The sequence below is a fragment of the Polypterus senegalus genome, chromosome 9 (genome assembly GCF_016835505.1).
Source record: "Polypterus senegalus isolate Bchr_013 chromosome 9, ASM1683550v1, whole genome shotgun sequence".
Classification (NCBI taxonomy): domain Eukaryota; kingdom Metazoa; phylum Chordata; class Cladistia; order Polypteriformes; family Polypteridae; genus Polypterus; species Polypterus senegalus.
In genome coordinates this window covers 181,997,921-182,142,099 of record NC_053162.1, presented here as the reverse complement: position 1 = coordinate 182,142,099, position 144,179 = coordinate 181,997,921, and the positions used below count along the sequence as shown (strand labels likewise).

Here is a 144,179-nt window from a genome sequence, read left to right as displayed (position 1 = left end):
TGCCGTCTACTTTCTCAATGAAGGCCATCACCTGTCCTGAACCAAAGCCCCCCTCCCCCACCCCCTATCAAGAGGGCGTCTCTATTTTGTGTGAAACCAGAACTTTGATCGCCCACTGACCTGATAAGAGAAGGAAGGACCGAGCGGGTGAGAGCGCATGCGTGAGCGTGTGAAGGCTTCCAGTCCAGGCCTGGTTCCAGCTCTGGGATTGGTTCCCATTCCTTAAGACCCTCCAATTCAGAGAGAGTAGAGGGTGGCAATCAAAGAGGAAAGGTCAGGACGCGGCTTTCCACCGATGACCTTCATATTTGTCGCTCGACATTTTAACTAAGCGGTTCCGTAGAACGGCCAGCTAATTAAACCCGGAGCTCAGTTAACAGGTGAGAGTGAGGATTCGGGTTCAAAGGAAAAGCGGAGCTGCTTGATGAGCAGGGCTGAGGGCCAGACAGATAAAAGGCACAGACGACCTCCAGGTCCAGGTCACCGAACTGGCATCTGTAACACCGTCCACTACTACATAAGCGATGTATTGGACAGGCGCCTGACCTGCGGTGCGACTTAGTGACCCGTTGCGGCACGGGGTGGGTGCACTGCTGGCAGCGCAGGTTCGGGTGAGCAGGCAGACAGAGGGGCAGACAGATCCGTTACATGCATTGACTGGTGGTCCACAGGGGCGTCTCACGCTCGAACACCATGACACGCAGGGTTCAATGGCTTCGGCCGCGTGCGCGCACATGGGTGTAACGGGAGCTTGACGGAGAGAAAACGAGAGCCGAGGCGCTCGAGAGGAGCGGGTACGATTGAAAGGGCAATAAGGGTGAAATCACACCGACCGGCAGTCAGACAAAGAGGCGAGTTCCGCTTATATACGCCGCCATACAAACAGAAACGGGCGCTAAGTGCCACTTACGTAGGTACCCACAGGGCGCACGGGCAGTTTGCTGTAAATAGCATAAACCCCGGTGGCATGGAGTGTCGCTTTATTCCCGGCGCGTTTTGTTATTAATCTTATTATTCTCTTGGAGTCTCCCGCCCCCGGTCACCTCTGTCCATCAGTTTCAGCGACAGCACGCTCACACTTACCTCCAGACAGGAGGCTGGTCAGTCTCTTAGGGGGGGTGGTGTCGTGCCCGTCTTGCACCTCGACAGCCGCGCTTTTCTTTTTTTTTCAGGAACGATGAATTACAGAAATCCAAAGCGAAGGGAGGGGATGAGCCCCGAAATCGGTGCGCTGTATCCGGTGCAGATTCTCCGCAAACGGTTTAATCGTAGAGTAGAAACAACGTCAGAGCTGCAAGTCTCCGAAGTCAAAACCGAAAATAACCCGCACAACAAAATAATAATAATGGAAAAGGCAAAAAAAAATCCCCCGGCCGCTGCGAACAGCTGGGGCCCGACGTCAGGAAGTGTCAGGTAAGCCTAGTTCCGTGACAGGCGCGACTTCCAGCCAATCAGTGCCTCGGTCTTTGGAAATAGGCGGGACTACTAATGCACTGCAGCCAATCGGTAAGGAGTTTGGGTGTGTTCATGCTAATTCAAGCTAAAAGAAGTGCGCAGGTGCCGCTTCCTTTAACCCTTTCGTGGTGCGCGCACGCACACAAACCAGCAACATCTTCCAGACTGAAGCTGAAATCGTGGGATCGTGCAAGTTACTGCAGGATAATCCCGACTGGAGCGCTAAAACGCACAGCAAAGGCGAAGGGAATTCCGCAGCCGATCCCTGAAGCAAAAATGAAGGATATGAAAGACAGGCCACGAGGCGAGCCGGCGGAGGTGCTTAGCTCATCATAAACACGACGAGTCTGCTCACAAACTCAGAGCGCCTGCACCCGAACTGGACGGTCTGGAGACCGGCCTGGCGTCGGAAAGTGGCCGCAGGTGTCCCTTTGCCGTTCAATTGCAGTTGTCAAACCGACCTGTTCAAATGACAGCAGCTGCCGAGCTGTTCCACCTTTTATTACTACAACATAATATCCGATAGGGGCCCACTCTGGGGGTCGCACTGTGCCACCTGTGCACGCTGATTTCATTCAAGGTCGAACGAGTGTGGCGAGCACTAATGGGCACCTCTTCCCCTCGATGAAGGCCAATGTATTAAGAAAAGTGAAGTACGGTGCCAGTTAACCACAGCTGCATGAGCTTGGCAAGGAAAGACCACCATGTACTAGGGGAGTGCCATTCAAATCCAAACAGTAGTGCCAGGACTGGGAACTGAACTCAAGACCATGGGGCCATGAGAGAGCAGCAGCACTCGTCACTGAGCCACAGTGCCAACCAAGGATAAAACTGACAACCCCAATATGTCCTTCCTTGGGGTGCCCACCTTTGCAGACATACAAGCTCCAAATAAGACAACAGGAATGGGAAATGAGCCCAAATAAATAGAGGAATGAGATGGCAGCACCAGTAGCCATTGTGCCAATCTGTGTCACCAGTTAGCCCAATATGTCCATCCTTGTGGTGTCCAACTTTGTGAATATTCTGTATAAACTATAGTAGACAGAGAACAGCCTAGGAGTTGAACCCAGGTGAGAGACAGCAGCAGGATTAAGTACTGTGCCACAGTGCCAACCTATAGTGTCTGCCAAGCAAGTAAATTTAAATATAATAAGTCAGTGTCACCAATTAACACAATATGCTCATCCTTGGCATGACCACCTTTGACAAAGAGATCTTGAACAGCCTAGTAGTTAAACCCAGGTGTGAGATGGCAGCACGACCAGCTATTGTGCCACAGTGCCAACCTATATTGCCTGCCAAGCAAATAAATAACTGAGTGTCACCAGTTAACCTGATATGCTCATCCTTGGTGTGACCACCTTTGAAAAAGAGAGAGTGAACAGCCTAGGGGTTGCACCCAGGTGTGAGACGGCAGCATGACTAGCTACTGTGCCACAGTGCCAACCTGTATTACTTCAGAGTCACCAGCTGGCTCAGTATGACCATCCTTGTGGGTATCCAGCTTTGTGAATATTCTGTATAAACTATAGTAGACAGTGAACAGCCTAGGAGTTGAGAACTGGTGTGAGACAGCAGCACAACTAGCTACTCTGCCACAGTGCCAACCTACAGAGTCTGCCAATCAAATAAATTTAAATATAATAAGTCAGTGTCACCAATTAACCCGATATGCTCATCCTTGGCATGAGCACCTTTGACAAAGAGAGCATAAATAGCCTAGCAGTTGAACCCGGACCCATTTATCTAGGAGGTTTCAGCCCAACCAGCTACTGTGCCACAGTGCCAACCTAAATGAATTAAGAATAACCCAGCCTCATCTTTGGGGTAAGGACATGTAAGCTTCAGACAGACAGTGGGAGTTGATCCTGGACCTATGTATTCCGATTAGCTCACAGTTCTTCTAAATATCACTAGCCTGACATTCACTTATGACTGGCACTGCCACCCATAGGAGCTTACAGATCGTGAGTTGATAGTCTCATTGGCTCAGTATTAGGAGTGCTGAATGATTTGAGGTGTCAGTAGTGGGATTTTCTGTTTCACAGTGCAATACTGTCACAGTTAGACCACCTTGAACTTATAGAGTGCCTTGATTACAATGCTGATATGCTTTCATGAGTAATGCGGGCATCAGTAGGTGAAGTGAAACCCTCAGACCTGTGCCAACATCCAGTTTTTCTGAATGAACTGTTCTCCTTGTGCTTTACAGTCCCACACCACACTGGGGGGCCAAACCTCATCCAGATTCCTCCTGCCTAAGAGGTCTGGCTAAGTGTAGCACCACACAGCAGGCGGGACCCCACTTTGTCCTGGCAGTGTTTCGGGAACACAAGGGCTTTCATTTGCATTCCTTCACTTCTTTGACTTAAGGAACAATGAAGAAATCCCGAGTCACTTGATCCAAAAAACCGATGGGAGGTTTACGTTATGAGCAGCCGGGCTCGTTGAACCTGAAAAATTAGGAAGTGGCTTCCTTCTTGGTGGTGCCATATCTGTCCTTCCATTCAGTTGCAGTGCCTACTTTATTATAGGGTAATGGGGCACCTATCCAGGTCTAAGGGAAAGGCGCTATATAAATAAATGGCACTAACATGATGGCAAAGGGTACAGTCCTACTTACACCCACAGATTCAAACTGAGCCAAGCAAGAGTCAAAATGAAGCCACCAACCACAGAATCACTTGAGAAGACGTAGTGTAGAAAGCCCGACTGGTTCCATCCCATAGTAATGGGCACCTTGGCACATTCACTAGTTGTGTTAGCAAAAAGCCCTGATACTCCACAAACTTGTGGCACTAACGCTTGTGTGCCCAGTGAGCCACTTGAACCGGGATCTTCTAGAATTTGTGCCAGGATCACATCGGGTGATGCTGGACCCTCAACATGGCAGATTTAGTCAAATGGAAATCATTGCCTGTGGACCCCCTTTGGAAAACTGTGTTGAGAAAATGGATGGAAGGACGTAATCAGAAAAGCAGCACCAGACAGTGACAAGAGGTGGCATGGTGGTCTGATGATGAGAAAAGTGGCACCAGAGAGTTGCAAGAAGTGGCATGGTGTTGACCATGGTCAGTGAGAGGTCACAGTTTTGTGTAGACATGGCAGATGTGGACTGTAGAACGAAACGGGGCTTCAACTACTTGATAAGATGTCAGCACAGTGTTAAACTCTGCGTAAGGCGCTATATAAATAAAGGTGGGATGTGGCACAGCAGAGTCGTGGGTTCAAATATCGGTTGCTGGCATGGAGTTGGTTTGTTCTCTTTGGGTTTTAAGGCCACATCTTAATGACATGTTGGTTAGGTGGCTACCCTGCATTGGTGGAGCAGCAGAGTGGCACAGATGTTAGCGCTGCGGCTGTGCCAGTGTTCTGGGTTCATCCTGTTCCACCTGTCCGTGTGGAGTTTGCTTGTTCTCCCTTTGACTGTGAAGAGGTTTCGCTCAAATCCTAAAAGATTTCTGTGCTTTTAAATTGGGGTGGAGGGGCAGCAGGGTGGCTCAGTGGTTAGAGCTGCTACTTCACAGAACATGTGGACTTTTCATGTTCTCCCTGTGTTAGTGCGAGTTAAAAGGGGAGCCCTGTGTGAGTGAGGGTGTGTGAGCCCAGGTGACTTCTATGGTACACTGGTGCCCTGTTAGCTTGTGCCCAGTTCCTTGTTCCAGCCTCCCATAATCCGAAATTGGACCCAGCAGCTTTGAGGATGTCGTGGTATTTTGACATCACCAACTGAATCCAGTTTCAAAATGCTGTGCCAGCACTCTTGACGGTATGGTGGCACAGTGGTAAGGGTCGTCCCTCGGGTTTGATTGTTTGCCCAGCTGCTGTGTGGACTGTATGTATGCATCTGCTTGGCGTTAATCAACTGTTGGGTCAGGGGGCATTTCTTCATTTTTTTTTTTGCAGGAACTGAGTGGACTGGCACCCCGCCCAGAATGCTGCCAGGTTAAAAAATAGGCACTAACCTTGAATCTTGCTGCTGATTAGGACTGCATGGTGGCACAGTGTTTAGGGCTGCCACAGTGCCTTGGGTTGATTTGTGTGTGCAGTTGACATGTTCTCCCTTTGTCTTTACAATGCGGGACTTGGGGAAGTGGCAATTTAAATTGGGGTTGAAGGACAGCATGTGGGCATAGAGTTTATCTCTGCCATCAAAGATCCGGTGCCCACTTGTTCTCCCTGTGTTTGTGTGGGTTAAAAGTCAGTTCCAAAACTGACCTCGTGAGTGACCTCTGTGATGGACTGCTGTCCTGTACCCAGTGCTGCCAGGGTAGGCACCAGCATCCCAAAACCCTAAATTTGATCCAGTGGGTGGACTTTGTCATCCTAGGAATCCCCTTCTTGAGCACTAAACGCTATTGATGGTGTGGTGGCACAGCCCTAATGACCCCCATTCAGTTCTCTGCCCAGCTGTTGTCTGGTCTGCACGTATCCACATGGAGTTTCTCCTTTTCCTTGTGGAGGAACTGGCATGTTGTAGATGAGTGTGCCATGTGGTGGTCTGGAACACCCAGTACTGCTGAGATAAACTCCTGATCAACCACTGGCTGGAAAAATGCATAAAAACTTGAAACGCATGGTGGCACAGTGATTAGCGCTGCTGCTGCTCGACAGATTCCAGCCGGGTTCAAATCCCTGCCTGATGACGGAGTTTTACCTCCCGCATCCCAAAGTCACACACACAAGGATAACTGGAGATTATGTGCTGGCCTGGGGTGGGTGAGCAGGGGCACACCTGAGTGGGCACAGTGATGCCCTGGTGCCCCGTTCTGTCTTGAGTCCAGGAGGCAGTGAACTGGATTGAGTGGGTTTGGAGTATTGATTATTTAATTTCAAGGCTTTAACATTGCTAACTGTGAAAGGCGCTATATAGAGCAGGTGCCAACTTTACTACCACTGCCCAGTGCTGTGGCGGGGTTTGTGGCATTAGCTCAGTCTTTATTTTTAACATCGCCTTCTTTCCAATTAAACAATATTTTATATAGCGCCTTCATGGCTGACACCCCTCTGTTTGTTTTCTTCCCGGTCAGCATTCCAAACATTCAAAGCACCACTGACGGAAATCCGATCCCCCAACATGAGAAGGCCAATTAGGTCACTTGCTGGGGGTCACCGTCCCGCCTGCACTGCTCATCTCCTGTGTCAGAGTGGACGCTATTTCTGGAGTTGAACCTTTGTCATTTAAAGAGACTTCACTCATGCCAGTCATCCAGACACATTCACAAGGCGGGCTTATGGGGAAAACCAGGGGGCGAGACCACCGTCATGACACTGCCAGTGTTAAGCGGCTTGTGGGAATGCAAGGGGGGCAGGGGCAGCGAGCCCAATGGCCAAGGCGCTAGAATCCGCTCTCTTCTGTGGGCTCAGCGCCAGTGCAAGTGCCAAACACACACACACCACCTGTCCTCTACTTGAACTCGCGCCACACAAGACCACAGGAGACAGCGCCAGGTTTGCTGTTGGCAGCTTTTTCTATGCTGCACCATTTAAATCAAATGCTGATTTATATAGCGCCTTACAAGCAACACCATACAAACGCTGGCCGGCAACGCAAGCTGTCACAACACTGAGGCCAGCATTCAGGGTGGTCACACTATGCCCTAATTGGCACTGAGATTTCATACCTCAATTTCTAAACCCAATTCAGGGTCCTAACATCTCACATTGGGGGTGTGGGGGGCAAAGTGGGAACTAACCGTGGATAAGGTGCCAGGTCATCACACAGAGCCACAGGGATGGGATGAGGGAGCTAAACTGGTGTGCCCAGAGGAGGAAAAACCCACATGGGCACAGGGAGAACATGCAGAGTCCACACCGGTAGCAGACAAGCGAGGGTTTGAACCCCTGCTGTGCCACCCTGGCCAGTCCTCACAGCCTTTATGACTCCCGATTACGACAGGCGGTCCGGGCAGGATTTGGATGGATTGGCTCTACTTTCAGAAAAGGAGTCTCAGGATGGCAGTCACTGCCCCTCAAACAAGATGCCCATCCATCTCCCTTTCTCTCCTCCTTTGCCACACCCATTCTGTGGGGGCTCCAAACCCTGTTCATTCCCCCCAATGATCCCAATTTAGGGTACAGATGGATACTTGCCATACTTCAGCCTCCCATGTCTGGTTGGCACTGCTGCCCCACCCATCAGCGATTACATGACAAGCTACAGAGACTGGCACTGTGCCCCCCCAGTGACCAAAGAGAAGTAGGGTCAGCCATTGTCAATCTCTCCTGGCGTGTGCTGAGCAAGTCAGTTGATCCATCTGTCCATCCATTTTTAATCCCGCTAATCCTGGGCAGGGCTGTTGGAATTAATCCGAGCAACTGTTGACCACAACAGGTACACCCCCGGGCACGGGTGCCAGTCAATTGCAGAGCAAACCCATACACAGGCCAGTTTAGGACCACTCCACCGAACTGGCATGACTTTGGAGTGTTTTGTACCCAAACAGAACATGGCAAGAACATTCAGAGCCCCAAACAGAGAGCACCCAGGCAGCAAAACGTCAGTATGCCAGCCCTCACGTTAAAAACTGCAAACAGACGTCTGCAGTGTAAGGCGCTATATCAGTCACTTGGGAAGAAAAGAAAAAGAATAATTACGGAAGAAATGCCAGGCATAAATAACTAGTGTGACCAAACTGCCATCTCACCCGGGGTTGATTTGTGCCCACTGCCAACAAGTTAGGATCCACTGTGCTGTGAAAAAGTATTTGCCCCCTCTATAAAACCTCATTTTTTGCAAGTTTTACACAATGAATGGCACCAACGCTTCAGAATGGAGAAAGGAAGCCTGCGAGACCACCCAATACAGCTTTGAAGTCAGGATTTACTTTATTCCAACTTATCCAATACCCCTATCAGCCGTGTGAAAAAGTAATTGCCCCCAGAGCTTCAATAACTTGCAGTCCTGGCAGCGGACCTCTGCCTCTCACGTCGCCCACATCTTCTCTGCTTTAATTCAGATTCATTGGTGGGTTTGCCATTTCGGCATTTCTGCACTGGGTTCAGGTCAGGACTTCGAGGAGGCCCCTCTGTTCGCTTGTTGACGTGCTTTGGTGTTTCAGCTCCTCGTCCTGCTGCTCAGCTCAATGATGCTTCATCTCGAGGTCAGGGACGTTAAGAACATTCTGCTCAAGTGCACAGTCCGTGGCTCCTTTGGTACCAGCATCGCCACATCACCCCTCCAGCAGTGGCAGCACTGCACCTTTTAGCGCAGGTCTGATGCCCTTGACCCTGCGTGACCTGCACAGTATGGCAGGCAGTCGAATTACCAAAGACCTTCACTCAGCTGTTTGAGGGGGGCAATTACTTTTTCACACGAGCAATACGGGTGTTGAAAAAGAAGCAGTTTAGAAACAGCGTCACACATTTGCTCTGCTCCCCTTATCTCATAAAACAAATCTGAAGTCACTCCTTGTGACAAACACACAAAAATGGGTTCAGGGATTTAGAGACCCCTTAAGCAACTCGTGTCCAGACCTTCGTGAAAATTCTTACCGCCGTATGGCAGTCCATATGCAAAGAGTGGCCACCCTCCGATGCAGGGATCAGTGAGCACAACTGCCCGACATCTCAAAACGTCTCTCTTATTGCTACTTGAGCCGGCAATTTACAGTTCAATGACTTAGCCACAAGGGGGCGACACCGAGAAATGGGCAAAAACGAGCAGCGGTCTGCTTTACAGAGTAATTTCAATGTCTGTGCCTCAGCCACTAGAGGGCGACACAGCCAAGCGAGGAAACACACTTAGTGTCGCTCAGTGAGTTGGTATTTTACTATTTTTTTTTTTTTGCCATAGCCACTAGGGGGCGATATGAATACATGTGAAGACACACTTTATGTTGATCTTTGAGTTAGCAACTTGCAGTTGAATGTTTAGCCACTAGAGGGCGACACAGTCAAGTGGGGAGAACCAGCGGTGCTCACTGACTTAGTGGTTTGCAGCTCATTGCTTTATCTACTATGGAGGGCAACAGAAACAAAGAGACAGACTTAGTGTTGCTCTTTGAGTCAGCAGCTTACAGTTCAGAGTCTTAACCACTGGTGGGTGCGTCGCTACCAGTGTGCCTTACCCACTAGGGGGCACACTGTCTAAAGAGGAGACCGATTGTGGTTCATTATGTTAACCGCTGGAGGGGACAACAATGCCAAATGTTCAAAACCGTGTAGTGCTCCACTTTGACCAAGTAGTTTAAATCTCCATAGATTAACCAGTAGAGGGCGACACAGCCAAGTGAGGAGACGCACCTCGTGTCGCTCATCGAGTTTGTAATTTGTAATTCATCGTGTTATCCACTGGTTGTTTGGGGTGGGGGCACACAGCCCAACAAGGAGACACGCTCAGTGCTACTCTTCGGCGTTAATAGTTGACAGTTCATTGCTTTGGCCACTAGGGGGCGCCACTTTCACTTATAGGTCTTTATCATGTGGTATCGAGAGTCCAGTGACATTCTTACCTGCCACATGTCACCGTTCTCATCAGCGAGTTTCGTGACCTCGAGACTTCAGTCTTCTCATCTCCGATATTTCTGTTCATTTGGACAAATCTGACTTAAGTGGGCCCTTCAGCTCAGTGGTGGGCATCAGTCGTATTAATCCAGGGGATATCAGGAAGGGGGGCAAAGACTTTTTCACAGAACGGTCACTACCTGTTAGCCAGTAATGTCGAGGAGAATTTTCAAAAACAGATTGGCGGGGTTTCCCCCTAAAAGCTGTTATAAAAATGTTGACCATGTGCGCACCCCCCCACCTTTAATCCAGTGCTTTCACCTCAGCTGCCAGTCCTGGATTTGAATCCCCGAGCTCTGGACCTGCTGGGCTCTTCTGCCATCACCTCCCTAAGCAGGACAGGAGGACACCAGAGGACATCAGCAGGTGGCCCAAGTACCCCCAGGATAAATGGAAATGGGCAGCAGTGTACACACCTCTGTGCTCCTGCCACTCTGGTCACACAAAGGCCTCAAGCCCCCCTGCCATCACCCCTCTTCCAGGTAAAAGGCCAGGTGGGAGACGCTGCCATCACCGTCCAGTGTTTACCCGAGTTGCTGCCCACTCCTCCTGGTCGATACGATGGGGGTGCCGCCAACTGTCCTGTTTGCTTCCAAAGGTCACTGGACTGCAGGCCCTGTCATTTAATGTCACCGATGACCTATAAATGTAAAAAAAAAATCAAACAAAATAAAGTGCCTCTGAGTGGAGTTAAACAAGTGACACCATGGGGACACTGGACACAGTCACTGGACTGTAAAGCGCAAGGTCAGAGGTTAAACTGAAGGAAATGCTCTATAGGAAGGCGCTATATACACTCTGAGGGAGACCCCCAGACAGACAGACACAATAAACTCCACCTAAACGGTGCCATGCTGGTGAAGCTCCATACAGGAGGGCACTACTTAATGTCACATGGGTGGCTCTTCGTTTCACTCACGAGGATGGAGTTTATAATGCCGAGGGTACAAATCCAATCCCACTGGGTGGTCCCCTAGGACTACTCGTATTGCACGAAACTCATAAGGCGCCTTCAGATGGAGGGCTCGGCCCTTTAATCTCCACACTCCGCTCTTCTCGATGGCTTCTGCGCTAAACAGCCACACATTTGTCGCGCGCCGAGTGAAACATCCGCTCGGTCATCTCGTGTCTTTATTCAAGTAAATGTCGCCCTCTTGTGGCTAAAATCTGGAACTCTTTGTTTATTTCTAGTTCCGCCCTCAAATGCTCCCATTGCAGAAAACAGTCGGCACATGTCACGTGTTCAAGCGCAGACTCAATACTGCGTCGGTGAATTTCGCCCTCTAGTGGATGGGACGCAAAATTGTAAATTAACTGGCGAAGCCTGGGAACATCACGGGTCTCGGCAACGGTCTCAATCACTGACGCTCAGCTGGCCTGGCGTATTATGCATATAAAGTGCTTTATAGCGAGATGGCACTATATATATATATGCTTACGAGATCCCAATGCCAGTGCCACCCTTCGACCTTAAGCCGGTAATTTAACTTACTCGTGATAAACACAGATAAAGAACCAACAGTTTAATACCCGATGCTCACTATATATGAAGTCGCAATATAAACTCACAGATTCAATTCGATGCACTTACATTATGTGACGCCCATAATGTACCTTACGAGGGTCTTCACTTTCTACCATAGCTGCTCCTCTCAGCGGCTCCCACTTTAATATTGATAAGTTCAAAGCGCAGTACGTGAATCTTCCGGCGGTCATAGTGTCCTTTTACAAGTTAATCTCGCCCTCTAGCGGCTAAGGTCAAGAGCTGTTCATTTATTATTAGTTGTGTTCAACTTGTATACAACGGTCCATACGAAAAAATCATCGCAGATCAGGGGGTCCAGCCTCGATCATCGACTCTCCACGTATCTCATATTCTTAGCTGGCCCGGCATATTACACTTATAAAGGTGCCTTGTCCTGCCCGGGATTGGTTCCTGCCTTGTGCCCTGTGTTGGCTGGGATTGGCTCCAGCGGACCCCCGTGACCCTGTATTCGGATTCAGTGTGTTAGAAAATGGATGGATGGAAGGTGCCTTGCAATGGTGTTGACCACCCAAAGATACCATAAAGGTATGCAGTGACTTGCCCCACGACCCTAAACTGGTGACTTGTTTGTAGAGCCGACTGGTCTTCTTCTTTAGGCTGCTCATGTTAGGGGTTGCCACAGTGGATCATCTTCTTCCATCTCCTCCTGTCCTCATCGTCTTGTTCTGTCACACCTGTCACCTGCATGTCCTCTCTCACCCCATCCACAAGCCTTCACTCAATCCTTCCTCTCTTCCTCTTCCCTGTCAGCTCTATCCTTAGCAGCCTTCTCTCATTCTACCCCTCATCACATCTCCAAACCAACACAATCTTGCTTCTCTGACTTTGTCTCCCAACCGTCCAACCTGAGCTGACCCTCTAATGTCCTCATTTCTAATCCTGTCCATCCTCGTCACACCCAATGCACATCTTAGCATCTTTAACTCTGCCACCTCCAGCCCATATAACACAGCTGGTCTCACTACCATCCTGTAGACCTTCACTGTCACTCTTGCTGATACCCGTCTGTCACCAATCACTCCTGTCACTCTTCTCCACCCACTCCACCCTGCCTACACTCTCTTCCACACTCTCCATTACTCTGTACTGTTGATCCCAAGTATTTAAACTCCTCCACTTTCACCATTCCATTGACCTCCATCTCATTCACACACATGTATTCTGTCTTGGAGGTTCTACTGACCTTCATTCCTCTCCTCTCCTCTCGAGAGCAGATCTCCACTTCTCCTGGGTCTCCTTAACCTGCTCCCTACTATCGCTACAGATCACAATGTCATCAGCAAATGTCACAGTTCACGGGGACTCCTGTCTGATCTTGTCTCTCAACCTGTCCATCACCATTTCAAATAACAAAGGGCTCAGAGCCGATCCCTGATGTAATCCCACCTCCATCACTCGTACTGCAGACCTCACCACAGTCACACTGCCCTCGTTCATGTCCTGTACCACTCTCATGTACTTCTCGGCCACTCCCGACTCCTCTCAGTCACCCTGTCATTTGCTTTCTCCAGGTCCACAAAGACGCAATGCAACTCCTTCTGGCCTTCTCTAAACTTCTCCAACATCCTCAGAGCAAACATCACATCTGTGGTGCTCTTTCCTGGGATGGAACCATCCTGCTGCTCACTAATCATCACCTCACTTCTTAACTGACCTTTCACTACTCTTTCCCATAACTTCATGCTGTGGCCCATCAATTTTATCCCCCTGTAGTTACTGCAGTCCTGCACATCCCCTTATTTTTAAATATCGGCCCACCAGTTCACTTCTTCTCCACTCCTGAGGCCTCCTCTCACTTTCCAAGATTCCGTTAAACAATCTGGTTAGAAACTCCACTGCCATCTCTCCTAAACACCTCCATGCTTCCACAGGTATGTCGTCTGGACCAACGGCCTTCCCATTTTTCATCCTCTTCATCGCTGTCCTTACTTCCTCCGTGCTAATCCGTTGCACTTCCTGATTCACTATCTCCACATCATCCAACCTCTTCTCTCTCTCGTTCTCTTCATTCATCAGCCTCTCACAGTCCTCCTTCCATCTGCTCCACACACTCTCCTCGCTTGTATGTTTCCATCTTTATCCTTTATCACCCTAACCTGCTGCTCATCTTTCCCAGCTCGGCCCCCCTCTCTGTAGCCCACCGGTCCTTTTCTCCCTCCTTAGTGTCCAACCTCTCATACAACTCATCATACGCCATTTCTTTACCCTTCGCCATCTCTCTCTTCACCTTGCGCCTTATCTCCTTGTACTCTTGTCTACTTTCTTCATCTCTCTGACTATCCCACGTCTTCTTTGCCATCCTCTTCCTCTGTATACTCTCCTGTACTTCCTCATTCCACCACCAGGTTTCCTTTTCCTCCTTCCTCTATCCAGATGTCATGCCAAGTACCCTTCTTGCTGTCACCCTTACTACATCTGCTGTAGTTGCCCAGCTGTCTGGTGACTCTTCACTGCCACCCAGTGCCCGTCTCACCTCCTCCGTAAACTCAACCTTGTAGTCTTCCTTTTTCAACTTCCACCATTTGATCCTTGGCTCTGCCCTCAGTCTCTTCCTCTTCTTGATCTCCAACGTCATCCTACAGACCACCATCCTATGCTGCTTAACTTCACTTTTCCCTGCCACCACTTTGTAGTCTTCAATCTCCCTCAGATCAGCTCTTCTGCATAGGATGTCATCTACCTGTGTGCATCTTCCTCCACTCTTGTACGTCAACCTGTGCTTCTCCCTCTTCTTAAAATACGTATTCACCACAGCCATGTCCATCCTTTTGGGAAAATCCACTATCCTCTGACCTTCTTCATTCCTGTCCTTGACGCCATACCTACCCATCACCTTCTCGTCTCCTCTGTTCACTTCACCAACATGTCCATTGAAATCCACTCCAGTAGACACTTTCTGTTCATCACTTCATCCAACTCACTCCAGAAATCTTCTTTCTCACCCATCGCACACCCAACTTGCGGGGCATAAGCACTAACAACATTCATCATCACACCTCCAGTTTCCACCTTCATCATCATCACTCTGCCTGACACTCTTTTCACCTCCAGAACACTCTTGACGTGCTGTTCCTTCAGAGTAACTCCTACTCCATTTCTCCTCCCATCCACACCGTGATATAACAATTTGAATCCCCTCCGATCCTCCTGGCCTCACTCCCCTTCCATGTAGTCTCTTGAACTCACAATATATCAACCTTCCTTCTCTCCATCATGTCTGCTAACTCTCTCCCCTTACCAGTCATACTGCCAACATTCAGAGTTCCTACCCTCACTTCCTCTCTCTTTACTTCCCTCCTCTCCTCCTGCCTTCGGACACGTCTCCTCCCTCTTCTTCTCCTTCTTCAGTTCGTTGAGGTGACTGGTCAGTACCGCAAAAGCATTCTGGGAAAAGTTTCAACATATGAAGGCACTTTACAAACGCGCCGCTCCTCTCGACGGATTCACATGGACTACGTACATCTTGAGCGCCGCCGATGCCTCGTCCTTATACGTTTATTACAGGAATGTCGCCCTCTAGTGGCGGGAATCTGCAACTATACTTTTATTTTAATTAGGTTTGCCCGTAAACGCTCCAGATCACGTGTTCCGTCCCACTCGCCTATTCACTGCGTGAATGAATTTCGCCCTCTAGTGGCTGGGACACCGAATTGTAAATTACCTGCCAGTTCAGTCCTCTCCTTTTTCAGCTGATGGACCATTCGAGGTTCATTCCCAAGGAACTGACCCTTAGCTGTGACTTAGCCGTCCTGTGCCCACACCTATAAAGTCCCTTGCGATGGAATGTTCTCCAGAAAGTCGCTATATAATGGCTCCAAAATCCGTACTAACCCCTGCTCGTTTTCCGGTTTTCTGTGGTGGCGACCTGCACCATCACCACCTGATCAAAGCACCGTGATGTTCCTGCATTGATGGATTAAAGGCCAGAAGTCCACGTGACCGTCATCATCAAGTCCTTCCATGAGAACCCTGAATACCATGAGGACTGATCATTAATGTTAGGTAGAATGCCTAGAGGGGGCTGTCTGGGTGGTCTCATGGTCTGGAACCCCTGCAGATTTTATTTTTTATCCAGCCATCTGGAGTTTTTTTTATTTTTTCTGTTCTCCCTGGCCATCGGACCTTACTCTTATTCCATGTTAATTAGTGTTCCCTTATTTTAATTCTTATTTTGTCTTTTTCCTCTTTCTTCATCATGTAAAGCACTTTGAGCTCCGTTATTTGTATGAAAATGTGCGACAGAAATAAATGTTGTTGTTATAATGTCACAAAGTGTCACATTCAGTCAAAACAGCAAGTGACTCCTTGTGTCACACTAAACACGTCACTTAACCTGTCCGTAAAAAAAGTGGAGACACATGGAGACGACCATCCAACAGCTGTGGAGTGCACTACGAGAAGTCACAAGAGCACCCCGATGGATGGTGTGACCCTGACAAAGTGCTCACATCTCAACGTATCGACTGAGTGCTCTGGGATGGAATTTCATGGTCACGGGTTCAACCCTCAATGGTGACTTACTGTGTGACCCTGAAATTGTAACTTACAGTGGCTGGGGACAGCTCATACCGCACTACTGCACACCCATAAAGAGAGTTGGAATGGAGTTGATGAAAGAAAGGCGCTATATAACACTGCAAGGCCGATCCTAAATGGGGACGCAAAACCCAAACCTCCCAGGAAATGAGTGTTTGATGCCTGAAAAGTGCCCTGGAGGACGTGGGCTTTATAGAGATGGCGCTATAGCATCAGATTGGAGCGGACAATGAAAGGCACTATATAATATCAGAGACCAGTAAATGGAAAGAACTGGTCAGTCCGTGGAAAGTTCCTTTGAGGAGATGGTCAGTACGAGAAGGCACTGCCAGGCCTAAAGAGAGACCGGCTGTGTGATGAGAAGACAGCCGGCTGGCATGCACATTGGAATGGAGGTCACTATAAGGAGGCGCTATATAAAAGTGTAAGGTCCGACTGGGACTCACAATGTTCCTACTAGAAATTGGGATCCAATAGTTCAAAAGTGTAAAGGGCCTTGGAAAACGACGGAGGGTGAGAAGGCGCTATATCAACGTGCACAGTTACACTGGCACTGCCATTCAGGACTTTCTGTGTGACCGCCGATTCAGTGTGCCTTTAGGGTGCTTTACAGGGACGTACTGTCACACTGTACATTAACAGGAAGCAAAAGCCAACAATGAAAGGCACTATATAACATCAGAGACCAGTCAGCAAACCTCCCAGTAACTGCAAATCTAAACACAAGTGCCCTTGATGAGGGGTTCAGTATGACAAGGCGCTATATACACTGATTCACTGCACCTAAAGGGTGCTTAATAGGGAAGCACGTTATCTATACAGAAAATTGGATTGGAGCAGACAATGAAAGGCGCTATATAATATCAGAAATCGGACAGTAAACCTCCAAGTGTTACAAATGGAAACACCAGTGCCCTTGAGGAGGGGTTCAGTATGACAAGGCGCTATATACGCTCCCAACTGTGTGTCCCTGAAGTGAATGCTTGGCCAGCCAGTGTGCACATTGCACTACACCTATAGAGGGCCCTGGAATGGACGTCAGTATAAGAAGGCGCTATATAGTGGAATAAGGTCACACGGAGACTTACAGTATGACACTAAACCAGTCACTTCACATGCCTGTGTTAGAATTGGAAATGTGATGACGGTGGTTCAAAAGCAGAAGCAGCTCACTGTGAAAAGGCGCTATATATAGTAAACGGTCAAGGCTGCATTTTCACTGCCAAGCACGACTTTCTCCGCACCTACAGGGTGCTTTACAGGGAAACAGATTGGAGCGGACAATGAAAGGCGCTATATACTATCAGAGCTCAGACAGTAAACCTCCAAGTATTAAAAATGGAAACACATGCCCCTGAGATGGTGTGACAAGGCGCTATATATGGTCCTGAATGTGTGACCCTGAAGTGGACACTTAGCCAGCCGGTGCACACACTGCACTCCACCTATAAAGAGCCCTAGAATGGAGGTCACTATAAAATGGCACTATATTAGAGTGTAAGGTCACACTGGGACTCGCGGTGTCGCTTCACCTGCCAGTGTTACAACTGGAAATTAAGATCCAAGGGTTCAAAAGTGTAAAGGGCCTTGGAAAACAAGTGAGTGTGAAAAGGCGCTATATCAATGTGTATGGTTACAGTGGCACTGCCAGTCAGGACTTTCTGTGTGACCCCAATTCAGTGTACCTCCAGGGTGCTTTATAGGGACGTACTGCCCACACTGTACATTAACAAGAAACAAAAGCCAATGATGAAAGGCACTATATAGCATCAGAGACCAGTCAGTAAAGCTCCCAGCAGCTGTAAATGGAAACAGAAGTGCAATTGAGGAGGGGTTCAGTATGACAAGGCGCTATACACACTCCCAACTGTGTGACCCTAAAATGGACACTTAGCTGGCCAGAGGGCACATTGTAATGAAGGTCAGTATAGGAAGGCGCTATATAACAGAATAAGGTCACACTTAGACTTACTATGACACTAAACCAGTCACTTCACATGCCAGCGTTATAATTCGAAATGTGATGGCGGTGGTTCAAAAGCAGAAGCAGCTCACTGTGAAAAGGAAGGCGCTATATATAGTAAACGGTCAAGGCTGCATTTTCACTGCCAAGCACGACTTTCTCCGCACCTACAGGGTGATTTACAGGGAAGGCGCTATATTATAATATCAGAGCTCAGACAGTAAACCTCCAAATATTATAAACAGAAACACATGCCCTTGAGGAGGTGTGACAAGGCGCTATATACGCTCCCAACTGTATGACCCTGAAGTGAACACTTAAGCCGGCTGGTGCACCCACTGCACTCTACCTGTAAAGAGCACTGGAATGGAGGTCACTACTGGAAGTCACTATATAACAGTACAAAGTCACTGATTCAGTCTTAGTGACGACGTGACCCTGATGCAGTCACTTCACATGCCAGTGTTATCATTAGAAAGGCAGTGTCAATGCTTCAAAAGCAGAAGGCGCTATATACTGTAAAACTACAAGGTTACAGTCACATTCCTAAAGAAAACTTCATGTGTGACCGTGAAGGGGCCCTTACTGGGTGGGCTTTGGGATGGCATTTATTATAGCTGTTCCAGGGTCCTGGGTGTCGCTGTATATAGCGCCTTTGTTGTTTGCCACTCTTACTTTAGTATTCACAGGTTTATAGCACATGGCGCACCTCTGCTCAGACACCGTGCTCATTGAGGTCATTGCGCCCTCTAGTGTTTAAGACGCTGAACTGTCGATGTTGTGCCACATTGTCGTCACCCACGAAAGGTGCAGAAACTTTGAAGCAGTTTATTCAAAGCTGAACTTTAAGCCTCCGAGACTGCCCGAGGGCAACTGGTGACATGTCAGTCCTCGCTGACCCCCTCACTGCCATCTATCCTTGTTGTGGTGCTTCAGGTGCACCCGGATGGTAAGATGGAGTGAACTCGGGGAACAGACGCCCTGAAGATAAATGGCCGGAGGTGATGGCATCCTGTGCTTTGGGGTATGTGGAGCACCGTTGGGCGTCTCTTTAATGACTTGGTGATGGCAGCAGCCATCTTTCATGCTGCTGCACATTTGAGAAGCTGGGATGAGTTTTAGGGGTTAGCGGTGACCCCCTTGAGTTGGAGTGGCTGATACTATCAGCACACAAACTTGTGTATTAATTTTGGGTTCTAAGCATCTCCTTAATTCTTTAATGTTTGAGCAGCTGCTTGTCTCATTTGCCTCGAGATGCCCGGACAACGCACCAGCAGGGGTGGCACTTACTTTTTCACATATCGTCTGAGGATTTTTTTTTAATCCGTGTGGTGTTGCCTGCACTCAAAAGTTCAATTAACTGGACCTTTAAAATGTGGTGTGGCCCACCTGATTCTTCATTATGTTCTCTACAGAGCCAAAGCTGGGGCACTTGGGGTATTTCAGGGATCATTTTAAGGGTCCGCGTATTCTCCCCATTTGGGTCTTCTCCCACAGTCCAAAGACATGCAGGTATGTGAGGCGGGCTGGCATTGCTAAATCAGCTCCTACAACTTGATTCTTGTTGAGCCCAAAAATCACACAAGGAGAGCAAAAAGGGGCCCACCCCCAAAAAGCCTTGACCCTCTAAAAAGAAAAAAAAAAAAAAAATCCCAGAAAAAAATTAATTAAAATGGAAGAAAATGCCGGGAAGGCAATTCAGGGAGAAACCCCTTTCCAGGTAGGTTGGGTGTGCAGTGGGGTAAATGGGGTGTCTGTGCCGTGACCTTGTGGTGGACTGGTGCCCCGTCCAGGGCTTGGTGCCCTATGATTGCTGGGATGGGCTCTTGTGGGTGTAGGGTGGCACAGTTGGCGTAGTGGGAGCACTGCCACCTCACGGCTTGTGTCGCGGGGGCTCCATGCCTGTTCCCTTGGGTGCTCCATCCACAGATCAAAGACATGCAGATTAGGTGGGCTGGCACCCTTAAAGTGGCCCCTGTTTTGGGTGTTGGGGGAATTCTGCTTTGGTATGTTTGGTTTCTTTTTGTTCCCACTTTCCTCTTTTTATATCTTGTGATGTTTTTTTGTTCTTGCCTTCTTTTGTAGTTCGATTCTGAAGTCATTTGCTGTATACGTTTGACTTGACTGTACGCAAAGTCACTCTCTTTAAATAAAACTGACTGGCCTGTGTGTGTGTATGAGCATTCACTCTGCCACAGACTGGCACCAACTCATCCAATGATCGCTCCTGGGATGGATGGACGGACGTTCTTGGGTGTACTTGGATTTTTTTTTTGTCAATTGCAAGAAGAAAAATGTGTTGGTGGGCCGACTGTAACACACCCTCACGTTACTGGGGTCCTCACGCTTGCCTTTGTTCAAATGGCTCGGGCAAAAAAAAAAAAAAATCTGAAGGCTGCAGAAAAATGAGATTAAATTTAAAATCAAGATGAAGAGCTTTGATCTTTTAGAATAAATTTACTTTTGGACTTCTCTCTTTTTTTTTTCCAGTGCAACATTAAGGTCATTTCATTATCTGACCTGTTAATCCAAAACAGGGGGGGCTGCGGTAATGGAGTCCACTGCAGCTGGCATAGGGCACAAGGCAGGTACAAACCCTGGACGAGGTGCCAGAGCATCAAAGGGCAAACATCAAACACAGCAAACATCAAACACACACACTCACCCCTCCAAAAACACACACAAGGGCCGATTTAGTGTCGCCAGTTAACTTAACCTGCATGTCTCTGGGTTAAGGGGATCCTCAAAGTCGAATTTTACAGAACCTTTTCTTTTTCTCCTCGTAACCAGGGGTGCCAATAATTTGTGGAGGTATCTGCATATCAACCAACTGACGTAACGCCTGAATTGTCTGGCAGCGTGATTAGGAGTCAAGTTGGGGAACTTGGAGTTTGAAGGATCTCAGCCAAGGTGCTTGTAAAGTTACGGCCTCAGCTGCAAGTCAGTGTGCGCATTAAAAAGATACTTCACCTCATAGTTAGACCACGAGGGGGCGCACCAAGGTAAGGGATCCAGTTAGCATTGCCAATATTAATATCTACTGTATATACATATATACGACAGTTGTTCAAAAAGTTTCCGCACTTTCATATTTTAATTGGAAACGGTAAAGGTGGAAGGACTAGTAATTGGGTATTAAAAAGTACGACGCTGGGAAAATTGCATCGCAAACAAAGGTGGCTATGTAGAGAAGTGATGTCATTTGTTTTTGAAATTCTTAATAAAACAATTAAAAAAAAAGTGCAGAAACTTTGTGAATGTCCCTCGTATACACACATACTTTATAAATATATATATATATATATATATACTTATATGTGTGTGTGTGTGTGTGTGTGTGTGTATATATATATATATATATATATATACACACACACCTAAAGGATTATTAGGAACACCTGTTCAATGTCTCATTAATGTAATTATCTAATCAACCAATCACATGGCAGTTGCTTCAATGCATTTAGAGGTGTGGTCCTGGTCAAGACAATCTCCTGAACTCCAAACTGAATGTTAGAATGGCAAAGAAAGGTGATTTAAGCAATTTTGAGCGTGGCATGGTTGTTGGTGCCAGACGGGTCGGTCTGAGTATTTCACAATCTGCTCAGTTACTGGGATTTTCACGCACAACCATTGCTAGGGTTTACAAAGAATGGTGTGAAAAGGGAAAAACATCCAGTATCGCGGCAGTCCTGTGGGCTTAAAATGCCTTGTTGATGCTAGAGGTCAGAGGAGAATGAATGGGCCGACTGATTCAAGCTGAAAGAAGAGCAACTTTGACTGACAACTTTGACAACCGAGGAATGCAGCAAAGCATTTGTGAAGCCACAACACGCACAACCTTGAGGTGGATGGGCTACAACAGCAGAAGACCCCACCGAGTACCACTCATCTCCGCTACAATTTGCACGAGCTCACAAAAATTGGACAGTTGAAGACTGGAAAAATGTTGCCTGGTCTGATGAGTCTCGCTTTCTGTTGAGACATTCAAATGATAGAGTCAGAATTTGGCATAAACAGAATGAGAACATGGATCCATCATGCCTTGTTACCACTGTGCAGGCTGGTGGTGGTGGTGTAATGGTGTGGGGGATGTTTTCTTGACACACTTTAGGCCAATTGGGCATCGTTTAAATGCTACGGGCTACCTGAGCATTGTTTCTGACCATGTCCATCCCTTCATGACCACCATGTACCCATCCTCTGATGGCTACTTCCAGCAGGATAATGCACCATGTCACAAAGCTCGAATCATTTCAAATTGGTTTCTTGAACATGACAATGAGTTCACTGTACTAAAATGGCCCCCACAGTCACCAGATCTCAACCCAATAGAGCATCTTTGGGATGTGGTGGAACAGGAGCTTCGTGCCCTGGATGTGCATCCCACAAATCTCCATCAACTGCAAGATGCTATCCTATCAATATGGGCCAACATTTCTAAAGAATGCTTTCAGCACCTTGATGAATCAATGCCACATAGAATTAAGGCAGTTCTGAAGGCGAAAGGGGGTCAAACACCGGATTATTATGGTGGTCCTAATAGTCCTTTAGGTGAGTGTATAATATATATATATATATATATATATATATATATATATATATATATATATATATATATACACACATACATATACACACACATACATATACACATATATACATATACACATATATCTATATATACACACACACACACAGTACAGGCCAAAAGTTTGGACACACCTCCTCATTCAATGTGTTTTCTTTATTTTCATGACCATTTACATTGGTAGATTCTCACTGAAGGCATCAAAACTATGAATGAACACACATGGAGTTATGTACTTAACAAAAAAAGGTTGAATAACTGAAAACATGTTTTATATTCTAGTTTCTTCAAAATAGCCACCCTTTGCTCTAATTACTGCTTTGCACACTCTTGGCATTCTCTCGATGAGCTTCAACAGGTAGTCACCTGAAATGGTTTTCACTTCACAGGTGTGCCTTATCAGGGTTGTTTAGTGGAATTTCTTGCTTTATCAATTGGGTTGGGACCAGCAGTTGTGTTGTGCAGAAGTCAGGTTAGTTGGACGATCATTTATTTTTCAACAGAACAAGGACCCCAAACACACCTCCAGGCTGTGTAAGGGCTATTTGGCCAAGAAGGAGAGTGATGGTGCTGTAAATGGTCAGGAAAATAAAGAAAACACTTTGAATGAGGAGGTGTATCCAAACTTTTGGCCTGTACTGTATATATATACATGCACACATATCTATATATCTCTATATATCTCTATATATCTCTATATATATATACACTCACCTTAAGGACTATTAGGACCACCATACTAATACGCTGTTTGACCCCCTTTCGCCTTCAGAACTGCCTTCATTCTACGTGGCATTGATTCAACAAGGTGCTGAAAGCATTCTTTAGAAATGTTGGCCCATATTGATAGGATAGCATCTTGCAGTTGATGGAGATTTGTGGGATGCACATCCAGGGCACGAAGCTCCCGTTCCACCACATCCCAAAGATGCTCTATTGACTGTGGGGGCCATTTTAGTACAGTGAACTCATTGTCATGTTCAAGAAACCAATTTGAAATGATTCGAGCTTTGTGACATGGTGCATTATCCTGCTGGAAGTAGCCATCAGAGGATGGGTACATGGAGGTCATGAAGGGATGGACATGGTCAGAAACAATGCTCAGGTAGCCCGTGGCATTTAAACGATGCCCAATTGGCACTAAGGGGCCTAAAGTGTGGCAAGAAAACATCCCCCCACACCATTACACCACCACCACCAGCCTGCACAGTGGTAACAAGGCATGATGGATCCATGTTCTCATTGTGTTTCGCCAAATTCTGACTCTACCATTTGAATGTCTCAACAGAAATCGAGACTCATCAGACCAGGCAACATTTTTCCAGTCTTCAACTGTCCAATTTTGGTGAGCTTGTGCAAATTGTAGCCTCTTTTTCCTATTTGTAGTGGAGATGAGTGGTACCGGTGGGGTCTTCTGCTGTTGTAGCCCATCCACCTCAAGGTTGTGCGTGTTGTGGCTTCACAAATGCTTTGCTGCATTCCTCGGTTGTCAAAGGTTATCAGTCAAAGTTGCTCTTCTTTCAGCTTGAATCAGTCGGCCCATTCATTCTCCTCTGACCTCTAGCATCAACAAGGCATTTTAAGCCACAGGACTGCCGCATACTGGATGTTTTTCCCTTTTCACACCATTCTTTGTAAACCCTAGAAATGGTTGTGCGTGAAAATCCCAGTAAGTGAGCAGATTGTGAAATACTCAGACCGGCCCGTCTGGCACCAACAACCATGCCACGCTCCAAATTGCTTCAATCACCTTTCTTTGCCATTCTGACATTCAGTTTGGAGTTCAGGAGATTGTCTTGACCAGGACCACACCTCTAAATGCATTGAAGCAACCGCCATGTGATTGGTTGATTAGATAATTACATTAATGAGAAATTGAACAGGTGTTTCTAATAATCCTTTAGGTGAGTGTGTATATATATATATATATATATATATATATATATATATATATATATATATATATATATATATATATATATATATATATATATATATATATATATAGTCAAAGTAAAAAGTATGTGAATTCTCTCTATTTATGCCCAATTCCCATACATATAAAACATGGTCGTATCTTCATGTCAGTCACAATAATGAACAAACAGTCTCCTATAACTAAAGATGCACAGATTTTCAGAGAATTTTTGACCATATTGAATAAATCATTCAAACTGAAACTGACACACACAGAAAAATTTGTTGGTCCCCTTACAGCTTACTGACAAAGTGCCATTGGCCTCCTGTAAGGTGATGAAATGAGAAGCAGTTCTCCGCGGTCTACCTGCGTATCTTTGCTGCATCATCGAGTAAAGCAAAGCAACGGTGACAAGAGATCAAGTGTTGCTTATTCCACAAAGATCTTCTAAAACAGCCTGGACACACTTGCTGGGACCCCTGGAAAAGATCATAAACAATAAGATTTGAGTGATTTTTTTTTTTTTAAACGATTTTCTTGAATTTGTATCACAGACACACACACACACACACACACACACATCTCCAATCCTGCAATCAGTCACTCAGCCGATTTAAATGGAGAAAAGTCATCACTCTGCCATTCGGTGTCCTTGTGTGTCCTACACTGAACATGGACCAGAGAAAGCAAAGGAGAGAGTTGTGCGAGGAGATCAGAAACAAACTGACAGACTAGCATGTTAAAGACAATGGCTAGAGGACCACCATCTTCTAGGACCTTGATGTTCCTGTGACAAAAGTGGCAAATATTCTGAAGTTGAAAGTCCATGGGACTGTAGCCCACCTCCAAAAGAGGAAAATCAACCGCAGAATGGACTGAAGGCCATTGTTACATCAGCACATCACAGACGTAAAAAGAAAAAGAAACACATAAAAGAAAAGTATAGCAGACCACTTGTGAAACTTGGAGGAGCTCACTGATGTTTTGGTCCTGCTTTGCTGCGTCTGTCATGGGTAGCCTAGAGTCACAAAATTGGAAGACCACCAAGACATTCTGGAGCGAAACATCCTGCCCAGTGTCAGAAAGCTGTGTGTCAGTCACAGGTCATTGACCCTCCAACAGGATAAGGAGCCGAAAAACATACAACTAAAAGCAGCCAAGAAGCCAAACATTGGAGTATTCTGAAGTGGTCTTCTATGAGCCCTGATTTGAATCCCATCAAATGTCTATGGAAAAAACTGAACCATGAAGTTTGGAGAAGACCACCCTTCAGAGCTGGCCCAGCTGGAGCAGTTTGCTCAGAACAAGTGGGCCGAACAACCTGTGGACGAATGCAGAAGTCTCATGGAGGGCTCCAGGAATTGCATGTGTGTGTGGAGACTGCAAACTCTAAAATATGAGCTGAAGGGTCCTGTCGTTTTTGTGTATGCCATTCTCATTTATGTTATTACTGAAATATTCTGCAGAATCAAAACTCTACAGCCAAGTCTGATTGTTGTTGAATGTGGAATAAACCGTGACGGTCGCCAATGACTTTAGTCAGTTCCTGTGAATACAAAGAGCAGAGTTAAATCATCAAAGTGCCAAACTAGAGGAGGCTAACCACTAGTCGATACAATGGACAGCCCACCCACTAAAGGAGTATTCCCCGCCCAATGCCGCATGGTTTGTACTGATAGGTGAGAAACTCTTTTAATCTGCTTCTGTGGAGAATGGAGAAAAGATAACGAGGCACCCAATGCAATGGGTTTCAATGGACCCCCATCTTTAACAACAGCAAACCACATCAAGTGTCTTCAGTTCAAAACCATGAACGCGTGTAAATGGACATCTCTCACTCTTTTGTGCACAACAAAATTCTGTTGACAATTTCTTGTCATAAGTACACACCGACGACCTCACGGATTACACGCCACGAGTTACTTGGGATTTCTCGAGCCACCAGGCTTTGCAGGAATGACCGACACACCAGACACTGCCTTTTGCTTTAGCAGCATTTTTATTTTACAAACAAAACGCATTTTTTCCCCACTGACATATTTTCTTTGTATCATAAAAAAAGCATTTTACAGGCATAAAACCAAAAAAAAAAACCCAAAAAAAAATCATAATTCAACATTTAATAATAATAAGCAGCAATGAAAAGTCTCATCACAAATCAAAAACAGATAATACAATGATTATGAGTAAAATATATAATTTGAATAAATATATTTTATAATTCATGCTATAAAATAAAATTCATAATGGCAAGTTGTTAGAGCATCAGCCCGAGCCAGCTTCATTTACTTCATATTCAAACGGCACGACGACGTTCTGAGGTTTACAGTTGAGTTGTGAGGTTGTGTGTCAAAATGGAGTCAAGAGGAGTCAAACCATCACGTGTTCCGAGGTGGAGGCGGGTGGGCGACTGACTGACTGACCGACCGGCCGGCTAACCCCGCGAGCAAAAACATGCTGGTTGAGACAACACTGCTAATTGCACCGTCTTTACATCCAAAGTAAGAAAAAAAGAAAAGAAAATCCAATCGCGACAACACAAGGCGGGAGTAAGGAGGCCACAAACTTGTCCAATTTTCATTCTGCTTGAAATGTCCAATTCAAACTAAGAAGGCCAGACTAGAAAGAGTGTGTATTGAGCGGCAATGGCAAACAAAACAGGAAATAGACAGCATGGTGGACCAAACTCTGAACTACCTGCCTGCTTGTAAAAAAACAAAATACACACACACACACACACACACACACAAAAGAAGCAGGCATTACTGACCGGCCTGTAGCCCACCAGCCCACTAATGGAGTCCAAGCAAGGAGCCAAACTAGAGACACGCTCAACAGTGTCCACCCAACAGCTACTCTGTACACATCCTTACTGTTGTCCACCCAACAGCTAGACAGGGGAATCCCCAGTTTAGCCCACTCAGATAGCGAGGCTGCAGACCTCTTTACTGGTGTGCACCCACCCAACAGCTACAATGTAAACATCCACACGGACCTGCATCCCAATAACTGAGCTGGGGACATTCCCACCTGTGTCTACCCAACAGCTGGACTGGGGTCCAGGCAGACAGCAAGACTGTAGACATGCTCAACAGCATGTTAGACATTCCTGTCAATGTCCTCACCAACAGCTGGACTGTGGACCTCCCTGCAGGTCTTCAAACAAAAGCCAAACACTTACTTGTACCCAAATGCCACAGAACTTGGTTTCTAATATCAGAAGACGCAGGTCTGTATGAAATAACCCACATAAAGGGGTACCGGTGGTCAGCTGGGGATTCCCACCTGCAAGCCCAAACCAGACACCACTCAATCTCACCACTTTTTAATGTTCTTTACCTACAGACTCTCCTCTAATGCTGCTTTACATCTGGATATTTTAACGGCTCACATCCCACAGAGCCCAAAACCACATACAACAGCCGAGTGGGCAAGACAGACCGTGGCACAAGTGCAGCACCCTCTGATTGTCAGTGTGCTCAAACGGCAAAGGTGTGAACTAACTTGTATCGCATCCTTCCTGGTCACCACGTACAACATGAAACTTGTTCTTCACGCTCAAATGCCAGGCACAGAGCGAACTGGGCCAGCACAGGGCACCTAAGGCGGCAAAATATCTGCTGCTTTTACTACAACGAGCTGCAGGCGAATGACAAACAGACTCATCTAGAACAAAAAAAATCCTTAAAATGCATAAAGGGACCCCAGACTGGCCAAAGTCTCACTCACAACAGCAGGGGGCTGCACACGACCTTACATTGTGTGGCCTAAAATGACATGAGCTTCAAAAGTGGCATTAGAAAGACATCATCGGCTTCATATCGCAATGGAAGAAACACCTGACGTGAATATCGGCTTCATGTTCACTTTGTCCACCGATACATGAAGAAAGTGTGGACGCAGTGTCATGGTTTGTTACGCTGACTTCCACAATCAACCCTAAAGTGACCAGTGTGCTCCTGTGTGCAAAATGAACACGAAAAAGGAAAGCTCCTATCAACAAGTCTGACCCAGCACTGTGTGTGTGTACGAGTTCTGTTTAAAGCCGGACAGCTCTGTCCACATGGCTCAAAGGCACTGGCCGTGGGCTGGCATGGCCACCCACCGTCAGCTCAGTGCTGCCCAAATGAAAGGCATCCATGTCACACTCATTCATTCATTCGATAGTGGAAAAAAAAAAGTAAAGATAAAAAACACACAGAGGAACAGGTAGCATATCATTAAACCAGCTTTGCTCTAAAGGCGTGTGATCAAGTCTAAGACACCCTTCCTTGCTTGTGACAAGTTTAACAGTACTCGAAATGTTCTTCTATTATTACTGTTTTAAAAAAAACAAAAAAAAAGTTTATTGCTTCAGATTTACAGTCTTTAACCAAACAAACAAGAAAAAAAAAGAGAGAGAGAGAGAGAGAGAGCTCTTGTTCCAAAAGCTAACAATACAAAAAGCAGCAGAGAGCAGTGTTCAGAAAACTACCTGGATTTGGTGAAAACCACTCTGTAGTGAGGTAGGGGAGTTCGGAGTCTGGCGCGCCACGTTTTATGTGGGTCAGGCGGCCCACTTGGTAAGCTTGGCACCACTAACTGGCTGGCTCCACACACACACACCGCGCTGCTCCCATTTACAAAGCGATCAGTCAAACGCTCTTAACCAGCGGGGTCTTCGTAGAGAGAGCCGAGCCTGACATTAACAGCCTGAAAATGGACACACAAGGTTTAAAAAAAAAAAAAAAAAAAAACAACAAAAACACACACACGTACACAAAAATAAACAAAATAAAAAAAACAAAACAAAACAACAAAGACGTCCGAAACATTTCCCTCTTGAAAAGCTCGCCTCCCCCATACTAGGAACAATGTGGATGAACTGAACAGTATGTCAGTTTTGCTTGAAAATTAGAATTCAACATTAGTAAGTCTAGTTATATAAAGCATTTACAGACATATCTTGAAATATTATTTATAGATAATATATTTATATGTATAATTATATTTATATATATATATATATATATATAGAGAGAGAAACTTAATAAATAACCCTGACCAGCCTAAAAGCACCATTCAAGGGTAAAAATTCCCTAGAAAATAAAACTTGTTTAAAAGGCATCACATATTTGAGTCCCCCATTTTATAAAGGGTGCAGTCAAGGGTGATTACATTTACAGACCATTACAAGTACAAACACGGTGCAGGTAGGAAACATTTGGACCAGAAAATCAAAAGCTGTGGAAACGTAGAGCCGACGTTGTGATGCCAGCGTGGACTCCCGTCAACTGTTGTATCTTTATCCCTCTCCCAGTACAAAGACAGAATACAAGCTCTAAGCACAGCAAAGCATAATATTCTCAGATTCTGGGCTGTGTGGTGCTTGAGCCAGTACTGGCTGCATCTGGCACAAGGCAGGAGTCAACAACTAGGCGCCGGCTCCCAATACAGTTTCAGGTTTTGTAAGAGGGGTCCATCAAAGCTCTCATCTTCTGATCTAACTGTGCAAACGCTTGCATTCCTTCACCCAAGAAGTTTAACAGTGGTTTTTACATTCAGAAGGAAGGAAGGCTGAGAAGAAAGCAAAGAATTTCACAAAACCGAAAGCCGATAATAAAGTGCCAGCCATCTTGAGATCAGCCAAATGCAAATGCCAGGAAATGAAAGAAGGTGTCGCTCTCACCTACAAAGTCACTTGTTTCAATGGGTGCGAAAAAGGAAGAAACAAAATTAAACCCACAGGTTAAATGCTTCTGCAGGACTCCAAAAATATATCTGTAAATTTGGATTCAGAAATAGAATCTGAAAATCTCTGCACTTTAAAGTGGAATGGGCACTTGAGGTGGAAGGCCTGCAGGAGGCCATTCAGAGGGCCTGTATTACTATAGCCCAGGGTAAGCAGTGTGGACGACGACTGTAGTATAGCAGTGCTCAATTTCAGAAAATGAGGGGGAAAAAATAATTCACAGCTTGTATTGTGTGTGAAGGAGAGCTGCAGTGTCAATATTTCATGTCGGGGGACTCAATTACGTGATAACCCATATGATCAGTAAATATAAAAAATAAATCACAGCATCATTGAGTGACTGCATTCAGTATAAGTGAAGTGTCTAATCAAAATAATAGTAAAACATCAAGATGCCATATTAAGTAGAGTCCTAAGTATTCACAAAGCATAACCTGGCCTCATCTGGCAGACGTCTGAGGAAAAAAATAAAATAAACTAAAAACACGTTTTCCATGTGACAAGGCACAGTTTATAAAGTTGACACACAATAAAAGAATTGGAAAGAAAGAAAAAAAAAAAAACTGATTACAGGGGGTCAACCATTTGCTTTTGAGGGATCTCATAATCCCCACAAAAATGACCGCCACTCTCCCACACAAAACAAAGACAAGTCCAAATGATCAATATTGCAATGTAAGACGGCTCCATGAAATGCGCGTGTGTAATGGAGGGTAAACCGGTTGCTATGAGTAATACTGATTAGTTATGTCTTAGTGAAAAACAACGGTACAGACTTTAGGAAGTGAGCGGTTTTTACTCTCTCAAAAGTTTAAAATGCTGGCCACGATAAGCCCGCACTGCACAACAGCACCTTCCAGTTTTACAGCACCTTCAATCGATAAGCAAACTGTAGTTTTTGTGGAAGAGAAATGTGAAAAGTTTGAAAAGAAAAAATCTTTTTTTTTTTTTTAATGTTTGTATCCCATGTAAGGAAGCGGTTAATTCAGTAGTTATGAGCTGAGGTATACCTAAACAATTGGACTTCTGGCTTTGCTTTTCCCTTCTATGAAATTTGGTAGATGGCTGAAGCAGATGGTTATAGACACATCTGTATGCCTGAATGGCAGGGGACTATGAGTTTTGTTTTTAAAAGGAGTTTGTCCTTTTTTGTAATTTCTTATGAAAAAGCCCAAAGTAAACCCAAAAGTTAGAAGTCTATCCATCAGTGACACCAATTTCTTTCCTGCCAATCCCAACTGGTTAAGTCCCTGGTAAGACCTGCTATATTCTGTACTTATTTAGAAATAAGACAACTGAAATGCAACACATCCACCCCTGATTAAATGTAAATGGTTTAGCCGATTCCCATATCCAGACCCCCATCCCATTCCACCCGATACACACCAATCTGAATGACTGCAAAAAGGTGTGCAATTCACAGTTATGGCCCACCTACACTCCTTTCAGTCAAGGTAAAAATCCACATACATACAGTTTGTCCGTCAGTCTAACCAATGCTCCCTCCATCCAACGGTACGCTGTGACGAGAGAACACTCACGCGGAGAATTCACAAGTAGCTTGTGACCTAAGTGATAATGTGCACACTGAATGAATACATGAAAAAGAGCACCATTTGTTGGGATACAGTTCCAGAATATTTTAACAAGACAAGTAGAACACATTTAATTATGAAAAAAAAAATATAAACTGCAGTTCAATAATTCAAAATGTGAGAACACAGGAAAAAGGTGAAACACTTAATCACAGGCCAGGAACACTAAAAAGAAAAGGCAGACTCGTACCCTCCAAGCCCATGCTCTGAATATACCAGAATCATTGCCACACTGCACTCAGTCCCATAGGCGAGGGCAGACTGAGGAGGTAAATAGAATATTTACGTACATATAAAAACATGAATACTTCAAAGAAATGTAGTGTGTGCTTTATTTAATTGAAATTCTAAGTGGCATTTTTAACATCAAACATTTCAAACTGTCAAAAGAGTGAATACAATTGTATAACACGTCCTCAGCTCACTCCACACTCTGTAAAATGGTGTGCTCACAGCTCAGACTGCTCACTGTCATTGCACGTTGCAAAGCCCAAGTCAAGATCTCTGGGACTACACTGGAAAGTCTGGACATTGTGCGGACTTTAGAAGACTTTTACATTTTCAAAAAAAAAAATACAAAACATTTTGTGGACCCTCTCTTGACAGAGGCACTCCTACTGGAACTACAAATCAGAGGCCTATTTGTGACTTTAATTAAAGAATATACTCAATAAGACGCATTGCTTTAGCATTTATCACGTAACTCGCACAGCTGCTTGGGTCAGGATCAATGGCTATTGAAAGTGAACACCTCAGTAATTACTTCACTGTCTCAGTGCTCCACCTCTTTGTTCATCTGTTAAACAACACACACCAGTACAACTGACAAACACATCCTGAACAAATGCTACTGTATTAACTAAGTGCTACTCCATTATATAACCATCTCATAAAAAAAAAAAAAAATTGAAGAAATAAGAGCAAACATCTTAACAGGAAAGCATATTGCAGCTCTGCCTTTACACTGACCAACAGCCTCAGGAGCAAACTGGTTTGGCTTACGGGGATGAAACTGACTAATCAACGAAGCGCAAATCTGCTCATCTACACTCTGCTTAACAGACCACAGACCACTGCTTCCCAACTTTTCTATGCCGCACATCCCTAGAAAATGTTTGATTTATGTTTGCACCCCTACAAACATAATACAGTATCAGTTTTGAAGATGAAGAAGTCAAATTTCTAATCTTTGAGCCACTCAGTGCACAAAATTTAAATATACAATTTGAGAATTCTACTTTAAAAATCGCAATAATCTTGTAAATGTGTTCCCCATGAAGCTTAGACACTTGACCGACAGTCTGGGGTATCCCATGAAGCCTCAAGCAGCGCAAGGAAATGACACATGATCAGCGATCGAAGGGTTCAGGAGGCTGGCATGTCACTAAGCAATGAAACACAGTTGATGAGCTCAGGCCCATGACAACACCTGCACTGCAGTTCATAAACAGATGCGCCGCACAGTTGAACACTGCTGCACTACTGTCGAGGCGAAATGTGCAGAGTGTAAGCGGCAGGTGTTGTATCCAATTTGGCAACCCCTCGTACTCTTTCTGGCAAAAATGTTAATCAAATCTCGAAATCAGTGATGTTTCACAATCAGGACTTGCACAGAAATCAACAGTAGACCTCGGCCTTCTCTACGGACCAGAGCAAGGTCCAAATTCCATTCTCTTAAAAAATTACTCACTTTTACCAACATTCCACCTGCAGCATGGAACCGGCAAAAATGCGCATTTCTGTGGCTCATTTATGGGTGACAATTGCACGTGCAGTGTTTGGCTCCTTTTATATCTTAGAACAGGAGTTGTAACTAATAAATGACCACAACTGCAAGAGACTGAGAGCACCATGATAAAGTCAGACGACGCACCTCACTCAATTTTGGTGAATGGCAATGGAGCCTTCCTCTTTGTCGCATCCCCCGAAATGCCATCTTGCACTCTCTGGGTTGGGAACCCTTATAATTAAACACCTGATAAAACACACATGTTACAAATGATGTACTGAGTTATCTCCACCTCCATTCTGAGCAGAAATACACTAAATTTATCTAATTAAGGAAGGAGTCAAACCTCTGATCCATTTAAGTCACAACTGCCTTTACTGGACCATAAAGTTTCAGCAGCTTTTTAGCTTGTGTGACCACCTGCACAAATCCCTTAACCTGACAGAGCTCCAAATGTACACGTACTTCACACATGCATGGCAAAATAAGCACTACATAACCCGACTTAAATGCAACTTAGGGCTGAAGTGGGCCACAGCACGTAAAAGACACGAGTCAAACATGACAGCCTGTTCATGTGGCTCACTCAAAAATGTAAGAACAGCACCTTTCACAGGGACCGACATCATTATGTGCTCTGAAGAGGTTTTATACAACAGCATACAGTTGAAAAAGAAACAATAATATGCGGCTTAAAGAGTTTGATGTTAAAAGACTGCCCTGTACATTTGCATGATTTTGGTTCCGATTCCAGCAGAGGAGTTGTGGATCACTGCTCTTAATATAAAAGCCAGCGAGCCTCGACTCCTCTGCAATGCACATCAGAACCAGCAGGTTAAGGCCTGTGATTAACGTGTTTGACCACCAACTGCACTGTACATCATAAAAAGTGAACCATTAAAACACAACAATGTAAAAACCAGCTTATGTAATGTCAGCAGATATGTTAAAAAAAAAAATAATAAAATAAAAACTTCAACATTGAGCACCAAAGAGTAGTTAACAGTTGAAAACACTGGAATCCTGTTCTGAACTTGATTTTCAGGGAAGGTTAATGGTATGTGTCATTGAGCCAGATACAGTGGCACATGAGAAAGGAAAAAATAAAAAAAAAATTACATTAATACAATTCCTTTGACTTTTGTTCAAATAAATTCACACAATTACCGGTTTTCCCTTGAAGAAAAAAAAGGCAAAGAAATACACCCCACACAAACCAGAATCCTAAAGATAAAACAGAATTAAAAAGTGAAAAAGCAGCAATCGCTGGGTATTTTAAAACCAAACGCTTCAGCTTCATCTCTGTAGCACCATCCTGACTGCCATCACGTATCAAGTTACAGTCCTCTTCAGAAGAAACATGGAGTCTTGTGTGTGGCAGGGTATCGGCAGCACAGCTAGCGGCACTGCACTCTGAATCCTGTTGCATATGACCAAGGAGGAGAAAACAAAAGAAAGGCCTTTGCTGTATCAAAAATAGACCAATAAATGGCGCAGAAATTCTCTTCTAAGTGCTTTTTTTTTAAATAATATTTAAAAAAAAAAAAAAAAAATAGAAATAAAGGAGTCCTGACAACTATTCCTTTTCCATTTCCTTTCAGGGACAAATTCTCAGTTTAGGCGTAGACCCATAAATTCGACTTGTCATGACTGTTTTAGGTTCACCTTATCGTATAAATCTTTTGCTTGGCAAGTGAGACATGCATGGAAAGCTGAAAGTAGTGTTCACAACACTGTGCCTCAGCTCAGGTCAAAGCAACTGTCTGTTAAATTGCATACAAAAAAAAAAAAAAAAAAAAGAAAGAAAAAAAACAAGGGTGTGTGATGTGAGGCCCAGGTTAAGGGATACACTCCGCTGGCAGCACAGATTTAATCACCAAGTGTCTGTGATGTGCAGGAAACGCGGCCCGGAAGCCGTACACTGAGTGCATTTAGTGTGCATCTTCTCTCCCTTTACTCTCATTTAAAAAAAAAAGAAGAAAAAGAAATTTTCAGTGTACTCTAAAATTTCTCCTTTGCTATAAAAGAGTAATTCTTATTAAATAACAGACTGTTAAGGCAAGGCCAATGGCACTATAACAAAATTTAAACTGGAGATTGTGAAAGTGTGCCCCCTAGTGGCTACAGTGTTAAAGTCACAGGTTTAGAACACCGTGTGACCCTGAGTGAGTTACTTCACCTGCCTACGTTCACATTATAGAACTATGGAAACAACTGTGCTCTGCTCTTGTGGATTTGCATGTCACTTTGAGTCAAAGTTTTAGGAAAAACACATGTAAATGCAATGTAACTGGCAGAGCAGCCAGAAGAGGTTTCCTTCCTATTTATGTAAAAAATAATAATAATAATAATAATAATAAATCAGGACAGCAGTAGTAGTGAAATTGATGAGCAGCTCTGTGAGAGAAAGAGAGAGACTTTATGCCAAGAAGTAAGAGAAGCAGTGTAAAGGGGACAGCAAACCGAAGTATTAAATATATAAATAAATAAAATTAAAAATGTGTATGGGGAGCTCGATGAGCCAGTCAGCACATGATTCCCAGTCTTAGTGTTAAAAAAAAAAAAAGATCATTGGAAATTGCATGCATAGAGTGCTTAGTGTTAGCAGCAGATGTTGGTGCCATACCTTTGTTTTTGGCTTGAAGTTCAAAATTGAGATTTCAATAAAACACTGAAAAAAACTATTGTTTCTTTAAAAAGCCTTATATTACAAAGGCTTCTGAAACAAAATACATGTGTGTCACAGTAATTGTTTCATTAAAATGTCAAACATTAAGGATTAAACTTTAAAAAAAAAAAAAATCATTAGTGCTGTAGACTTCCAAATGGTTTGGAAGTCGGCCTAGAGCAACACGTTATTATAAGTATCACAAAAAAAAAACAAAAAAAAAAAAAACTTAATTTTACCCCTTCCTTAAAAACACATAATGGGGTATCTTAACGGCTGCAGTGCCATCATAAATGATGAGTTCACTGCTGTAAAATAAGGCAAGCGACGCCTTATCAAGTCTGGGGGCATAAAAGACTGAAGAAGGCTCATGTAACGTAACCATGAAAGAATATGTTCAACATGGAGGGAACTCCATCAAGGAGAACTTTTCTCAGCTGGCTTATAAAAATGAAACCGATCTGAACTGAAGTGGCCCTCATTTTGGCGGTCAATGTCAACATTATCAAAAGGGCAGAGAAAGCATTCACTTCACCACCTAAATCTGCACGACCTTGCAGAAAGGCAATTCAGGTTAGCTCATGAATTTCAATACTGGCTCAGCAAAGCCATCTCGGAGGAGAAGGGTCACTGTTCTGTTCAAGATGGGGGGCAAAAATATCAAGTGTGTCCTAAAACACAATTGATTATATTTGGAGAAGAATATCAAGTGCGTACAAACTAATTAAGAGACATATTAATGATGGACCCGCTTCTTATTGAGAGTATAAAAATAAATAAGGATAAGCAAACAGCAAAGGTTATTGTTGAAGTGCTCTCAGTGTGAGCTAAATGCATTTAACTCGCACGGTGTTGCCCACCACCAAGATATGAGATCACGTAACCATGACTATTTTGAATGTTGAAGATGAACTCTGAAGTGGTGGAAATTTTAAAGCTACATCCAAGGGAAAAAAAAAAAAAAAGCATTAAAAAAGTTGATTTGCAAGCCTATTGTGGGCTACGCTTGACACTGTCATTGCTTTCGTTATTCAGGACAGACTCCTCGCTGTACTGTGAGCTGTATTCCATGTGGCTGTCAGAAGCTGCTGCTTCGTCGCTGTCCTTGGACTCCGTCATGCCCTCCGTTCTGTCTGGAGACTCCATGTGGTTGCGCAGCTCGGCTCCCCCCATGTGTTTTTTCCGCAGGTGCTGGTTCAAGGTGCCCTGAAAGGGGAAGCACTTACCACAGATTTCACAGTGGAAAGGTTTGTTGTCTGTGTGCCCACGGATGTGATACTCTAGCTGGTCCTTTCGTGTGTATTTCTTGCCACAGAACTTGCAAACAAAAGGAGTGATGCCCATGTGTAGGCGCATGTGACGGTCCAGACTGCCCTTCTGGTTGAACGACTTGCCGCAGTAGATGCAGATGAGCCGCTCATTGTAAGGGTACCACTGACCACGCATGCTCCGCTCACGGATGTCGTTCTCAAACCCGGGACTGCCCATCACCGTCTCTCCATCCTCAGTAGTGGCTGTTTTGATCACATTGGAGACCTCTGATGGCACGGTTGCCAGAGGCCTTTTGGGCCGTGCACGGCCACCTCGGAAGCCGCTAAGAATTGAGCGAGAGGGACTAGAACTGCTGAGGCTCACAAAAGAGGAAGACTGTGAAGTCAAATGCGGGTACGCGTAGGCAGAATGTGGTAGCACTGGTCCAAAAGAGCCTACACTCACTGCTACCACCTGATCTCCATCCACCAATTCAGTGTGGTAGCCATCATCCCCAGCAGAAGAGCTGTCTGAACAACTTGGCCGGTCAGCCTTTTCCTGCTTCACTTTGATGTCTGTCACATGCCCATCCCGGCTTATTATATCCATTTGTTCCTGTTCTGCTTCCAGGGCATTCTCGTGCTCAGAGATGCTCCCGCTGCTGCCTCGATCTGATTGGCCCTCCTCCTGAAGTCGCTGCCTGAGGCTTTTGGTAGAGTTGGCGTCAAATTTGGCAGAATCATTTGCCAGCGCATTTGTCTGCCTGGTGATATAAGGAGGGGAGATCTCCAGTGGGTTGACAAAGAGGTTGCCATCTTTGACGCCATTGCGACTGGCCTGTTGACTCTCCTTCACACTGAGCATGGTGTCAGCCCCTCCGGGAAGACTCATCTTGGAGTGAATGCCCTCCAGAATCTGTGTGCACTTGTCAATAACCGCTTGCATTTGCAGGAAGCTGGCCGCTGTGAGGAAGCTGATAACGTCCTTCAGCTGTAGCGACATCCGTCCAGTATAGCAGAAGGAGAGCAGCTGCTCAAAAACCTCGGGGTTCTTAATGACGGAGATGGAGAGGCCACTCATGGTGCTTAGGGCTGAGTGGTCTCGGAAGTATGGAGAGCTGGCAGCTAGAACGGCCTTGTGAGCCCTAAACGGCTGTCCCTGAATGTGGACTATAATGTCGCATAGCTTCCCTTGGAGGCGTAATTCGTTGAGCTGGCTCAGGACAGTACTGCTGTATTCGGGCACGTCAAACTCTATAAAGCTGTTGCTGCTGTCCATTTCTTTCCTGTTACAGGAAGCCACCTGTAGGAAAGTAGATGAGACAAAAGGAAGATGAATTAAACAAAAATGCAAAGTTGCTTCACTTTCATTATACTAATAATAAAAAACGGATAAAGTGACTGTTTAAGTTTTATTGATTTGTATGCTCCGATTTTATTTCGACTCTTTTTTTTCAGAGCAAACAGACTGAATTCATGAGGTGAGCTCACCACATTGAATTACGCACTACTCAGATGTCTCGGTTCCAAAATCTAAAACTGCCATGACTGATGGAGGCTGAGCCTAATTTGATCAATGCCAACCAGAGAAAAGAAATGCTCTGCTAAAATCACAAAATTGTGTCAAGCGTATAGTTTTATTAGGGGGTAATGATGTACAAACCAAGAAAAATAAGCTTGTCCTTCTATATGTTTGAGAGTCTCTGAATTTTTTAAACTGAGATAAATTCCAATTAGTAGTAGACAAATATGCCATTTGATCCCATATACTGGATGAAATAATTCTTCTAGATGGATTTTGAGAAAACTGTTTAAACATGATGCTAAAAACTAGTGGAAAACTGGCAAACGCTTTTAAACATTAAACACAAGACAACGTGTAAAAGGGAACGGGAAATGGGATTTTGTTTCAATGTAAAGGTAAATGTATCTGTCTACATAACTTTATGGGAGTGGTGTGTAACAGGTGAATATACTCCTTTAAGAACATTACCCAGAATGCTGTGCAGTTAAACCTGATTGGTGGCTTGACTAAAAACAGAAAGATAGGAGAAGAAGCAGCCACGTCTTGTGCTGTGTGAGAAGCTGCACTTTTATTGGTTCAAGAAACGTGAACGCCTGCAAGTGATTCTATTTAAGTAGCAGAAACGTTAAGAAGCCTTTGACGGAAAAGAGGGACATCCATGTTAAATAAATGAATTAATCATTACATTAATCAGTGATACATTTGTTATTAGTTAAAAAGTTAGTTTTAGTCTGAAAGACATATACAAATACATTACACTAGAAATGGCTGAATTTTTAATTAAAACTTGGTATGGATTTTTAGCCATTAATATCCTTAGCGTTAGACCCAAATGTCACTCGGGCTGTTAAAACAGAGCTAAAAGTGTTAGTCACGAATGTCACTTGGGTAATAGTATAGACGTGTCTATGGTAAGACCAGAGGTTTATTCGGGCTGTAATTGTGCCAAGCTTTACTTGGGCAATGGTACAATTGTGTCTTGCCTAAGTGTCAGACCTGAGCATTCCCTGGGCAATGCTCCTTATAATGACATCTCGTAAGCAACGCCTCTCGTCAGTAGTAATGACGAGGGGGATCGGTCTTCAGGCAGTGAAACTGAAATGGACAGTTAAACCAAAAGTGACTCTGGGAATCAGAAAGTGACACTCCAATCCTTTGCACATGTGCAGTGGCCTGTTCATATTATTATTATTCCTCATCATTATTTGTATCAGTATTATACTTTAATTCAGAAATTCAGAAAAAGATCCAAAAAGCAAAACTTGAATTTGCTGTGCACGGAGAACTACGCCGAATCCATGCAACTGATTTGATGTGTAGGCAAAACTTGATGGAGCCTCCTGCCTACCAGAGCGATAACAGCATGCCTACAACCACTGCAAGATTTGTTTGATGATGCAAAGAAAAAGAAGAAACTGCTTCCTATAACAATGTTTCTAACTAAAGCATCTGCAGTTGTCAAGCCATGACTGTCAAGCCTCCAAAGATCCTGACATTAGTACTATAGCAATGTCAGGGTCCAGACTGGTAAGATACATGTTCCTCATGTGGCGGGAATACCTGGATAAGCTGGGATGAAGAAGCCCCATGAATGGTGGGTAAAGGAGGGCACTTTGATCATGTCTCCCTGCTGCTACAGCCATTTCGGGCCAGAAGCCTGACCGCCAGTGAGTCTCGGATTTGGGTTTGCTCACAGAGAACCAAGGGAGCAGTTTCACATGTGAGTTGCCTCTGACCCATGTAGTGAGGTCAGCTGGAAGCATGTAGCACCGCCAAAGACTTGAGCAGCGTGGCAGAAACAGTGCTGTGCTGAAAAAGCCAAATGGTCCTTTTTAGGGCCAGCTACTCACCAGCAATCAGTGTAAAGAGGCTAATTACACTCCTCCTTCTCTCGCATGCCCTGTTTCGTTACAGGGTTATTGAGCGTGCTCCAAAGTGTCAACGTCTGCAATATGAGTTTTAATATACTGTTGTATGTGTGAGAAAAAGTAAAAAAGATTTCTCTATTTATAATTAAATGCTATGTATGTACTGGCATTTTAAATGTTCTGTGCTTGATTGTATGTATTTCTCTTTCATTAAATACAGTAAAATCAATCTGTAAGGTTTGAAAGAAAGAAAATATTAGGCTGCTACTAATGTGTACTACATAGTTAGACATACCAATGGTTGCTTCTGTACTGAACATGTACAGACCTTTTCTGCTCAGTATTCCTTCAACAATACATTGTATTAGGTACTATACGTAGTGTACTGTAGAGATGATTTAAAGTATACACGATGATGTTCCTAGTTTACATGCAAATACTACGCCATTTTATTTTATTGTATATAAAGGAACTGAGCACCCATGGATTTTGGTATCAGCAGGGGATCCTGAAACCAAACCCTGGTGGATAAGGAGGGCTGACTGTACTTTTTGTGGCAATACGGCCCAGATCTTAACCAGATAGTCATCTTCTAACCTGTTGAGTCCTGATAACAGTCACGAGGGTCCGCTGGTGTCTATCATATTCAGCACAGGGTGCAAAGTAGGAACAAACCCTGGACGGGGCACCAGTCCATCGTAGGGTGAACACACACACACACACACACACACACACACACACACACAGTAGGGCCAATTAAGGATGTCCAAATCCTTAACCTGCATGTCTTTGGACTATGGGAGGAAGCTGGAGCACCTGGACGAAACCCACACAGACACAGAGAGAACATGCAAACTCCACACACGGGGGACATGCAACGTGAACCTAAGCTTTCTTACTGTGAGGCAACAGTACAACCACTGTGCCATCACAGCTTAATCAGTAAGCAGGAAAGAGGCCCCAAAAGACATAATGAATAGCTCCAAACAAAACCTCCAGCATCAAAAAAGCAAAAGTACTATTTTGTGTTGAAGGGCATTAGTGGGTAACATAAAAATGACACCATAATCTGCAAATTTAACAAAAAACACCTTTTCACTGAGAACTTCATGCCATTTACAATGTAAAGTCAACGACAACATGAGTGCAATATGCCTAGAAAGCACAATGTCTTGGAAAGCAGTAAACATAAGAACATTAGAACAAGCCATTCAGCCCAACAAAGCTCGCCAGTCCTCTCCGCTTATTTCTTCATAAAAAAACACCAAGTCGAGTTTTAAAAGTCCCTAAAGTCTTACTGTCCACCACACTACTTGGTCGCTTATTCCAAGTGTCTATCGTTGTTTGTGTAAAGAAAAACTTCCTAATGTTTGTGCGAAATTTACCCTTAACACGTTTCAAACTGTGCCCCTGTGTTCTTGATGAACTCATTTTAAAATACAAGTCTTGATCCACCTGGCTAATTCCCTTCATAATTTTAAACAGTTCAATCATGTTACCTCTTAATCTTCTTTTGCTTAAACTGAAAGTCTCAGCTCTTTTAATCTAATCTAAACAATAAAACAAAGAGTAGTCAAGTGGTAGTGAATATCAGACTATTAAAATACATGTCATTGGATTATTACATGTTATTTCAAGGTGTTCAAATGTTAAACTGCTGAAAATACTCGGGCGCTCTAGCAATATTCAAGGAAACGCACGATGCATTTGGTGAAGTATTAAATGCAAAACATCAAAGAAAAGCTTCAGATCAGTGACTTGACAGTGTGAGCAAACCAATACCCTCCAGAGGAGATGTGCAGAATTACTTTCAGCAAAATGGGGGAATTCTTTGTATTTCTGATTTTCTTATGGAATAAAGTCTATGTCTTAACTTTGTTTTTATGTTTTACTTTATCCTAACGGTCACTGTCCTATGATCGTGAGTCTTTACTAAACATATTTACTGGCTTGCTTTCCTCTCAATTTTCATCTCCTGATTGGATTTTTTGTGAACCTCCAATTCGTTTTATTCATCTCCTGACTTCTTCACCTGGACGCCGGTGTTCACCTGTATCCGTGAGTTAAATGCCCCTCGGAGATGCAAACGTACCCGCCTCTGTCGTGGGAAAAGAGCCGAAATTGCTGTTAAACAATGCCGACTCAAGTCCCAGAGTTTTGGATTCCCAATCCCTTTGAGTCGTCTATGACCCATCTTCTCCTGCTCAGGACTCCATCACTGGTTCATGGGCGCTGGACACTGGATTTAATTTCTCCATTTCAAGACAGCATCACTTTTCCGCGGTCAGCAATCGAGTAGTAAACACTGCTAATCTCTGCACGCTCACCCGTGCTCATCCTGCAACGAGCATTTCTACTTCTATCAAGGCTGCTTGTGAACGTGAGGAGATCAGTGTCTAATAAAACTTTTATTATGCAAGACTTTATTACCTCAAATAATCTGGATTTCTTCTTCATCACTGAGACTTGGATTTTAAATGGTGACTCTTCATGTTTTACTGACTTGGTTCCATCAGGGTATTAATTTTTAAACTCTCCTCGTCTGACTCGTCGTGGGTGTGCATTGCCACTGTTTTTAAAACTATGTTCTTGTGTCGGAGCCTTACAAGGGGTCCGTTTAGCAGCTTTGAACTTCAACTTTTCGAAGTGTGCAGCTCCCCTTCTCTGCTGTTTGCCTTGGTTTATAGACCTCCTGTAATTAAAGACACTTTCATTTCTTAATTCTCTGATCTCCTGGCTGATATCACCCTCTCCCATGACAAAGTATTTATTGTTGGTGATTTCAACATTTACATTTATTGTCAATCGAAACCTTTGGTTAATGACTTTTTATCACTACTGGACTCATTTGATTTTATACAGCATATTAATACGCCAACTCACTCTCTCAGTCACACCCTTGATCTCGTTCTTACTCGTGATATTTCAGTGAATAATATTCATTTTTGTGATGTTTCTTTCACTGATCACTTTTCTATAATGATGGATCTGAATATTACTGTTGATGTCCCGACTAATAGCTGTCCCCCACGCTGCTCACGCTTTTTAAATTCTTCTACTATATCTGATATTAAAATAATTTTCTCTAGTCTTTATGTGCATGACCAAAATAATGGCATCGATGATTCTGTTGTAAAATTTAATTTTTCCTGTAAAATGGTTTTAGACGCAATTGCTCTGCTCAATATCCACAGTAATAAGGTTAAGGCCTGCTCCCTGGCTAAATGAAAATACACGATCACTGCGCAGTGCCTGTCGATCTGCTGAACGGCGTTGGAAAAAAGATGGACTGATTGTCTCCAAACAGATTTTCAGGACTTCTCTTTTCAATTTCCAGGCTGAAGTTAAGAAAACAAAACAAGACTTCTTTGCCGATTTAGTATCCCGTCATTCAAAGAATCCTAGGGTCTTATTTAATTCAATTAATACGGCCATTAACCCTCATTCTGTGATGGGATTAAACCGCATTCTTCATTCATGTGAGCAGTTTCTATCATTCTTTGTCAGCAAAATTGATACTACCCGCTGTGGCATTGTTCAAACTGAATATAAACTTCCTACTGTTAATCATGACATTGTTCTAGAATCCTTTGATCAAGTCTCACTTTCACAGCTGAAAAGAACTATCGACACCATTAAACCAGCTTCCAGCCCCCTCGATATTGTACCACCACATCTTAGTGGAAGCCTTTGATGTGTTGGGCCCATCCTTACTAGCGACTATAAATGATTCTATTAGTTTGGGGGTTGTGCCCTCATTTTTTAAACATGCTGCAGTCCATCCCCGTCTAAAAAAAAGGCAGAATTAGATCCTGGAGTTTTAGCCAATTTTCATCCAATTTCCCAACTGCCATTTCTGGCTAAAATTCTAGAATGAATTATTTGTAATTAATTGGTCGATCACCTTAACTCCAATAATTTATTTGAGATCTACCAATCTGGCTTTAGGCGTTATTATGGTGTTAAAACGGCACTCCTGAAAGTGTTCAACGACATCTCTCTTATTACTGACTCAGGTGATGCGGCAGTCCTTCTCCTCCTTGACCTGTCCGCTGCCTTTGACACCATTGACCATGAAATATTGCTGATGCGGCTTGAACATCTTGTTGGGCTTAAAGGGGCTGCTCTTAACTGGTTCAGGTCATATTTAACTGGTAGACACTTTTTATTGACTTTTAATTCCTCTTTTTCATCGACTGCTCCTCTTAAATATGGTGTTCCTCAGGGATCCATTTTGGGTCCTATTTTATTCTCTATATACCTTCACCCTATTGCAGCATTTTGTAGGAAATTTAACATTTCTTTTCACTGCTATGCTGATGATACTCGGGTTTATATTCCTGTCTGCAACTCTGCAACAAAACAACTCCACAACTGTCTGTCTGAACTAAGATCCTGGATGGATAATAATTTTCTTGATCTAAATCAAAATAAAACGGAGGTGCTTATAATGGGTCCATCAGCTAAAGCCCAAATTGGTCTTGGGCTTCTCGGCCATTTCTCTGTCTTTTCCAAACCTCAAGTCCACAATCTTGGTGTTACCTTTGATAGTAACCTCTCTTTAGAGAAATAAGTAAATTCTGTAGTCAAGAGTTGCTTTTTCCAACTTCGTCTATTAGGTAAGATAAAGCCTTTTTTATCTTCTAGGGATCTTGAGAAAGCTACTCATGCTTTTATTTTTTCCTGCCTCGATTACTGTAACTCGCTATATTCTGGGATTAGCAAATCTCTGATACGCAGGTTACAGTTGGTCCAAAATGCTGCCGCTCGCTTCCTGGTTGGGGCAAGAAAGTATGACTGTTTCTCCAATTTTAGCTCCTTTACACTGCTGCCTATCAGTTTTCGAACTGACTTTAAATCTTACTGCTAGTTTTTAAATCTTTACATGGGCTTGCTCCTGCCTATTTATCTGAATGGTTTGTTTTACACCAGCCATCTAGAGTACTTAGATCTTCTGGTCAGTTGTCTCTTGTTGTCCCTCGTACCAAGTGTAAAACTAAGGGAGACAGGGCCTTTGCAGCTTCGGCGCCTCGCCTGTGGAACTCTTTACCTCATCATATAAAGGTGTCGTCTACAATTGAACTGTTCAAAATAAGTTTAAAAACTCATTTCTATTTACTTACATTCAGTGACCTTAAGTAATACTGATGGTTTCCTCTTTGTGATTATATAACATTATTTCTAATTCATTTTGTATCTTATTTTATGTTCAGATATTTTATTTCTATTTATGTTTTTATGTTAATTGTTTTGTTTTTCATTTATTCAATTATTGTAAAGCACTTTGGCCAGAGCATTACTAAGTTGTTTTAAATGTGCTATATAAATAAATTGACATTGGCATTGCCATCAAAGAAACACTTCCAGGAATGTAAACGGGATTAACGTTGAAGAGTTCACAAATCTTTTAGCACAAGTACTGTAAGTAAAACTAAAGCTGTCACTATAATGTCAAAAATCAAGATTTCAATTTATTCAGGTTATAACTTTGTACAAGAGTTCTACGAGAAAAAAAAAAAAAAACACCATTTGCAGAATGTGTTATACTTGAGTTGCAAAAAGAGAAGATGCCTGCAACTTATTCTGACAGTTAAACTGAAATATTCTGCTTGCAACTGCAGCACTGTGGAATAATCCTTTCCCGAGTGCATGTTTAGTTGGCACTGAGAATGGGTTAGTGTTGAGTTATGGCTTTGAAACAGTACTGAAAGCAATCATAGAACTCAAGACCTATTCTTCCCCAACCATCTATGTCATTGTTTGCATCATCCCTATGTCGCCATGTGCGTACTTCTTCCAAAGTCGTTGAATGGGGTTTCTAAGTTAGCAACTGTGAGTGTGGGTGTGTGACTGGTTCCTGCTGTGTTTCTGGCATTCTTGTGCTACTGTAAAATATATACGTTGCAAAAAAAAATGAAAGGAACACTTTTTAATCCGAGTATAGCATCAAGTCAATTAACCTTCGGGTCTATTGATCTGGTCAGTTAAGAGGCAGAGGAGCTTGTTAATCAGTTTCAGCTGCTTTGGTGCACTAGAGGGGCAACAATGAGACAACCCCCAAAACAAGAATGGTTTAACAGGTGGAGGCCATTTTTCCTTCCTCATCTGTTTTTTCACTTGTTTTGCATTTGGCTATGGTCAGTGTCACTACTGGTAGCATGAGGTGATACCTGGACCCTACAGAGTTTGGTTGCACAGGTAGTCCATCTTCTCCAGGATGGCACATCAATACATGTAATTGCCACATGTCACTGTGTCTCCCAGCACAGTCTCAAGGTCATGGAGGAGATTCTAGGAGACAAGCAGTTACTCTAGGAGAGCTGGACAGGGGCCCTCGTAGAAAGTCCTTAACCCATCAGCAGGACCCATCAGTATCTGCTCCTTTGGGCAAGGAGGAACAGATGAGCACTGCCAGAACCCTACAAAATGACAACCAGCAAGCAGGCCACTAGTGTGAATGTCTCTGACCAAACAATCAGCAACAGACTTCAAGTGGGTGGCCTGAGGCCCAGACGTCCTCTAGTGGGCACTGTGGAGCTCGATTGGCATTTGCCATAGAATACCAGAACTGGCAGGTCCACCACTGGTGCCCTGTGCTTTTCACAGATGGGAGCAGGCTCACCCTGAGCACATGTGACAGACATGAAAGGGTCTGGAGAAGCCATGGAGAACGTTGTGCTGCCTGTAACATTGTTCAGCATGACTGGTTTGGTGGTTGGCCAGTGATGGTCTGGGGAGACATATCCATAGAGGGACGCACAGACCTCTACAGGCTAGACAACAGCACCTTGACTGCGATTAGGTATCGGGATGAAATCCTTGGACTCACTGTCATACCCTATGCTGGTGCAGTGGGTCCTCAGTTCCTCCTGGTGCAGGACAATGCCCTGCCTCACGTGGCGAGAGTATGCAGGCAATTCCTTGATAATGAAGGAATTGATACCACTGACTGGCCCCCACGCACTGCTCGCCTGACATAAATCCAATAGAACACCACTGGGACATTATGTTTCTGTCCATCCGATGCCACCAGGTTGCACCTCAGACTGTCCAGGAGCTCAGTGATGCCCAGATCAAGGAGGAGATCCCCCAGGACATCATCCATCGTCTCATTAGGACATTGTCAGGCATAAAAACAAGCTTGTGGGGGCCATGCAAACTACTGAGGACGATTTGGAGTTGAGGCAATGAAATTTCTGCCAAATGGACTAGCCTGCCTGCCACATCATTTTTTTCACTTTGATTTTCAGCATATCTTTGAACTCAGCCCTCTGTAGGTTGATCATTTTCATTTCCTTCAAACGATGTGGCATCCTTTCATACCTAACACATTACCCAGTCCATATCAGTAGAGATATCCAGCAGGATTTTTTTTCCCATTGAGATCTGATGTTTTTTCAAAATGATTCTTTAATTTTTTTTTGAGCAGTGTATTATTAAATACATCAAGACAGAGGTGACAAAGTACACATTATATGCAGCACTTATCTATTTGTAAACTGTGTTTGGGTTTTTTTTTTTTTGTGACGACGACAACACCTATTAATCTGCACTACCCTCAGATTTCCCACTCCTTATACACATGACATACACCCTCCAAAGCTTAGGAGTGAGTGAAAAATTGGCAGAGTGAAGGATTTAACTGCCACGAGAGGAAGAAAAACACTATTGTTTCTCATTAGCATAACAGATGTTTCAAAGAAAAATGTGGAGTGTCACTTATACACCAAGTTATCCTACAAGTATTCTCAAACAATTCTAGAATAAAGTAGTAGCAACTAAAAAAAAGACTGCTGCAAACATTTCAGGTCAACACTTGGGAGTTTGTTTTCTCATTCTTGAATCACTGTGCAGTGGCTAATCGAGACATACTGTATAACAAATAAATTCAGAGGCTTTAGTTTATTAACCCAGTCATTCAGACACAAAGTCTCGTTAGGACAAACTGGCACTAAAAGGCAGGAGCAAACCTGGACAGGGCGCCAGTCCATTACTAGGGCAAACACCTATCAAGTTATATTACTTTTAAAAATGGTATAACTGCATCATTCAGTAAGAATAACCTGCCACTAAACTATAGTGTCTTGTCCCTACGTCTGCATGCAGGACTCAATCCAACCCAGTCACTCAATCAACTACATATCTTTGGAGTATGTGGCAGACGACACAGTTTTGAGTTTGCCCTTGTGACTCACTGCAGCTCAGGTTTGACTTGCTTCAAAATAGCACCTCATTGTGAACGAGGAGGACACGAGTTAAGACGAACACAGATTGGTACAGTTTTTAAACAAAACGATGTCTTCCTCTACGTAGCTTCAACCCCTCAATGACATGAAACACATTTAAAGCAGAATAAGGGAGAAAGAGGTGACAGATGGCAGAAAAAGCAGCAGCCATCATTTGAATCATTCTTCACAAATTCTGTTGTGAACTTGAACACAGCAAGCCAATAGTGATGTGAAAACCAAGTGCTGGCGTTTAAGTACTTAAGAGCAAGCATGTTTTAAAAAGCTCTGAGCACATAATAAATGGTCTTTTTTACATAGCCTATTTATTTTTATAAGAAGTCCACCACTCTCTTCACACACACAGAGAACACTTCATGTATGTGGCCAGCACCAAGCTTCCTTAAATGCAAGATACCTTGCTCCACAGGTAGGACCACACAGATATTTAGTTGCAGGATTATTAGGTGTGCCTGCCCAGTAACAAATTGGTGCAACACTAACTCAATGAGCAGCCTAAATAAGGCAGGCCATGCCCCCCTCAAAGCGCTGACATTTCAGCACAGACACTGGCCTGTGTTATTGCAGCATACAGCTATTAAACACCAGCAGGTGGTGAATTTCTAATTTAAATTGCTTGTTCCAAATCTTCCCACAGATGCTCAATTGGATTGAGATGTGCTGACTGGGGAGACAGCTGCATTAAACTAAAATCTACGACCATCACAGGAAACTTCATGTCTTGCTGTATAGAGGATAAACCTTGTAAAAATTCAGATTAGCAAAGATGTGAAAATCTCCTAAGGCAGCAGTTCCCTATCTTTTCCATGCCCCGCACCTCTAAAAAATGTTTGATTTATGTTTGTACCCCCTACAAAAGTAATATCATATTAAAGTCAAATGTATCATTTTGAACCACAGTTTGAAGCACATACAGTACTGTGGGTGAAAAAATTGAACTAAAGAAAATAAAACTTTTACACAGGGCTGTGGAGTTGGAGTCGGGAGACAATTTTGGGTACCTGGAGTGAGGGTTGGAGTCGGCAAAAATGTACCGACTCCGACTCCAAATAAATTTAAATTGTAATAAAAAAAAAAACAACAATACAGCAAGTTCAAATGTCCCATTTCACAACCAAGAGTCATAATTAAGTACTTCTCTGATGTAAGAATAAAGCCCAGTGCATAGTTGTGTTACTACTAGCATGAAGTTCAGATGAGCTATTATACAACCTGAAAATCACATATTGTAATCTGGATTATGGTAAATTACAAAAAGTGTTTTAATTTAATTTCAGATATAATGTGTTTAACAAGTTCATTTGAGTGTAAACAAGTGTAATGATGGAGATGGAGTTGTGTGCTATGGCCTTATGGGTGTTCAGGGGTTCTTGTCTTTGGTTTAAACTGGCCAATACGATAGAGAGTCCGCTTCCTAGCCAGTAGTTCTGTGGTTAAATGTCGTGTATGTTGCCTTCCTTCAATCAACATGGAAAATACATTAGCATATTAAATACAGAGGAGTCGGAGTCAGAAGTACCAGAAACTAAGGAGTCAGAGTCAAAGGATTTATCTACCGACTCCACAGCCCTGCTTTTACCTCAGTGTACAAAATTTAAATATAAATTGATTCATTTATGTTTATAAATCTCAATAATCTTGTAAATGTGTCCTCAGTGAAGCTCAGACAGTCAATTGACAATCTGCGGGTTGGGGTATGCCGAGCAGCATCAAGCTGCTGAGAGGAAATGACACACGATCACAATTGAGGGGATTGGGAGGCTGGCACATCGCTAAGCAATGAAATACAGTTGATGAGCTTTGTCCCCACGTTGACACCTGCACTGCAGTTCAACAACAGATGCACCACACAGTTACAATTGCTGTGCTACTGCCAGGAGTGAAAACAGCAGGTGTTGTATCCGGTTCAGCCCCTCCAGATCCCAAATGTTAATAAAACTTTAAAATTAATGATATTTCATGATCACGGATTGCACAGAAATCAATACTAGACCTTGCCCTTCTCTACAGATCATTGCAAGGTTCAAATTCCATTCTCAAAAAAAAAAAGATTTGCCTTTAAAAATGCTCCACCTGCAGCAAGGAACCTGTGACAGTGTGGATTTCTGTGGCTCGTTCACAGGTGACAGTTATGCGCACAACGCTTGTTTATTTTCACAAAGTAGATTAGAATCACTAACTAATTAATGATCTACAAATGAAGGCACACTGCAAGACACCAACTGCACCATAATAAAAATTGGACAACACACCTCACTTAATTTTGCCGAATCCTTCCTCTTTGTTGTTCCCCCTGCGGGTACCCCAATTTGAGAGCTACTGTCCTAAGGCATTCAAATTGTGCTTATGAAGAACCCAATGGTTACCTTGGGGGTGGGGGGATTGGGGGAACAACATACTGCATAACCGGTATCAGCATAAAGGGCTGACATCTCTAGTATGATGGATCCATGGAGTAAATCATTTTTGCTATAACCTGATCTCCCATTACTGTGAACTGACAAAATTTGGGTTATATCACAGTCTAAAGTATCCCTGCAGTATCTAGAAAAATCTGAAATCGGACACAAAATGGACAGTTTTATGTATCAAATACCTGTGATGAGAATTGGCCACAAAATCCATGACTAATGAACCACAAGATTTAGAGAATTGATCTGCTGATGCTGTCCACGATCTTTAATTCAATAAATTAAAACATTCCGTTTGTGATCCTCTTGATGTGCACTACTTTGTATAGCATGTTGCTTGGATATGAATACATTTTGACAATTCTGATTGGGGAGAACTCTTCGTGCCGTCAGGATCTTCTGCAGACCGAAGGTATTCCAGTTCTGTCTATACAATTTTCATTTCTGTGAAATGTCATTATTTACTGCGGTTGCACTCAATAGTCATCATGAATGTTTCAATCTGTGCTTTGTAAATGCAGCGTGCTGCTTATGCATGTGTCAAATGACGATGTGTCAAGACACCACCTTATTTAAAACTGATGTTGTGCTTTAGACACTGCCTGTACTTAAAATAAAGGAAACCCAGCTTGCCCCCTGCCCCCCCCAAAAAAAATATAGTATGAATTTCAGATTACTAACTAAGCCTAAGTAGAAGGTTGTTATACCATCGTTACAATCCCGATCACAATGACAAACTTTAGGCAGGTGTCTAAATCTCTTTATGTTTCAAATGAAAACGAGGTCTTTATCATCCCCTGTACCGCAGACTCAGTCTGGCCACTTTTGTAGATAAGTTTTATATTGCAGTGGGAGTTTTCTTGCACATTTATTGAACAACAAAAACAAAAGATTAAGGAGACAGGCTTGTGATGAACGCCGTGCTAATGCAACATGATTCAGACATTACTTGATTCATTAGAATTAAGAGATACTGAAAATATTGTGCAACATATGAAACAAATGCATTCTAACAGACAGATCTTGTTAACTTTCAGAAATGCCCCCACATGTAACTCAATATCATAGCACAGAGGCATATAGAATGCTTGCTTTAGAATTACATTACATTCGGAACTTACATTAACTACTACAAGGCATGGGGGAAGAATCTAGTAGCGCATGAGTGAAGACACGCCAAGGGGTGGATGTAGTATGTAAAGACTGCATGCTGTGGTAAATCATATAAGTATACGGGGTTAACAGAATGCTTCTAAACTCTCTTCTCTGACAGGATGATACAAAAAATAGATCTCTTTGATATTTTTACTGAAAGACTTCAAGTGTTTATTAAAAGTTTAGATTTTATAGCTTACAATATGAAGCAGACACTGTCAATCAGTTTATTGATAATGCAAAGGAGTTAAAAAGGCAAATACAGAAGCTGGTGTGTAGCTGCTGCATACATTTGAATACAAGAAAGCAATATAGTCAAATTTGCAGAAAACAGGTCTTCTGTATCATTTATGATTAAAAAACATTCAGTAAGTTTTTTAAAACTTTCACAGACCCCCTTTCCCAAATATGCCCACTGCTCAAGTTGTGAAAGTAAAACTGCAAGAATTGTGTTTCCACAACAAACATGAATGAAATGTTTTCTTTAATAAGGCTCTGGGCCTCTAGTTTTATATTTCAAGTTCATTGTCATTAAAAATGTCCTTAATAAAAATTAAAATACTCTTGATTCAAATAATAAAACCGAAAAGCAAACAATACCTACAGCATTCTTGTGTTCAAGCTGCCTGCTGTGACCACAAATCTCCAACGGATTGTGCACAGCTGGTGTTGTTGCAAAAGTGTTGGCCAGAATAGGATTTTGCACAAGAAGGTGCAGTTGTTACAATGAAGTATTTAAGAAATATCCGGGTGAAATGGTAGCACATCTACAGGAGCGGGTAGTAGAGAAAGCTTTTATTTGCAGAGCTTCCTAATCACGTTAACTGCATGTTTGCTTATGAGGATCATTAAATATCCCCTTGACTCTTCACTGACACTGCCATAATGAAAATAACAGATCATAACCAGCGTGAGAGAGAGAGAGAGAGAGAGAGATCAAAGAGAGACTGTCAACTTCAGAGAGAGAGAGAGAGAGAGAGAGAGAAACATACTGGAGCAATTAATGGATGGATAAATGCAGATGAAATGCACTATATGATAAATAGATATAAGTGCTACAAAACAGATGTTGAGCAGATATTAGTTTATTAATCATCAAAATGAAGCAAAACAGAAAAAAGTCACACAGACAATTCAAAATAGTTAAAACAAAGTGCAAATTATTACACAAGTTCCAGACCCTGAACTTTACACACCATAACTCCAGTGTATACTAATTGTTAAGGTCCCTAAAGAAATCCTGTCCATATGCCAATGTGTTTATTAAACTGCAACTGGCAAGGGTAATGATGGGCTGTACTAGGGTGAAAAAGAACGCTTGTTAAGGTTTGTTAAATAAGACTCATTTATTTTATCTTGTGTGATGTGTTAATATAGGAATGCAGGATTATTTAGATAAGATGTAGCTTTTAAGTGAATAAACCGTGTAAAGAAGAATATTGTAGAGGTTGCAAGGGATGGTTAGTATTATTTTTGATTGTGTGTATTTAAACAGGGGTTTAAGAGGTTAAGCGTGCTACGGGACAGAAGGTTTGGAAAGCGCTTTTCTGACTACTCAGAGCATTTTAAAAAGTGGAGGGGCACTTCAACCACCACTAATGTGTAGCATCCACCTGAACGATGCAACAGTAACAATTTTTGTGCCAGGACACTCTCCACACATGAGCTATTAGGTGGTGAAGTGGTGAGACAGAGAGAGCCAGTTAGAGACAGAGGATGATCTGGGGGTCAGAATGACTAAGCCATTTAGCCAGGAAATTGGGATGCACCCTACCATTTTAAGAAGGCTGCCCAAGGATATTTTATAACCACAGAGAATCAGGACCTTGTTTCTATTTCCTGAAGGGCGGCAATATTTTTACAGCACAGTGTCCCCATTGCGGCACCGAGATCCACATTCAGACCACAGGGTAAGCGCCTCCTACCTCACCAACACCTGTGCTGCCAGCAACCCAAGCTTTTACTAGAATGTCTCCCATCCAAGTACAGGCCAGGCCCGAACATGCTTAACTACAGATTGGTGACCACTTCTGGAGTGCATGTTGTATGGCTGCTTGTTTACAAAATTATATTTATATATGAATATTAGGTTACCTGCAAATGTTAAAGCAAATATTAATATAGTGTTGTGTTGATCAGTACTAAATTCTTGACTTTGGTACCAATACCAGTTTTCATACCACAGTGGTTGGATTTCAGACCCTTCAGATGTTTTAGAAAATTCCACTACTGACACTGTGTGACCATGAGCAAAATAAATGTAATCAATTGTATCTCAAACGTTTTAAGTCATGTAGGCATCAATTAAATAATAAGTAATATTTATGTTATTATATCACCGGAGCTACTTACTCTTGAACATCCTATACACAACTCACCATGAGTAAAACATTCCATGCTATTTTTTCTAGCACCTTGGCTTCTGCTGCCAGTCTTTGCAAAACAATTTTACAGAGGAGTGTATTCTTTTGGATTGAAATGGATAATCAGCTATGTTTTCTCTATGTTCCCTTTTGAACTGCTATGCAGCTGTTACTGCTCCGCTCACTTCCTTGCAGAACAACACTTTGGAAGCCACACAGCTGTTATCACACACCTTTCACCCTTTTGTAATGTACCCGCAGCTCCAAAAACTTCACAGGTCACCGCCAATTGTCATTTATCTATTTGTGCTTTGCAACGCTTAGTACTTAAAGGTCCACCAAGCTCATTGTTCATTTAAGAGTGCTTTGCACTACTTGATACTTCACGGGGTTTGTGTAAGAGTGCTTTGTGACATTTGATACTTTATGCCTGGAGGCCAATTTTGCAGAATTGATAACTTAATGAGAGAAGATTTGGATGTAGGAGTCCCAGTAGTCAACAGCAAAAAAAAAATTTAAATAAAAAAAAAAAATACAGCTCTCATCTTCCTTGAGCTTCCCTGAACTTCATCCTTCCATTTCAAAATGTGACAATGTCTCTTTTTTCCTGTGCAGGGCACTGCCTCGTGTTCAGTCATCAGTCCACAACATTGGAAAGCAGTGCTACTCATGTGGCCCTTCCGTCACTTCTACAGCATCCTTTATTTGCACAAAGCACACTCTCAGAGCAGCACAACTTACAGAGCATGTAAGTTAGTATACTATAAATAAATATCAACAAATAAAAAAATTAAATTAACAAATAAAAAAAAAATGTGTCAGCCACTTTTCCTTTTCTGTAACATCTCCAAATTTTAAATAGAACTGTCAAGGCATTTTGGAAATTTTGGGGTATTTAGTATTTCTATTGGGGTTTTGGGTGGTTGTATATTTTTATATCAAAATGTCCTTTCTGAGTGGATGCCTGCTGCCTCAGATGTTCCATCCTGCCAAACAACAGCATTTTTAACAAAGCAAGAAACACTTTTTGTTGATGGGCGAGTAAGTGCATGAGCCAGATAAACCTCACATTTATTTATTTAGTTGGTAGGTAGGTATATATATATATATATATATATATATATATATACACACACATACATACAACAACATTTATTTCTACAGCACATTTTCATACAAACAATGTAGCTCAATGTACTTTAAATGATGAAGAAAGAGAAAAAAAAGACAAAATAAATAAGAATGAAAAATAGGAAACACTAATTGACATAGAATAAAAGTAAGGTCCGATGGTCAGGGAGGACAGAAAAAAAAAAAAAATCCAGACGGCTGGAGAAAAAAAATTAAATCTGCAGGGGTTTTGAGACCACTCAGCCCTCTCTAGTCATTCTACCTAACATAAATGACCTCAATCAGTCCTCATTGTATTCAGGGTTCTCATGGAAGAATTTGATGATGGTCATGTGGACTTCTGGCCTTCAATCCATCCCCCGTGGCTCTGCCACAGTAGTAGTGAAACACGACAGTGAGGAGGGCGCTGCCCAGCTAAAATAGCTACTGCTGCAGACCGGAGTAAAATGGGTGTGACATATTTTCGACTTCACCCAATCATATTCTCACTTGCCTTGGACCGCAGCCTCTGTCTCAGATTAGTGCGAATATACAGTATCGCTCCTGCAAGCATACTATGATTCTTAGTGCGATGAGAGAAGTTGCAAAATCAATCAGAATGTTCAAGCAAATTATACAATAAGTCTGATCTAAATCCATTAAGTAATTCTCTTGCGAAAAGCAGACAGACAGACATTGGATTTTATATATATGTATATATATATATATATATATATATATATATATATATATATATATATATATATATATATGTGTGTGTAAATATAAAATAAATTAAAAAAGTACCGTATTTTAATATAATTATATTATTTTACCCATTGGATTCTCTGCAAATAAACATAAGTTAGACTATAATAAATTTTAGTATTTATCTCACTCAAAAAAAACATGGTTTACTAACACTAGAAATCACCAAGTGGTTGAAGGTTCTATAGGATGAGGGGTTGATATTTAATCCAGATTCTGTAGGACCTGATAATCCAGGTCAAAAAGATCAAGTAGGTTCTGAAGGATGAGAGACTGACATATTATTTTGGTCTTTTAGATCCAGTAAAACAACAGGGAGATTCTCATTCAGGTTCAGCCCTTGCAGTGGTGGAAAACTAGGAGCAGGTTGTGACCTGTCATCCCGGCTACAAACAGCCTGACATTATTAAGGTATTCAGAGGTTAAGCGCTAAATCCTTTCAAGGGTGGAAATCTGGGTGCAGGTTGTGCTTTCAGCAGCATGTGGCCTGCCCTTGTTAAGGGTTCTGGGGTTAAGTACTACATGTAACACAATGCTAGTAGGCTAGGGAACAGTACATTTCTTCTTGTTCACCAGTAATTTGGAACCTTTGGAGGCTAATGTGCCTTTCATGGAAACGTTCCTGGTAATATATGGGCATGATATGGGGAGGCACAATATAGCCTGAAGGCTGTGGAAAGAGCCATCTAAAGAGAGTAGGGTAGTATTTCAAAATTCTTTAATACTAGGGTGTTGTACCATGTTAGCCATTCTTCAGAAAGAAGAAGGGGCCCCGAGTTGCCCTGAAAGCTTGCATATTGTAATCTTTTTAGTTAGCCAATAAAAGGTGTCACTTTGCTTGACTTTCACAAAATTCTTTAAGAATGTTATATAATCTGTCCTATAAAACTCCTTTGTGGATTTTGATCTCTGCAAAACTTCATAGGGCACTAGGTTGAATGAATAACTGAAGGATTTAAGTTCAATGAAGGATTTTAAACCAACATAAACTGAATAGCGCCATGATGGGCACGCAACATTTACAGCTCAAAAAAGAAAGCAAAGGCTGAGAAAAACACCTGCATGTGCACTGCCCTGTGGCAGTTATCTAAAATTAGGTATCTCTATAGGCAGCCCCTTCACTCAGGCCAAGTTGTATTACAGGAAACTCTGGTTTTTGGAAGAAAAAAAAAAAAGCGTAAAAAAGTAAAGAGACATAAACTGAATCTTTGTTCACAAAGAGCTATAAAAATAGGTGGTTATGTAGTTGGCCAAGGCAAAGACATCCAATGTAATGCTTTTGTTGTGCTTTAAGCACTGGCATCGTCACTAGACTTGCTTTTCCAGAATTCAGCTTTTCTGAAGGACTCTTTGACAAGCACTTAAAACATAAAAGTTATTATGCACACACATACGCGCACACACACACGCACACACACACACACAAAGGAGGAGAAAAGCCAACAGAATTGGAGAAAAGACAAGTTTTCTTTCTCTGCCACAGACAGCCATTTGCCTATCTGCATTCATACATGACAGCTGTTATATTTGAACTGGCTTGAAAGGCACCTTTGTTCTTGTGTCAATTTGAACTTTGTTGCTTGCTATTCTTTACTCCAAGAATGTTTGTTAAACAAGTAAAACAATTTAAACAAGATGTCAAAAATGTTGTACATAAAGCCCTATCATAGTGCTACATTAAGATCCCATTTGCAGAACCATCCAAAACTTAAGCAGTGGTTGGCAGTCCAGCAAGAATGGGTTCCTGCCTTTTCACAAATGCCATCCGGACAGACTCCAACCTTTTTCAATAAGGTAACTACTGTATTTATTACACTTTTACTATCCATTTCGGTCCTCCCAAAAAAAAAAATAAAAACACACACACAAACAAAAGCCCCTGCCTGGTTTAGTTTTGGTATACGTTTCCAAAGAATTCTAAACATAAAAGTCCAAAAACTGAGGTACAGTGTCTTTTACAATGGATTACATTTACCATAACACATTTAAGTCTGATTTATAACTCAGGCAAACCATCAACTATAGGATACCCCTGCTTTGCAAATCGAATCTGCTCCTGAAAAACCCTCTATTAGGTGAGTTTCTGTAAGGCAATCACACAATTACCATTTAAATTGAAAAACCTTTAAGCATTCCCTGGCCTGGACCCCAAAAAATAACTCCCATTTTTGTTCAAATAAAACCAAAAGCTTCACAGAATTTGTTTAATTATATAGTTAGTAATTAAATAAACCTACTAAGACATTTTCCATTCATTTAATACTATTTAATTAAGACTACGCTTTACTACTTCCATGCGTTTTTGTGTTGACATCTTCAAAGGAATGGCCTTTCGATCTTTGCTGAGCTTTTTTTGTGTAAATCGGTGTTGCTCAAGATAATGTGAGAAGACACATTTCAACACACATAGCATGCTGAGTGAGCCATTGCATATGAATGCAGTATCAGGCGTAAGACTGACAGGCTGGGAGTGAGGACCACCAGCCTCCGGTAGCCCCGCTGCAACTATAGTCCTGCCCACCTAAAGTTATCTGACCCTGCCCAGTCACGTTCCACATACTACAATGAGGTATATTTGGAATGACTGCGAAGATGATCATGTTAGCACTAACTTATTAAAAGACCTTCTTTGTATACCGACCAAGCGGTTGTTTATAATTCAAGATACACCTGTACTACGCCATCATTGAAGCAAAAGTGGAGAAGACCTCCCTTCCAAAACAGCAATAGTCAGTTTATGCTGCCGCACAAATGAAAGCTTCTCTCAGTGTTCACATGATCTTGGACAAATGGGTCTTTCAACCTCAGTCATGCTCCCTCAGGTGACCCAGCCCAAGGCCAATCAGAGACCACCATATGCACAACTAGTATGCTTGATCCACAGATCCTTCTTTCTCACACACTGCTATTTCTATTCCTTCTCTGCTGCCTCAGTGGCAGTCTTCATGGCCCTCCTCTTCATATGCCACTAAGGCACAAGTAAGATCACAGGCTCTGGAAAGATACTGACCAACAAACTCTCAGCAAAATACCTTAATGAGCATAAACTGTGGGCAACGACTGCACATGCACCACTTGTAAAATCCAGCACTTGCTTTGGTATCTCCAAAACCTGCATGATGTGTGGCCTGTTGGTGGCAGTTGACAACTTGATCTTTCTTCCCAGGCTGACCCTGCACTACTATGTCCTGAGCAGTCCTTTTCATATTCTTGGCCTGCTGGGTTAGACAAAAATGCCCTGAAAACTACAGTATAATGGAAAAGAGGCAAGCCATTACAATAAACCAGAATGCTGGGACTGAATGACCCAGTTAGAAAAAGGCAGTTGTTACAAAACTCCAAAACAGACAATTCAACAGCCTTCCAAACTAAGAACGGGTTTATCCAGAATGTGCTTTGGTTCTTTAACTGAAAATGTAGCATTTTGTTCCTTGTTTTTAACAAAATCTGAAATTAACAGATTGCTTGCTTGGCTATTCTCCAATGGGGGAAAATAAAATTGAAAAACCTGGCAGTGACCAATTCAAGCATAACACACAGGTCCCGAGTACCCTGCATATTCAATGGCACAAAGGGCCGGCCAGTCAGCCAGCCAAAAGGTACACAGACAGGCCATCAATCTCCCATCACCGGCTCAAGGGCTTTATTGACTATAAAAAAACAATAAATATCTATTTACAACCACTGATACGAGACATAAAAGGTGAATGATAAAAGAGTGCACTCGTTTACAATTACTGATACCAACCATGAAACCACAGGTTCACAGGGTTCGTGGCAGTGTTTGCTCAGAGGTTAGGTGAGGTGTGGATAGGCGCGTCTCATGACAAACAGGCATGAGAAGTTTCAGGTGCATGGAAATTAAGCAATCTGGCAGTGAACCAGGCTCAATTTCCTGGAAAGTTTTTTTTTAAAAAAGAGTTTGCACTGGCCCATATTACAGCATACTAATACTTGCACCCTGTCAATGTGCAAGCTAATTCAAAGTTATTTTTCAGCTGGAACTGAACAGAAACCCATTCCAAGTGGTTAGCAAACAAATCACATAACTAATAATCTATGAGTCTGCTGTTCAGCTATTAAATATACCAAATTTCGGCTCACGGCATTCATCAGCAGAGTACTGTGGAATGTGATACTCAAAACATTCTTGATGCACGAAGATACACACCTTTTCTTCGTACTGACAATTCTGACCTACATCCCTTACTTCGAGACACATCAAACCTGGTTTTGTTTTACACGTTCAATGTCTTGTTGCACACTGAAGCCATAAAACGTCAGGTGCTCACATTTTCTGATAATTAAATAATAGAACTTTGCAGACCAAGCCTCCAAACACTTGATGGCAGTACTTTTAACAATTCCATTTATAAATGCTATTGAAATTTTCATCACATCTACCTGCCAATAATTCCTTACAGAACTGATCACACTCCATTAAACAGCAAGTAAATTGTCAAAGGATGGCACTTTGTAAAACCCTTAATTGCGAGTGCCATATCAGGGGCTCTAACTTAACCCTGCGTGAATTGTTGCTGTTACCGTGGGCACTAAAAGCTATTGCCATGTTTAACGGTATGATGCAGCTATTAGAATCCTAACTAGGAAAAGAAAATCCAAGCTCATTTCTCCAGTTTTGATGTCACTACACTGGCTACATGTGTCATTTAGAATTGACTTTAAAATACTGCTTATGGTTTACAAAGCCTTAAATAATCTCGCTCCATCTTATATATCGGAATGTCTGACACCCTGTATTCCGAATCGTAACCTTAGATCCTCAAATGAGTGTCTGCTTAGACTTCCAACAGCAAAACTTAAAAGTAGTGGTGAGACGGCCTTCTGCTGTTATGCACCTAAAATCTGGAATAGCCTGCCAATAGGAATTCACCAGGCTAATATAGTGGAGCTCTTTAAAACACTGCTGAAAGCACATTACTTTAACATGGCTTTCTGATAACTTCACCTTCATTTAATCCTGATACTGTGTATATTCAATTAATTATAATAAATATTCATAGAAGCTCTAAAATCCATACTATCCCCTACTGTCTCTTCTGTTTCTTTTCCTGGTTTTCTGTGGTGGCGACCTGTGCCACCACCACCTAATCAAAGCACTGTGATGTCCTACATTGATGGATTGAAAGCCAGAAGTCTACATGACCATCATCATCAAGTCCTTCCATGAGAACCCTGAAAACAATGAGGACCGATTGAGGTCATTTATGTTAGGTAGAATGCCCAGAGAGGGCTGGGCATTCTAATGGCCTGGAACCCCTGCAGATTTTAATTTTTTCTCTCCAGCCGTCTGGAGTTTTTTTTTTCTTTTTTCTGTCCTCCCTGGCCATTGGACCACCTTACTCTTATTCTAGGTTAACTAGTGTTGTCTTATTCGAATTCTTACTTTGTCTTTTATTTCTCTTTTCTTCATCATGCAAAGCACTTTGAGCTACATTATTTGTATGAAAATGTGCTATAGAAATAAATGATGTTGTTGTTGTTGGTAAACTTTCTTCCAAATTTTGCATTTCCAGCATGCAGTGTACTTGTGAAAATCATTTATTTTCTTACACTCAGATTTCCTATCCTTTCCAAGTTTCTACACTATGATGTACAGCAGGTAAATATATTTTTTAATCCTGAGAATTTCTTTTTCCTCTCAATTATTTTACTTCAATTACAAGTTAAGATTGTTATCATTTTGAATGAAAAATCACAAGGATAAATAGTTTTTTCACAGGTAATTTTTCTTTTAATTTACCAAGAGTGCCAATATTAGTGGAGGGTCTTGTATTATGTAGAAATTAATGCATACAGGCTAGGGTACATACGAAATTAATTCACAAATAACAACTGGAAAGAAGCAAGGAACTTTGATTTGCTACATCAAGAAACAGAAATTAATTTACAATAGATAAAACCATTTATCAAGATCACTTATCTTTATAACAGTTACCATAAACTAGTGCTGGGCAACAAAACTATCAACATTTTTCATTTAAAATATTGTTCGATAATGATGATGAGCGTAGGGTATATGATTCTATTAAACATTTTCCACCTATGCCATTTATAAATAAATAAATAAACAGACAAGGCTTGCGGCCTACTGTGCAGCGTGCAGACTTGGCGAAATGCCAGAACAGCAGCCAATTGCGTTGCACTTTGCAGTATTACAAGTGCCCATGAAAATGGTAAGGTGGTAATTATTAACAACATGGACGTGAATGTGAGCAGAAATTGCGTGCAAAGACGAGCATCTGGCAAGTGAAGCCAAGGAGACAAATGTATTAGTTTGCTCATGAAGAGATAATATCAAAGAAAGGGCACGCATCATCAAAGCTTTGGAAGTTAGTTTGGTTATCACAAATCAGACTAAACATGGGTGAAGCCAGTTTGCAAGATATGCCACTGCCCTGTACCTAAAAACAAAGGTAATAGAAATCTATTCCACCACCACAAAAGATACCATTGGATCAAATATTACATAGAACTTTATTTGTCCCTAGGGTGTCATTTGGCAGTATGAAGATGAATATGTAGATTGCCAGAAAGAATGCTCAAGTGATGGGACTAGCAAGCTTTCAAGCAGTGGTGCTGTACCTGGACAGGAGTCTAATGTGTCAATGTTTGCAGCCATGAACCCCTGTAACAAAGGATCCAAAAGAAATTAAGACATCAAGAATGCAGTCACCCAGTTCAAGGCAAAAGACATGATGCCAAGTACATGTTGTTGAAAAAGGAGGTTCCAGAACACCTTTGAAAGTCCTCAACTCAAGGTATCAACTTCCTGGCTGAAAACATTCTTCTTATACACTGAATTGCTGCAGCTTTATGATAAATGTCATGCAAAATTGGAGGTTGAAAAGCATGAAATACTTTGCCACTATCACAGATTTACAGTCAAGTTAGACGTCACAGCCATACACAACTCTTACTGTGCACTAAAATGATGGAGGATGGAATTAACACAGCAAATGCTTGCAGACTGCATATTTTCCAGAGGATTATACAGCCGAAACCATCTCAGTGGGGCTCGAGGATGCGCTGTCATCCTGGACGCTTAGAAAGGACAGCCAGGTCTGTGTGTAACAACAGACAGTGGAGTGAACACTGTCAAGGCAGTGTTGCTGAAAAAATGGGCTTGCCTGCAATGCTTCAGGTACCCGCTGTACCTAGTGATTGTGTGTCATTTGGTATGATATAGGCAGTACGTCTGTAAATGGCAATTTAATTAATAATATAAATATAGTAATAATAAATGTTTCATATAACATATGGCATATATAACATTAGTAATACAGCAAACGTTTATTAATAATAGATGAATATATTCAGGTTTTGTTATCTCTATAGAGACAGCAGGAAGAGACATCAGAACTGACAGTCATATCGTGGAGCGCAAACGTGAATATCAGCACAGTTTCGTTGCAGCCTTTGTCGATTTTCGTAAAGCGTTTGACTCACTTTTTCGAGCTGACATGTTGGACATCCTGAGGGTTTGCGGGATCCTTTCGAGGTTGCTGGATATCATGGCCAGCCTATACACTATTACTGTGAGTGCTGTGCAGAGTGGAGGAAGAACCTCTGTGTTTTTCTCAGTTGATTCTGGGGTTCGTCAGGGGTGTGTTCTGCTCCTACTCTGGTCAATGCTTGTATGGACTGGGTGTTGGGCAAGGTCGTGGTGTCCAGCAGCTGTGGGGCATCTGTTGGTGAAGAAAGATTCACGGATCTGGACTTTGCTGACGATACTATGATCTTCGCAGAGTCAATGGAGGCTCTGATTGGGGCGCTCGAGAGACTGAATGAGGAGTCTGAGTGTCTGGGCTTGCGAGTGTCCTGGATAAAAATCAAGATCCAGGCCTTTAATGACTTCTTGGGCACAGTGGTCAGCAGTGTGTCTGTTTGCAGAGAGAGTGTCGACTTTGTCGAGAGGTTTACTTACTTTGGCAGTGACATTCATGTCTCTGGTGACTCTTCCTATGAAGTCAGTAGACGGATTGGGAGAGCATGGGGGGTCATGAGGTCGCTAGTAAAGGGTGTGTAGTGCTCCCAATATCTACGCATAAGGACGAAGGTCCAAGTCTTTAGAGTCCTGGTGCTTCCTGTTGCTATATGGCTGCGAGACATGGACACTGTCCAGTGACTCGAGACGAAGACTGGACTCCTTTGGTACTGTGTCTTTCCGGAAAATCCTTGGGTACCGTTGGTTTGACTTTGTGTCGAATGAGTGGTTGTTCATGGAGTCCTGAATGAGGCACATTACCTGCATTGTGAGGGAATGTCAGTTACGGCCATGCGGTGCGTTTCCCTGAGGGTGATCTAGCTCGTATGATCCTCATTGTTGGTGACCCGAATGGCTGGACCTTGCCAAGGGGTCATCCACATAACACCTGGCTGCGGCAGATAGAGGGTCATTTCTGGAGGGTGGGACTGGACCGTGTGTCTGCATGGAGGGGATTGCCAACCAGGATTCAGAGTTGCTTTGTCATGTAGTGGATGTGACAACACACTGTACCAGTGCATGCTCCCCAACTTGACTTGCTATCAATGTTCTTGTGAGTAATCTTCTATGTTGACAAAACTGACATGTCCGATATGTTCATTCCAAACATAAAATTTAGTATTTCAAAAATTCCACATTGAAAGTGCATAATCACAAAGTTAGAGGGGCTGCTAAAAGTGCAGCATACACAACACTTGTTTACGTTATTGGGTTTTTGTAGTCAAAGTAACACTCACAAGATAAGAAATGTTACATATTGTATGTAGTGAAAGCAGTTAACAACATACTGTATAAATGAATTGTACAGAGTGAATGGGATGCATTCTCCAGTTCTGAGTAGTAACTACAGTTAAAGTGAGCCCAGTTCAGAGTTTCATTAGTCAATATTGTCACAAAGAAAAAAGAGTACAGAAAAATTCTTACTTAAATGTCCTTAGCATTATGCAACAAGTCACCACTCTCCCACACCATGACCAGCGAGTATCACTGCCATGCCTCAAAACTCCTGGCTCTCTTATCTGAAATAAACTACCTTACCTTGCAGTTAGAATTATACTGGAATTAGTAACAGTATCTGTAGCAAAACATACAGGCTACTTTTAACAAATTACCAAAACATTTCATTCAAAGGCCAACTGAAATTATTAAAATGAGTACAGAATTTTTTGCATGCAAGAGGGGAAGCTCATTGGCTGATTGTGTACACAAACGCTACCAAAGCTTCATTATTTACGTGAGGCACTTCAGAAACACTAAAGACCATTTTACAGGAGGACTATGAGAAAAATGGATTCATTTTCAATTAACAAATTTCAGGTTGTGACAAATATTTAAAAGGAGGGACTGTATTAATTAATTGATGTGGCATTAGTTTGATAATGTTTGAATTTCTATCTTTTAATATAGACTATAAACAGTATTATTTTTCGGTTACTAAACAAAAAATGAAAGTGAATTAACTTAGTCCATGTGTATTTTAAGATACATAAGTGGGTGTGCAATGATCATATCATTCTTTATACTCTATGTTAAAATCCCCACATTTCTTACTACATCTGGGAGAATCCCATGACTGACATAAATTAAATTCTGGCCCAGGGAGCTGCCTAAACAGCACATGGACGGGGCATCACTTCTACACACTCGCCTACACTCATTTACTCATAGCCAATTCAGTAAATGTTTGGGATAGCTGGAGAAAATTCATGGGGAGGACATGGAAGTGGTGCACAGATACATGTACCTGGGGGTTCACATAAGCAATAACTGAACTGATCTGACATCACACAGAAGGATCAGAGCAGGCTGGATTTGCTAAGGAGACTCCGGTCTTTTGATGTATGCAGCAGGCTGCCGGAAATGTTTTATCAGTCCATAGTAGCCAGTGTGGTGTTCTATGCTACAGGCTCCTGAGGAAGAAGCATGTGCTCAAAAGAAGCACAATGTCTGTACAAACAAATTAGGAAAACCTGCTCCATTACAGGGTGAACCCTGGACACACTGAAAGCTGTGGTGAAAAAGAGGACAATGGTGAAATTGGATGCCGTCACAAAAAATCTCCTTTCTCCCCTCCAGGAGATGCTTCTACCTGATGTACATGTTAAGTTTAATTTATTTATTTACTTATTGGCTGTATTATCTGCCCTGCACGTCTGTATCTATGATTTTCATGCTTCTGCTGCTGTATGAAGCTGAATTTCCCACTGGGATAAATAAAGTTTATTTAACCTAATAAGCAGGTTGATCAAGCAGATATGGACAGACCATCCTAATTCTACACAGACTGTGTAAATTCAGTGGACCTGTGACAGAGAGGCAATAAGAATTTCCCCTTGGGATTAATAAAGTATCTATCTATCAATCTAATAATTGTACCATAGTGTAAGTAAATGTACACTGAAAATTGTAATTGAAAGCCATCTTAAACTTCTGACAAACTTCAACGCCTAAAATTCTAGCAAGTAACCATTACATTCCAAAGTTTTGGTTGCAATCCAGAAATGAAACAGCAATGAAGCAGAATGTGGGTTGGCAGGAGGGAGTGTTAATGACTTGAAAGAATCTGAAGGACCAAGGAGCTCAAGTGTATAACCACTCAAAACCCGGCACTGTCAAGCTTGACTGTCTGTTAAACAGGTCCCCATGACATTCAGCAGCAGTTGCGAAATAATATAAGTTTAAGTGCAACAAAATGGAGGCACCAAAACTGGTTTAGGAGCACCTTATCCAGCCTCTATCAGGAATGTGTATATTCTCAAAATGAAAAAAGAAATCTTGACAGAGGCCACAAAGAGGATGATAAACATCATTTAAAGAAAAAGAAAAAAACATCAGTTGAAATTAGTCTTTAAAAGGTATTCTCTAAGTCAACATGTTTGACGGCATTTTAAAATCTGAAGAACTGTGAAATTTGGGGGGGCTGAGGCAAGGCAGAACTGGCCCAAAAATGCAACTTGGGGAAGCATAGGTCACAGCAAATCTGCACTATGCTACATAAAGACAATGGGAATTTTAAGTCTGACACATACCAGCTACTGAAAGTGCACAGAAAAAAAGGAATACACGTTGGGAGAATGGGACAACTCATTTGTTCCTTAAGCAATCCTGGAAAATGAGCTTCAGGGCTGCACATTTTCTAGCTTCTCTCCCAGATCCCCAAGCCTTGCATTCTAGTAGTCCGAATACACGGTTAACGTAATGTGTATTTTATGGCATGTTGTGAATGGCATCACAGCTATAAAAACCACAGATTGCTAGGTTCACTAGAAGGGCCCCTTGTCTAGGTGCAACCTTGGCTCTTGGGATGTTTGCAGTGGCAATATGCTGTTTGTTTTGTGGTTTGCCGGATTAAACTGCCTGGACTACTGCAACAGGGAAGGGGGTGGATTCTCAATTAAGCCAGAGAACTCTACACTATAGCATAATGACCACACCCTACGTGAGTATAGCAGATAAAATATTGTATAACTGGAAGCAAACACTTACATGCCAGAGCAAACTTTACTTATGCGAACCTGAAGAACCTCAGAAGACAAAAAATAAGATTAAGAAAGTGTTTAAAGTGCCTCATTGGCTGATGCAATTTAGGAGGTATACTCTTAAGATTGTTGACAAATTGGCAATATGTATGCACACGTATAGCAGTGTGAGGGCTAGCAAATGGTAACATTCTGAAGGGTGTTAAAAAACTAAAATAAAACTAAATACACTCAGTTCAAAAGGTACACAGCTGTAGGAGTGTAGTGCCAGAAACTATAAGTACAACAAATTAACGTAATGCTTTAAATCAGCGGTTCTCAACATCGGTCCTGGGGACCCCTTGTCACTGCAGGTTTTTTCCAACCAGCTTCTGTTTTTAATTGAACTCCTGGGCTAATTAAGTGAACTGATATTTCCCAAGTTCTGTGTTTGGGGAACAATATATTAATTAGTAAACTAAGTTTGATTAAAAATATATATATATATATTAAAATGTATCAAGCAGTTATATAGGAATAATATATTTTTTTCCTTTTAACAGTATTTTCATCTTGATTTTCATTCTACTTTTCAAGGTGTTCTAATTGTTTAATTAATCCATTATTTACTAATTAGTGGGTCTGACGCTAAAGTAGTTGCAGCCTTTGATTATTCAGTGTTGTTTGCCAGCGTGTCTGATCTGCTCGTTTTAAGTTGTCATTATTAAGATACAATGAAGGGGGAAAAACTACTCAGAGAAAGGGCAAAGTATAATGGAATCAACATTAAGAAAGTTAAGCATTTAAATCAATAGCAAAAGCAGAAATATTTAGAAATGTCTTATAAATGTAAAAATCATGCTGCTATGCTTTTCTGAATGTCAAATAAAAGCTAATTAAATGAGATCAGTGTTATCAGGTGTTGTCACCGATTAGGAATCTGGTTGGAACAAAAACCTGCAGCCACAGGGGGTCCCCAGGACCTAGTTTGAGAACCACTGCTTTAAATAAAGAGGTAGGACATGGTGGAAATACATTATATTGCCAAAATTATTGGGGACCCCCACCCCCCAAATCATTGAATTCATGTGTTTCAATCACCTCCATGGCCACAGGTGTATCAAATCAAACACCTCGGCATGCAGATGGCTTCTACAAACATTTGTGAAAGAATGGGTCAAGCATTGTATTGCGATAGGATGCCACCTGTGCAGTAAGTCCATTTATGACATTTCCTTGCTACTAAATATTCCATGGTCAAATGTTAATGGTATTATGACAAAGTGGAAGCCACTGGGAACAACAGCAACTCAGCCACAAAGTGGTAGGCCATGTCAAATCACAGAGCAGGAACAGCGCATGCTGAGGTGTGCAGAAGTCACCAACTTTCTGCTGAGTCAATAGCTATAGACCTTCAAAAATTCAGAACAGTGTGTAGAGAGCTTTATGGAATGGGTTTCCAAGGTCGAGCAGATGCATCCAAGCCTGACATCACCAAGTGCAATGCAAAGCATCGGATGCAGTGGTGTAAAGAACACGACCACTGGACTCAAAAACAGTGGAGATGTGTCCTCTGGAGTAAAGAATCATGCAATCCGATGGACAAGTCTGTATTTGGTGGGACTTGCCTGACTGCAGTGTGCCAAGTGTAAAGTTGGATTATGGTGTGGGGTTGGTTTTCAGGGGTTGGGCTTGCCCCTTAGTTCCAGTGAAAGGAACTCTTAATGCTTCAGCACACAAAGCCATTTTGGACAATTTCATACTCCCAACTTTGTGGGAACAGTTTGGGGATGGCCCCTTCCTGTTCCACCATGACTGCACACCAGTGCACAAAGCAAGGTCTATAAAGAAATGGATGAGTGAGTTTGGTGTGGTTGCACAGAGACCTGACCTCAACCCGATAATACATTAGAGCGGAGACTGCCAGGCCTTCTCGTCTGACCTCACAAATGCTCTCCTGGTCACAAATTCCCATCAACACACTCACTCCTACACCTTGCGATAAGCCTTCCCAGAAGAGCTGAAGCTGTCCATATTAAAGCCTACAGTGCATCCAGAAAGTATTCACAGCACATTACTTTTTCCACATTTTGTTATGTTACAGCCTTATTTCAAAATGGATTAAATTCATTTTTTTCCCTCAGAATTCTACACACAACACCCCATAATGACAACATGAAAAAAGTTTACTTTAGATTTTTGCAAATTTATTAAAAATAAAAAAAATTGAGAAAGCACATGTCCATAAGTATTCACAGCTTTTACTCGATACTTACAGCCTCAAGTCTGTTTGAATATGATGCCACAAGCTTAGCACACCTATCCTTGGCCAGTTTTGCCCATTCCTGTATGTATTAAGAGTGGGATGTCATTAAAGTTTGTGTGTGTATAAAGGTAGGTGTCCCATTACTTTTGGAAATGGGGTGTATCATTACAAATACCAGTCACATTGGGGAGATGGATGAATTCACAGAAGTAATTTCCAAAATGGTCCTCATTATACCAAGAAGTTTTGGATGAACGTTAGGGCAGTTAACATATGAGGCCATACATACGTGAATTTATTCTCAAATCCGGGGGTTGGGGGCTGACATGGTATGTTAGGAGCACCTTATACAAAGTGTGAAAAACCCCTGTACAGGTCTGCAGTTCACTACAGAGCCCACATAATGTGCATAATTTAGGCCATTTCAGGGTCACTACATAACCAGTCCACACAGGTAGCTCTGTGCCTCTCAGTAAGGAGATCATGGACTTGTGTCCTGGGTTTGCATCCTAGGTCCTCCCTGCATGGATAGTGAATGAGAAGCGAGAAAAGCGCTATATAAATGTAAAGAATTATTATCATTAACACGCATGTATAGGGAAGAACATGCAAACAATATACAGGCAACCAACCAGGTGTGAGATTTAAACTCGGGATACTAAATCCACAAGGCAGCTGCAATACCACAATGCCACAGTGCTGCCAACTTCACTTATTGCAAGAAACAGTACGATGAAAGAAACATTTAAAACTGAACTGATACAATTAAGTAAAAGTGAAAAGAGATAAACAGGTTTTTAAAATTAAGGTCAATGTGACCTAACAATGGGAAATTGATTTGCTCATTTCTGTTACTAGTAAATAAGAAATAAAAAAAAAAAAGTGAAAAACAAATAAAATATGTCATTACTTCAGCACTTTTGGCCATGATCATAAGGTAAAAACAATAACCTCATAAGCAAAGATCAGAGAGCACAAGGCAACTCACCTGAAAGCTGACCTACAAGCTTGCCGCTAGACTGTAGGAAGTGTCTGCCAATGGAATTGAAAGGGATACAAGCTTCCCAGTTTTTAGTAATTGATTTGTCGACAACACGCAAAAGTAGTAAGTTTTTAGCTCAAAGCCTATTTTTTCCTGTAAAGTTTGAACAAAGTAAACAAGACCAGACGTAGGCAGCAAAAATGGTGGCAAGTGTGGTGAGCAGCTCTGAACACATTGAAAAATGAAAAACAGAGAAAATTAATGCATTCCAGAGGACACAACGTACAAACAGCATATGATCAGATGTTAAGGTGCTAAAGGTTAGCAGCGTGTGTAGAATAAATGAGTGGAAATAAAACAACTGTCTGTCAGTGGGAGCTAAGGGTCAAATATGTTGCAGACATCCTCTAGTATTAGCACAAGCAGGTGGAAATGCAATGAATACAGATGCACTGATCCACAATCATGGCTGTCCATCCATCCATTGTCCAACCCGCTGAATCCGAACACAGGGTCACGGGGGTTTGCTGGAGCCAATCCCAGCCAACACAGGGCACAAGGCAGGAAACAATCCCAGGCAGAGTGCCAACCCACCGCAGGACACAAACAAAACACACCCACACACCAAGCACACACTAGGGACAATTTAGAATCGCCAATCCACCTAACCTGCATGTCTTTAGACTGTGGGAGGAAACCGGAGTGCCCGGAGGAAACCCACGGAGACACAGGGAGAATATGCAAACTCCATGCAGGGAGGACCCGGGAAGCGAATCCGGGTCTCCTAACTGCGAGGCAGCAGCACTACCACTGTGCCACCGTATCGTGGCTGTTTTTTTTTTTTTTTATATAAATACACCAAGATACTACATTTACATTTGTTCCCATTTGTTTTTTTTAATACAACCAAGATACTACATTTACATTTGTTCCCATTTGTTTTTTTTAATACAACAGGTCACTACATTTACATTTGTTCACTTAGTGACTTACAAATGAGGTCAACATAATCAAGTAAACATCAGTCTAGGACCGTTTAAGAAACATATTTTATAGAACAAGTTTACAAAGTTGACCATCACTAGTGAAAAACGTTAAACCAAACAGAAGAACTGAAGCCCTGTTACTCTTAACTTAGCTAATAAAAGGCTCACATCAAAAATATCTTTGATCAGAAAGATACTCACAAAACAAGACAGCCTTCAAAAGTTTCTTGAACACATTGAGGGAGTCAAAGATTTGGATGGAGGTGGCAGGCTTGCTCCACCAGGTGTAAGCTATACGTGAAGAGAGTGTGGATTCAGATTTTGATGCCATGTACCATTCGTTAGCAGACCTGAGTGGTCAAGAAGCAGTACAGGACCTTTTGAGTGACTCTGTAACAATGGGTGCTGACCCGTGCACTACACTAATGGCAAGCATCAAGAATTGGAACTTAAGGTGTGCAGCTACAGGGAGCCACTGCAGTGACTCGAAAAGAAGGCTAGGGCCCTTTGATTTCCACAATACAGAAAACACGGACGGAATCATGGAATTAACGCATAAAAACGGATTTTACATTTAAGAACGGAAATGTGCGGAATCTAAAGACTGAAGTGGGGACTGTTAGAAAACTTCCCAATAAATTTAACAACTGAATAATCTGTAGTTCAAACATTCAGATACTATTTTCTAGTTTGCTGTTTGTCAAGCGAGCGCAATCCATATGGAAATTCAGACATGCCTCTATCTCCTTATGTGCATGTTTTCTCGTTAAGGGCATGGGAATTAGCCAGCTGCATGAGATGGAAATGTCGAAGAGAACAGCATCAGATACCCTAACTACATTGAAAAAACTAAGAAACACAAGCTGTACTGCAAAATTGAGGGCACAACAATACTCCGGCGACTTTTACGAATCTGGACAACAACTTTTCTGCAAGTTTTGCTAGCATACCATAGTACCAGTTTAAAAATTAATAGCAATGTTTCTGGATTTAATAAATGTTTTGCCTCGCAGTGTCGAGGCACACAAGGTCCACATTTGACTCTTCCGTTATAAACTCGGCCCCTACAAACCTGGGCAGAAGGACAGGCTTCTCCTCAGACGCAACAAGCCCTTAAAAGCTGGTCTCTATTTCTTTTATTCTATTTAATTCCCGGATTTAGGGTCTTGCAGATTAGTTCGCTTTTGCTTTGTAATTAACTATTTTAAGATATGCAGTAGATGAAGCTACAGATGTAATGATTCATGTTTTCAATCTGTTAACGTTTAAGGTTTAAGAATCATTAGAAATAATTTACATAATTACAATTATTACAGGTTCTGAAGACCAGTACTTTTTGGCAGATGTTATCTTTATGGAGAGCTGCAACTTTTCCACCTTTTCACAGGTAGCAGCACTTCAGTCCCTTCACAACAACCTGCTGAATCTTATGACATTTTAGTAGTGGTTACAGACAATGCATCATACTGTCTGAAAGCATACCAGGAAGTTTTAAAAGGGGTTATGCCTAACAGTGTACATTCAACCTGCTTGTGTCATGTCAGCAGTTTGGTGGGACAGACCTGGCAGCACTAGAAATACTTTAATGAGGCTGCATCACTAGTGATGTGGGTAAAGTCTACCTTCTTCATGAAGCCTGCCAAGAACCCCCAAGGCAGGAAACACCATGTGGAATAGCTGGTTCAAATCAGCAGCATACCTCGCTGAACATATTCACCTCTACAAGAAGTTCTTTCTGGCTGAGAACACATCAGCTCAGGCGGTAACAAATATCCTAGACCCAAAAAGTGAAGTTAACCTTCATCTCAGAAGGCTGCATCAAACTAGTAACAGCTCTTACAACTGTGGAGGGCACTCATTGTCCTACTGCAGTCTCAGCAGTCAGCATTCATGGAGATTCTGGGCTCCTACCTGATAAATGGAACTGCAAAATAAGATTCAGGTGTGCTAGTGTGCGGTTTCATTAAAAGAAATGTAAACTGCCATTTCATTATTGTTTGTTTTGTTGTAGCTGTTACTACTTACAGTAAAAAAAAAAAAATCAGAATCAAGAAAAAATAAAATGAAAACGGAAATTCAAAAAAAAAAAAAATAAAACGAAATTTGTGAAAAAATAAAACAGATTCCATAGGGCCCTAAAAAGGTGACATATCATTATCAGTGATGTAATTAAAAGAGTTCCTACACTATCCAACCAAATGTGAATCTCAACAGACCAAACTTTCTCTAATCCCTGACAGCAGCAATGAAGAACTCTGTCAACATGACAAAGCAAAATCACTTCCATTTAACTTTACTGTCATGTGTGCAAAGCTTAATTAAATTTGTGCAGGTCTACCAGCCTAGTGACAGTGATACAATACCAACAACAACAATGAATACCACAGTATACACTGAAAACAAGATTACATACATGTTGTAGTTGAACTGGACAAATCTGTGCCATTGCAATTAGCCCAGTCATTTTATAACAAGGCCGGGTAACCGGAAATTAATCAAAATAAAACATTTTTCATCCAGTTCTCAATTCAAAGAAGAACTATACCTTTGTCTAGGAACGTTCCAGCAATTCATTTGAGACCAGCTATGCAAAAAAAACCACAGCTTTTTGGGAGGCACATTTCTGTGAATACAGTAAAGTCAGTTAATCTCTCCAACTAACATAAAAATCGCCCAGATTGAGGATGCATAATATCTTTGTTTTGATTAAATAATCCACTCCAACGACACATATTAAAATGAAGTCTGTCCAAATGATAGAAATATTAGTACAGTATACTGTATTTTCATAAAGTGGGTTGGCTTTCATAAATTATAGCAACTGAAAAAAAAAATGTGCTTAAACGCAACACGAACCAATGAGGCAAAATACAGTTCATCACAGGTTAACTCTCTTGAACCGTATGAACCCCAGTACTGGCAGAAGGCCACTTTCTTTGCACTTTGTTCCTTCTATCTGGTAATAACTTAACAATACAATATAAATGTTTTAACAGTGCTCACTCTCATGTTATTAATCACTTTCCTTACAATTAATATCATATAGTTTCAGAATGGAAAATTATGTTATAAAAAAAATCTTTATTTCTTGTAATGGCTTATCTCATTTAGGATCACAATGAGCTGAAGCCTGTCCCTCCAGCATCAGGAGTGGGTATTGGAAAAATAACCTTGGACAGGGTGTAAGTTCAGGATTAACACCTGCTATGTAATAATATTAAAAGGTTTAGAAACTCATGTTTGGACTAGTGCCTTGCAGGCTTCAGGTTTAAGCCACTTAGCATGGCTTAGCATTTACCACACATTTTGGTAGCCTAAAGGACTACAAAAATTAAAAATATACTAGACCAGCTAATCTATAATATCCTTTCTGTATATATATATATATATATATATATATATATATATATATATATATATATATATATATATATATATATATATATATATAAAAATACATTAGATGAATAATGAGATACATCGGTGAAAATGGAAGGCATCTACCAGGAAATTTCATGAAGTGTGTTTGAACCATTAAGATTAAAGACCCTACAAAGCTTATTGTAGAATACTTCATATCTCTTGATTATAGCCACATTGATATCTCTGTTCGAGGTCTTTAACATCACTTTAAAGACACTTTTCAAAGAAAAACAGTAGAAGCTAAGCTCATTTTCAGCCTGGGATCACATATTTTCCCAGCCCTTAAAGTTTTTAATCTCTCTCTTCATTTTCTCCAATGGCAGCTTTTTCTCATCTTTTCTCCTTTTGTCTGCCCTGGTGGTGTTCCGTCCTTCTTCTCCTATATAGGTTACCTGTGGTTTCCTTTTTAGCATATCTGACAGAGGCTTTACACCCGAAAATGGTGTCTTTCCTTTTCAGCATTGGCAAAACCTTAACATTTTTTTTTTTTTTTACATACACTAATTCTAGTATCATTATTAGCATAATACTTGGAGATTGTATGATCATATTCATAGCAGTAGAGTGTTGTACCGTGTTAGCCATAGATTGATACAGGAGAAAGTAGGATGAAATGACATCTTTTATTGGCTAACTAAATAAAGTAATAACTAATAGAGAATAACTATTTAGTTACCCAATAAAAGGTGTCATTTCACCCTACTTTCTCCTGCATGATCATATTGTGATTTTCTTAAAGCTCTGAAATATACTTGCACGAAGACTGCACATCAACTCCCCCTTTTTACTGGCCTGAAGCAAAATCACATCTCTACTGGCAAAAATTAATTATCCCTAAAAAGAAATACCCAATTCAATTGTGGAAATGGATTTCAAACATCTCCGTAACACCCACAGTTAAACTAGGAATAGTCCATTGGAGCACATAAAACACACCTTGGTACATCAGCTGACATCAGTTCTAGGAGTTTCTTATAAGACAAGTCCCTGAGTTTGTCACAGGACTGTCAACCACTAATTCAGATAAGAAGGCTTAAAATTTCGAAATATACCATTTGAATATATACAAACACACTTAAAATTCTGGAGCTTACATAAGAACCAAAGAAATATGACAAACAACAAAAGACCATTCAATACATCAATCTATTTCATTCAGTTGATAGCTACCATATATACTCGTGTATAGGTTGGGTCTTGAAACACGAAAAATCGATCATAGAATCAGACCCCAACTTATATGCCCGTTGAAAAAATGTGACCCTTAATTTTTTTTTTTATATATATACATCTCTTTGCCTCCTCCAATCTCGTAACCAGTTTCTCAGACACATTGAATTTTGCTGCAGCAGCGCACTTGCGAATTTCTTTCGCCACTTCAACGACTTAATTTAAAACCCGCTTCATATTTTCTTCTGATCAAACGCTCCATCGTAGATAAGGGATGCTCTTACGATGAAGCTGAATGAGGGTGTGAGATACACAAAACAGTGCAAACGTCGCTTCAGAATAGTTCGGCTATTACTGTGTAGTCACGTAGGAACAATACATAGAAAAAAAAGGCTGTATGCTCCGTGGTTACTCTCTCAGGTGGGCGTTAGCATATCATAATCTCTTGGAGCAATAGCGGGAGTTTTCCGCATTCGACTTATACGACTGACGTTATAAAATACTGGAAATTATACAGTAAAATCAAGCCCCGACTTATCCGCGGGAGAACTTAAATGTAAGTATATACGGTAAGTTGTCCCAATACCTCACATAGAAAAACGTTTGAGAATATTTAACATGTAGTTTTCAAAGTAAATTACTTATTAAATGTAAATATTGGTTTAAAAAATAAAAAAACACTTCTGCACTCTTCACTGCTGAAATACAGATAAAAGGATCACAGTATTTAAATATGGACAAAAATATCTTTCGATGTTCAGTGTCTCATTTCTTTCTGTTTTTGGCTTGCACATCAGAAGGTGACTTCCCCTTTCAACGTAAAGTGCTGCTATATACTGGTGGGGACAGACAGCCCTGGAGGTGTGGAGATGTCCTCAATTTTCATTTAATAATGTTTGGGAATTAAATTTCCATCAAACACTTTCTTTCCTGCAACATTGTCAAAACCCAAAAGAAATGTCGTCAACATCATCACAGGTACAACGAGGTTAGCTGCCTCCCTCACACCAAATCCATTTCCCCTGTTGCTCACAGTGCAGATCATCCTTTAGGGAGAGGCCCATCTTTTACACATCCTCTGACATCACCGCCAGCCTCATCGTCTTTGGTTTCTTGGGACATTCCCGCTTCGCCCGGTCATCCTCTACCTTCCACACCAATGTTCAACCCACATTAGTCTGTTTCTCTTCACACAACCCAAAAGCTCAATTAAAATGTGAACAGAGCTTTTCCTAGCACAGTCTCAGAGCCAGTACCGTTTTCCCCCTACTGTATATCAATGCAGAAGCCATGCATTCTGCCAGTGTTGCACTATCTATAGGAATCCAAAAACAATACATTTTTTAAGGAAGTTACAACAGAATGCATTGCTTCTAAACCTTTACAAATACATCCAAAAAAATCTATTTTAGTACCAATAGTCTATTTAGCACTGCAAAACTATACTGAATCATTTTTTCCTCCAATGTGGTAGACATGCTTGACAGCAAGTGACTAGATCTATGCAGTTTGTATTAAAGCTACAGAAACCAAAAAAAGAACAATGGCAGTTTAGAGTCACTTAACATTGGTACTATCAGGGAAAAGAAAAAAGACACAGAACTTTTCTTTGCATGAATATATAGTATTGTAGTGCATTAAAATAGTTGAGTTTAAATACTTGGAATCAACAGTACACAGTAATGGGGATTGTGGAAGAGAGGTGAAAAAGTGAGTGCAGGAAAGGTGGAATCGGTGGAGAAGAGTGTCAGGAGTGATTTGTGACAAACGGATATCAGTGAGAGGGACAGGGAGGAAGGGTGGAATCGGTGGAGAAGAGTGTCAGGCGTGATTTGTGACAGACGGATATCAGCGAGAGGGACAGGGAAGGTCTACTGGACTTTAGTGAGACCAGCTGTGTTATATGGGTTGGAGGCGGTGGCACTGACCAGAAAGCAGGAGACAGAGCTGGAGGTAACAGAGTTAACGATGCTAAGATTTGCATTGGGTGTGCATTGGGATAGGATTAGAAATGAGGACATCATAGGGTCAGCTCAAGTTGGACAGCTGGGAGACAAAGTTAAAGAGGCGAGATTGCGCTGGTTTGGACATGTGCAGAGGAGGGATTCTGAGTATATTGGGAGAAGAATGTAAAGGATAGAGCTGACAGGGAAGAGAAAAAGAGGAAGACCTAAGAGAAGGTTTATGGATGTGGTGAGAGAGGACATGCAGGTGATGGGTGTGACAGAACAAGATGACGAGGACAGAAAGATATGGAAAAAGATGATACGCTGTGGCGACCCTGAATGTGAGCAGCCAAAAGAAGAAGAAGAAAGTAGTGCATTAAAATAGTCTCAGAGCATGACTGTGTGTGGAGGGAGCATGTACCCTTAAAAAGGCCTGCCATTTAATCCACTACCGACTTGTGTCCTACACTGGTGTTATCAGGATACACTTTGCTTACACTGCAGTTTTGCACTTAAAGAAATCTTTTCAGAAAATGGATGGATTAACAGATTAAAAAAAGGCAAGAATGTCCCGGAACAGCGACATCTAGCAACTAACAAACTAAGATTTATCAGTATTTGGCAAAATTGGCCAGCAGACATGAACAAGTCAGGTACATTTAGGAAAGCTGGCAAGAATATATCCTTTTTCTTCCAAAACAGCTATAACTACTATCAAAATAAAAGCAAACATAAACTAATTGCAAACAAACTTCACTCAAACCATCAACTGTGCCAGGATTTCAACCAAAGCAATAAAGCCATGCATAGAGTCTTTAAAGTGCTTACCTCTGTGGGAATAGTGGACACACCTAAATGTAAACAGAGATTAAGCTCTTAATTTCCAAAGCCTGCTTTCTCCATTGCTGTGTCAAGCCAGATATCACATCAAGAGCAAAGAAAGAGCAACCACTAACAAGGACTAGTTCAAGGCAAGAATGTAACTCGTCTCCCCTTCCACTAGCAATTTTCATGGAAAGGTACTACCAAATTTAGAGGCCTATGGTTGGATTCCTGCGGTTTGTAGATGATGCTGTCCCTTTCAACCTTATCAAACTTCGCCACGTACTTAAGTGGTTTGCATTTGAGTGTGTTACAACCTTGTTCACGACTTAGTACACTCAAATCTAAGGTGATGCTCTTCTCCCAGAAATGAGCAGTCTGTTTCCTGCCTCAAACAGAGGAGTTTAAATACGCTAGGGTGTTTTCATGATGGAGTGCAGGGTTGACGGTGACAATGACCAAAAATCTATCCAACAGTGACAGTTTTCTGATTGTTGTATGTTACTGTAGTGAAGCAGGAGTTTAGTCCTGGGGTTTCTCAACCAGGGCTATGGAGTCGCAGTCGAGGAGTCAGAGTCAATTTTGGGTACCTGGGGTCGGAGTCGGCAAAAATGTACAGACTCCGACTCCTAATAAATTTAAATTGCAATGAAAAAAAATACAGTTCAAATGTACCATTTCACAAACAATAGTCATAATTAAGTACTTCGCTGATGTAAGAATAAAGCCCAGTGCATAGTTGTGTTACTACTAGTGTGAAGTTAAACTGAGCTATTATACAACCTGACATTCACATATTGTAATCTGGATTATGGTACATTACAAAAAGTGTTTTCATTTTTTTTCAGATATAATTTGTTTAACAAGTTCATTTGAGTGTATACAAGTGAAATGTGGTGTGTGCTATGTCCTGATGTGTGTTTTGGGGTTCGTCTTTTGTTTAAACTGGCCAATACGGTAGAGAGTCCGCTTCCTAGGCAGTAGTTCTGTGGTTAAATGTCGTGTATGTTGCCTTCCTTCAGTCAACATGGAAAATACATTAGCATATTAAATACAGAGGAGTTGGAGTCAGAAAAAACAGAAACTGAGGAGCTGGAGTCGAAGGATTTATCTACCGACTCCACAGACATGTTCTCAACATCAGTCCTGGGGACCCCCTGTGGCTGTGGGTTTTTGTTCCAACCAGCTTCTGTTTTTAATTGGAATCCTGAGCTAATGGAGTGAACGGTTATTGCCCAGATTCTGTGTATAGAAATTAGAAAACTAAGTTTGGTAAAAAAATATATATATTAAAAATGTACTAAGCAGTTATATGGGAATAATGTATTTTTTTTTCTTTTTAACAATATTTTCATCTTGATGTTAATTCTATTTTTCCACATATTCCAATTGTTTAATTAATCCATTGTTTACTAATTAGTGGGTCTGACGCTAAAGTAGTTGCAGCCTTTGATTATTTAGTGTTGTTTGTCTGGCTGTCGTTTTTAATTGTCATTATTAAGATGCAATGAAGGGAGCAAACAGCACAGATAAAAGGCAAAATATAATGAAAGCAACAAAAGGGGGTTAAGCATTTAAATCTATCGCAAAAATGAAAATATTTCTAAATGTAAATAGCATGCCACTATGCTTTCTTAATGTAGAATAAGAGAAAAAAAAAAATACCAGCTAATTAATTGAGATCAGTGTTAGCAGTTGTCACCAATTATGAATATGGTCGAAGCACAAACCACAGTGGGCCCCCAGGACCGACTTGGAGAACCCCTGGTTAGTCCACAGACAGAGCTTCCCATTTTCTGGAGAGTATACATGCATATGCTCACCTGTAGTCACAAATTCTGGGAAGGAATTGAAACAGCAAGGTTATGCATACCAGAGGCTAAAATGAGTTTACGCCACACAGTCAACAACAGAGGATGATTTCAGAGTAGAGTCCCTGCTTCTCTGGACTGATAGAAGCTAGTTATGGTGGGTTTTGCATGTAATTCAACTTACTCTCACACACATTGTGGTATATGGCCAGCTGTTCATCCCGGCCAATACCCCCACGCCGACAGATGGAGCTCTCCCGGCAACATGGAGGTGCCCTGAATTCCAGCTGGGCATTATGGACCTTGGAGTCTTTCTTCACAGCCCTGCTGGATACCGTGGGCGCCGCCAGGGGACGCTGCAGGGAGGCCCATGGACTTATATTATCCATATAGCCCGAAAGTAATTCACAATCATGGAAATGGAACAAATAATATACTTCCAGGCTGAAGAAGAAGAAGAGTTTTCATCTGACCTGGAAGTGCTGTGTAATCACATGGACTGAGGGATCAGAAGCACTTCCGGGTTAAGGACTATAAAAGGACTGTGGGAGATCCCAGACGGGTGAGCCGAGTTGGGAGGAAGGGAACAACGTGTCTGGGAGTGGAGGATTGATTATTGTATTGTATTTTTGTTATAGTTTGAGTATTGTGGAGTGGAGGGTGCTTTGTGCACTTATTATAACAAAGTCAAGATTTGGACTTTTATCTGGTGTCTGGTCCAAGGGTTCAAGGAGACGACAGCACCCCCTATCTGTCACAACGTACATAAGACACAGGCCTTTAAAAATAAGGACCCAGGGCAGGTCTTGGACACATGGGAGGGATTAGATATCCAGACCTTCAACTGCCTAGAAAGGTGGACTCAGAATGATGCCACCAGCATCCTCAGCAGGAAAAGTAGACTGCAAATTGATGAATGAAATAAAGAGTCAACTGTGCTTTTCCTGACCTGGTTGTGGCCAATATCTCAGTTATTTCAGAGAGCATTCCAATTTAAATGACAGTGTACATAATACTTAATACAATGTTGTTTAAACCTGTTAAAACTTGTCACCAGTGAAACTGAGATATGAAATTGAATATAAATGGTCAAGAGAGGAAAAGGTTAAAAAAATGTGTAGTTAATACTCAATAGTCATTCAAGATGTTCACTTCATCAAATACTAATACCCCACTGGGTTTTGCTAGACTCATGAAGACCATATTAATGGGAAAATAAGCACACTCATGAATCATATTAATGCCATTTTATACTGCTAAAACAACATTTGAAAATGTCCTTCATGCTCGTGTCAACACAGGGGAAATTATTCACTAACTTGTGCGTTACTAAGCCTGTATATAAGCACTGCAAGTTAATGAATGCAAGCCACAAGGACACTGGTGTTAGTCTCCATCATGAACATGAAAAAAAAACAAAACAGACCATATTGAAACCTACCGTAAATACAATAAAAATATAAATTAGCTGTAATCTCCACAACTCCTCAGAGTATACATGAAGTCATCATATATTTAGGTTTAAGCCAACCATTAAGGATTGTTAGCCGAACATAAAGAATGGCTGGTGGCCTTTTACAAAGGAAAAAGGGAAGGGAAAATAAATAAATAAACAAACACAGTGCATCTCAGTTCAAGTCAAGCAAACGTGAACAGCTCATTATCCTGGGTTCATGCACAGTTAACTACTTTCACGTCAGGAGCGTATAACGAGTGTAGAATCGTGCCTAACAAATTACTGAAATAGACTTCTCAGCTCTGTCTGACAAACTATCAATTTACTGTCTCAATGCTGAATCTTCAAGTCATCTTTTCCTTGTGCGGCTATGCATTATTTGAATGAAAGATGGAAATGAGACTCCAAATGCTTACAACCGACGTAACGGAGCAGTACACTGGCAATGGCTGGTTTCTGCCTTGTACCTAGTACTGTTAGAATAAGCTCTGGCTCAATGTGATACTAAATTATATTAAGCTGATTTAGGAATATTATGTTATACCAACAATAACATTTTTCAGAGGTTAAGTTGTATCTAGGTAAAAATGATCTGTTTAAAATTTTGCACCTCATTTTTCAACTGTTAAGTAGCTGAAATCACATTGTGTTTCACTTCTCCTTCTCTTTACATTTTCTCTTTCCACATTGCAACACATATCTTTTTAATCTCTTTACCACTAATACCATATCTGCCCGGGAGTCAAGTCCTTCTGTCCTGCCTCTGCCTCCATTGTACCTGTCCACCTAAGCAGCTGCTAATGCAATAGCGAAATTGTTATCTTATCATACTTCCAGCCCACTTCTCTTACTTTTTTTTTTTTTTTATATAAAAATCACCATAAATCATGGTCAGTTTCACAGCCACACACATCAGACGGCCAAGTGCACTGTAGCCACAATGACGAGCCCGCAATCAACTTTAATATACTGCCAAGCCATGAAGTACTCTCCTTCCACCTGCAACTAAAAATATTTTAATGTTAACGAGTCAATCCCCAAATGCATTGCATTACCTAAGACGACAAAACTATATTACTATCTTGCATAAGGTTTATATTCAAACTCTATAAAATATTATCCACATGGAACCTGACATTCAAGATAACAATTCTGTAGTTTGTTAGTCCATTACAAAGGAAACTGGGCATAAGCAGGTTCGACAGCACACGTACTTCTTACAAGTGTACACATGACATAAAGAACATTTTTTCTCCTATGAATGTATTTTATCTTTAAACTTCACCTTCCCATTTGGTGCTTTAGGAAAAAACAAAAATGTATTTATAGACCCTGTACTTGTACACAACAACCACATTTATTTATATAGCACATTTTCATACACATAATGCCACTCAAAGTGCTTTACATGATGAAGAAAGAGAAAAAAGACAAAATAAATATGATTTAAAATAAGGGAACACTAATTAACATAGAATAAAAGTAAGGTCCGATGGCCAGGGAGGACAAAAAAAACAAACAAAAAACAAAAAAACTCCAGACGCCTGGAGAGAAAAAAAAATTAAATCTGCAGAGGTTCAGGGGTTACGAGACCACTTAGCCCCCTCTAGGCATTCTACCTAACATAAATGACACAAGTCAAAGAATGGCCATACCAAAGGCACATTATATTAACATTAATTTAAGCACTTGAAAAAGTACCACATAAATAAATATCAACTGATATATGAAAAAATATTTGGTAAAATAAATGTGTCAATAAAATAAGGGCTTTTGCGTCTGTAAGAAATTTCTGTTGGTATCATTTTTCAGTTTAACCCTTTTAATGATTGTATTATACAGCCCACAGTGTCCAAAGTGACACAGTAGTCAAAGCCCTCATTACTTTATAAATAAGAAGACACTCGTACATATTACACATTTATGGTTCACTCCACTTTCTAAAACTATTCTTTCCAGTATAAACTGGAACAAAGTTAGAACCCAAGGCCAGTGTTACAGTACAGGACTCAACACAACCTTAACAACGGCAGTAGCTGAATGTTCTTGTCTCAGTGGGTGCAAATTATTTGACTGCTGATTACAAAACTCATTCAGACCTTTTCAGCATGGCTCCAAATTTTGTACTGTACACCAGAATTACTGAAATGTTTTAACAAATCGATATGAAGCACACCAGAACAACAACACCACTTATTTCTATAGGACATTTTCATACAAATAATGGAGCTCAAAGTGCTTTACATGATGAAGAAAGAGAAAAGAGACAAAGTAAGAATTAAAATCAGAGAACACTAATTAACATAGAATAAAAGTAAGGTCCGATGGCCAGGGAGGACAGAAAAAACAAAAATAAACTCCAGACGGCTGGATAAAAAATAAAATCTGCAGGGGTTCTGAGGGCACGAGACCACCCAGCCCCCTCCAGGCATTCTACTCATGGTATTCAGGGATCTTATGGAAGGACTTGATGGTGACGGTCACGTGGACTCCTGGCCTTTAATCTATCAATGTAGGACATCACGGTGCTTTTATTTGGTGGTGGGGGCGCAGGTCGCCATCACAGAAATCCGGGAAAAGAACAGAAGGGGTCAGTCGGGATTTTGGAGCCACCATGAATAGTAATGATAATTAATTGAATATACAGAGCATGAGGATTAAACTAAAATGAAGTTATGAGAAAGCCATGTTAAAAAAGTAAGAAGAAGAGGAGCACAGTGCAAAAGTAAACAGAACACTGAGAACAAGTAGGTAGTCATTAACTTTACTGTAGTTTGTGCTCTAATATAGAAAGACAAATACAAATCGTTCACCAACCACCTATGCCTTTTCCAAAGTTCAACGACGCTCTCCTCTATTTGCACAGATTAAAACAACTGCAGTCCTGGTTTCCTTGAAGAAATCATCAGCGTTTACCACAGCATTCTGATAGAGCAGAATAGATAGAGATACCCACAGTAGGAAATGCCACTGTTTGGGTCACATGAACATTTCCATTATAATTGGGGGTTTTCAATTACTACTTTTGTGAGTTAATTCATACACATTTTGAAATCTTGCTTACTGATTTTGAAGATTACTACTATTTTATATATTGCTAATCAGGGAATTTTAAAAAGGGAAAAACTACCAATTCATTTTTTATAACATTAATATTCAAAAAACGAATTAAAATACATTAATAACTTCAATAATAAATAATAGTAATAAAACACAAAAAGAAATTGTCAATAAAAAACTCTGGATAAGTAAAAATTAAAATCTTAGGCACAATAACGCACAAAACCTGAGTAACAGAGCTAAATGCAGCTGCACATTCAAAAAACATACAACTTTTGCAGATTCACAAAACCAGATTTTACTTTTTAAACTGCTACTTAAATGAAAAGCTGAAGCAAAGTAAGGAATGCTCTTAGTTTAATAAATACAGCATAGTACTACGTCACAGTGTCTTTATTCTTTCTTGTTAGATTATTTTCAATAAATATGTCCCTGAAGAATTGACAATGCTAAATTGGCTCTAGAGTGTGTGTGTGTGTGTGTGTGTGTTCACCCTGTGATGCCCTTGCGCACTATACTAATAGAGACAACCTACAGCACCTCCTGCAACTCTGGTGTGAATTAAGTGGGTTACAAAAGGACAAGATGTCTCCCAGCAGTTTAATGTACGGTGGAGTTTCTGGACAGCCTGTGTGAACCCGTATTATCATGACAAAAGCTATGGCTGTGCTGCTATGTGAACATGTAGACATGATGTAATGCAAAATTGTAATGCGTCGATATAAACTAAAAAAAATATATATATATGCCGACAGCCCTTTCTGAAAGTTTATATTTAAATGGATATTAAATCTTTTGTTGTGGTGCTGCCCTATTCCTGCTTGAACAGGATTTTATAACAGAAAAGACTGGTTTGAAAAATGTAAAGAGATGCGTTGGGAAGGAACGTTATGTGCAGGGACTTCAGTATTCCCTTGTTGTCCAAAAAGATAAAATAATATTTAGTTGAACAAACCACTTGGTATGATGGTCTGCACAATAATGAATAAACAGCTGGACTGGTTTATGAGTATAGGGGGATTTCTTGGGGAAATTTGGTTATAATATAATACACAAGACAATATAAAAATAATAGAAATATTTAAATAGCACATTGCATTAAATTGATTTTACATGGACCACTAAACAGCAAAAGTATACAGTGAGTTATCTTTAAAGTACAGCTAAAAATAAGGTCTAACAAATTAATTAAGGAAAAGTAGCCTTCTCCGTATGTGCTAATGAACTAACTAAATAATACTGCCATTCTGTATATATGATACCTTCCAATGCGGGCTGTTTTTCAATTTTCATAAATCATTTTAAAAGATGTATTATTATTTTAGCCATGCGTCTCTGAAGAACTCAAACCATAGGGTGGAGCACCAGTGCAAACATCACTTAACTAAGTTTTTTTTTTACCTGTTATCATTGTCACATGCCTTCACTTGGGAGACAGCTTGAGGGCCCCGCTGATGGCAGTTATCTGCCAAAGCAGCGGTTAGCACTGTTTGCAAATGCCTTCTCTCCTCCTCCCTCCGCAGAACTGAAGACTAAACAGCCATTCCACCTCGGACATCACTTACGTTGTTCACCCTCCTGCATGGAAGCCATAAGGCCACCAGTTCGGCCATCCTTGAGTTATTTCTATTTTGAACTTGAGTCTGAAAAGATGTTTTTGCAACTTACTGCATGATTTTTTGTGTTTTATGCAAATGTTTAATTATACGTGTCATCAGGGTGGTGCACAAACAAAGTCAAGCTGTATAGAGGAGCCAAACAGCATATGTGCATTTTTCAAAGCATGAATTTTGAAATGCACATGGCCTGGAAAATGGTTATGGATTTTCATTTGTTATATAATTTTGCAGTAGCAGCGGTGGTGGAAACTTTTACAGTAGCGACACGCTGCTAATTTTTTGACGTGTGAGAAACATTGAGTCACTATGCTTTACTGTTTGTGGGTAATGCACTTCTAAGTGCCTGCTGTTTTTTTTTTTTGGTGAACATTTTTTTAATTGAACAGGTCACATTAAGTACATAAGGAAATAAGATGTGTGGAATTACAAAATCACCCATAAACCTGGTGACAGAAAGCCATTCCTTAAAGATGTGTATCAGGATATATAAAAAAAAAAACATTCAAGAGTCAACAGAAAAAGAAAATGGATTTTCCAATGTGGGGGAACCCCTGCTCGACTGTACTGAGAGACAGAGAATGAGGAAAGGTCCAGGAGAAAATAAAATATGAGGTGAGAGTGGAGTTTTGACAAATAGGATTGAAGAAAGAGAATCTGACACATTACTTCAATAAGAAGAGACAGTGGGACATACAGAGGAAGGGTGCAAAACATTAAAAGAGAAAAGTGATAGAGAGGATCAATGGATAAACTCACTGCAAAATGTTTACATGAGGGGCAAGATACAAGTGATGGACAGATTTAAACAGAGTAAGCGGATAACTGGGCTTTCTTAAAAAGAGTGTGATATTCTTAAATATGGTGTTCCAAGACAAAGCAATGGAGGATAATAAATCACAATATCAAATTAAGAACAAAAAGGCTTAAATTGAAGGGAGCAAGAAGTGGGGCGAATGTTTTTTCATGTGGTGAGAAAGTATGGGCAAAGACAAAAAGCAAATGAGAAGGACGAGGGAAGAAAAGTGACACAGAAGTCTAGAAGACAATTCATGTTAAAGACAAAAAAAAAAAAAAAAGAAAAACAAATGGAAAGGATGGAGAACACGAAGAGAACTGACTGTTGACTCTCACTCACACACCCAAAAGAGATTTATGTCATAGCAAGTCAGAGAAAGAACTGTGGGGACTAATAAGAGCATTAAGACTCAATTACTGGGGGTGTCATTACATGATTAACGGTATAGGTGTGTGTGGTCTAGAACTTACTGAGATTTTCTAGAGATTACATAAATAAAGAGTATTACTGAAAATCACAGGAATAGTCATGTAGTGTGATGCTGGCCTAACACTGTAGGAATGGGCTCAGACAGGGAGCAACTCTGTGAAGGAATTCAGCTTATCAGAGGACATGTAAACTTCCCATACTGGTCAATTTACAATACTGAATGCTTTTCAAACACAGCTTATCCTCATATTAAATCTCTCGATTATATGTAAAAAAATATCCTGACGAGACTTTTTTGAAGAGATTTTCTTCAAGTCCCGCGAGACTCTGGCCATGAGATTTTTTCAAGATGAGACAAGACTTTTTTTGAAGAGATTTTTTCCCAAGTCCCGCAAGACTTTGGCCATGAGATTTTTTCAAATCACGCCCTCGTCTCAACCAGATTCAAACACGCCCACGGTACTCTCACCTCTCATTTGTGTGAATGCTTTTGTCAGGCTTTTCTAAGAAACAGTTCCTGCTCTCGCAGCTCTTGTAAATTTTAACGTTTTCTTCACTTTAAGTTCCCTATTAAAAGAAGACTTATTATGTCCAAATCTTATTGAACAATTTCATCCAGAAGGGTTATGAACAGAAAAAATTAGAACATGGGCAATCCTAGCACTGAGAAACAAAGAAGTCAAACGAATGAACGCCATATCGACTGGTTACATGGCAAATTGGTTAAATCAATAGACTAAGCTGAAACAGATGGTGGTGAGTGTGCAGAAGATGAAAACATCAACTTACAATATCCCAAAGAATATCTACAACTGTTAACACCGTTCGGCCTTCCACCACACGAATTACTGCAGAAAGAAGGATGCATCCAAGAAAGTAATGTAGTACTTCTTCAGCAGATAACAAAAGAGATCTTGATATGCCATTCATATTAAAACAGTAACAGTTTCCCATTAGAATAGCTTTTGCAAAGATAATTAACAAATCACAGAACCAAACATTCAAAAAAGTTGTTTTATTTAATAGAGAGAATGAAACAAAATTCAATCACGGGCTGTTATACATTGCGTTGTCACAATAAAAGTCCAAACACAGAATCAAAATTCGAAGCGATATTGATGAAAATTTTATTTAAATAATTGTTTTTACTGAAGTTTTACAGGAAAAGTGTAAGTTTAAAAAGTCTTATCGTGTTAATTTGAAAGCCAAAAAGAACGAAACCATACTACTCAATGAATAACTCTAAAGCAACTTGAAACATAATTTACTTTCAAATTATTACGTTTTATTATTTTTTAATATGGTTCATTACTCGCTGTAATGTAAAATAGTTCTGTTATGCATATTTAACAATTCCCATGAAAATAAAAATCTGTTTAAATTGTCCACTCGCATCCCCATATGCGAGCAGCAGATCTGCAAAGAGGCTAGAGAGTAACACAGTCCTGGGGGTTGGCACGCGAAGCGAGCAGGGGGCAAAGCCACATAGTATAATGGAAAATAACTCCAAAACAATTATGCTCCTTCCAAATATTATAAAGCACAATTTGCAGCAGCTAGAAACTAAACAGAATGAACAGGCCACCATCTCTAAATTACAAATGAAGATGTCACCTTGATGTCACCTTTGTTGCTTTATCATGCACTTTGGGATGATGTTTGTAGTGAAATCGGCTATAAAACCTGACTGATGTGTAACATAAACCAGTATAATGTCACAGCAGTTAGACATACTACCTCAAGGGCAATAGAACTCAGCTGCACACCCAGTTGTTGCTCCATGTAACATCTGTATGTTTTAATATGTTTAAGTGTCCCCAAAACAATGCAAAGGTATTAATATCAGGTCAATTAGAGACTTTAAATTGGCCCAGCTGGACCAAGTACAAGAATATTATGCAACTAATTGGTACTGTGTCCATAATTAGATCTTTCCTCATGCTCAACGCTGTCAAACTCTAGTCTTCACGATTCTGTAAATTATAAAAGTTTAAAATGACGAAGTAAGGACTGATCAGAATAGCTGAGCATGAGAGAATGCCATTACGAGTGACAGGTCACAGCATGAGATCATCATAGGATTACAACTGCAATCACAGACTTTTGTCTATAATGTATGCTCGAACACTTCCCTAGAAGGGAAATGAAAGTCTTGGATTTTACTTAACAAGGGCAGACCTATAAAAGGGTTATTTCCATTGCATTTGCCATCAAATAGGTTTTTTTACTCTCTTCAATTATATAGCAAAAGTGAATGAAATATAATGAGGCCAAACACATGATGTCTGGGTTTTTTGAGCTGCTTACATTAGAACATCACATTAATAGCTGGACAGTGCATGGGTCTGTGACGTGTAACTTCCTGCTCACAAGTGTACAGACAGTTCGGTCCAACATGTCATGCAGAGTTGCTTTTCTCTTCATGCTACAAACCTGGTCATCCATCTGTTAATGAAACCAGCTTAATTAAATTCAAGGTTCACAGAAAGCAGGAGCCTTTCCAAACAACTGGAACTGTTGTTGTCTTTTATAAAAACAGTGGCACTGAAATTCGTTATGTCTTTCATACTTGAACGATTCAATGTCCCAATAATCCTTGAGTGTTCAAAAATACTATTTTGCAGACAGCCATATCCAAAGAAACTGACAAAAACATGTGTTAAAACACATCAGAGTGATTTGTAGTGAAGTAAAAATTAGCAAATGGAGAATACACTTTTAAAGGAAATCACAGGAGGCTTAATACTACAGTTAATTGCAATGTTATATGTAAACTAGCAGGCTACAAAGCACAGTTAATGTTTGGTGGATAGGGTGGACTAGGAGAGGGTGATAAACCAGTTGATTTAATATACAGGATGAAATCATTCTTGCAGAACTTACATTTAGGAAAAAAATATATATATATACCGCTGTGCAAAAAATGAGTCGACAACTTGCAAACATATCATAATGTAAAACATGTCCCATCAACATAACATGCAAATTTGGGCATGCAAAAATGAAATGGGAAATGTGATTTTCTGTCAGTGTACTAGTGTGTTAAAAGTAATATCTCGGTGTGTGGACTTGTATAAGTGAGCCTTCCCTTTCAAGGGTTATTACCCAGAGTTATGAGAGGCACAACCTGACTGAAGAGTTGATGTTGGATTTGACCACCATAAATTTTGTCTTAGACGAAGGGGGCTTGTCAGAGTAGGTTTGTTTAAAGCTGCTGGTGTGAAGCAGGGAGGGAGGACAGGGGGGAAAAAATTGTGTGCTTGGAGGCTGTGCGAGGAAGTGAGAAAGAAGCTGTACCTCGATACGTTATGCCAGGTATCAAATAAATCTGATAAGCAGAGCATTATATAAGCGACTGATTAGAGGCATGCCAATCAATCATTAATACATTTGGTAAAAAAAAAAATTTAAAAAAAGTTCCGTCTGAAAATGTGTAGCAATATGCTACACCAGTAGCTACCAAAACTGTCAGAATTTTTTAATGTACAGTGATCTTGACTTTCAGCCATACCAGATACTGCTAGGTGTTGGAAAAGCTGTATCTATGGAGAAGGGGTGGAAAGTAGTCATCAAGTACTCTGGTAACTGGTACTTTAAAAAAAAAAAAAGCCGCTTATTACATTCTTCCTGGAACTATAGTGTTCACACATATTTAAAGTTAAAGTAACAAAACATAAGCACTTAAGCCTTTCCCAGTAATGTGTTTACCCTATAAGATGTAAAAAAATCCAACAATGACGCTCTGCCTGGAAATGAAGAACAGTTTCTCAAGAAAAGAAAAAAGAAACAAAATGTTTTTTAAGGACTTACTTAATATGGAATATTTATAGATATTGAGAGCAACATAATGATCAGTATGTACAATAGCTAAAAAGTTCATTTACAGTGAAAACAGCATGTTAAAGGCCTGTTTACTTCATGTAAATTATGAAACACAAACGTAGGCCCCAAAGTTTTGACTCGCTTTCCAATATGAATGATATAAATATTTTAATGTCAAATAATCAATTATTGAATTTAGTGGCCACAATATTCTTGAACATAGTCCATGTGTCTGGAGCTCACACAGTCATAATTTATGAATGGATCAACCAACTCTGACTAAATTTAACACATTTATTACAATTCTGAGAAACCATTGCATTGATTTTGAACAAAGTAATATCAGAAGTTCTAGTTTAATGAATACATTTTATTTTCTTTTGGAAATACCTCTAAAAGTTCACATTTTGGGGTAAAAAAAAAAAATCTTTCAAGCTGAGGTTCTAAAAAGCAAACTGGCCTACAAACATTTCTATAATCCGTCAATATTTCTATCCACTACTGCTCTTCCCTTGTAAAATATTTTCAACAGAGCTAGCTTTAGTCAGCTATGGCACCACTACTTTGTTTCTTTTACACAAAACAAGTTTCAAAAACGCCTTTAAATAAAATGTATACCGTATTTAAACTTTTTTTGTAATTTTTCCAACTTTTTTTTAGCCGTGAAAGTAATCAAATCATTCTATGTAATAGCTCATTAATTGACAATGTATTTGCTTCTGTGCACTGAACACCAGTGCTCTTACATCAGGACATAAAGGTGCAGATTAGCTGGCAAACGAGGGTAAATAAAGTATGCAGAAAAATGTGTAAGAACAAGGATTTATCTTTTTGTTAGCCGATGTAAACACACCCATATATTACAAACAGGTACATTAGTAGTTTTTATGAAATTATTTAATGTCTCTTGTTTAAAGATTAAATCAAAATTTCAGGCTTTACCATAAACTGTGAGTGGTCAACTGGTAGTCCCTTGTGCATGTGTGTGTATATTATATATACAGTTTATATAAATAAATAAATATACATTATATATACAGTGGTGAGCAAAAGTAGGTTTATAGTTGTGAGTATGTGAAACAGTTTATTCTTTTTATTCTTACATTCTTAATAAATTATTATTATATTGCCCATTTGTTTGTCATATTCTTATTAAAGTGTGCTTGAGTGTAGCAATCACAACCTGTATGTCTTTTTCCAAACAGACAAATGCAAGCCCATTTTTGCCCACCCCTGTATATATAAATATATATATTTTTGTATATATACGCACACATAAACACACATATTTATATATAAATCACTGACTGTCTCACAAAAACAACTTTTGGCTAGTTATTTGCTGACCTAAGTTGGAAAACAGTTTTCACTAATGGATCAGTCTCATGGTCCAGAAAAATCCAACTTCACAGAAACCTAAACTTAACTGAGCAAAAACAAACAACACCATGACACCAATTTAATAGTCAGCAAGGGAAACCTCACAGCTTGTCTATGGGGGCTGCAGAATAGTGAAGTTGGCGGCATGTCCGGCTGCAGGTCAGTGACACTGTAGTTCAACAAGTCCTTCCTGTATCTTTTTTTTTTTTTTTTTTAATATTGATCTAATTTACGTTTAATATAAAAGTTCATATGCAGAAGAATAATTAAGTACAGTAATGTCAAAAAACAAATATATACTATTATATAAAATGACATCTTACTATAGAAAAAAATGAATTATCCCGCATTGTCTTAAGAAAATGTAACATATTCACATTACACATTCTTGATTATTGATTCTCGTGTATTAAGATATGCATTTATTTTATAATAGAAGGAGGTCCCCATGCTGCCCAGGGTGGAATAAAATACAAGTCAGTGAAACTACTCAAGGGGAAAATGCCGGCCCCAAACCAAAACCTCACTGGCTAAACCCACCGTGGAACTTTGTAAGCTGTGCCAAGTCCCTAAAATGCCTCCTAGGGACTTTACCTAATTAATAGACCCTCAAGTGAAAAAAATGTTCAAAACATACCCCATGGTCTTCCCCCTGTACAAAAGGAAACTGTGCAATTTTCGGTTGAAACAGGTTCAATGGTGTGTATTTTGCATACTGAACAAAGACACATTCAGCTTTACGTATACCACTAGCTGCGTTACCCAGCTTACCCCTGGAAACTTCCTAATAGAAAATGCCCCGGTTATACATAGAGTAGAGGGCTGATTAGATGTATCAGAAGCACTACGTAGTGTACAGTATGTAACGGAGTACATTCCTGTACGCAATATTTTCCCCCATGGGGTTTGCAGCATTAGTTCACTGAAGCTCCTCACTCTTGAGCATGCTACACACAATGGCACACGAGTAAAACATTCCTGCTATAGATCAGTTTTTCTAGTGACTTCGCTTTTGTTGGTGGTCTTTGCAAAACACAATCTATGCAGAATCAATTCTTGTTAACTTTTGAAGGCTTTTCCAAATGCTGACTTTGAGTGGTTTTACACTTATTTGAATTATTCAGAATTCAGTACTGTATTATGATCTTACAGTTTTGAATGGTATCCACTTCTGACTTGAAAGGTGCAATGTAGACTGTGGATGTGAAAGAAGTTCCATAAAATTAAGACAGTCTTGCAGTTTTTATTTTAGTAAGGTGTGCCACCTTTTATTAACATAACCATTTTTTTAAATCTACCAGAATTTGGTAATGCATGCTACTAATTACTTATTTGGCAACTTTAAACATCTGAGGTAAAATTGTTTTGTTTTTTTCCCCATCTGGAGCATTAGCAGCTGAAGTGATCAGCTCACCATCAAACAGTATCAGTAGTGGGACGTGAACTCACAACCTCAGGGTTTGAAGTCCAAAGCCTTAACCACTACACCAAACTGCCTGCCTTCAAAACACTTGTTTTATCACCATTACTTCTTATTGGGCCGACACCATTATCCAACCCACCTTAAATAATCTGAGATGCAATTTTTCTCCATTTCTTTTAGTTTTCACATTGGCACACTGACAGGTGAAGTCACTTGCTCAGGATCACACAGTGTCATTGGTGACATTTGAACTCACAACCTCAGGGTTTGAAGTATTAACCACTACACCACACTGCCTGCTATATTTATCTATACTGTAAATATACAAGCAGACAGAGTGCTAGATTGATAGACGGATTGGTAGTGGGCTTGCCTAACAAATACAAGGGCAGAAAATTTGGGGAAGAAAGCAGAAAAATAAACAAGTGCAGTGACTAGTTTCAGCACACTTTGAAAAAGGCGGTGATAAACAATATTGATTGGACATAAATAAAAACAAACTTTGCAGAAAAAACAAAAATCACCAAGGGGACCTCCAGTTAAAAACACCAACAGGGGAATCTTAACTGACATGGTAAAAAAGGCATAAAATAAGGAAAAGAAGTTAACAATCCCTAAGCCTGTGCTGATTTAATTCTTGTTCGTTTTTGAATGCTTTTCCAAATGTTTACTTTCCAGTGGTTTTACACTTAATTGAATTATTTACAATTCAGCATTTTTATCTTCCCATTTTGAAGGGTATCCCTATCTGGTTTGCAATTTAAAACGTGAACTGTGTAAGGAGCTATATAAAACAAATTGGCTGATACATTTATCCAAGGCAACTTACAGCATCTCAGAAGCAATAGATTAGACTGCTTTTGGTTTTCCCACTGGAGCACTGGCAGTTGAAGTGACTTCCTCGTGGTCACACAATGTTAACAGTGGGATCTGAACTCACAACCTTAGGGGCTGAAGCGCAAAGAATTAACCAATACGCTACACTCCCTGTCTGCAAAATATTCTCATCATTATTATCAGTTGTTTTTTGGCTGACATGTTTATCCACGACAACTTAGTACATTTGAGATACAATGGATTACATCCCGCCCTCCCAACAACAAGAGCTCAGGCAGGTAAAATGACTTGCTCACGGTCACACAATGTCAGCAATGGATTTTCAATTCACAGCCTTTGGCACTTAAAGTCCAACACCTTAACCACTGTGCCATACTGCTTCGCCTTCAAAAAATTATCATCAGTACTAATTACTTGGCTGACGTCTTTATCCAAAGCAACTTACAGCAATTGAGACATAATAGATTGCATTTCTTTTAGTTTTCCCACTGGAGCACTGGCAGTTGAAGTGACTTCCTCACGGTCACCCAATATCAACAGTGGAATTTGAACTCACAACCTTAGGGACTAAAGCGCAAAGCATTAACCACTGCACCACACTGCGTCGCCTGCCAAAAAATTATTACTAATTAATAATCGTTACTAATTACCTGCCTGACATCTTTACTCAAAGCAAATTACAGCTCAGACAGGCAAAATGACTTGCTCATGGTCACACAATGTCAGCAGCGGGATTTTAAATCCCAAAGGTTTTGAATTCAAATCCAAAGCCTTAACCACTATGCCACACTGTGTCGCCGGACAAAAATGATTACTAATTACTTGGCTGACTATTTTATCCAAAGCAACTTACAGCATCTCAGATACAATAGATTACATTTCTTTAAGTTTTTACATTGGCGCACAGGCAGGAGAAGTGACTTCCTCATGGTCTCACAATGTCATCAGCAGGATTTGAACTCACAACCTTAGGGACTGAAGCACTGCGCCACACTGTCTGTCTGCAATATAGTCTCATCATCATTAATTGTTTTTGGTTGACATGTTTATCCACACCTGACTACATTTGAGGTACAATTGGTTACATTCCCCCCCATGGTCACACAATGTCATCAGTGGGATTTGAATTCACAACCTTTCGAATTTAAAGTCCAAAGCCTTAGCCACTATGCCATACTGCTTTGCCTTCAAAAAATTATCATCATTTAAAAAAATCAACAAGGGGACCTCCAATTAAAAACACCAACTGGGGAATCTTAACTGACATGGTAAAAAAAGGCATAAAATAAGGAAAAAAGTTAACAATCCCTAAGCCCATGCGGATTCAATTCTTGTTCATTTTTTAATAAGTAATATTATCATAATATTACTAATTACTTGGCTGAAGTCTTCATCCAAAGCAACTTACAGCATGTGGGATACAATAGGTTACATTTCTTTTTGGTTTCCCTCATAGTCCCACAGTGTTGGCATTTGAACTGCCAACCTTAGGAACGAAAATCCAAAGCCTTAACCACTATGCCACACCATCTTGCATTCTTTTATCTTGAAAGGGTGTGCTCCCTTAATTGAACTCAACCATTCTTGAAATGCCTGTATTTGACAATGCGTCCTGCTGAGAAGTCTCTACAACGTCAGAATCGATCGCACATGAATATATTAATCAAAGACTGAAAAATTATAAGCAGCACATCGTCTCTAAACACACCGTACAGTACCCACACATTGCTTCGTACAGAAATGAAGTCAATATGAAGGCACGGGAAGAGCAGATGTGCTTACGTGCTTGCAACTATGTGGCATGCAAGAATTCAAAATCGCATTCACCTCAAAAGCCCATCACGGGACGCGTCTCTCTCTCTCTCTTTTTTTTTTTTTTTGGTTGTTGTTGTTGTTAATGTTGCTTTTTTTCTATCTAACCGAACATGACAGCTGACCCCACCCCCTCCCCACTCCATTTTACGTCGCTTTGGGGGTCGATTTCAAGGCAACAGTCCCGATCGCAAATTCCTGCACCAACCTCGCAAGGCCTTTCCAATCCTGTCCAGCGATCGAGGAAAAACAAAATTCTCCACGCTCCTAAAAGCCCCTTGGGCGTCGCTAAAATACGCGCATACACAATGAGTGTCATGCCAAACAGAAGTAGACAGTCAATAAGAGGACACCCCGAACCCTCGAGGGGGACCTAATACAAACTACTGATGACCCCCCCACACACACTCCAACACGCGCATTCTTTGCATCGAGGAACTGCAGTTTTCTGCCAGCTAGTCAAATATTAAATAAAAAAAAAAATGCAAGACGTTTCGATAGCCTACCGCGCAAGCAGCTCTCGCTCCCTGGAAAGGTGGAAGAAGTTGTTTCCCAGACGGAGTGCCTGTTCGCTTTGGGCGCTCGTGACGCGTTTGATTCTTGCTTCACATGAAGTTGTCCCGCGGAAGGCTTAGGCTAGGAGTTGCTGACGTTTTGGCCAGTGGAACTACCGGAGACGACGCGGGGGCGACCCCACACCCTCACCCCGAGCGCCTCTCTTCTGCGTTTCCCGCCTCCTTCCCCCACCCTTCTCTTCTCTGCCATTGAGAGAGAGAGACAGCGACTCGATCACTTACCTGCTTTTGTCTTCGGTGCTCGCTGTCGTGGCTTCTGTTGTTTGGCGAATGTTGACGGTTTTCTTTCTTTCTTTTTTTTTCTTTGCTCTGTTAAATTTCGCCCATCGCCCCCCGCAGCGTTTCGGCTCTCAGGCCTCTTGCTCTCGCAGCGCTCATCCCCAGCCGGAAGTGAATGTGTCAATTCCCGTGAGCGCAGACTTCCGGGTCGGCGGCGTTCGGGTATCGAGACTAGGGAACTTAAGGGCGAGTTCGGGGCTCCGGGCGACGGGGTAATGTTTTGGAATATTTCGAGATCGTCACGGTCGGGTCTGTCCGATGAGGCGACAGCGGCGGGGACTCCGGAGAGGTTCGTCCATTGCGGGAAGTACCGGTAACCCTAGGCGAATACCCGAGCGCTTTCGGAAAGGCTCGGCGTTCATCTACAGCACTTCCACGAATCCGATGCCGAAGGAGTTTCATTTTCCTTTTTGTCAGTTAAATGGCAGCAGGTTAGTCAGTAACACTTAACCAGCTATGTTCAGCTATTTGTATGTGCCTAAAGACGTGCATGTTAAGATTCTTGACTTTCCCCGTGTCGAAGAGACGCCGTTTTACTGGATGCGGCCGCTGGAAGCGATTTAAAGGCAGGGGTCTCCAACTCCGATCCTGGGGGACCGCAGTGGCTGCAGGTTTTCATTCTAACTCTTTTCGTGATTGTTAAACATTTTTTTTACTGCTAATTAACATCATTTTAGATTACTTTTTAAAAAAAATTAAGTCCTCTGAATTGCTTCATTCTTTTCCATAAACGGGAAACAAAATTGCTATATGAGGTGAGCCATCAGACCACCAGCTAAGCTGGACCCTTAAACTCCAACCAGTTTCATAATTACAAGCCGATTCTTGTTGTTCATTAAACCAATTGTTAATTCATTCAATGGCTTGTGGCCGCTCTCATTTCGCCTCAGCAGACATTTATTTAAAAAAAATAAAAACACCCAAAATAAGCTTTTTGAACAGTTTTTTTTCCAATCTGATTTTCGTCCTAAATACAGCACAGAAACTGACCAGGTCAAAATCACAAATGGTCATCTCCGGGCAGCTGACATGAGACTTTTCCCAATTCTTGTACTTCTTGACCAAATCGCTGTATTTAACACCATATCTCATCAGATACGTTTGAAACGACTGGCTAGTTTTGGAGTCTGTGGCCTTGTCTTCCAATGGTTTTCTTCCTACCTCGCTGATGGGACGCAGTTTATTCAAGTAAAGGGCTTTAAATCCGAGAGTGCAGTCGTTACTCGGGGAGTTCTGCGGGGTTCTTTTTTGGAGCTGCTTCTTTTTCTCATTTACTTCTTCCCAATAGGTAATATTAAATTTCATCCTTATGCTGATGACACAACTTATCCACTAAATACACTTCTGTTTTCCCTCCAAATACTCTTAACGGCATGTCTCCAAGACATAAAGTCATGGATGACTCCCAATTGTTTTTAAATAGCAATAAAACTGGTTCTAAATCTATGTTCGCTAAGGTAAACCATCCTTCTTCTAGTTTAATTAACAACATTAACACAAACATCTCTTCCCAGGTTAAGAGCCTGGATGTCATTCTAGACCAGGGGTCTCCAACACATCGCTTGCGAGCTACTGGTAGCTTGCAACCCCTTTCCAAGTAGCTCGCCAAAGGGTTAATGAATCCTACATAAATTTGGACACTTGATTAGTCAAATTAGGGGTGGGCGATCTTTCCAAAAAAATCATATCACGATCCACAATCTGAATTGCAATCTATCTTTTCATTGTGGCAGACAATTAAGAGACTATCCAGACTCAAACTCATCAAGACCTAAGTAACACTTTATCAAACAAAGTTGAATTCAATTGTTCTCTCGTTTGCAAGCTAAGCGGAGTTAAGGAACACGCCCTGAAGCTGGCGAGTGAGTGAGGAAGGCCCCTCCACTTGGCCCACTGCCTTTTTGCGGATTCGCGCAAATAAATCGGTACCACAAGCGAAATATGATACATAGCGAAATGAGAGAAGTCACAAAATCAGCCGTAATGTTTAAGCAAATCACAGAAAAAAACCCGATCTAAATCCATTAAGTAGTTCTCTCGTGAAAAGCAGACAGACAGACAGACAATGGATTTTGTATATTATATATTAGTAAACCTTCAAAATAATGTGCAGTTAAAGTCTCAACAGCATTTCTGGAGCTTAGTAGAGCCTGATGATTATAAGAATCTTCACCAAGCAGCTCTGAAAATGTCTGCTTCGTTTGGGTCTCCGTACCTCTGTGAGTCAGTCTGACATGAATGTCATGAAATCAAAGTTCAGAACACGACGGACAGACGAACATTTAAATGACTCCATAAGGGTGAACCTAAGTGGCTACACTCCACCAGACACCTTAGTGCCAGTCATCTGAATAACTAAAAAAACACATCATACATGCAACTGGACCTGTGAATAAAGTGACACAGTGACATGTGACAAAACGTTTGTTTTGTTTTGACAGCCTTCATGTTTTCATTCAGTAGTGTTAGATACACAAGAAAATGCATGCAGACATACAAAATGCACGTGCAGGTGAACTAAATATTTTTTTGTGATGTTTTAATGCAAAATGTGAGTTGTGGACACCAACATTTTGCAAATGTTCAGGCAAAACAAGCTTATTCAGTTTGTTTGGGTTGAAATAAAAATATGAGAATAAATGTTAGAAAACACGAGTAGCTCTCAGCCATTTTCATTTTGTAAAAGTAGCTCTTAGTGGAAAAAAGGTTGGAGACCCCTGTTCTAGACAGTACTCTTTCTTTTTCTTCCCATATAAGTAATGTTTCTCAGACTGCCTTCTTCCATTGCCGATACATTTCTAGACTTCGTCTTGTTCTTACGCGACACAGTGCTAAAGTACCACATCTCGCATATATTACTGTAATGCTATTCTATCTGGCATCCCACAAAAAACTTATTCATTGCTTACAACTTATGCAAAATTCTGCTCCTAGGATAATAACCTGTTCTAAATCCACTGAACATATTACACCGATTCTCTCCGAACTTCACTGGCTCCCTGTTTACTACCAAATACAGTACAAAATATCGCTCTGAACATCTACAACCTCGCTCCTCCCTATCTTGCTGATCTCCTATAGACTTACACTCCCCATTTCGCTCCCTCAGGTCCTCATCTGCATCTCTACTTCCTGTACCACACATCCAACTCTGTTCCATGTAGGGAATCCATTCCCGGGAATTTGGGAATCCCGCATGTCATTCCCGGGAATCCCGGGCTCCCGGGGATGACACAGTGCACGGGCATCTCACATGTGAACGGTTTTAGAACGACCAACACTTACTTTTAATAAAACTACTGCAATATGTTGACACAAATAAAAGACCAACCTTATCAACAGGCAGTTCATGCTGTCATTTAAGTACATGTATCTTTAGTTGCGGTAATAAGAGCGTAGAAAGCACAACGTCCTCATAGGTGGTGCAGTGGTAGTGCTGCTGCTTTGCAGTAAGGAGACTGTAGAAGATTGTGGGTTCGCTTCCCAGTTCCTCCTTGTGTGGATATCGCTTTGAGTACTGAGAAAAGAGCTATATAAATGTAATTTATTATTATTATTAACGTGTCCAGCGTGCGGTCGTCCAGGCAAGAGCGCACCTTCGTGCAGAAGTACACCAGCTGCTAAGAAAGCATGCTCTGCCTCCACTGAAGTAGGCGGCACAATCATCAGATACTAATACACTTGTTCTAAACAACACCTGCGCTTGCCGTTGCTCTGAAACACCGCCATTTCAGCTTTTACTGATGCATCCAGTTTCTTGTCATCATTCTGTGATGGCAAGTTTCTTGGCATAGATAATGCGGATGCAACATTCTGACACATTGCAATTTCAAGTTACTGTTCAAAGCTGTTGTCTGATGAAGTGCAAGCTGCAGCAATGGTGCCACCTTAATTATTTTCAACTATAACTCTGTTATTTCCTGATCAATTTTTACACACTATATATGCGAGCTTGGCCGTTCCCGTTTTCCTAGGAATTACAGCAGTTTCATTCCCTGGAATGAAAAATGTCCGGGAATCCCGGGCTCCCGGTAATCGGGAACCCTGGAATGTATTTCCTTAGTTCCATGGGAGCTCCGGCATTCTGTCATAGTGCTCCTCAACTCTGCAATTCTTTTCCCTCTCATATCCGTCACATTTTAAAACTACCCTCTCTTCAAACTGTCATACCAATTATAAATTTCACTCCGTTGAATGAATAGCCTTGGCACACAGAAAGAAGGTTTGGGGCAGCCGCCCGTGTACTTGAGCTCGGGCTGCAAAAGGCAAAATTAGTTGCACTGATGTGTACAGATTTGAGTCCGCCATTGAACTGAGGAAACATAGCAAGTGGTCTGGGTTTTAAGGCAGGTAATTGGAAGTGATGTCATCGTGGCCAGACCCAGACGTGAAGTCTTCATAGCTGGACCCAGAAGTGATGTCAGGATGGCCGGAACCGTACGTGACATCTTCGTAGCCGAAATCAGGCTGAATTTCCCGTGTTTGGTCTACAGGAATAACAAAGAAAGGGTTAGTGCACCCCGCCACCCCATGGCATGGCATGGAATTACCTTCATTTGGTCCTTTTAGCTGCCTCCCATGCATACGTGTGTGACAACTGTTACTGCCTGTTACCTTTGATGTTTGCTACTACCTCTGTACCTTATTGCTATTTGATCTTATCATCCTCTTTGTTTTTGTATCTTATTGCCGTTGTTTAATTTCATTGTAAGGTGACCGTGAGTGTTAAGAAAGGCTCGTATTAAATAAAGTATATTATTATTATTATTATTATTATTATTTCTCAAAATGTGGACTTTTTTTTTTCTTTTCTTTTTTCTAAGAACACCGGCAAGATGTCTTGTGGTCCAGGACAGATCAACATCACTGAGGCCATCACCTGTCTTTATTTTCAAATATTGTGTGATGGATGCAGGTTAGATGGTTGTGCGTCGGCTCATTTTGTATCTTGTTGTTGTTTGGCTGCTAATTAAGAAAAAAAGAAATAATTATGGGATTCTGAGTCTTAATGAGTAAGCCAGTTGAAATGAAGGCAAAAGAAGTTCATTAGGGGTAGTGATCAGCACAAAGTGGTCACCAATTATGAAAAGGGTCAGAACAAAACCCTGAAGCCACATCGGCCCTCCAGGACGGGAGTTGGAGACCAGGGCCATCTTAACAGAATTATAGGCCCCCCCGGGCAAAGCAGTGCACTCTACCTACACAACCACACATCAAGTCACAACATACAGAGATTAGCATGGAGCCCCCGGGCAACTGCCCAGCGTGCCCATGCGTTAAGATGGCCCTGTTGGAGCGGGGTTCAAGGATTTATTTAGTCATATTTACACACACACCAAAAAAAAAACTTCTCGGTTGCATCCTGTTGCCAAAATAAAATAAAAAAAAGAGATGACAGGTTAAAAATGTACATGGAAATTCTAAACTATTTATGTCATATGATAAAAGGTCATGTGCTAACCACTTGTGACAGTTGGATAGCGCATTTTCAACCAAAATAATCACAAGATACATAGGAAAACTTTTGCACTTCTGGAAATCTTTATTATCTCCGATGTTCTTTGTTTAATAGACGTATGCTACCTGGGAAGGAAAGCATTTTTGGAGCACTTGGTGTGGGTTTTTTGAAGCGATTGCCATCCCTGATTTAATGAAGTTAAGTCGTGTGTGTAATGGGTGTATGTCAGCAGCTGTGATGATGTCTGGTGTTTTTACCATTGCCTTGTGACACACGCTTACCAAATCTTCTGAAGTGCCCTCCATAATGTCTGGGAATAAAGGAACGTTTTTGTGTGATATTGCCCCCCCTGCTCCACAGATTTTAAAAATACAAAAAATTCAGATGTGAATAAAGTACACATTGCAGACTTTCATTGAAGGGGATTGGCAGGTCTATTAAAAGTGTTCATATTTAGTTCTTTGTCTTTTACCCCCTGTATGCAGCGACTGCTTGAAGTCTGTAATTCATAACTCTGCACCTGGTGATGTCCATCTTCTCTGGTGAGGCTCTGCCAATAATGCAGTCATCTTCAGCTCTTGTTTCTTTCAGAGTCTTGTCCCCTTAAGGTTTCTCTTCAGCATGTGACAGGCCTGCTCAATTAGATTTAAATTTGGTGACTGACTTGGCCATTTTCTTTGGTCTGATAAACTCCTGTGTTGCCTCAGCAGTATGTTTGGGCCCTTATCTTGTAGGATGAAGCGGCGTCCACCGAGTTTGGAGGCATTTCCTGGAATTTGAGCAGATAAGATGTTTCTGTACACCTCAGAGTTCATCAGCAGTTCCATTATCAATGAAGAGAAGTGTGCCAGGACCCGAGGCAGCAATATACGCCCAAGCTATAACACCCCCAAGATGAGGTGGTCTGCTTTGGATCTTGGACAGCTCCTTTTGGTCTGCACACTATAATCTGGCCATGTTGTGCAATTGAGACATTTTTAAAAAGAGATCGGCTGTGCACTTCACTTTACTTCGTACACCTCTGTGGCAACCTTTCAGTCCGAGTGGCATTGATTCACCTTGGTATATAATCACCAAGCCCTCTTACTGACGCTATTGATAGCTGATGTGCAGACCTGTAGAGTAGACAGCTAGACAATAATATCTCAAAAAGTCACACATTAGGATCGCTTGTATGCTTTCACTATACAGAAGCTTATTTCATCCAACCACCCATTTTCATTATTTAGCAAATGTACTGTCGTCACACATATGCGCATTGGGTGCAGCTTAAATGCTCAGATAGTGGTAATTTTCTACTAGAACACAAGATGGCGCTGTTAACTGACACCTTATCTCTTCCTCCCTCTGCAGACCAGGGACCTCATGTGTAAACGGTGCATACACACAAAAATGTTGTGTACGCCTGCTTCCACTATCACTTTGAGGTGTATCAAAACTAAACTTGCCGTAAAGCCACGGTGACAGTAGATGGCGCCATACCAGCACTCAGCCCGACACAGACAGGTACAAGAGGCACACTGATAAAACAAATAAATGTTTTTATTTTCTTCACCTCGTGGGAAAATGCCTTCCTCGTTTCCCACAGGCACAACACAGTCTCAAGCACAATACTTAATACTATTTACTTTTTCTTTGTTTCTTATTCTTTCTCCTCCACTCCTCTCCGGCAAGCTTTGTCTCCCTCCTCCTGACTCTGGCTCCCGGAGTAATGATTGCTGGCTCCTGTTATAACGCACCCAGAAGTGCTCCAGGTGCTCGTTGACCTAAAACCCGCCCAAGAGGGCTCAGCAGCCGTTGCAGCACCCCCTGGCAGTACCCCCAGATCCCAACAGGGCTATAGATAACTCCAACTCCCATGAAGCCCTGCTGGAAACCGAGCACCACTGCAACCCATGGGGGCTGCCTTTTAACATCCCGGGGGAGGTACCGTTCCTTTTCTGCCCATGCTTGCTCCCCTGGGTCCTCTCCGTGAAGAGGTGTCCCGGCCAGACAAGGACCTCGGCCGTCTGTGACACCACACACATTTTCACGGCAGCCTCACACTATGCGTATGCACCTTTCTGCTCGGTTTTGCAAACTGGTGTCGCCCAGCGTCAAAAGTAGTGCTACTGTTTCTGTGTGGACTCCCTTTTTTTCAGATTCGCCTCAGTGAAGCGGGATTTATCAAATACAGTATTGGCCCCCAAATCTGAATGCCCCAGGACTCAAATAACTAGGAACCTGAACGAAAAATGTGAGAAAATTTTGCCCCGGAATCTGAATGCTTCTTTTGAATCCGAACGCTCAGCACGTTGCTCGTGTTTGTTTGTGCGTACGTTTCCCCAACACTCTGGCCACCCATACGCTTTGTCGTTCAGTTTGTAGTGAGAACATCTTGTGTGATTTTCATTGCTATTCTGGCTGCTAATTTTATGCTTTTGTGCCTGTTTTGTGTTATTTTTTTTTTTATATAATAACAACTTTGTGTATTCGCCATGGGTCATAAAAGGTGTAGTGAGGAAAATAAGAGTAAGAGGAAGGCTACAATTTTTAATTTTATTAATTTACATTTTTATTCAAATATTATTATTATTTGTTAATATTTTACCTTAAAATCCAGTGTATTTACTGTTAAAATCATTTTGAGAATTCAAGTTTGTGGGACCCAGGAACGGATTAATCAAGTTTCTGTTATTTTAAAGGGGAAAAATTGTCTTGAAACTCAAACGGTTTGGAACTCGAACTGGGTTCTGAAACAGATTAAGTTCAGATTCCAAGGTATCACTGTACACCAAAATGAATTCCATATCATTTCCAAACTTAATTCACTTGATTGTAATCATTCTGTAGCAATATAATGGTGGAGGGAATGGCCAAGATATTCCAACTACCATGGCTGCTTTGGCGTTTTTAGAAGACATTGCAAATGGAAGAATTAGAAGAGAGTGCATATTTAGAGATGATGATGATTGGCTTCTAAGTCGATTTCGATTTCCAAGAGCTCTCCTGTCGGCGTTGTGTGCTGAACTGGTGCCAGCTTTACAAAGGCAGACTTTGAGGAATTGCGATCTACCTGCTCCTTCGCAAGTTCCACAGGAGCTTTTCAACGTGAACTTGACGACCGATCGGGTATTTGTCAGTCATTACCAAGTCGCGGCATGCCAGATCTATAGGACGGGATTATCTGCTTGTCATCCAGATAGAAAATATTTCCTTACACTGTGGTTGAACTGGCAAACATTAAAGCACAATTTGCAGCAACATCAGATTTTCCAAATGTAACCGGAGCGGTCAGCTGCATGCACTTTACCGGACAAGTCACATCAGGCGGGGATGAATCACCAAAACTCATTTACATTACATCATCTATAGCAGGAGAGCCTAGAAAAAAATGGTAACTCTACACAGTCACAGGTGCTTTTTTCCAACAAGTGCAGCAAAAGGCAAACAGTCCTTTTAACTCTTTCATGGCTAATTATATGTTTCATTTTCTCCCAGGTCTGAATATTTTTCCCAAAAAGTCAGTTTTTTAAAATGCATACAAAGCAAACACTATACAGGTGCCGGTCATAAAATTAGAATTTCATGACAAAGTTGATTTATTTCAGTAATTCCATTCAAAAAGTGAAACTTGTACATTAGACTCATTCATTACACACAGACTGACGTATTTCAAATGTTTATTTCTTTTAATTTTGATGATTATAACTGACAACTAATGAAAGTCCCAAATTCAGTATCTCGGAAAATTCAGAATATTGTGAACAGGTTCAATATTGAAGACACCTGGTGCCACACTCACTCTAATCAGCTAATTAACTCAAAACACCTGCAAAGCCTTTAAATGGTCTCTCAGTCGAGTTCTGTAGGCTACACAATCATGGGGAAGACTGCTGACTTGACAGTTGTCCAAAAGACGACCATTGACACCTGGCACAAGGAGGGCAAGACACAAAAGGTCATTGCTAAAGAGGCTGGCTGTTCACAGAGCTCTGTGTCCAAGCACATTAATAGAGAGAGCGAAGGGAAGGACAAGATGTGGTAGAAAAAAGTGTACAAGCAATAGGGATAACCGCTTGTACCCTGGAGAGGATTGTGAAACAAAACTGTGGGGGAGATTCACAAAGAGTGGACTGCAGCTGGAGTCAGTGCTTCAAGAACCACCACACACAGACGTATGCAAGACATGGGTTTCAGCTGTCACATTCCTTGTGTCAAGCCACTCTTGAACAAGAGACAGCGTCAGAAGTGTCTCGACTGGACTGCTGCTGTGTGGTCCAAAGTTATGTTCTCTGATGAAAGTAAATTTTGCATTTCCTTTGGAAATCAAGGTCCCAGAGTCTGGAGGAAGAGAGGAGAGGCACAGAATCCATGTTGCTTGAGGTCCAGTGTAAAGTTTCCACAGTCAGTGATGGTTTGGGGTGCCATGTCATCTGCTGGTGTTGGTCCATTGTGTTTTCTGAGGTCCAAGGTCAACGCAGCCGTCTACCAGGAAGTTTTAGAGCACTTCATGCTTCCTGCTGCTGACGAACTTTATGGAGATGCAGATTTCATTTTCCAACAGGACCTGGCACCTGCACACAGTGCCAAAGCTACCAGTACCTGGTTTAAGGACCATGGTATCCCTGTTCTTGATTGGCCAGCAAACTCGCCTGACCTTAACCCCATAGAAAATCTATTGTGAAGAGGAAGATGCAATACGCCAGACCCAACAATTCAGAAGAGCTGAAGGCCACTATCAGAGCAACATGGGCTCTCATAACACCTGAGCAGTGCCACAGACTGATCGACTCCATGCCACGCCGCATTGCTGTAGTAATCCAGGCCAACTAAATATTGAGTGCTGTACCTGCTCAGACTTTTCATGTTCATACCTTTTAGTTGGCCAACATTTCTAAAAATCCTTTTTGCATTGGTCTTAATTGATATTCTAATTTTCCGAGATACTGAATTTGGGACTTTCATTAGTTGTCAGTTATAATCATCAAAATTAAAAGAAATAAACATTTGAAATACATCAGTCTGTGTGTAATGAATGAGTCTAAATATACAAGTTTCACTTTTTGAATGGAATTACTGAAATAAAACAACTTTGTCACGATATTCTAATTTTATGACCGGCACCTGTATATGCCTTTAACATTAAACATTAGCTTTCTAAGATCGGCTGTCACACTGCTTACATACTTACTACACACCGTCTAACCGTTTATATTCTGAAGGGCGCTTTCTGGAAAAGAAACATCTACCTGCCTTTCGTTTTTGATTTCCAGATCACTTGCATCAAAATCAGAGTTTTATGAGTCAGAGTCTCATTCAGCAATAATAGCAAAAAGCAAAAAAATAAAATTAATAATGCCCACAGAGGATTTTGCTTTGCACATTCGCTTTGCTGTTTTGCCCAATGCCATTCTAGATGTTGTTTACTCTACGCTCCTCACACACACAGGGATTCGATGTCAAGTCAATGAGTCTAACAGTCCTCCTAGCAAAGAGGGTCTACCGTTAGCGTGATGGTGAGTTTTGTCGATGTCTACAGATGATTATTTCCCTCTGCCCCGGATGTCAACTAAAGTCAACATCCAACCTTAACCCCTGCTGTCGACAAAAGTTGACATCAGCCCTAAAACAACAACATTTATTTCTATAGCACATTTTCATACAAAAAGTAGCTCAAAGTGCTTTACATAATGAAGAAAAGGAAAATAAAAGACAAAACAAGAGATTAAAATAAGACAACATTAGTTAACATAGAAAAGGAGTAAGGTCCGATGGCCAGGGTGGACAGAAAAAATACTCCAGACGGCTGGAGAAAAAAAAAAAATCTGCAGGGGTTCAAGGCCACGGGACCGCCCAGTCCCCTTTGGGCATTCTACCTAACATAAATGAAACAGTCCTCTTTGTAGATAGGGTTCTCACGGAGTCACTTGATGTTGATGGTCATGCAGACTTCTGGCTTTTAATCCATCCATCATTGTTGGAACATCACGGTGCTTTGTGTACAAGCCACCACCAAAAGGATACCGGAAAAGGAAACAGAAAAGAGAGTAGGGGTCAGTACAGATTTTAGAGCCACCATGAATAGTTATTATAATGAGTTGGAGATATAGACTATCAGGATTTTGATTACAGTGAAGTTATGATAAGGCCATGTTAAAGTAATGTGTTTTCAGCCGTGTTTTAAAGTGCTCCACCGTATCAGCCTGGCGAATTCCTATCGGCAGGCTATTCCAGATTTGAGGTACATAACAGCAGAAGGCCGCCTCACCACTTCTTTTAAGTTTCGTTCTTGGAATTCTAAGGAGACACTCCTTTGAGGATCTGAGGTTACGATTTGGAATATAAGGTGTCAGACATTCTGATATATAAAATGGGGCGAGATTATTTAAGACTTTATAAACCATAAGCAGAATTTTAAAGTCAATCCTGAATGACACAGGTAACCAGTGTAGCGATATCAAAACTGGAGAAATGTGCTCGGATTTTCTTTTCCTAGTTAGAGTTAAAAGAGTTAAGGGTAGCGAGTCATGTTGAAGAGCAGAGAATCGATCCGTTGTGATGCCAACAGAGAGTGGACTTGCTGATGTAAATAGAAATTATTTCCACTCTATTAATGTGCTGCTGTATAGTGCACAGGGAGTGTGTCGCATTGTGCAAGCATGTAGCGTGTGACATAATGTGGCACACAATCGTGGCTTGCCTGTACCTGAAAAGATGCGCTATAATAAACGTGACCCACCAAATCTGTGTGGGTTTCCTCCGGGTACTCCGGTTTCCTCCCACAGTCCAAAGACATGCAGGTTAGGTGCATTGGCGATTCTAAATTGTCCCTAGTGTGTGTGTGCCCTGCGGTGGGCTGGTGCCCTGCCCGGGGTTTGTTTCCTGCTCTGCGCCCCGTGTTGGCTGGGATTGGCTCCAGCAGACCCCCGTGAAGCTGTAGTTAGGATATAGCGGGTTGGATGATGGATGGATTTAAGAGCACATCGGTCTATTGTTAAAAGCCATGGCTGAACATAACCGCCAAAGAAACAAAAAGGGCAGAGGCAAACGTCGCATAATACAAAGAATTTAACTCTGAAAATTGGTCAAAATTCCCCTCGTGATGGTGGCTGTGACCAGACCAGCGAACAGGAAATGCCTTCTTACCTGTGATGATGAAGTGCTGAGTTCAGATTTCCTTCTGTCATCGAAATGCGGAAGGCGAGTTTTCTTCAATTGCAACCTTTGCAGCTTCAGAGTTGACGTATTTGGTTAAGTTTTGCGGCTTATTTTTTTTTAAATTCAGCTACGGACCCGTATCCCCATTACTGTCGTCACGCGTGCACGTCAGATGGGCGCAATACCCCTCTGTGGTGAGAGGGGGCACTGCTGCTAACAGGGTCCTCCTTTTTTTTTTGCCCTTTGAGAGTGACTAACCCCGCCCCTTCCAGGCTGAGGGCTACAAGAGGCCGACGCCCCCAAACGCCGATGACTCATTTGGACCCGGACTGCACTGAGCTCTGACGCTGTGACCTGCTCGTGAGGGTCACTTTAAATAGGGCCAAATGGGGGCTTACTTAAGTTAAATCTTGCACCCTTGTGTGCTTTATTTTTACTTTCTTTACTTACATTAAATTTCAATGTCCACAAATCAGCCCAAGCCTGTCATGATAATCCAATTCCCTCTGTGATGTTTCAGTGGATTCTTGGTTATCTGCCAATCCACCCAGCTTGGTGTCATCGGGAAACATCAATCGCTTGTTCTTTCTATTCCTGTCCAAATCATTTTTGAATATTAAAAAATAACAGCGGCCCCAGCACTGACCCCCATTCTTTACATTAGCCAATTCTGATCAGGACCCCTTCACCTGGTGAGCAGAACAGCACTGTAAACCTGTCCTTTCAGACTGGAGGCTAAATGTTGTGAAATAAATAGCCTTGGCACACAGAAGAAGGTTTGGGGCAGCCACCCATGTACTTGAGCCCGGGCTGCAAAAGACAAAATGAGTTGCACTGATGTGTACAGATTTGAGTCTGCCATTGAACCGAGGAAACACATGAAGTGGTCTGGGCTTTAAGGCAGGGAACCAGAACTGACGTCAGGGTGGTAGGACCTGGAAGTGATGTGTTCGTAGCCGGACCCCGAAGTGACGTCAGTGTGCCCGGAACCAAAAGTGGCGTCTTTGTGGCCAGACTCGGAAGTGATGTCAGGGTGGCCGGAACTGGAAGTGACATCTTTGTGGGCGGACCCGGAAGTGAGGTCAGGGTGGCCGGAACTGGAAGTGACGTCTTCGTAGGCGGACCCGGAAGTGAGGTCAGGGTGGCTGGAACTGGAAGTGACGTCTTTGTAGCCGGAATCGGGCAGAATTTCCCATGATTGGTCTGCAGGGACAACCGAGAAAGGGTTAGCACAACCCGCCACCCCCTGGCCCGGCATGGAATTACCTTCATTTGGTCCTTTTAGTTGCCTCCCATGCACCCATGTGTGACAATGTCAACTACCTAACGTGGCAGATCTCCGGCAGGAAGAGGCGGGTCCTGGGGAGGGGTCACACACCAGAAGTGATGTCATTAGTATTAAAGGCATCAGACCTCTGGTCTGCAGAAGGAGGAAAAGAAAAGTCACAGCACCAACCCCTAGAGCAGCGAGAAATTCCCATCACCTGTGCCCTTACACTGTCCCCTGTGCACACGTGTGTGACAGTCATTACAATGTGCAGGATGAAAGTATTTGTAGCTCATCTTTGTGGTGGTCTTTGATAGCACTCAAACCCACTGCCACTTGGTCAAAGTAATCAACAGCTGATGTAGTGAAGGTTGGCTGGTGCTACTGTGATGATGGGGACACCTGCAGTATCAAGTCACAGTGGACTTGTCTTCATATGGAGATAATATGAATTCATCACGTTTAATTACCGTAGAACACTCGGATGTGCTGGCATGGCCGCATGGGCTTGGAATCCCTACCTAAGCTTGTGTCTTTGTTTTACTCTCCTCTCTCCGCATCTGACTGGAGCGTGTCTTATCAAATGAGACCTCGACCTTTACAATTGTCAAGAGGAGGAGAGCATGAAGACAAAGCTGAGTGCCGTTATGAACAACACGGCACATCCTCTCTGTGACACACCAGCACTGAGGACTTCCAGACAACAAATTACTCAGGAGAAAAGTGTCAAGAGACGTGATGGGGGTGATTGGGGGAGCAGGGGGCTCCTTTATACCAACATCAGTACGTCTTTATATCGCCTTACTGGGACTGGGCGCTTTTGGTTTGGTTTTTTTTTATCCTCCTTTTAGTCATGCTGGTGTGTGTTCAGACCATATTATGTGTATGCAATAATAATAACTGAATACATTTATGTAGCACTTTTCTCACTGTACCACACAGGGAGGACCCGGGATGGACACCCATGATAGCGCTACCGCTGAGATGTACTATATACAGTATACATATATATATATATATATACCCATTTATTTATTTAAAGAGCTTCTGTTTAAGGCCAAATTTCCCCCGGGAACAAATAAAGTTCTATCATATGGTGCCGTTCATATCTATCTATTGTGTAGCACCTTTCATATATTTATCTCTCTTTCAATTGTGTAGTGCAGGAGTGTCCAGCTCTGGCCTTAGTGGGCCGCAGTGGCTGCTGGTTTTCATTCTCACCCTTTTCTTAATCAGTTTTCACTGCTAATGAACTCCTTTTCCCTTCAGTTTAATAGCCCTGTTTTAAGGCTCCAGTCCTCTAAATTGATTTGTTTCTTCATTAAATGAGATCCAAACAGAAATGAGACATGAAACGAGTTGACAGGTGACCAGCTAAACTGGGGCTTCAAACTCCAACCAGTTTCTTAATGAGAAGCCCATTCTTGTTTTTAATGAAAGCCGTTGTTGAATATCAGGACTTGTCACTGCTCTCATTCTGTTGATTTTCTGTTTTTTTCTAAGACCTCCGTCAAGATGTTTTGGTGACCTGAGCAGACCGACATGACTGAGACCCTCGCCTTTCTTTATTTTCAGGAGGGCTGGTCATGTTTTGCGTCTCATTATTGTTTGGCTGTGCATTAAGGAAAAAGAAACAGCTAAGGGGTCGGAGTCATGTCAATTAAAACTAAAGCAAAAAAAGTTAATCAGCAGCAAAAACGGCTCACTAATTAACAAGAAGGTTAGAATGAAAACCTGCAGCCACTGTGGCCCACCAGGACCAGAGTTGGACATCCCTGGTGTAGTGCCTTTCATATATTTATCTATCTGCTGTATAGCGCCTTTCACATATATCTATTGTATAGCGCCTTTCACGTCTATCTATTGTATAGCACCTTTCATATATTTATCTATCTGTAGTATAGCACCTTTCATGTCTGTCTATTGTATAGCGCCTTTCATATATATATTTTATATATATCTCGATTAGATTTATCTATCTTATAGTGCCTTTCATATCTACAGTGCCCTCCATACTGTTTTTGACAAAGACACGTTTTTCTTTGATTTCCCCCTGTGCGCCACGTTTTAAAATTTTAAAATACGACGTGATTAAAGTGCACATTTCAGACTTTCATTTAAATATCATTTGTATAAATTTCGGCCCACCATGTACAAATGATAACACTTTTCCTACATGGTCCCCCCCAACCCATTTAAGGGCATCATAACGACACTGACTTGATAACTGTGTCACGAGTAAGGAATGATTTCTCTGTTCCCATTGTGCGTTACTTTCTCTTCTTGATGTCTGTCATTTTCAGAGCCCCTCGTAGTGGCTGTCAATACCCAATTTCTTTTTTTTTTCTGCATTAATTCTCTGTTGTACATTCCGCCCCTCTGATGATGTATTTTATGCCTCATTCACCGTCCTGCTTCGTTATTTTCACCTGAATATCCAATCAAACTTTCTTGGAGAAACGTGTGGACGCTGCTGTATTGTACATATTGTATTGATTCGCTGCTTTGTCCTTGCAAAAAACATTTAAAGCCAAGTTTTTATGAAAATAAAGGCCACCTTAAATGCGTCAGAAAGTTTGACCACAAAAATGTCACTATTGGATCGCTCACTTTTATTATTAGTATTATTAGTATTATTTGTTACTGAGATGAAAGCTCAGCACCACATCGTAGCGTGGCTGATTCTGACAGCGTTGTTTTCTGTTTTTTTCTCCCACCGAGAGCTCTCACTTTAAGGACTTCACGGTGGGGGACCTCGTATCCCCTTCTGTCCCATAGCCTGTTAAACGTGTTAAGTAGGCAGGTAGTGTGGCCCGGTGGACCGAGAAGCTGCCTTGAAAAACACAAATCTGTTGATTTACTGTGTGACTCTTAGCAAAATTATACAAAATTATGCAGCAGGGCAGAAACCAAGCGTGGGTGGCGAACCAGCACGTCGGTGTCAAGTGAAACTCTGTGAAATGGCGCCACCTGTTGGCTGATGCCCTGTATTGGCGCCCTCAAGACGTCTCGTTTAATCCCCACAACTGACGACTCACAGCAGTGGCTTCAATTGACGACGCTCCAGTTGAAGAAGCAAATGCATAAAACCGGAGTCGGTCGAGACGGACCCCTCGGTGTCCATAGCGAGCAGTCTGTATTATCAGACTTAGATGACCATGGGGTTGGAGATCTCCTTTGATGTCCATAGCGGGTCATCTGTTTTATTAGACTTTAGACAACCGTGGCGGTCAGGGGTCTCCCTCAAGCTACATAGCAGGAGTCTGTATTATTAGACTTCGATGACTGTTTGGTCAGGGGTCTCCCTCAAAGTCCATAGAAGGCAGTCTATTTAAATTAGACTTAGATGACTTTGGGGTCGGGGGTCCCGTAGATGTCCATAGAAGGCAGTCTGTGTTATTAGACTTAGACAACTGTGGGATTGAAGGTCTCCCTTGATACCCATAGTAGGTCATTTGTATTATTAAAGTTAGACAACCGTGGCAGTCAGGGGTCTCCCTCAATCTACAAATGCAGGGGTCTGTATTATTAGACTTCAATGACTGTTGGTTCAGGGGTCTCAATCAAAGTCTATAGAAGGAAGTCTGTATTATTAGACTTAGATGACTTTGGGGTCGGGGATCCCATAGATGTCCATAGCAGGCAGTCTGTGTTATTAGACAACTATGGAATTGGAGGTCTCCCGTGATGTCCATAGTGGGTCATTTGTATTGTTAGACAACTGTTGGGTTAGGGGTCTCCCACAGCCACAGCATTCAGTCTATTATTAGACATAGATGGCCCATGGGTCTTCCTCGATGTCTGTAGCAGGAAGTCTGTATTATTAGACTCAGATGACATTGGGTCGGGGGTCTCCCTCAGTGTCCGATGTTACATGAACGGTGCTCAGTGGCGCCCCTCTGTGTACACGTGCCCTTTAACTAATTTATTTTTGGTTTGTGTGCCCCCTGCAAGATGCCACCATAAACAGCTGTCCATGTCATCCACACCTAAATCTGCCACCGTGTAAAACATTCTCATTTGTAAGTCACTTTGGACTAAATGTCTGCTCAGTATAGCAGTTCTCAAACTGTGGGGAGAGCCCCCCTGGGGGGCACTGAAGCTGTACAAGGGGCACGTCGAATAAATGAACAAGACATCAAAATTAATTTTTTACATCCATTATCCTAACAACAGGGTCACGGGGGTCTGCTGGAGCCAATCCCAGAGCGCAAGGCAGGAAACAAACCCCTGGGCAGGGCGCCAGCCCACGGCAGGACACACACACGCCAAGCACAATTTAGAATCGCCAATGCACCTCACCTGCATGATTTTGGACTTTTTTTTCAGAACACGTGCAAACTCCACGCTGGGAGGACCCAGGAAGTGAACCCGGGCCTCCGAACTATGAGGCAGCAGCGCTACCCACTGCGCCACCGTGCCCTGATTTTTTACATTTTTATTTCAAATTTAAATTTGCAAGCATATAATCACAACGAATGCTTTATAACTAAAATTAAAATAAATCATTTCTAAGGCATAGATCTAATGACTAACTGCTGCTATTATATTCGTGTATTTTCAGACGTATCGGTGTCTGTCACGAACATTCAGGTAACAGCAGATCAGGTGATAATGCGGCGCGACTGCACCACCTTGGCAGCGTAGCCAATATTGCCAACTTGAGTTAAATAATTGACTGCGTGTTGGGTTATTTTCATGATACAACTAACAACGGTATAATATGTGTTGGACGAAAATACGTTCGTCTCGCGCGGATTGACTTCATTGGTGTCCTCGTTTACGAGAGTTTAATAAAATCAAAACATATTTAATCGTTTCTTTACATAAAAATAATTAAATAGGAATAAATAATTAATTCTTTGTTTTTGGGATTAGAATTACTAGACTACCATAAACCACACAAGGCATTTTCACAGTTATTAAAGCATTTAAAAAAAATAAATTGCAAATATTTCATCGAAGTCAGCCGAACACATGCAAATCTTCTGGAAGTAAAAATGATAGAATACCGCGACACCGCACGAGTATCAATCACACCTTTGTTAGTTGTATCAGGGGTTATTCTCACATCTTATACTATGCAGGCGGTGCAGAATTAATCCCGGCAGAAATACGGGTTGGAGAGAATACGAAAGTTTGAGAACCGCTGGCTCAGTAAATGTGCAGACAAGCGTAAGTAAAAACCAGTGTGAAGCGCGTGGAATTTGATTTGGTGAACCCCATAATAGATGAAGCATTCAGGTCGTTTTATTTTTCTAAAGTGCTCTTCATTGAGCGCAGCTCAGGCGGCTGTCACAAACGTAATGATAATAATAATGACGCCATGTGCAGACACAGCAATACACAGGAGGTCCGACACGTAGTAAACTGGCCACTTCAAATCAGTGACATCTGCGGAGACATCAGTTCATCACGACACGAGAACGACAGTGCGTGTCATTTGTGAAAGTCCTCAGACTCACACACACACTGACATAATTATCGGATCATTTTAGCCGAATGTTCAGCTCAGGATGTTCCGTTCCTAACAAATGGGTGGAGTTTGTGGTTAGGAATTTAAGGACAGGCCAACTTTTAAAGTTCACGCACAATGTCAGACAGTAATAATTCAAAAATAAAATAAAGTTTGAAATTACTAAGACAGCACAGCACGGCGGCTTCTCCTCGTGCCCGTTGTGTCTGTCTTTGTGGAGTTTGCATGTTCTTCCTGGACTTTGGTTTTCCTGCCATACCCCAAAGACGTGCGGGTTTAGCTAACCGCCGATTCTACAGAGCTGTGTGTCAGTGAGCCGGGTCCGGGTTTCTTTCCTGCCTTGCACCCCTGTGACGATGCGGCTTCTGCTCCATGTCTCCGTTTTGGGAGCTCTTGAACCCGACACCATCGGTAATGTCACCGGATGAGCCGGACAGTGAGGACATCACGAAGCAGAGGGGACGGTGCAAAAAAGTGCAAAGTACTTTTATTAAAAACAAGACAATGAACACAGTGTCCAAATAAATAGTACAGTGCGTTAAAAAAAATCATTAAATAAACAATCCATTAAAAACAAGTGAAAAATCCACCCATTATACAACTCGTGTGAGTCCCGCCGGGACGTCCCTGAAAGAAAAGAATGGAGGAAGGCAGCATTTTCAGGGCACTGCATCCCCCGGTACGCTAGGTGGCAGCTCCCTGGACGGTTTCCCGGATTCCCTCAAAGCATCCTGGGACATGGAGTCCATTTCCTCAGCCCTGTTGGGTGCCGTGGGTGCCACCAAGGGGAGCTCACAAAGAACCTGGGGACTCCTACTGTTACGACAACCCGGAAGTACTTTGGAGTCACGAGGACGGAAGCCTGCGGTACTTCCAGGCTACTTGAGAAAGGATGATGTGGCGTTGAACTCGGGAGAAACACCTCCGGGTTATGGACTATTTAAAGGACTGATGAAGAACCAGCGAGAAGAGGCGGAGTTGGGAGGTTGGCTAAGCTGCTGGGAGTGGAGGATTGATTTATTTTATTGATTATTGTTGTGATTATTAGTATTGGAGAATTGTGGAGTGTGCGGTGCTTTGTGCACTTTATTTGAAGAAAATTATTGAAGAATTCTTCTTGGTGCTTTTAAACGTGTGTCCTGGACGTCTGTCTGTGGGTCTTCACGGGGCAACAGCGCCTCTATAGCGTCCACACCCGCTATATCCTAACTACAGGGTCACGGGGCGCCTGCTGGAGCCAATCCCAGTCAGCACAGGGCACAAGGCAGCAGGGTAAACACAAACACCAAGGACAATTTAGAATCGCCAATGTACCTAACCTGCATGTCTTTGGACTGTGGGAGGAAACCCACACAGAAACAGGGAGAACATGCAAACTCCACGAAGGGAGGACCCGGGAAGCGAACCCAGACGGGTCTCCTAACAGTAAGGCAGCAGCGCTACCCACTGCACCACCGTGCCGCCCAGGCTTTCAAAATCCATTACATCTATCTATTACCCAACCCACTATATCCTAACTAAAGGGTCACGGGGGTCCGCTGGAGCCAATCCCAGCCAACACGGGGTGCCAGCCCACCGCAGGGTGCACACACACACACACTAGGGACAATGTAGGATTGCCAATGCACCTAACCTGCATGTCTTTGGACGGTGGGAGGAAACCCACGCAGACACCGGGAGAACATGCAAACTCCACGCAGGGAGGACCATGGAAGCGAACCTTACTGCAAGGCAGCAGCGCTACCTATTGTGCCACTGTGCCACCCCAAGTGAAAAATGTGGAGGTTAAAATCCCATAAACACAGTCAGTCAGTCATATTCCAACCCACTATATCCTAACTACAGGGTCACAGGGGTCTGCTGGAGCCAATCCCAGTCAGCACAGGGCACAATGCAGGAAACAAACCCCAGGCAGGGCACCAGCCCACCACAGGGCACACACACACACACACCAAGGACAATTTAGAATCGCCAATGCACCTAACCTGCATGTCTTTGGACGGTGGGAGGAAATCCACGCAGACATGGGGAGAACATGCAAACTCCACGCAGAAGCGACCCTGGGTTTCCTAACGATGCGAGGCAGCAGAGCTACCCACTGCGCCACCGTGCCGCACAGGCTTTCAAAATCCATTCCATCTATCTATTACCCAACCCACTATATCCTAACTACAGGGTCACGGGGGTCCACTGGAGCCAATCCCAGCCAACACGTGGTGCCAGCCCACCGCAGGGTGCACACACACACACACTAGGGACAATGTAGGATCGCCAATCCACCTAACCTGCATGTCTTTGGACGGTGGGAGGAAACCCACGCAGACACCGGGAGAACATGCAAACTCCACGCAGGGAGGACCATGGAAATGAACCTTACTACGAGGCAGCAGCGCTACCCACTGTGCCACTGTGCCACCCCAAGTGAAAAATGTGGAGGTTAAAATCCCATAAACACAGTCAGTCAGTCATATTCCAACCCACTATATCCTAACTACAGGGTCACGGGGGTCTGCTGGAGCCAATCCCAGTCAACACAGGGCACAAGGCAGGAAACAAGCCCTGGGCAGGGTGCCAGCCCACCGCAGATAAATACAGTGGGTATAGAAAAGAATCCCCCCTTGGAAATATTCCCATTTGTTTTGCTTTACAGCCTTAAATGTAAACACACAAACCAATATTTTTTCCAGCTTTACTTACTGAATATTCAATCTCTAACATCCAAGTGAAAGATATCGCAGCTACATTTCAGCAGAATTTTAAAAAATCAAAAACAAGAAATACTGAAATTAATAAAAGATCACCCCCCTAAACAATATTGGTAAACTCACTCAGGTGTCAGTGCCCACCATTCCCATGACGGTCACTGTCTTCCTCCCACCTGTGCTCAGTTGTAATGAGTGAGATCAGTGAAGCTGTTCCTGGTCCATTCATTCCCATACTTGGTAGAGCGACTGACAGCACACAACTGACTGTGGGTGGCAGGCCACCTTCAAAAGACCTCAGGATAGAGTTGTGGACGGACATCAGGCAGGAGATGGAGACAAAAACATCTCAAAGGCTTTATCAATCCCAAGGAGCTCAGTAAAGTCCATCATAAAGAAGTGTTTGGTACCACTAGGACCCTCCAAACTGGGTGGAAGAGCAAGGAGGACACTGGGAAGAGAGGCCAATGACCACTTTGAAGGAGTTCCAGGATTTGATGGCACAGAGTGGTCATGGTGTACATGTGACAACAATTTCACATGCGCTCCACAGTTGTGACTTGTTCGGGAGGGTCACGCTTCTCAAGAAAGGCCACACGAAGGCTCTTTTGAGCTTTCCCAGAATGCACCTTGAAGATTCGGATGCCAAGTGGAAAAAAAAAGGTCTTATGGTCAGATGAGACCAAAATCAAACTATTTGGCCTCCATACCAGATGGTCTACCAATGCAGCTCACCATCCACAACACACCATACCTACAGTAAAGCATGGAGGGGGCAGCATCCTGTTGTGGTGGGGGGGACTGGGGATATCGTTAGAGTAGAAGGAAAAATGGATGGGGTTGTCAAATCTTTAAGGAAAACCTTCTACCCTCTGCCAGAATGCTGAAGATGGGCATAATGTTCACCTTTCAACACGACAACAACCTGAAGCACACAGCAAAACTGACCACACGGTGGCTGAAGGAGAAAAAAGTGAATGTCCTGGTGTGCCCAGTCAGAGCCCAGAGCTAAATCTGTGGAAAGATCTGAAGATAGCAGACCACCAACGCTCACCAGCCAATGTGACCGAACTTGAAGTGTTAAACTGTAAAGAAGAGTGGGGGGCAAATACTGAGTGGGCTCAGTCGAGGTGGGCAAAGCTGATAGAGAAGAATCAACAGACTCAAGGCTGTCATTAAAGCAAAAGGGGGACAACAAAATGACATTGGGGGCCGATCCTTTATTAATCTCAGTAGGTCTTGGTTTTGATTTTTTATCATTTTTCTGACCTGTAGCTGTCATGTCTTTCACTAGGATGTTAGAGGTGGCATTGAGTAAGTAAAGCTGAGAAGAAATCCTTTTTGTGTGTGTTCTTATTTAAGGTCCTTAACTCTTTCAGGGCTGATGTCGACTTTTGTCAAAATTCAGGAGTAGAGGACGGTAATCAGCTGTAAACTGCAAAAAAAAAAAAAAAATCACCCTTGCGTTTTAATACGACTTTCTGTGCTAGAAGGAAAGTTACATAGGCTTGTTGATTCCACCTGTATTTCCTATGCGTGCATGAGTAGAGAAGAGCAAACAAGCTCTAAAATGGCACCGACATCTGACGAGAGACCAAAGCGAATGAGCAAAGCAAAATACTCCATGGACGTTTTATGTAATTTCGTTGAATAGGACTCTGACTGGTTGGACTCCGAGTTTGATGCAAGTGATCTGAAGATGGATATCAAAAATGAAGTGAGGTACCAGCATCATCTGATCAGTCCACAGCTGATTGTGGCACTGAACACTTTGGTGTAGCTGATGCGCATACAGAAACGTTTCCCTGGCAGGACCACCACTTATGATGTCAAGAGGTACAAACCAGATTGTGTCACGCTGCAACTACCACCCACCAGCTGTGTGAAGACAACCAGGTAGCTGGCCCACTGCTGACCATCGACGTGCCCCCCATGTAACCACTGCCGCCAGAGATGACGAACATACACTGTGTGCACAATTATTAGGCAAGTGAGTATTTTGACCATATCATCATTTTTAATGCGTATATTCCAACTCCAAGCTGTATTAACTTGAATGCTTATTGGATTTAAGCACGTCAGGTGATGTGTATTTGTGTAATGAGGGAGGGTGTGGCCTAAGGAGATCAACACCCTATATCAAGGTGTGCAGAATTATTAGGCAGCTAGTTTTCCTCGGGCAAAATGGGCCAAAAAAGAGATTTAACTGACTCTGAAAAGTCAAAAATTGTAAAAAGTCTTTCAGAGGGATGCAGCACTTTTGGAATTGCTAAGATATTGGTGTGTGATCACAGAACCATCAAACATTTTGTTGCAAATAGTCAACAGGGTCGCAAGAAACGTGTTGAGAACAAAAGACGCAAATTAGCTGCCAAAGATTTGAGAAGAATCAAACGTGAAGCTACCAGGAACCCATTATCCTCCAGTACTTTCATATTCCAGAGCTGCAACCTACCTGGAGTGCCCAGAAGTACAAGGTGTTCAGTGCTCAAAGACATGGCCAAGGTAAGGAGGGCTGAAACCCAACCACCACTGAACAAGAAACATAAGTTGAAACGTCAAAACTGGGCCAAGAAATATCTGAAGACAGATTTTTTCAAAGGTTTTATGGACCGATGAGATGAGAGTGACTCTTGATGGACCAGATGGATGGACCTGTGGATCAGTAATGGGCACAGAGCTCCACTCCAACGTGGAGGTGGGGTACTGGTATGAGCTGGTATTTTTAAAGATGAGCTAGTTGGACCTTTTGCATTGAAGATGAACTCAAAATCAACTCCCAAACCTACTGCCAGTTTTTCAAGACACTTTCTTCAAACAGTGATACAGGAAAAGACCATGATTTTATGCAGGCCAATGCTCCATCACTTGCATCAAAGTTGTCCACTGCGTGGCCAGCCAGTAAAGGCCTTAAAGATGAAGGAATAATGACATGGCCCCCCTTCCTCATCTGACCTAAACCCTATCGAGAACTTGTGGGCACTTCTTAAACGCTAGATTTACGGGGGAGAAAAACAATCCACCTCTCTGAAGAGTGTCTGGGAGGCTGTAGTCACTGCTCCACAAAAAGCTGATCGTCAACAGATCAAGAAACTGACAGACTCCATGAATGGAAAGGCTTATGACTGTTATTGGAAAGAAGGGGGGCTATATTGGTCATTGATTGATTGATTGATTTTTTTGGAAATGTCAGAGATGTTTATTTGTAAATTTTGAGGTGTTTGTTTATTATTCTCACTATAACAGATGAAAAGAAACAAGTGAGATGGGAACATTTTCATTTTTCCTTTAGTTGCATAATAAATCTGCACACTAATAGTTGCCTAATAATTGTGCGCACATATGTATTCCCCTGATGATGTTCACACTCACATTTCCGTTGTGAAACATTCAGGTTTCAGGTTTATTAACATTTTGGATTGACTGATAGCACTGTGTTTGTTCCATATTAAAATGAATCCTCAAAAATACAACTTGACTAATAATTCTGCACTCCCTGTACGCCAACAGCAGCCACAGCATATAGCAACAGACGTTTTATGTTGACTTATGGGTGGCACCATTGCTTTGTGTGCTTTTCAGAGTTTTTTGGAAGGAATATTCAGCCCTCAAAGAGTTCATGTTCATCTTCCATTCTGTTACTTGATGATAACAGCCGCACTTTCACAGGCTGTAGCATTGAAACAACTGCGTGAAAAGTATTGAAAAATGGCATCACCGCCACACTCCGCCGTACCAATGCGACAGTGGTTGAACGAAACATGCTCGCAACGCTGGATCAGCCTGTGGAATGGCCGGCTCTGGCTCTCCCGATTTGACCCCACTAGACTTTTTCCTGTGGGGTTACCTAAAAGATAAGGTGTACCAACATCACATCCACAATGTGGCTGAGCTACGTGCAGCTAACACAGAGGATACCAGTACAGATGTGCCAAGCCGCCTGTGACAACGTCGCCCTTTGTCTTCAGGCGTGTATCGATCTGGATGGCGCATTGGTGGACCACGTCATGGGGAACAGGAGATGAAAAAACATTTAAGGGTCTTAATGTTCATGTTCCTTTATGTTACTTAATAATAACAATCTTTAGTTTCCTGACAATGACGCCTTCTCAATCAGATACATAAATATGGGCCACCCTGTATATACGGCTGGAAAAAAATGAAAGGGCCACTTTGTAATGAGATTGTAGCATCAGGTCAATGACACTTGTGGGCTGCTGATGTGGTCAGTTAAGTGGCAGAGGGGCTTGTTCATCAGTTTCAGCTGCTTTGGTGCACTAGAGGGGCAACAATGATAGACCCCCAAAACAGGAATGAATGGTTTAATAGGTGGAAGGAGGCCACTGACATTTTTCCCTCCTCATCTGTTTTGTCACTCGTTTTGCGTTTGGCTATGGTCAGTGTCACTACTGGAATCATAAGGTGGGCGATACCTGGACCCTACAGAGCTGGCACAGGTAGTCCAACTTCTCCAGGATGGCAGGCACATCAATACGTGGCATTGCCAGAAGGTTTGCTGTGTCTCCCAGTCTAACAGTCTCAAGGGCATGGAGGCGATTCCAGGAGACAGACAGGCAGTTCCTCTAGGAGAGCTGGACAGGACCCCTCGTAGAAGGTCCTTAACCCATCAGCAGGACCCACCAGTATCAAAGGAGGAACAGGGTGAGCACTGGCAGAGCCTACAAAATGACATCAGGCAGGCAGGCAGGCCACTGGTGTGAATGTCTCTGGGCAAACAATCAGAAGTGGACTTCATGAGGGTGGCCTGAGGCCCTGACATCCACTAGAGGGCACTGTGGAGCATTTACAGTCATATGAAAAAGTTTGTGACCCCCTCAGCCTGCATAATAAAATATTCCACTTTCAACAGTAAATATAACAGTGGCATGTCTTTCATTTCCTAGGAACATCTGAGCACTGCGGTGTTTTCCGAACAAAGATTTTTAGTGACGCAGTATTTAGTTATATGAAATGAAATCAAATGTGAAGAACTGGCTGTGTACAAATGTGGGTCCCCTTGTCATTGTGCTGATTTGAATGCCTGTCACTGCTCAATGCTGATTACTTGGTTGGATGAGCTCGTTAAGCCTTGAACTTCATAGACAGGAGTGTCCAGTCATGAGTGGTCAAAGGTATTTAAGGTGGTCAATTGCAAGTTGTGCTTCCTTCCCTTTGACTCTCCTCTGAAGAGTGACAGACAGCATGGGATCCTCAAAGCAACTCTCAAAAGATCTGAAAACAAAGATTGTTGAGTCTCCTGGTTTAGGGGAAGGCTACAAAAAGCCATCTCAGAGGTTCAAACTGTCAGTTTCAACTGTAAGGAGTGGAATCAGGAAATGGAAGGCCACAGGCACAGTTGCTGTTAAACCAACCCAGCAGGTCTGGCAGGCCAAGAAAAATACAGGAGCGGCACATGAGCAGGATTGTGAGAATGGTGACAGACAACCACAGATCTCCTCCAAAGACCTGCAAGAACATCTCGCTGCTGATGGTGTATCTGTACATCGCTCTACAATTCAGAGCATCTGTATGGCAGGGTGAGGACAAAGAAGCCCTTTCTGCACTCACGTCACAAACAGATTTGCTTGTTGTATCAAATGCTCATTTAGACAAACCAGAGTCATTTTGGAACAAAGTGCTTTGGACTGATGAGACACAAATGGAGTTATTTGGTCAGAACAAAAAGCGCTTTGCATGGTGGAAGAAGAACACCGCAGTCCAAGAAAAACACCTGCTACCTCCTGTCAAATTTGGTGGAGGTCCATCATGCTGTGGGGCTGTGTGGCCAGTTCAGGGACTGGGGCCCTTGCTAAAGTTGAGGGTCAGATGAATTCAACCCAATATCTACATATTCTTCAGGATAATGTTCAAACATCAGTCACAAAGTTAAAGTTACTTAAGCAGGTGTTGGATATTCCAAGAAGACAATGACCCAAAACACAGTTGGAAATCTACAAAGGCATTCATGCAGAGGGAGAAGTCCAATGTTCTGGAATGGCCGTCACAGTCCACTGACTTGAATATCATCGACAATCTAGGGGATGATTTGAAGCAGACTGTCCATCAAGTTGAACTGAACTGGAGAGATGTTGTATGATGAATGGTCAGAAATATGTCCATCAGAGTCCAGACACTCATCACAGGCTATAGGAGGACAGCGTCTGGAGGCTCAAAGGAGCAAAAGGAGGCTCAACTAAGTATTGATGTCATATCTCTGTTGGGTGCCCACATTTATGCACCCGTCTAATTTTGTTATGATGCATATTGAATATTTTCTGTTAATCCAATAAACTTCATGTCACTGCTGAAATCCGACTGTGTCCAAAAGGCATGTCAGACATTAAAAGGAAGTTCAGCCAATGAGAAACAAAAATCCAAAGAATTAAGGGGGCTTCTTAAACTTTTCATATGACTGTAAATATGGACCACCCTGTATATACTGCTCGAAAAAATGAAAGGACCACTTTGTAATGAGAGTGTAGCATCAGGTCAATGACACTTCTGGGCTGTTGATGTGGTCAGTGAAGTAGCAGAGGGGCTTGTTCATCAGTTTCAGCGAATTTGGTGCACTAGAGGGGGGCCGACGATGAGACGACCCCCAGAACAGGAATGAATGGTTTAACAGGTGGAAGGAGGCCACTGACATTTTCCCCTCCTCATCTGTTTTGCATTTGGCTATGGTCAGAGTCACTACTGGTACCATGAGGCCATACCTGGACTCTACAGAGCTGGCACAGGTAGTCCAACTTCTCCAGGATGGCAGGCACATCAATACGTGGCATTGCCAGAAGGTTTGCTGTGTCTCCCAGTCTTACAGACATGGAGGAGATTCCAGGAGACAGACAGGTAGTTACTCTAGGACGGCTGGACAGGGCCCCTCGTAGAAGGTCCTTAACCCACCAGTATCTGCTCCTTTGGGTAACGAGGAACATGATGAGCACTGGCAGAGCCTACAAAATGACCTCCAGCAGGCAGGCAGGCCACTGGTGTGAATGTCGCTGACCAAACAATCACAAACAGACTTCATCAGGGTGGCCTGACGTCCTCTAGTGGGCACCGTGGAGCACTTATTCCAGCGGACACCTGTGTGACCCTGAGTAGGTCACCTCACCTGCCTGTGCGCCAGTTGCATAGCCAAAGAAATGTCACCAATCGAATGTCAGATGTTGGAAGTCACCCTGGATAAAGATGTCAGCCAATAATAAGTAACTAAATAAGCAAACACAAATTCAAGGGTACACTCAATCCCCTTTGGCTCATCCCTGCCCTCTTCCTCCCATTACTCAGCTAATCACGAGTTTTCTTGACGTTTCCTCCACTGGCGACGCATCAAATGACTCCCAAGCCGAAGCGTGAATCAACATCGCATTGGGACGAATGGTTTTCTTTATTAAACTCGTAACAACATAAATTAACGATATCCTGAAGTGCAGTCAATAGAGAGTTGATGTACCAGGTGTGTGCTAACAAACAATAAAAATATATACTGTATATATATATATATAAATCTATTTATATTTATATAATCTCATCGTGGTTTCCTTAAATAAATGTCTTCCCGAAAGCCGCCCATTTGGGATGCTCCGTGGCACTTGAAGAGCTCAAAGGTCGGGATCACTTCAAGTATTTTCACACCGTGCCGTACTCCTTTTGCCACTTTTCTTAATTACATTTTTCTTACAATAATAATATTTAAATACACCCAGACAAAAAAAAAAAGAGAAACAGCACAACAACAGGCTGGCACCAAGTAGCCCCAGTCTTCAAGTATTTGTCCCGTGGTGAGGGTCTCCACTTCTGGCCTTTGTGCCACGCGCCTCCACCACACCGTCTGAGCCAAAAAGCCTTTTACCCGTATCAGAAATGGCGTCCGCGTAATCATTTCGGAGCACGTGACTGGCACATGGGGGACGTAAAAATGGAGAGAGGGCTGGGGAGGATGCCCGTTCCTCACCAACGTGGGTGGGCATTCCCGGCCCTCCGCTCCTCGAGTTCCACAGCACCTGCACGCCGTGGCTTATTCACGGGGGGGCGTCCCGATCCTCCTTACCGATTTCACCCTGAAACACTGGGCGGTCACAGATGTGGGAGTTTTTCAGTCACCGCTGGGGACGTCCAGTTTCCCCCAAAGCTTAGTGGGTCCCGAATGACCCACAGATAATTCCACGTTTCAGACCCAAGAAAATCTACAAACATTGCGGACATTTTTTTTTTTTTAAAAACGAAAAAAATAGTTTCATCTGCGCACACATAGAGAGGGGCCCCCAACCCCCCAAGAGTCCATTTTTCAGGAGACGTCCTCCATTGGCTCGGCACTCTTGGCTTGGTGGGCCTTGGTGCAGGAGGACACGTGGCGGTGGAAGCTGTCCCTCCACATGAACCTCTTGCTGCAGATGTTGCACTCGTACGGCTTAATGCCGGTGTGGATCTTCATGTGGCCGACGAGGTGGTGCTTCATTTTAAACTTCTTGCCGCACACGCCGCAGCCGTACGGCCGCAGTCCCAAGTGCATGCTCATGTGCCGGTCCCGCTGGCTCTTATGCGTGAAGCTCTTGCCGCACTGACAGGGGTACAGTTCGTAAACCCCTGCCGAGAAGCCAGAGTGCGGAGACCCCTCTTGCAGGTCGCCCAGGATTTCCGTGCTGTCGCCGCTACTCTGGGCGACCAAGTCCTCCGTGTGACTGCCGAGGGGTTCCCGGGTTCGTTCGCCGGCGAACTCTTCCATCGACGCCCCGTAGAAGTCCACTTGCTCGTCGTAGGTGTGGTTGACCTCTGGGTTCTCCTCAAATTCCTTGCCCGGTTTAACAGGGTCGGCGTTACAGCTGTCAATGTTGGAGGACATGCTCTCCACCTCGCCCTGGATGGTCTGGTCCGAGTCCGAGATCTGAGGGTCCTCGGTCACCGGGGTCACCGTCAAGGCGTCGAAGTCGTCCTGTTCATACCTCTCTCTCTTGACGTGGACCCATCTCTTGTGATACATGATGCTGGGCTGAATGTACACTGGCCTGGAGTACGGATAATCGGTGCCATCACTCGTCCCCCCCTCGTCGTCTTGGCTGGTCATTTCTGAACTGAAGTGGTCTTGATCTGCCGGGGAGGTGTTGTGCAGATGGCCCTGATTATTGGTGTGGAGAGGAAATCTGGTCTCTCTCAGGTCAGTGACTTCTTGAGCCTTGGTCATGTCCGGCGGCCCCCCATTAGATTCGGCGCCTTCACCCACGTGGTTATAGCAACTGCTGCTGGGAGACTGGTGGTCACTACTGCGGCTGGACTTCTGACACAACACTGAGGGGTTCCCCTCGAGGAGTTCAGTGCACTTGTCCACCACATGCCACATCTGAAGGAAGCTGGCCGCCGTAAGAAAGCCCACAATCTCGGCGGCGGGCAGTAACAGCTTCCCCGTATAACACGACTGCAGGATGCTTTCAAACACCCGCGGGTGCATGACGTCCGGCAGGATCACCCGCATGCTGTTCTTGAGGAGGACCTGGTCACAGAAATACGGAGAGCTGGCAGCCAAGACCGCCTTGTGAGCGCGGAAGCGGTGGCCCTGAACCACCACGGTGATGTCGCACAGCTGGCCCTGCTGTCGTTGTTGGTTCAGTTTCTGCAAGACGCTTCCAGAGAAGTTTGGGAATTCCACGTGGAAAGTGTTTGTCTCTGGTTCCATTGTGGTGGAAACCTACAAGCGGAGAAGAAAAAGAGAGAGAGAGTCAAAAAAGAAAAAAACGCGTGCTTTCACCCACCCAATCACGTCCATTGAATCAAATTATTGAGCACTGGGAACAATGAGGGGGGCAAACAAGAGAGGTGGACTCTGTCTTTTGAGACATGTTTGATACCCCCTGTACCTAAACAGGAACCAAAATGGAATTTTGAAGGTAATTAAAGACACCCCAGCACGGTTATTATAGCTAACGAAAACTAAAATCAAACCTGAAAATATTAATAAAAAACATTCGTAAACTGAAATAAAATAATTAACAAAACCAAAATGAAAAACTAAAACTAAACAAAACTATTAAAGTAGCAGGAAGTACTAACTGAAATAAAATAATCTCTCTCTCTCTATATCCTATTTAATAAAACCCCTGTGTGCGTCCAGGTGTCCGTTCTGGTGAAGTGCGCATGCGTGGGGCCACACGGCACGTGTTCAGTCTCTTCCTGTGCATTCCCTGTGCGTGCGCGAGAAAGACAGACACACACACAGACACACAGGCAGGCAGGCACGCAAGACAGACAGACAGACAGACACACACACGCGTGAGAGAGAGAGAAAGACAGACACACAGGCGAGAGAGACACACACACACGTGAGAGACAGACACACACACAGGCAGGCAGGCGAGACAGACAGACAGACACACACACGTGTGAGACAGACAGACACACACAGAGGCGCGCGAGAGAGAGAGACACAGAGGCACGCACTTAAGAGAGACACACACACACACGCGAGAGACAGACACACACACACAGGAGCGCGCGTGCATTATTGCAATGTTACTTTTCTTGGTTGTTTATTAAATTACGGAATTTTTCAAATGTTCATTTTTTTCCCTGTGCTTAAAACTCATTAAAAAAAAAAGTGTTTTTAGTGAGCGGGTCGTAAGGCTATAGCGTGAACTCTTGCAGTGTTAGTTTTCTCTGTTGCTCAAGGTTTTCTTAGTGTTATTCAATGTTTTTACATTTAGTTTACTATTAGGCTGTGCATTCAATGGTATAATTAACTATATGTGTGCTTAAAAACTTTAAAAAATATATATTTACATACAGTTCATACGGTCTGGAACGTATTAATTGTATTTACATACAGTCCTATGGGGGAAATTACTTCGGTTCACGCCCAAATCGGGTTACAACCAGAGTTTTGGAATGAATTATGGTCGTGAACTGAAGTTCCACTGTATTACTGTCAGACAAAATTATAGGCATTTTATGGAAATACAAACCAGTATTACTGAGAGAGAAAATTAAAGGCACACAATACAGTGACACATATTACAGCCACATACAAGGTCCCTTGCCATTTAATATTGACTGCTCCTACTAATGTTTATGCACTACTGGTCTAGCGCCCGTTATTGTAATGGACTTAATGTCTAGTATATATATATATATATACAGTCATATGAAAACGTCTTTTTGTTTCTCATTGGCTGAACTTCTTTTTAATATACGACATGCCTTATGGAAACAGTCGTATTTCAGCAGTGACATTGAGTTTATTGGATTAACAGAAAATATGCAGTATGCATCATAACAAAATTAGACAGGTACATAAATGTGGTCCCCCAATAGAGATATGACATCAATACTCAGTTGAGCCTCCTTTTGCTCCTTTGAGCCTCTCGATGCTGTCCTCCTGTAGCCTGTGATGTGTTGGCCAATCCAGAACATTGGACTTCTCCCTCTGCATGAATGCCTTTGTAGATTTCAAACTATGTTTTGTGTCATTGTCTTATTGGAATATCCAACCCCTGTGTAACTGACTTAGTGACTGATGCTTGAACATTATACTGAAGAATTTGTTGATATTGGGTTGAATTCATCCGACCCTCAACTTTAACAAGGGCCCCAGTCCCTGGACTAGCCACACAGCCCCACAGCATGATGGGACCTCCACCACATGTGACAGGAGGTAGCAGGTGTTTTTCTTGGACTGCGGTGTTCTTCTTCGGCCATGCAAAGCGCTTTTTGTTCTGACTGAATAACTCCATTTGTGTCTCATCAGTCCAAAGCACTTTGTTCCAGAATGAATCTGGCTTGTCTAAATGAGCATTTGATACAACAAGAGACTCTGTTTGTGGCGTGAGTGCAGAAAGGGCTTCTTTCTCATCACCCTGCCATACAGATGTTCTTTGTGCAAATTGTGCTGAATTGTAGAACGATGTACAGATACACCATCTGAAGTGAGATGTTCTTGCAGGTCTGTGGAGGTGACCTGTGGTTGTCTGTCACTATTCTCACAATCCTGCTCATATGCCGCTCCTGTATTTTTCTTGGCCTGCCAGACCTGCTGGGTTTAACAGCAACTGTGCCTGTGGCCTTCCATTTCCTGATTCCACTCCTTACAGTTGAAACTGACAGTTTGAACCTCTGAGATGGCTTTTTGTAGCCTTCCCCTAAACCAGGAGACTCCACAATCTTTGTTTTCAGATCTTTTGAGAGTTGCTTTGAGGATCCCATGCTGTCTGTCACTCTTCAGAGGAGAGTCAAAGGGAAGGAAGCACAACTTGTAATTGACCACCTTAAATACCTTTGACCACTCATGATTGGACACTCCTGTCTATGAAGTTCAAGGCTTGACGAGCTCATCCAACCAAGTAATCATCACTGAGCAGTGACAGGCATTCAAATCAGCACAATGACAAGGGGACCCACATTTTTGCACAGCCAGTTTTTCACATTTGATTTCATTTCATACAACTAAATACTGCGGCACTAAAAATCTTTGTGCAGAAAACACCGCAGTACTCCTAGGAAATGAAAGACATACCGCTGTTATCTTTACTGTTGAAAGGAGAGTCAATTATTATGTAGGCTGAGAGGGGTTCCCAAACTTTTTCATATGACTGTACATATAAAATCCAATGTCTGTCTGCCTGCTTTTCACAAAAGAACTACTTAAAGGATTTAGCTCGGGTTTATTTCTAGAATTTTCTTGAGCTGATTTTGTGACTTCTCTCATTGTGCTAAGTATCAGAGTTCGCTTGCGGTACCGATTTATTTGCACGACGTGCAGCAGGACGTGCACCTCCCCACTTGTGAAATAGAGGTTGCTGGATATCATGGCGGGCCTGTACGCTGGTACTGGGAGTGCTGTGCACAGTGGAGGAAGGACCTCTGTGTTTTTCCCAGTTGATTCTGGGGTTCGTCAGGGGTCTGATCTGCTCATACTCTGTTCAGTGGACTGAGTGTTGGACAGGGTCATGGGGTCCAGCGGCTGGGGGGCATCTGTTAGCGAGGAGAGATTTACTGATCTTGACTCTTCCGTCGATGCTGTGATCTTCAATGGAGGCTCTGATGGGGTCTCTCGAGAGACTGAATGAGGGGTCTGAGTGTCTGGGCTTGCGAGGGTCCCTGATTAAAACCTAGAGCCAGGCCTTCAATGACCTCTTGGGCATCTCCTCTGTTTGTGGAGAGAGTGTCGACCTCGTCGAGAGGTTTACTTACCTTGGCAGTGACATTCACGTGACTCTGGTGACTCTTCTTATGGTCAGTAGATGGATTGGGAGAGCATGGGGTGGTCATGAGGTCACTGGAAAGGGGTGTGTGGCGCTCCTGATATCTGCAAAAGGACAAAGGTCCAAGTCTTTAGAGTCCCGGTGCTTCCTGTGTGACTCTTCAGAGAATCCTTGGGTCCCGCTGGTGTGACTGTGTTGCTCACGGAGTCCCGAATGACACTCATGAACTACATTGTGACGGAGTGTCAGTTGTGGCACTAAGGCCATACGGCACGATTACCCGAGGGTGATCCAGCACGTGGGACCCTCATTGTTGAGGACCCGAGTGGCTGGACCAGGCCAAGGGGACCCCACGTAACCCCTGGCTGCAGCAGATAGATGGTCATTTCCAGGGAGTGGGCCTGAAGCGCGTGTCTTCCTGGAGGTTGCAAAGTGTAATCCCGAGCTGTTCCGTCATACGATGGGTGTGCCAACGTGCTGTACCAGTGCATGCTCCCCGACCTGACTTTACCTGTCCTGTGCTTTTTTTTTTTCTCGATCACTGCAATTCCTATCTGACTTGGTGTGGAGGTTATTGGTGTTGTGATGAGGAGAACCAGACTAAGGTGGTTCAGGCCTGTGCACAACGGCCAAGTGATGAGATGCAAAACTAAGAGGATGGGTGGAATGGGGTCAAAGAAGACATGGCTGGAGGTGGTGTTAGATAATGTGAAAATATGACTTCTCCCCCAACTAAAAGAATACCCACGAACGCCCAGAGTGAAGGAAAAGGATTTGTGTCTAACTGTGTTAGATCTGAAAATGGACATTAAACCCAATAATGAGGATGATGCGTGCAGTTTCTGTCTTTCTTTGCGCTTAGCTGTCCAGTATAACAGTTGGCCTCATCCATCCACTTTCTAAATTTGCCATATCTTGGGGCGCCTATCCCAGCAAGTTTCGGGTGTAAGGTAGAAAACAAATCCCTGGACAGGGCACACTAGTCCATCACAGGCCAGACATCAGGGCTGATTCAGAATCGCCAGTCCAGTTAACATGCATTTCTTTGGACTGTGGGAGGAAACCGGAGCATCCACAGACACAGGGAGAACATGCAAACTCCATGAGGGAAAGACCCAGGATGTGAGCGGAGGTCTCCTTATTGAGAGATGGCAGTGCAGACCCTGAACCCACTGAAAACTGCTAAACTCTCTATTATGCCACAATGCCATTTTGTGTCCCCCTGTGTCACACTTTTTCCTACTGAACCATTTGAATAGACCCATATCTGTTATTGCCATATCAATAATATTTAGTAATTACTTTTTCTCCATCATTGATGCACACCTTCACATTTGGTGTGCCCCTCATGGCATCCTAGTGACCACCTCTTATTTCTTAAAAGTATCACATTATTAATACTATGCAATGTCTTCATTAATACAGTCAGTGCCCTACAAGCTGACCTGTCAGACTGGTGCCGAATCTAGGACCAGCACTGCTTGTTTTTAGTCCATCAGAAGGGCCACTGTCATCGTTTGATCTGCCACATGAATCTGTTAGATCATATTTTACCTCACCACAGTTGCCTAATAACACCCTGCTAAATAAAGCGCTCCAGAGTCTCTTGTCACTCCATCATGGCAGTTACCGTTACACTTTGCCTCCTTCGAGTGACACGGGCTCTCTCGTTCTCTTCCCATGACAGCTGTGGTCCATTCAAGCGCTGGGCTAGTGACTTGAGAGGACACATTTTTGGGTCAGCGATATTTTAGATTTGCCACCCTAAAACAAAATCGGAGCGGAGATGATGAATCTCGCCGTCTCCCCCAAACGTCCCCCGAGCAGTCAGCCTCCTTCGCCTTGCGGGTTGCTCTCCCTCCCCCCACGCGTAGCACATTCCCTGCTGTGGGAGGCCCGGAGCGGACGGCACTCTAATGCAGGGCACAGGAAAGTACAGTCGGATACGAGCCGATATTCCTTCTCACCTGCGCTATGAGGAAGGTCACTTCTCCCCCAACTCGCCGACGGCTCAATTCTTCGGGCGACAGCCAGAGCGCAAGACGAAGGACCCAGCTGCCCACTTGCCAGCTCTTCCCTGCCGCCGCTAGACTTCACCCGGAAACCGTGACGTCATGACGCCGCCGCGTGGGTCGCGCTTGTAAACAAACGCGTGCGCGGCAGGGCGCGCGTGCGCAGTCGGACTGTAGTGGCCAGCGTAGGCATTGATGAGGGTGGCGGAGGGACTTTCGCATTCAGTTCGCTTTCCAGCCCAGATGGGAGCGACTTTTTGCAGGCGAACTCCTTGTCAAACCGTCCCGCTCAGACTCGACTCATACTGTCGTTATTCTTGCTTCGTAATCAATCAGAATCATACACAGCGCGATGAAGGCTTATTTCTCTTTTAGCAAACCTGCCCGATTCTTCATGTAGGCATCTTTGGTGCACCTCGTCGTTTTACATAATTTGTATGTATGTCGTTAAATAATACTGCTTGATTGTTTCAAAAAAATATTTGTCATAATGCCCAGATCGAGAGGGTTAATAAAGAATATATAGTCGAGGGTTAATCGTATCACAAAAACCGGGGCTTAAAAATCACATGCATATTTGTGGTGTGCTTCTCATTCAGACCAAATGAAATCCATCAACTATACAATAAAACGTTAGTGATATGTGTGTGTTTGGCTCCTCTCAGGGCCGGATTAAGGTGGGTGCTATTGGTGATGCATTCCTGAAATCGGCCCAGATGAAAACAGACGAGGATTTTCCGTAAGCTGAACAGTTTTCCTTTGCTATATTAACCTCAATATAATTCTTAGAATAAAATTTGGAGTCCGATTTTCGGACGCCTAGACACAGCGTTACTTATTATACAGTTACTATTGTTCTTTGTGCTGTGACGTAACTATAACGTCGTTGTGTTTATTGTTAACCGAAGATTTCAAGTTAATGCTATCAAAAAGTTTACTTAGTAATTTAACTGCATTTTTTGCAATATCTTGGGGATTCTTGCCACTTTATTACTGTTCGGTAAGTGCCACGTTGTACATTTTTCACCTTGAAATTTAGTTGTACAGTAAAAATCGATGGCTATTTAAATGGTTATCTGTGCTGGGCATGTTTAGAATTTTTAAAATCCTTGACAGGATTCTGGTCTGTTATGAAATTTAAATCGTGGACAAATTTTTACTCTCAAGAGCCTGAACTGAGTCCCTTTGACCCAATGTCTCTGCAAATTCATTTTTTCTTACTCTGTTTCGTAAGATAATTGAGAAATGTTGTGTATTTCATTGTTAGGTTTTCTGCATTAAGTGCACTTTTCAGACAATTGCTATTGAATGTTGATGTTCCATAGTTTGATGTTAATCTCGAGTTGTTACGATACTAAGTCGTTATTATTATTCATGTTCAATAAAGGCTGACTGGTTGAGTCACAAGCAATTAATGCTCGTTGGTCGCTCTGAGTGCGCGTGTACGGCGAGTGTCGAATGCACAGGCGCCTATGCCGAGAACAAATAGACCTTTTTAGCGCTGCAGCATCAGGCCCAATTTCATCTTAACCCGGCCCTGGCTCCTCTGAGCAATCTGATTGAACAGTTTGGCTTTGGTGGCTTAGTGGAAAGGAATGATGACACAATATGACTGGTCTGCGAAATTCAGTTCTTGATTGTGCCATTTTTTTTGTTCTTATTTTTACTGGAATGGAATTAAAATTAATTAATTTCAATGATAACAAAGCAAATAACGTACAGAGTGGCGTTGGGTCAGTCTGGAGAAGACCCCCTTCAGACCTGACCCAGCTGGAGCAGTTTGCTCAGGACGAGTGGGCCGAAGGACCTACGGACGGGTGAGGAAGTCTCATGGAGGGCTCCGGGAATCGCTTGTGTGTGCAGAGATGGCAAACTCTAAAATACGAGGTGAGGGTCCCCTCCATTCTCATTTATGTTATTATTGAAATATTCTGCTCAGAACTCTAAAGCCAAGTCTGATTTTGGTTGAACGTGGAATAAACAGTGACGGGCGCCAATGACTTTAGTCAGCTTTAGGTTAATAAAGAGACAATGGGGATGGTATCCTTTTTTTTTTGTGGAGGGGCATCAACAAATGTGTCCATGTCAGTGTATGTATATGTATATATTGTAAGATGTTAGGGGTCACTGTTTCCCCCTAAAACCCAACAGACAGACGTTCAAGGCACAGGGTAAAAGCACTCAGAAGTATTTTAATACTTTTTCTTCTTGAACCCGTGCTCTCAAACACCACAGCCACAGTAAACAGAATACTCTCCTGTGCACCTCCTCCCGACTCCGGCTCGCCTGCTGGGTCTTCAGCAGTCCTTTAAATAGTCCTTGACCTGGAAGTGCTTCCGTTCTTTCTCTCACGTGACTTACCAGCACTTCCGGGTTGGATGGAGGACTTAAGTTTTCTTCAAGTACTTTGCAGCTTCCGTCCTCGTGACTTGGGCGTACTTCCGGGCTATGGCTTAAAACACAACTCCTCCGGTCCTCTTGCAGCGTCCCCTGGCGGCACCCACAGTATACAATTCAACACAATACAATTTATTTGTGTGTAGCCCAAAATCACGCAAGAAGTGCCGCAATGGGCTTTAACAGGCTCTGCCTCTTGACAGCCCCCCAGCCTTAATTCTCTAGGAAGACAAGGAAAACTCCCCTTGTAGGGAAAAAATGGAAGAAACGTCAGGAAAGGCAGTTCAAAGAGAGACCCCTTACCGGGTAGGATGTGCGTGCAGTGGGTGTCAAAAAGAAAAGGGGTCAATACAATACAATACAATACACTGAACTGAACAAATCCTCAATACAGTATAAAAATAAAATTGTTAGAAGTACGGAGTAGAATTTAACAGTAGATGATATCCCATAATATGATTTGGATTTGTTTAGGGTCCTGGAGACCTCAGCCATCAAGCTGCCTCCCTCATTTGGCCATTATACCCAGCAGGGCTGTATTATTAGCCTACATGTCCCATAGTGCCCTGCGGGAATTCGGGGCACCACTGCAGGCCAGGGGAGCTGCCATCTAGCGTCTTGGGGGAGGCCTTCCATCGCAGGGGCGTCCCGGCTGGGTTGAGCTGTCGGCCGTCTCTTACAATATATACATTTGTATATAAATACATATATATATGTATACATTTTCATAAATATAATACATTGTGATAAAATAAATCACAAATTACGATTATAAAGGTTTGGGGATTGGCCCCTTATATTGTTGTGCACAAAAAGATGGTCAAGATGATTATCAAAAGATATCAGACATTCGACAAATGAGATGGACTTTCTGTCGGCTTTAATATCTTGAAAAGATGGCTACAGGAAATGGTAGTAGCAGGAAATGACATCATCCACGGGAGCCGGAAGTGACGTCAGCATGGCCGGACCGGAAGTGATGTCATCAAAGGTAGCCGGAGGTGAGGTAATGAATGGGAAAGTGTCTGATGCAGGTATGTGATACTTAGTTCTCTTCTTTAGTTCTGTAGGATTAGAGAGAGAGGCATTAGCACCGTCATACAACCCCTCATCTTGTAACCATTCACTCACCTCAGGACCTGTTGATTGCCTCCTAAGCGCACGTGTGTGACAATATACTGTATACAGTAGACCCCCATGTAGGCCCTACGCGCCCATCATTTTCTGGATCTGCTGCTTGAGACAAACTGTGCTGTGCTTTTGAATAAACACGAATAGCATCTCTGTCTTTGATATCTCCGTCTTTCGAAACTACTATCACTGACAATTTGTCACATGTTGGTTTATTATATATGCGAGCGTGATCTTTCGGATTCATATAGATATCCAAAAAAACTTCTTTGTCTGTGTTTTTAACATAGACTTTGTGTAAAGAGCGATACTTTTGGACGTATGGATTTGTATCCATCATTGGTTGTAGAATTTCTAATACATCCGATCGTTTAACCCTTTTGATTCTATGCTACATCGCTTCTCTGTGATCATAAATATACACCTGACCGAGTTGTGCTTTCTTTGAAATTAAACTTGTCGTAGCTTTACTTGTTGTGGGACCACAGATTCTCATAGCATGTGGTCCATTACTGTGTAAATCTACGTTTTGAGCATTGAATGATGTGAACGCGAGCAGATTATTGAAGATCAACCAATCAACATTTATTTATATAGCACATTTTCATACAAAAAAAACGTAGCTCAAAGTGCTTTACAAAATGAATAGAAAAATAGAAGACACAATAAAAAATAAACATAAGTCAACATTAATTAACGTAGAATAAGTAAGGTCCGATGGCCAGGGTGGACAGAAAAAACAAAAAAAAAAAACTCCAAAGCTGGAGAAAAAAAATAAAATCTGTGGGGTATCAGACCACAAGACCACCCAGTCCCCTCTGGGCAATCTACCTAACATAAATCAAACAGTCCTCTTTGGATTTAGGGTTTTCATGGAAGGACCTGATGATGATGGTCACGTAGACTTCTGGCTTTCAGTCCATCAATGTTGGTGCATCAGGATGCTTTGAGTAGGTGGTGGTGGCGCAGGCCGCCACCACAAAGAAACTGGAAAAGAAACAGAAGAGAGAGTTGGGGTCAGTACGGATTTTAGAGCCACCATAAATAGTTATTATGAAGAATTGAACATACAGAGTATCAGGATTAAGTTAAAGTGAAGTTATGAGAAAGTCATGTTAAAGGAATGTGTTTTCAGCAGTGTTTTAAAGTGCTCTACTGTATCAGCCTGGTGAATTCCTATTGGCAGGCTATTCCAGATTTTAGGTGCATAACAACAGAAGGCCGCCCGCCTCACCACTTCTTTAAGTTTAGCTTTTGGAATTCTAAGGAGACACTCATTTGAAGATCTCAGGTTACGATTTGGAATATAACGTGTCAGGCAGATTATTGAAGGCTTTATAAACCATAATCAGTATTTTAAAGTCAATCCTGAATGACACAGGCAACCAGTGCAGTGACATCAAAACTGGAGAAATGTGCTCAGATTTTCTTTTCCCAGTTAGGATTCTAGCAGCTGCATTCTGCACTCGTTGTAATCGATTGATGTCTTTTTTGGGTGGTCCAGAGAGGAGTGCGTTACAGTAATCTAGTCGACTGAAAACAAATGCGTGAATTAATTTCTCAGCATCTTTCAATGATATAAGACGTCTAACTTTACTTATGTTTCTTAAGTGAAAAAATGCTGTCCTTGTGGTCTGATGAATATGCGATTTAAAATTCAGATTACAGTCAACGGTTACCCCTAAATTTTTTACTTCCGTCAACTTTTAATCCTAGTGCATCAAGTTTATTTCTGATAACCTCATTGAATCCATTATTGCCAATTACTAAAATTTCAGTTTTCTCTTTATTTAGTTTGAGAAAATTACTATTCATCCATTCAGAAATACCAGTAAGACATTGTGTTAGTGTATCGAGAGAGTCGGGGTCATCAGGTGCTATTGATAAGTACAGCTGTGTGTAACTCACGTTGTAACCTGAGATAATCGGACCTAACGGAAGCATGGAGATTGCGGATGCGGATACTTTGCCTGTAGTGTTTGTGGATTTCACTTTCATCAAACAACACATCTTTTAATTCTCGCGGATACGCCTCTTCATTGGGAGGCAACACTACTTTTTCCTGATGCAACACAAATTAGATGATCTACAAGTCTCTGACTTAAACTTTAAAGCTGAATAATATCTAAATACTTCTGTCATATCACCTATATGTTCATATTTTTTATCTTTTTACGCTGTTCCATTGTTTCACTGAGTAATAATCTCCATTTGTTAGCACTAATGCCATCTTTACTATCAGTTTTTTGAGACTTTTGAATTTTAATACTTTCGTAATCTCTATCTTGCTCTGCATGTGTATCACGCCATCGTTTTTGAGCCTCTTTACGATGTTCTACTTTGTCTTCTACTCTTTGTCTTTTATTTCCACCCCCACTTGGACCTTTTAGGTTTTCAGTTCCACTTGGTCTGGGCTGATTATTACGTTCCTTTTTTTCCAAATTTAACCTTAGATTATTATTGTTCTTTTTTGCATTCTTTTCTCTCCAACTCTTGTGGCCTCTTTTCGACATGCTGCCCTTTCTTCTTCGCTTAGTCATTGACGTTTCATCTAGAATGTACAAAATTATTGTCCAGAAAAGGACTACATCAAAGGACACAAATAAATTGTATGTCTTTTATTAAAATGATGGAAAATGTAAAAATTTATAAGACCTGAGAGCACGGGAACTGTGTCTGACAATAGCATTCACATGAATGAGAGGTGAGTGGACAACGGGCCTGGTTAAATCTACTGGCACAAAGTTTCATCTCAAGGGACTTGAAATTATCTCTCTGAAAAAGTCTTGTGCCATCCCAGGATTTTATATTTATGTACAGTGCATCCGGAAAGTATTCACAGCTCATCACTTTCTCCACATTTTGTTATGTTACAGCCTTTTTCCAAAATGGATTAAATTCATTTTTTTCCTCAGAATTCTACACACAACACCCCATAATGACAACGTGAAAAAAGTTTACTTGAGGATTTTGCAAATTTATTAAAAATAAAAACTGAGAAATCCCATGTCCATAAGTATTCACAGCCTTTGCTCAATACTTTGTCGATGCCCCTTTGGCAGCAATTCCAGCCTCAAGTCTTTTTGAAGATGATGCCACAAGCTTGGCACACCTATCCTTGGCCAGTTTCGCCCATTCCTCTTTGCAGCACCTCTCAAGCTCCATCAGGTTGGATGGGAAGCGTCGGTGCACAGCCATTTTAAGATCTCTCCAGAGATGTTCAATCAGATTCAAGGCTGGGCCACTCGAGGACATTCACAGAGTTGTCCTGAAGCCACTCCTTTGATATCTTAGCTGTGTGCTCAGGGTCGTTGTCCTGCTGAAAGATGAGCTGTCGCCCCAGTTTGAGGTCAAGAGCGCTCTGGAGCAGGTTTTCATCCAGGATGTCTCTGTACATTGCTGCAGTCATCTTTTCCTTTATCCTGACTAGTCTCCCAGTTCCATCCCCACAGCATGCTGCTGCCACCACCATGCTTCACTGTAGGGATGGTATTGGCCTGGTGATGAGCAGTGCCTGGTTTCCTCCAAACGTGACCCCTTCCATTCACACCAAAGAGTTCAATCTTTGTCTCATCAGACCAGAGAATTGTGTTTCTCATGGTCTGAGAGTCCTTCAGGTGCCTTTTGTCAAACTCCAGGCGAGCTGCCATGTGCCTTTTACTAAGGAGTGGCTTCCATCTGGCCACTCTACCATACAGGCCTGATTGGTGGATTGCTGCAGAGATGGTTGTCCTTCTGGAAGGTTCTTCTCTCTCCACAGAGGACCTCTGGAGCTCTGACAGAGTGACCATCGGGTTCTTGGTCACCTCCCTGACTAAGGCCCTTGTCACCCGATCGCTCAGTTTAGATGGCCGGCCAGCTCTAGGAAGAGTCCTGGTGCTTTCAAACTTCTTCCACTTACAGATGATGGAGGCCACTGTGCTCATTGGGACCTTCAAAGCAGCAGACATTTTTCTGTAACCTTCCTCAGATTTGTGCCTCGAGACAATCCTGTCTCGGAGGTCTACAGACAATTCCTTTGACTTCATGCTTGGTTCGTGCTCTGACATGGACTGTCAACTGTGGGACCTTCTATAGACAGGTGTGTGCCTTTCCAAATCATGTCCAATCAAC

At 42.2% G+C, this 144,179-nt stretch overlaps 3 protein-coding genes across 5 annotated transcripts in view; all 3 read right to left on the bottom strand.

Annotated features, from left to right (window-relative positions):
* Positions 1 to 1,424, bottom strand: part of ralgps1 (Ral GEF with PH domain and SH3 binding motif 1) — a 342,472-nt gene extending 341,048 nt beyond the window's left edge. For all 3 annotated transcript variants that reach the window (XM_039764462.1, XM_039764461.1, XM_039764463.1), the window contains exon 1: positions 1,084 to 1,424. The gene's annotated coding sequence lies outside the window, so the exon portion shown is untranslated. The remainder of the gene's footprint in view (positions 1 to 1,083) is intronic.
* Positions 1,425 to 36,484: 35,060 nt separating this feature from the next.
* On the bottom strand, positions 36,485 to 99,346 carry zbtb34 (zinc finger and BTB domain containing 34). Its single transcript, XM_039764460.1, has 2 exons — positions 99,240 to 99,346; positions 36,485 to 38,793 (listed from the first exon to the last, which is right to left on the bottom strand). Exon 2 carries the CDS (start codon positions 38,767 to 38,769, stop codon positions 37,231 to 37,233), a length of 1,539 nt encoding a protein of 512 aa, XP_039620394.1. The 5' UTR covers positions 38,770 to 38,793; positions 99,240 to 99,346; the 3' UTR covers positions 36,485 to 37,230.
* Positions 99,347 to 128,834: 29,488 nt separating this feature from the next.
* On the bottom strand, positions 128,835 to 136,636 carry zbtb43 (zinc finger and BTB domain containing 43). Its single transcript, XM_039764459.1, has 2 exons — positions 136,494 to 136,636; positions 128,835 to 131,021 (listed from the first exon to the last, which is right to left on the bottom strand). The coding sequence occupies exon 2, from the start codon at positions 131,007 to 131,009 to the stop codon at positions 129,627 to 129,629; it is 1,383 nt and encodes a 460-aa protein (XP_039620393.1). The 5' UTR covers positions 131,010 to 131,021; positions 136,494 to 136,636; the 3' UTR covers positions 128,835 to 129,626.
* Positions 136,637 to 144,179: the final 7,543 nt, after the last annotated feature.

Excerpts from the sequence above, each read along its gene's own strand:
- zbtb34 (XM_039764460.1), bottom strand. The coding sequence starts at position 38,769 with ATGGACAGCAGCAACAGCTTTATAGAGTTTGACGTGCCCGAATACAGC.
- zbtb43 (XM_039764459.1), bottom strand. The coding sequence starts at position 131,009 with ATGGAACCAGAGACAAACACTTTCCACGTGGAATTCCCAAACTTCTCT.